General features: G+C 43.9%; 2 protein-coding genes across 5 annotated transcripts; one reads left to right on the top strand and one right to left on the bottom strand.

Moving 5' to 3' along the window:
• Window positions 1-16,369: 16,369 nt before the first annotated feature.
• SPATA6 (spermatogenesis associated 6) lies at window positions 16,370-65,710 on the top strand. Of its 4 annotated transcripts, XM_032118160.1 has the most exons (13): window positions 16,370-16,526; window positions 21,177-21,314; window positions 22,660-22,708; window positions 23,445-23,486; window positions 24,825-24,949; window positions 36,555-36,635; window positions 38,503-38,781; window positions 40,352-40,439; window positions 42,068-42,108; window positions 43,200-43,375; window positions 52,427-52,526; window positions 56,048-56,115; window positions 59,754-65,710. In XM_032118160.1, the coding sequence occupies exons 1-13, from the start codon at window positions 16,479-16,481 to the stop codon at window positions 59,950-59,952; spliced, it is 1,434 nt and encodes a 477-aa protein (XP_031974051.1). In that variant the 5' UTR covers window positions 16,370-16,478; the 3' UTR covers window positions 59,953-65,710. The 4 variants fall into 4 exon arrangements, with proteins under 4 accessions (XP_031974051.1, XP_031974054.1, XP_031974055.1 ...); XM_032118163.1 differs by lacking the exon at window positions 56,048-56,115 and having other exon boundaries at window positions 59,754-59,890; XM_032118164.1 differs by lacking the exon at window positions 52,427-52,526 and having other exon boundaries at window positions 59,754-59,839.
• A 3,527-nt stretch (window positions 65,711-69,237) lies between these two features.
• Window positions 69,238-92,604, bottom strand: SLC5A9 (solute carrier family 5 member 9). Its single transcript, XM_032118165.1, has 14 exons — window positions 92,167-92,604; window positions 91,410-91,481; window positions 88,849-88,953; window positions 86,853-87,017; window positions 84,190-84,295; window positions 83,537-83,617; window positions 82,548-82,753; window positions 81,591-81,726; window positions 80,610-80,717; window positions 80,279-80,429; window positions 79,060-79,228; window positions 78,317-78,532; window positions 72,992-73,127; window positions 69,238-71,504 (listed from the first exon to the last, which is right to left on the bottom strand). The coding sequence occupies exons 1-14, from the start codon at window positions 92,326-92,328 to the stop codon at window positions 71,296-71,298; spliced, it is 2,022 nt and encodes a 673-aa protein (XP_031974056.1). The 5' UTR covers window positions 92,329-92,604; the 3' UTR covers window positions 69,238-71,295.
• Window positions 92,605-101,870: the final 9,266 nt, after the last annotated feature.

Below are 101,870 nucleotides of genomic sequence, written 5' to 3'. Positions count from 1 at the left end.
GTATTTGGAAATCACCAAGGGCGATCTGAACAACTAGTGCTGTCTAGAGTAAATCTGCCTAAATTTTGTTGCAATCTCCTCACTATTCCAGTATCCAGATCCCTGCCCTTGGCTGTCCCAAAGCATTTTCTCCTGTTGTTGGGAAGATGGGAGTTGCTCCTGGACAAGGCATTAACCAGAGGAGTTAACACCACTAACCCCTTGTTCCTGCCTGCCACAAACTTAACCAAACCCAGCAGGAAGAAGAGGGGATCCCTGGAGTAACCACAGATGGTGGTCTGGTGAAACCCACACCCACATGGAGCAGGGCCAGGGCTGCTCACCACGAATTGGGAACTTCTCCACCCCATCTGGACCAGTTCTGGCATCAGAAAAGCAGTTCAGTCACAAACCAAGCCACGAGGCCATCACTCATCAGCACACTGCACTGATGCTACTGCAGAATAGCAGGGAAGGCTCTATCCCCATCTACTTTTAAATCATCAAGCTAATAAGTACCCTGGATGGTAAGATGTAATCTTTTAAATGCAGTATGGATTTCTTCCCTGAATTATGCATGATAACATCTTTAGGCAAGAGGGTTTTTTTTTTTCCTGGAAGAGAAATCTTGTGGTGTTGGTAATCACTGTTTTACAACAGGCTCACTTGGGAAAGGCTCCCTATTGCTGGACTATCTCTGCTAACTTCCTAGGGGTGTGGGGGCCCTTGGATGGTGCCAGAGCATCTCCAGGAGATGTGAGGCAGTTAAACCCACTGGTTCAACAAGCTGGTACTGGTCTCCAAAAAAATATAGCCAGCTGAGGAAAATCAGGAGGGAAAAAAAGAATGAACACTGGGATTTCAAAGGTGACTGGACAAATTCAAATCACATCTGGTCACATGCAGCCACTGTCTGGGCCTTGCTGGTTCCTCAGGGGGATGTGGGGACCCCACGCTGCACAAGAGGCAAAGGCCACAAATGAAAACAAATATAGGAAAATCCACCTGAACACAAGAAAATACTTTTTAACTGTGAGAGTGGTCAAACACTGGAAGAGGCTATGGAGTCTCTATCCCTGCAGATATTAAAAACCCAGCCAGATATTGCCCTGGGCAACCTCCTAGGTAACTCAGCCTGAGCAGAGGGAATGGACAAGATGATCTCAAGACCCTTTCCAATACCATCCATTCTATAATTCTGTGTCCTGTTTCTTATACATGAGTTTGACAATTTTACTGGCCATTTCACATCAATTACACCATTTTCAAGGGTAATAATACCAATACTTAGCTCTTGTGCAGCATTTTTCCCTCCTTGATCTGCAGTGCCTTTAATGAGGGTTGTAGTTCCCCATCCCTGTTGAACAGCTGGGGAACTGGGGCACTCAGAAGCCAAGGGATTTGCTCAAAGACATTCAGGAAAGTGGGGGCAGAGGGACCAAATCTCCTGATTTTCACCTGCCATTCCCAGACCAGCACTGCCACTGCAACGCCTGTGCAAGTGGTACTTCCAGAGAAATGCCTGGTGTACCAACCACCCAGGAACAGCAGAGGCTGAAGGCACTGGAGGCAGTGCTCTGTTCACAGATGCAGCCCTTGGACTGCAACCCCAGCAAAGGAAAGATGTTTCTGTGTTTTGCCAGGGAGCAGTGGTGCAGGCAGCCCTGCTCTGCTGAGCTCAGCTGAACCACAAGCAGGCAAGCTGGTGCTCTAATGGAACTGTGTCCACAACTGGTAAAAATGGACTTTACCCACCAGCACTTCAAGCTACAGGTCAGGTTTCTGTGCATCACATGATATTTATTCTTTTTCCCAGTGTCCTGGTATCAGATTTGGCCAAATTGCAACATATAAGAACCAAAACACTCTTTCTTAATAGTACAATTATTGCCAGTCCTTAGAGACTGATGTCTGTAATACCACAGAAATTCCTTTACTAAAACTGACACTGCTGTGATTTTGCATCTCAGTGTATTTTGATCTATAGGCAAGTACACCTTTAAAAAGAAAAAATCCAATTTATCTCATGGATAGTGAAAACCAGACAGAAGAGCAGATGTGTGTGCATGTCTACAGACCAAAAAGAAACGAGCTTCCCTTTAAGTACTTGCTTAAATCCCAGTCCTAACAAATAGGAATGATCTTGTTACTCCTTTGGTGAGCTGAATAAATACGTGGACTGTGTTTGTATGGAGTAGAGGAAGCAGGCAATGGCCAGTTATGGACGATTAATCACAGCCATGTATTCTTTATTTCCTATTTACGGGTGATACAGTGGGCTGAATTCTAATCAGCTCTCTCTATGGTGGGGTTTCATGTTTCTGCTTTCCACAGTTAACACTTTAGAGATAGCTGAAATTAAAAGAGAAGGATGGCTGTGGATTGGGATCACACTCTGGGCTTAGCAATGACTTTGCTTATTGCTTTCAGAGAAGGAACAAAATATTGTCTCGTGTGTGGGCTCCTGGGAAGCTACTTTGGAAATGGGTGCAGATAATAACACTTGGTAACAGCGAGCTGAGCCCAACTAAAACCAGTTCTGAACCCAGATTTCCACTCTCTCTACCTAACACAGTTATTAAAATTATGCAAAACAGGGAACATTCCTATTTGGAGGTGCTTTACAGGTGCTCAAGCGGGATAGTGGTAAGCAAGTGGAAAAGGGAAGCTCAGCCTCGTGCCCCCCTGATCAGCAATTCCTCCAACAGCAGGAATGCCTACAAATGAACATGGGGGTTTAATGTTTTCTGAACACGTTATCTAGTAGAAAAAGCTGGCTTTTCTTAATGGTCAGAACAGGAAACTACCCCTGCCTGGAGGGGAAATGCTGCCCTCCCCAGCCTCTGACTCTGGTGTAGTTGTAGTTCAAAGGATTGGCAGACCAAGTGCTCCAAGGTTTCCGGCAAAGCTCGGGAAGGCTCAGTTAAGGATTGTTGCAGGAATGGTTCCTCTGTTCTTCCTTGTTCTTTATCTTAAATATGCAGAGCATCAGAACGCTCTTCAGCAGAGACACAATCTTCAGCCCTTTGTTCAAGGAGTGGAGAGACAATTAACAGAGCCAGTACCCCTTCTCCTTGGAGGATGCTCAGTTTGACCTTTCCAGTACTACAGTGGTATTGAGATAAGACTCATGAACTATACCCTGACCTCAGTTGCAGCACGGCACATCTGAATTTGGAGCCAGTCCACTCGAGTAATTAGCTGGGACTAAGGCTGGTGCACGCAGTATTTGATATTTCTGGCATTTACAGTGCAGGCAGTCGGTGGGATCCATTACCTCACCCACACCTGCCCTCGGCGTGCCGCTCACAATGTGTTTATTACGCATGGCACTAATCGCACAGCAGGAGATTAAATTGGAGAGCTTTTAAAAGGCAAATTGGCCTTTTACATCACCTAATTTGGGATGGGGGCCAGATTGCTCTGGATGATTTAGATACCTAACTCAATCAATGAGTATGAGACATTGAAATGCCTTTGGAAAAGAAAAAAAAAAAAAAAACCCCTGCAGTCCCTAATCTTTATATTTCATCTTTAATTTTGGAGTGAAATTGGTGCTTAGAAAATATATCTCAGGGAGGGCAGGGAAAGAAGAGTCCATTGAGCAAAAGTGAAATCTCGCTGAGCCAGGGACTGTCATCAGCCAAAGAGGAGATGGGAAATTAGCACACAGCTCAGGCTGGCTCACTCGCAGGAATACATTGACAAAATCCATGCAAGCAGATGACGCCATCCAGCCCCTAAAAATCTAAAGTGCTTTAAAATTAGGGCCCTAGGTGAGAGATATTTTTCCAGGCATTAAGACTCTGGCAGCCCAACCAAAGTACAAGATCAAGAGAGTAAATTTGACGGAGTTACTTTATTACAGATAACACTCCTTTTTCCAGATAGCCACGCTTCAGTTAAACTCACTGAACCAAAGGCCCACGTTGCAATTCACTTGGGAAAAACAGCTTGGCCTAAGATATGATACAGGACAAGAAAAATTAATAATTTTGAGATGTATCATCATAGGTAGAATGTGAGGAAAGTTTTTGATCTTTTTATTTGGACTCTTGAGATCTCCTCAAGGCCCAATTTCCTTTGTGCTGCTTGGATCCAGTTTCCATAGCCCAGCACAGAAACAGGCCTCTGAAAAGAAAGCAGCACTATATTCTGCCATAGGCAGTGGACCGAGTGGAGAAGAGCCACTTCAACAGTGGGTGTTAGTCAACAGTGGAAAGAATTTAAGTGATTTTCATGAAATGACAATTTAGTCCACAAAGGGGCTTGGGGACATGGAGGCTTTAAAGATTTGGAGGCAAAATAATAGAGCTTTGCTTCGAAGTCAGCTTGAGACTGCAGAAAAAACCACTCTGAAACTACCTGCTGGCTTCAGGTTATCCTTGTGTTGGGAAGGGGATACTTCAGCTGTGTTTTCCGGGGCTAGTGAAAGATCTCAGCCTTCAGAGCTGCCTGTATGCAGCACTGCAGGTAAGTTGTGACAAATAAGATGGGATTTACTGAGGAAGAAGTGTCATTGAAGTGCAGTAATGGAGGTAATAAAGACTTCTCTCTTGGACACACTAACAGGATTTCCTACTCACTCGATCAGCCTGAGAAGAGAAGAATGTTGCTCATTTGGACACATTTGTCTGAGTAAGAACACACCTGTGTGTGCACGGGCAGTCCGGGGTTAACAAAAGATTTCTGTCAACTTCCAAGCACAGCCAGTTTGTCCTCTGCTACACCTAGGAAATGTGAACAGCATGGAAATTAAGATCTACTCCTCATGAGCAGTAACTTAGCTCTTTTATGTAACATGCTGTAATGAAGATTATTAAATCTGCCTTCACAATTTCCAAGTCCAATTCTTTTTCATTTCGCTAGGAATTAAACTTTCAGATCCCAAATGTGGCTTTAAAATCTCAGTTTGTAGGTCAAAAACATCAGAGAGGTTTGTAACAACTTCCTCCTTGCCACAGGCTTTGTCCACAGACACAGCTCAATGGAGTGGGACTCAAACAATGATGCAGACCAGTGACCAACACTTTGACCCTTCCAAGCCCTGGGACCACAATCCAATGGATGTGAGAACCACAGCAAGGCATCCAGCTGGCAGAACATGCACAGGCCAGTCTTGATGCAGGAAAGCTTCATCCAGTTGCTCTTGTTACCCCATGTTAAACCACATTAGAGCAATTATCTGATCTCCAAGAGCTGGACCATGCAAGATTCAAAGCAAGCCAGCAAAATTCCCATCCAACACTCAGGCAAATGAACATTAAATTCAGGTGAGTATTTGATTGCCCAGTATGGCAGGCAGAGGGCTCAAACAATGGGAAAAGCTGGAGTCAGTCACTACAGCATTAGCCTGGGTTGGGAGGATCCTTATACTAATTCCCTTCTCTGACCTCTAAAGTATTTTTTTTCTTTTTTTTTAAATATCATTTCTATCGACATCAATGTTCACAGACACCAAAACTAGTTAAGAATAGATTAAAATTTGAGCTAGTCCAAGCCACCAGGTCAGTAAAGACACAGTTCAAGACAACAGCATCATGGCCTGTGCCCATGTGTCGGCTGGAAGGAGTCAGAGAAGGAACTGTACCTTCAGTCTGCTGGGGTTTGTGCTCCACCAGGCCTTTGCAAGTCATGGCAGTAAAAGCGTGGTCCCCAAACCCCAACTTTTTGGAAGAGAAAGCTACTCCCAGGGCATCTTTTTGGAAGCAGCAAAGTTGCAGCTTTAGATTGAAGTTCTTTTTTATTTTGTGATCATAGCTAATTTAAAAAAATAGTAGAAACATATACAGATCCAAAAGTTTATTAGAAAAGAAACACTGTAGTTTAATTATGCCACTATGTTGCGTATGACAGAAAGCCCACTGAAATCTGAATACTCGATGATCTCTGGAATTTGACTAAGAGCTCTTCAGCCTTAGGGAGAAACTTGACAATTACTAATCTACATATGCCGACAATATCAGAGGCCCCATGAGGGTCTTTAATTGCTCTGTAAACTTCAAACTGGAGTGTTCTTCAGTGGGACAAAACAAGATGCTGCATTTGAGCTAAAGAAGAGTGGTAGTTGACATGTTTATTAAATACTTCCAGACCCCAAAGGATTGCAGGGTGGAAGGTTCTCTGGGTAGAAGAAGTTATAAATGCAACATCCGATTTATTCCAGACAGAACAATTAAGCATTAATGCTCAGGTGCAGCTACAGGACAATGGATCCAGGAAAACTTTCTGCAAAAGCCTTTCCACAACTCCAAACTGCTTTTCTATTCTCTCTCTTCCACTGCCCTTTTTGCTACATTTACTTGAGCCTTGTGACTGTGCACACAAAATGTCTGCATGATGTGAATAGAAGTGGGCGGTGGGTTCTATAAGGTGCTGACCTGAGCTTTTTCAAAAGCAAAATGTGTGACATTTGCCTTACTGTTGCTTAATTTGAGGCAGTGAGTTTTGTCCATGTATCTGGCAGGGGAGGGACTTTTGTCCTCCAAGATACCTTCAATATAGGGCCTGATATTTTGCCAGAAATTTTATTAGGTCTGGCTGAAATCGCAGCTGCAGGAAAATGGATCATTTCATAGGAGAACCGATAGTTTCCTATTCTTTCCCTTTAATTTACAGCTTGACACAAGCCCACACTTTGATGCTGAAGGTTACGTGTGTGTTATGGCCAGCACAGAAGGTTATTCTGGCTCATTCTCCTCTTGCTGTATTGACTTTGATGTTTACCTTGTATGTTGTCAACATAATCACCAAGCAAATTTTGATTGCTTCATTTCTCATTTTATTTCTATTTCAGGAATGTGTAGAGTTATCCTCCCTCTGCTGTGAGGGTTCATTACCTCTGCTGAACTGGCCATAGCTCGTGGAGAAAGAAATAACATTAACCCCTCCAGAAGCCACCTAAGACAGAAGCATCAATCTTGGAGAGGGCTTTTACAAAGTGTTTTGTCATTTCTGGGGAGCAGAAGGAACAGACAGAGCTTGGATCACAACCCAATGGGATGTGCAGCACTTACCATTAGGGGAACACCTTGCCTTGCAATGAAGTTGATCAGGAAATAACAGGATGGAATAAATCCAGTAGGTCCCAGTGCCAGCTTCGTTCTGGGCTCTAACGACACAATCCAAACCTTTGAATTTGGGATGGGAGAGTGTTATCGACACAACACATTAAACAACCTTAACTCCAGTGAGCAATGGCACCAGTAAAACACTTGTTTATTAGCAGAATGCATCTGATCTCAAAGGCCTGCATGACAAGTTCATTACATATCAATTTAATTAGCTGATTTACATTTAATTTACATTTCAATTAATGTCTTTAGCAACAAAACGTTGCCTTAATAGGGTAATTGCCTATTAGGCAATATGTAAAAGAATAAATAGTTGCATTCTGAGGAAGAATTCCTATTTTCAATTTTTTATTACCATAAATAACCTAAATAATTATTGCTCTTTAGGGGCCACGTCCTAGCTCCCTTCTGGGCCTAATTATAAAGACTTAGTACCTCATTAAGCAAAATGGTTTACGAGTCACAGAAAAGCATTACTCTAATCATGACTCATTAGTTTCAACAAAAGAGGGGAAAACTGCAAAAGTCGGCACATTTCACCATATTATTCTTGTGGTTCATAAGCAGCAGCATATTTGAGAAGTGGCTGTTACAGCTGTGTAGGCGTTTCTGTCACAAAGTCCTGCTTTCAGAGGGGTTTTTTTGTGTAACTTTGGTCACTAAAAGAGAGTGACATCCAACTGGAAAACCTGGCACGTACACCCCTGGAGTGCAGCGAGAACTTGAGCAAACGTTTGGGTTTCTGTTCCCTGGGAGCTCATCTTTTCCCCACATGGCCACAAGCACGGTGGCTTGGTTTGAGGTTGCAGTGTAGGGTTCATCTTCCACTATGCTGGAAGAGTTGCTTCCATCACCATAATAAATTCCAATGCATTGAAAATGGACATGATTTTTAGGCTTCATTTGAATTCAGCGGTGTTTTATCACAGTGTAAAAATTTACTGCAGGCTTGGGTGTGACCAAACTGTGACTTTAAGGCTCTTAGTGTTGGATCTACTGGTGTCAGACACTGATCTCATATATGCTCACTGTGATGGTTTAAATTTGTTAAAACAAAAAAAAAACCATGGAAGGTTTGGCGTGGTGCTGATGGGGTTTATGCTACGTTAGGCATCCACTCTCTGTGCCAACCTAACATTACACTGAATCCAGAATCCTCTGTTCTTCTGGTAACCAGTGTAAAGCCAACAGCATACCACCAAGCTGGCACAAAGTCTGTGTCAGAAGCTCTGGCTGATCTGATGGACACGTCTGTGCTTTGTCTGGATGACGTTTGTTCTGCTGGAGATTCAGCAGTGCAGAGATTCAGAACTGGTGAGTGGAACTAAGGGCACTGATTGCAGTTGCTTAAAATTATGCCATGTGAGGAAATAAAGATAATAGTTAAGATATTGTTTAGCAAATAATAAATTAATAATATTCTAGGAATACACAGAGCTTTTAAAATGAAAATGTTTAAATAATGAGAAAACAACCTTTTCATATAGTGTTAGTTTTCTCATTAACCTTTAATGATGATTCATATGTAAAAGAAACACAAACAGAGCTATTCTTTCTTAGATTGCACATAAAGCCAAAGCTAAAAATAGGATTGTTAATTATAGCATTGTACAGCCTCTAAGAACAGATAATCGGTGGGGGTTCTCGTTTTTCCTCTTTTTTTATTTTTCCGTTTTTTCTTTTCCTTTTTAGTGACTGGATGTTAGTGTCCTCATTTTACAGGGAGTTGAATTGGCAGCACACAAATGTTAAGGGATGTTTCATATCTCAGAGCTGAAAGGAGAGCCCCTACCCTCACACTCCAGCCATCCTGCTCTAATGTTTACTGAAGTCAACAATGTCTGTAGTGGATTTTGGAACTCATCTTGAACCCCAAGATCTTCAGACCACTCATGATTGTCCCATACTGTGCCAGCTTCTTACCTGGTGTAACTCAACCAGCTCTGGAGGCAATTCATCTGTACTCTGTATTTGGGCAAATTTATTGCCAGAGACTGGGCAAGTTCTATTTCTTTAGTGCTTAACTTTCCTGTAACAAGGTGCTGTATGTATATACCATTAAGACAGTGAAAAAGAGAACAGGTAGGAGTCACTTTCTTATAATACTAAGTGCACTCTTTCTCTAGGAACAGGAAAACAGTGCTGGAGAGAGAAAGACAGAGAGAGAGAGAAAAACTTCCACTTCCAAAAAATGTCTTATTACCTTCAAAAGTTAATTACTCAGGATTCAGATGTATCTTCTGCTATTCTGCATTTTAGTTTTGCCCCTACACCTGATGGATCTGGAATTCTCTTTTGAGCTGCTAACCAAAAAGCTCATTTAAAACCTTTCCTACTTTCCCATGTCTCTGATTAACACTAATCCACTCTACCCTTTCTTTTCCTACAGCTTCTTATGCTCACTCCTTGCTGCAGCCTGCAAGAATTCTAATTGGCATCTGCTCTTCTTTGTGGGTTTCCATTTTTTTTCTTTCTTCCTGCTCCATTTTCTCCCTGTCGCTATCTGGGCTGCTCTATACCATCCTGTTATACTTTCTAGCCCAGATCTGCCTAGTGCTGTAAAGGATTTGATGATTTTCTTTAGGAAAGACTAATAATAGCCACAATCCTGCCCCTTTACAAATCTTCCTACAATGAAAAAGAAAATGTTCTGCCCTCCAAAGTGAATTCCATTGAAAACCAAAAGTTCTTGTCATAAAAAAAATGTTAAAAAAAAAATATATATATATATATAAAATATCCCTCTCTGTTCCTGATGGATTTGAGACATTTTAAAGGAACAATGCTATAATTTATGGGGAATTTGAGCATAGATCTCAGCGCTTCCCACTAGAAACTGTAACTTCAGTTATTATTTCAAAACAGCATTTCAGTTTTTTTCTCTAATACAAAAAGCTATTATTTATAACAGGAAAACAAGCCAGCCAGAAAGTCCTTGAGGTTCTCTAGTGACTTTGCTGTTGTCAATCAAAATAACAGGGAAGATGCTCAAACACTGCTACTTTAATGGGCAGAGGGACAAAACTCCTGACACACTGCAGAGGCTTTTGGAAAACAAGCGCCTGGTGTCATCTGAACTGGGTGAGGCTGGCACAAGCTGGAGCCTTGGACTCTGTCTGGATGTGATGGATTTTAACTGCCGTTCCAGGTGGCCTGTGCCAAATCTATGACTTCTCAGCCCCTACTCAGCTGCTGCCTCAGCCTGGCTGCCCAGAGGTGAAGCTTTTCCCCCTGCAGACTCTGCCTGGGATCTCCTGGTGCTCAGAAGCAGCTCAGTGAAGACACCTCTGTCGAGCTCAGAGCCACGCTGTGCCCCTGCTCTCCGAGGGCTCTCTCGGCATTCCCTGCCACCTCCCAGCAGCTACCTGGGCAGTGCCAGGTGCTGCCGTGCACGAACTCCAAGGCAAAGTGCTCAGAGCCCTCTCTCCTGATCTCTGCACAGTAAGCAGTGCACAGTCACAACATTCACACACAGACACACTGTTAGACCGTCAGGGCAGTCTCCTGTACATCACAGGCCATTAAATACTGTTGTCAATCTTCTTTTAGTTTGACTAAAATATGTTTTGTTTCAACAAAAGCATTTCTTTAGTCAGCTTCTCATTTTCCTTTGGTATTGTCAGAAAATGGAGAATTCACTTTCCCTTTGATAGCCTGTTCCAGTGGTTACTCCCTTTCTCTGTTGCAATATAACGCCAAACATATAATTCAATTTTTTTCTAGCTTCAGCCTCCAGCAACTGCTTGTTGCTATGCCTTTCCCAGTTAAATTAAATATCCATATAGTATTCTGTGATTTCCAACACAAAGGTACTATCTGCTGTAATCAAGCCACAGCTTTTGGCTTTCTGGGCTCTTGCTGCTGCAGCCAGAGTCATCATGGCCAACTTTCCATCAGCAGAGATTCTCCCTTACGGAGCACTTTTGGACACTACCAAGCTGCTCAGAACTATTGCAGGACAGGAGTTATTGTCTCTGGGATGGCTGAAGAACAGACAAGAATAGTGAGTCATTTTTGCTTCCTCTATGACCGTTGTTTTGAGTTGCTTTGCCAAGCCAACAATATTCTTTTCTTTGCTTTTTAAATACAAAGCTGTACATACATAAGGAATAAAAAGCTCTAATTTATTCTGTGAAAGTGTTCATCAAGTGAGAGACAGGACTCTGGGAAAAGATTAAGAGCTTACATTTTTCATTTGACTTATTTCACATAAAATTTCATAGAGGATAAAATGATGGGAGGCAAAGAAGCAATGATATTTCTGTTTTATCTCTTTCTAAGGACCATAAATCTTTCTGAAGTATCATTAATTATAGCAGCGCCATTCACAACGTTATTGTTAAGGGTCTATCAGCAGTCCCATTATAAAGCCCTATTTTCAGGGGTTTATAACTTGGTCAGAAGAATTTTGTTTCTGGCAAAAACTTTGCTGGGGCAATGTCTCCATCTAAGAAAATTTATTTTAAATGTAAAGCACAAAGAAAAATGTTACCTCTCTTGAACTGAGTAGGGGACAGACTAGGAACTTTCTGGGGTACAAAGCTAATGCTGTCGGCTGATTGAATTTGTGCCATCTGTGAATTCATAAGACTGTATTCAAAGAAGTAATCTCTTAGAAGAATTTAGATGATTCCTTTACAACACAAGTTTCCAATTACAACAACTAAATTCAAGATCTGGAATATTCCTCTAGTGGCTGTAATCAAACCAGGTTTGATTGCTTTAGCTGCAGCCAGTCGAGAAAGAATTTGGCAGACCTGGAAAACAGCTTACATGTTAAGAAAACTTCAGTGTCTTTAGATAGCTTGCCTGTTTTTTTGTTGCAGGCAGGATACATATAAAGAATGAATGAAGCTAATGCTGAGATGCACCAAAGCGAGTCTTGACTTAGCAGCAATATGGAGGAATTGCTCTGTCATGGCTGAGCCACGGTGAAATGTTAAAGAGGCACCGAGTTTCTCCAGATGTGCAGTAAAAATGCTCTGCAGTAGGCACTGGTGAGACTGGGAGGGCATGGGGAAGAAAGGTCACTGCTTCACCTACATAAAAACATGAGCAGGTGGCCTTTTGCCTGTATCAACTTGTAGATTCATCAAGAAAGCCAAAAGCTCTGCCCAGCTGTGTCTTCACATGTCAGGAAAGAGCAAGACGCTCAATAAGCAGGATCAACAAAATCATTGTGGCCTTTTTCGAAAGCAGTAGATATTAATGGATGGTAACTTCTGGGCAACTTTTTTCCTGCTTTAAAGTAGAAAGATTAGATGAAAATGTATTTTGTGAGGAGTGTGCTGACACCCTCAGGTAATCTCCATCCTCTGTCCTCATCAATAATCTAGCACTCTGTAACTTCCCTGTTACATTACTGTCTGCAGTAATGCAATTCACTTCGGTCCCCTTAGATCCTATTAGAATCTCTCACATCACAGAATTCTTCCAGCTCTGCTCTACAGTGTTCTGGGATTGTTTAGTCTTAACTTCTGCTGCCGGTTTTCCTCCACTACAATTCTTTGCACAGGGATTGACTTCTGTGGATTGCACATTTAACCTCACAGTGAGTCAGAAGATCAAAATTAATGCATGGGGATATTGTCCAGTGGGGTTTCCAGAGCACTCTAATTCTGTTTGGAACACAATTGAATGTACCTTGTGATAACAAGTTCCACTATCTAACGTACTTTCTTCTAGCAGTTTTGATTTTGTTTTTTAATTTCACTGCATGTCTTCTTTGAACGGAAAAAGAGGCATGGGCAAACAGAAGAACTTAGTTCTACATATTTTTCAATCCCTTATGTACCTCCTTTGTATTACATCTTACTTTTCTCTAAAGTAAAACAGTCTTAATGTTTTGTTTGCTTGCCTTTCTAATGTGGAAATCTTACCATATCCCATAATTTTTTGCTGTTATTTGAGCAGATGCTTTCCTGGAATTCTCCTCAGTTATTAATGGTAAGTCAGTCATGCTCGGTGATGATGTCTAAATAAGGGGCTTGACGTGCAGTAACAGAGACGTCTCCTCTGGCTGCTCGGGTAACATCAGGGGCTCAAAGTAGGCAGAAAAGGATCTCTGACACCAATCCTAAGAACTGCAGTAGAGGGTGGCCAAATGTGGAAAGCTCCTTTATTCCCTTCATTCTGATTAGCAGGATGACAGTGAAATACCACTTTGCACCCGGTGTTCTGCTTCCTAAGGAATGGAGGAAACCATTCCTGGCTTCTTAGCCAAAAGTGAGCCTCTGACAAACTCAGTGATATTAGGCTTGCTCTCTGATCTCCAGCCTGATCTAATCAAATTCTGTCTAATCCCCAGTATTTTTTAGATTCTGAACTGTACAATACCCACTGTTTGCAGACCTGACTCTTCCCATTTTTCTCACTCTACCTATTTTGTAGCCTATTTCAATGCATTGAAACTCCTGATGCCTGACCATCACAAGCACAGCAACAATATGATATAAATCTTGTGGTAATTATCTTACACCAGGGCAGCCTCCCTCTCTTGACATTTACTTCTAGTTTGCAATGGTAGAAGTAAGGGCAAAATTGAGTATTTTGATGACATCACAGCTCTTCTGTAGCAGCCATGTTGGAGGGCCCAGAGGACAGCAAAAGATGAAGCTCATAATTGGAGGAAATTGCAAAAAAAACCCTCCACAATGCAGAACAATCATTCAGATTCTTTTAATACATAAAAATAAGTACAAGTAGCATTACAAGAAGATTTACTGCAGTAAAAGCAAAGGAATTCATGTGCTTTCACAGCAGGGAAACTTTACAGCAGTTAAAACCTCAGGTCAATTACAGGAGCAAGCACTTCTTTTGTTGTTTTGGTTAACAGTTTTGCTTATTAGAAATGGATTTTTACTGAAAGTCAGGATTTTCCCTCATTGTCCCCAGATTCCTGCATTACCGTTCCTGCAGTGCAAATGCAGGTCTAAATCATGCATTTAACAAAAAGGAGAAGGAGCAGATGGGTCTCGCACTGCTGCAGAAAGGGCTGGACAGGAAAGCACTGCAGCAGCAGCAGCCTTTCTTCCCAAGGCCCAGCAGGGCAAAGGGGAAGAAACTCTGCAGACCAGAAGGTTTGCCAGGGAAAAGCGCTGAAATTCATCACTGCCTTATCACTTTGGAGAAGCTTTCTGTCCTGCCTTGTGCTCCTTTTTCAAGGGCTATAAAGTACTTCTGTTCCAGGGCACTGCACATGGATATTAAATTCTCATCACAAACATGATGCCATTTTTGATTTCAGCATTTATCTATCTTCTCTTCTTATATGGCCACACTTACCATAATATCTCATACTTCACAATCTTTAACACATTATTTATCCCTCCAAAAAGCATGTATATGAAAGGTAGCTGAAAATAAGCAATAAACCATTTTAATACTGTTACCATCTGAAGCTATGGATCTGTGAGAATTTTCTTCTCATTAACTCTGGAATGCTATTCATAACCTTGAGACTGATAATGCTCAGAAAATTATTTTATCCAAGAGTCATCCCCTCCTTAATATATGTACTAGAAGTCTACAGGGAATTTTCCAGGCCCTAAATACAGAATCCTTTGCTAAGACAAAAAAACCAAAACCAAAACAAAAAAAAACCAACACAAACAAAAAAACACCCCAAAAAAGACCCAAAACCAACTAAACTAAAACACAAAAACTCCCCCACACCTTAGAGCTGTTACAGAAGTCACATTAATGAAAACAAGGCCTACCTTTCCAATCCATTATTTATTTCAAAAGATTGGTATCAAGTATTAGTAGTGATATTTAATCCATCTATAGATTTCACTTTTGTCTGAACTGGCATATCATGTTCTTTGCCATTTCCTTTAAAACAAAAAAAAAGAGAGAGATAAATCAAAGCATTTTGAGAATGCTGTTTCTTTCCAGATCACTTAGCATGATTTTTCTTTGAAAGAGTAAAATTAAAATAAAGAAAGCCAAGGGATACATTTGAGCCACTGCGTTCTTTTGGAGGCAATTAAAATTTTCTGTCCTCTCTACAGCTGTACTTGTGAACTTGGAAAGAATATTTAAAGCCTGAAATCCCTTCACAGTCTGAGGCTGAAACAAGTTGCAGCTGCTGAGAGAGAAAATCAGATTATTTCGGTGTTGTATGGGATTGTAAATACTCTGAAAACAACTGAGCAGCAGAGATGTTGGGGAATATCCTTGATATGATCAAACTTGGGATGAAGATCAGAGACATAAATATGAGTTTGTTAATAATGAAAGCAGAAGGGTAGGAATGAACAGACAATTTCAGATATGAGTGTACAGACATGTTTCCAAAGATGGCACCAGTCAGAATATATCCCATGCACCCTGTCTCGCCCACAGAGGACATTAAAATGGGATACTCGAGTCAAAAGGGCCCAGATGCCTACAACAGGATGCAGGTGAATTGCATCAAAAGAGAAAAAGAAAGCATGGAAATCCAGTCCTTTTTAGCTATTCAAGCCTGGAGCTGTATAAAACTTGGTTGTGACCCCTCTGCTGAAGAGAAGGCTCTCTCTGCACCTTTCTGCAGGAGGCCCACGAAGCTGGAGGAATCTGACACATCCCGAGCTTCACATTCCTCCTGGATGCCCCAAAGCAGCCCTGCCCTCACCTGTGCGTGACCTGTCTGGTTCCCTACCCCACGCTGGACACTTGTGCTTTCACACCAGGGCTCCATTGCCCATCACTGTCCGCCCTTCAGGGGGCAGAGGGTGGAAATATTTTATCTACTATTTATCACTTTTGGTACACTCTAGCAGCGCCCCGGCAGCTCCACAAGTCCCTGTGCGGAGTGCCAGGACGAGCCAGCCGGAGGTCAGGAAGTGGGAAAGTGGGAGAACCAGAGAAGGTTGTGGGATGAGTAGGGATGAGGAACAGGATTAGCGGCAGGACGAGAGAACGTCCTCTTAAGCAGCGCCAAGGGACGTTTAGGTTGGAAATTAGCGACAACTTCTTCACGGAAAGGGTGATTAAACAAGGGAAAGGGCAGCCCACGGCGGTGGTGGAGCCACAGTCCCTGGAGCTGTTTAAGGAAGGATTGGACGTGCCATGGTCTACTTGAGACACTCATGCTCAGCCATAGGTTGGGCACGGTGATGTCAGAGATCTTTTCCAACCTAACTGATTGTGTGAGGGCAGGAGGCCCTGTGGAGACCACCGAGGGCCGGACGGGAAGGGGACACGGGCGCTGTGGGGGAGAGTGTGGGCAGGGCCGGCACGGCCCCTCAGCCCTGCGGCGCGACGGCGGCGAGCGCCGGGCGGGGCGGGCACAGAGAGGGAGGGGATGGAGGGAGGGAGGGGAAGCCGCCCCCGAGGAGGGCGGAGCGGCCGCCGCGGCCGGACGCGCCCCGGTTGCCGTGACAACGGCGTCGGCCGAGCCCGAGCGGCCCGGGTCCGGCTGGCCCCGCTGCCCGCCCGCCCATGCAGCGGAAAGCGCTGCGCTGCGTCCTGCAGCTGGAGCTGCGCTCGGTGAGTGCCCGGGCCGCGCTCCCCGCCCGCCTCAGCTGGGCCGCGGCCGGCAGGAGAAGCCGCGCTGGGCTCTTCCGGCAGCGCTTCCCGCCCCGCTTTCCTCTGCCGGCCGCCGCCCTGCGCTCCCGGCCCGGGGCATCTTCCGGGGGCTGCTCCGGGCCCTGCTGCCGAGCGGGGGCCGCGCTCCGTCTGGCACCCCAGCCCTTCTGTGTGGGCATCCTCCGGCAGCCGGTCCCTGCACCCCCGCGTTGGTGTTGGCAGCAGCCGTGCCCCTCCGGAGCTCCCATTTTCCTGTGGAAAAGTTGTGGGGGGTGTTTATCCCTGTGCCTCCGTTCCCCCGTTGGTGTTAGCAGCAGCCGTGCCGCTTTAGAGTTCTCATTTTCCTGCGGAAAATGTGTTTTTTAAGAGACACTGATTCTTGGGAAGCTGTATGGTGGGGGGAAAACACTCTCAGGAAGAATAAAAAAAAAAACCAAAACCAAAACAAATCCCAGGAAAGAGCGGCTTGTTGATGGCAAATGCCGCCCTGTGAGGGGCAGGGTGTGACTCTGGGCAGCTCTGAATACCTGGATGTTACTTGGCTGGGAGTGAGACCAGAAAGTGTGAAAGTGGAAAGTTTTGACGTTAATCATGTTACGACTGTACCCTGTGCAGTTTGCAAAGTTTTCTGCTTATATCCAAGCTGGGAATACAGCGAGGAGCTGCATCATTATTCTGAAAACTTTTCAGAAGTAGCTGTGTTAGGCGGTGCCATGTTACCATGGAGTTGGTGGCTTCATATGCCCCGGTCCTGTGATCCAGAGCAAGTGGTGCCATATACATAAGAATACTTGCTGCTGAGAGGAAAACACGAGATGCCATCCACAAAATTCAAGTGCGGATCCTGGAAGCATATACTGGGAAATTGCCCAGGTATTCCTGGTTGCTTAGCTACCCTTTTTCCCAAACTTGAGTGGCTGCTCTGAAGCAGAGCTGTGGATTTCCACACATGGATGGTGAGGGTGTCACCCTGGCGGTGTTGCTCTGCTGTCTCAACAGCTGGTGTTTGTCTCCACAATGCCAAGGCCTGCTTGGTTCCTGGAGCAGAGCAATGTGCTTTCCTTTTCTGTTCCCACTGGCTGTGAGCTATTCCTGTGCCAGGAGTGAGTACAGGGAAAACATTTCCCCAGGCTCATGTTTTCAGTTGTGGGGTATTTTGTTATGTACCCTGCTCTCAAGGTTACAGGTAAGAATGGAAAGAGACTACTCTTACACAAATGTCAGTGCTGGCCTTTCACTTAAGGAATTTTTTCTTTCCTTAGTGTTTGCTCACTTGATGTATTTTTTGGGCAGCAGTTCTTTCATTTCCCCATTGATCTTTATCAGCTAAAGCACTCTGGTATTTTTGGTAGTAAATTTGTGTGATGGACTCACCAGCCTTCTAATCATCTTAGGGATGGGAGCTACTCTTCCACTTTGAATTTGCATTGATCAGAGTCAGAATTGAAACCTGCATCCCAAATAGGGTCGTGCTTTTGCCTTAGGTGATGTAGGGAAAAATAGTCCAGCTTTCATCCTATATATTTTAGTATGAGCCAGGGTCATTAAAAATGTTAAAAGACATGAATCCCAGTATACAGAGAGGAATGTTTTTGATAGTAACCTCAGCTTGATGACTCCCAGTTTTTGCACATTATTGATGCTGTCCTTTGGCCAGTTCTGTACCACCTTTGATACTGACTCCTCCTCTACTAACTACTCTTATCTAGTTCATCATAAATAATAATTTTTCAAGGCACTATATGATATACTTTACGCAGAAAACAGATTTTCAAGAAAAAGTAAAATTTTGCTTGATTGATCTGTTTTTATTGAACGTGGCCTGCTGGGCTTTTTTTTAGTGATGTTTTCTGCCGTGTCTTTTTTCTTTATTTTTACATATTTAAATATTTCGATCAATGGGGTTATCATTTTTAAGATCTCTCTTTCTGTCTCACATGGTCCTTGTGTTTGTTATTTTTCAGGAGATTCTACCTTCCCTGTTTTCATTACGTTTCATTTAAGAAAAATTACTTTCTTTCACAACCTGGGCTGAAGATGATTCAGCCTCCCTGTGCCTTCTTGGTCCAGGCCTAGTGCATATTGCGTGACTTTTGTTTCTATCATTTAATTCTTTAAGTTGTCTTCTTCCTCCTGTGATAAATTTTATTAAAACCAAGGCAAAATATTCAGTTGTGTTTGGAACATAGATTTGTTAGCTTTCACATCTTGGCTGATTTATGCTACGTCCATTAATTCTCTCTTTGTTTGCTTTATTTGTGACCAAAGTCTTGTCCAAATTTCTGATCCATTTCCCTGCCCTTTTACAGTGCTCTGCATATTTCTCAACCCTTTTTGAAATCTGTCCAGTTGTGTCAGAAGTTCTGTCCTCTTTGTTTTTCCCTTGCTTTAGGATACAGATGCATTTTGCTCCCTTTGACTTAATGAAATTCCAAGATCTTCTCTGATCTGGGTCCACCAACTCTTTGGTTTGTGTTGCTGGTAGTTTTCTTCATTTCTCTTCTCAAAAGGAAGGTCTTACTTAAAGACTAATTTGTTTTTTAGTTTGGTTTTTCCTGCCATGGACTGTGTGTAGTAAGTGCTCTAGAGGGTTGAGATCAGGAAAATTCTGTTCCTTTCCATGGCCTTAATTCAGTGATTTCTTTATGGCTATTTGTGATGTCCCAGCTGTGGGGCTGGTACACATTTTCCATCCTCCTGGGAACTTTCAGCAGAGATGTCCAGGATAACACTGCCCTAGAAATTTCTCATAGTCCTCCGGGTTGCTTGTGAGGTCAGTTAATTGCAGCACTGATATCCCTCTTCCTTAGCTGATCCATAGATAACACTATTACAGTCTTTAAAATAGTCCCTCATCCTGCTAGAGCAGGCTGCAGTCAGATAAGAGCTTCAGTTTGTCTCCCAAGTGTTAAGTGCCTCTGCATATTACAAAAGAGGTGCCGTGAACTGCAGATGTGCATGTGTCATTCATTTTTGGAGCTGCTTTTCAGTTACATGGCCACGGGGATTTGGTGTTCCAGCCCAGGTAATGCATTGTGAAGTTTATCCCCAGGCTAGTAGAATCACAGCTTTCCACATGTGCTATCTTGGCCCACTGCTCATTTGTAAGAATTCGTTTTCTTTTTACGGGATGGCAAGAAAAAATGACACCTGTTGTTGGCAGTTTTGCTCATTCCAGTATCTTCAGATCTCTTACTTTTCATCTCAGTAAATAGGCAAGCATTGGTTGCCTTCTCTAAGGTGAAAGGCACAAAACTCCAGCTAAAAATGATTGTAAATCCTACAAAAATGTCGAAGACAGAAGTGAGAAGTGAAGCTGGTATGACATGTAGTATGTAGTTTGGGGGATCTTGCCTTGTATGAATGAGATCTGTCTCTCTCACTCCTGTTCACATTTGCAACTGCATGAGTGTCATGCAAGCTGTTTAATGCTTGACAGACTGTTTCAATTGGGTTATCCATTATTCTGGCACTTTTCTTGCAGATTTGAAGCCCTCATTTACATGTAGAGGAAACCTATTTTTTTCTTCTCAGTTACTTATGAGTAGAAGAACTATTTTTTACCTTATACTTCATCTGTAATGATTGATCACACATTGCTTTCTTTTATTTCTTCCACCTGAAGCTGTTTTTCTACTGCTTATGTAGTTTTCTTTTAAAAACAGTTAGGATTTCTCAAGTAAAATGTTCACTTGGGAGTAGGAGACTGTAACCAAATCTCTTATTTTAATTCCCACCACTCTCCTCCTTTGTCTTTCTACCTGGCAATTGAAAGTCTGAACGCTTTGTCCAGAAACCTCATGTTGGAAGAGACAGCCTCATATTTCTAATTCTGAGATAAAAAATGAGCATGAGACCTTAAGTGAAAGGTGTCAATTCTCTGTCAGGGAAATAAAATAAGTCCACGTGGTTCAGAGAAAATAGCAAATAGTTTTGCAATGAGTTATGTAGATTCTTGCAGTCAGAGCTTTAAAAACAGACCAACTTCTTACTTACAGAATTTAAAAATTGTGCAGAGAAAGTTGAGTGGCAGCCTAGCGAGAGTCCTTCCCTGCCTTGAGTTTAAAGATGGCCAGACTTCTCAGAGAAAGGAAGAAATGTATCTGGTAGAAATGGAACAACAGTTGCTTTTTCTCATTTACAGAAAATTTGCAAATAAACTTGCCCTTTCTGGTGGCTGGACAGAGTATGGATATCTAAGCATGTAAATTGAACAGCTTCATTCAAGTTTGGGTGGGTTTTGTGTGTTGGCATCATGTAGACTTAATTCTACATGAGTCTTCACATAGATGGTTATACCTTGCACAGTCAGTGCATGCCTTTAACTCAATTAACCTGGCCTTGGGTTTCAGTTTTGGTTGAAAACAATGGAGTGTGTTTACTTAAGCAAGAAGAATTTGGTCCCGATCATTTTTAAATGGTGACTTTTTTCCTGGCCAGTCTGTACAAATAGAATTGCTTTAGAGAAGAATTTTTTTCTCTCTAGCCTGTTACATCCTGGCTTTCAGAAATCAACCATTTCAGTCCTGACTGTTTCATTTTTATCTTGAAAACAGCCATTATTTGTGTACCTAAAGTTCAGTTTGTTTAATGAGTGTGTTACTCCTACAGGTAACTTGTCCTGGAGTGCTGCTGAAAGACAAACAGGAACTTTATCTCAGTGTCTTTGTACTTGGGCAGTACAAAAAAACTCAATGTGTCCCTGCAGTGTTTCCACTCTTCTTTCAAGAGAAACTAGTATTTGAAAAGGTAAGATATGTCAAGGGCTGATACAACCCAAATAAACCCCATCACAAATTCCACAAAAATTGTCTGCAAAACCCATGAGCACAAATAGTCACACTGAGGATGGTGCAGTATTTTAACTCCTGCTTCTCTTTAGCACAAAGGAGGGGTGTGCCTGTGTTATCCATATGGGGACTCAAGAATTATGTGTACTGAAGATTCTAATGTATGATGAGACTTTTTAGGTGTTTGTTGATCCTTTTGTGAACTGTCCTTTCTCAGTGTCTTTTTTCTTGGCTTGGAAGGGACTGAATGTTTTTGTTCTAAAAATTATAGCAAGGTGAAGAACAGAGACTATACAATATAGGAGAGCCACCTTAATTTAGTAGAAAGATAAAGTAGCAGCTCAAGCCTTTTTGGTGACATCCTACTCCCTTCGAGATCCTTTTTTCATGGTTTGTCACCAGAATTCCCAGATTGATACTCTGGCCTTGTAATTTATAGTTGTTTATCACATATTCTGAGTCCCTACTAGCTTCATTATTAGTACCACAGGGATAATGAAACACAGTATCTTACAGATATGATCTGGCTTCTTGACTACCTATGAATAATAATACTTTGCCCTTTCTAGTTCTTTTCCTTTAAGCATTTCCCAGCACTTTGAAAACCAGGCTGAGTAAACTTCAGTGATGCTCTGGTGAAGTGGGTAAGAAACAAGCAGTGATAATTTCACTGCCTACTGAAGAGCAGAAAAGAGCATCATTTTTTAAAGGCAAACATACCACAAACTTCTTAAGAGGAATGTACTGAATGCTGTTTTCAGTGTAATGTAGGGGACCTCCATCCAGTGCAACATCCTCTCATTTTCTTTGCCATCTATTCACACGGGATTCAGGTTAAAAAAAACCTGAGCAGGAGACTTCCATGAAAAGTCACCTCTGTGAAAATGAAACTTAAAGGATTACTAATAAATTAAAGTGCATTCATCTATCAGAATTGTAGTACATTCAGCAATTTATGTTTTTCTCTTGAAATTTTCTTAGCCATTACTTACCTCTACATCTTTAACTCTTCACAATAAATTATTTTCGTTATTTACATACAGAGAGGGAACTCTATATGGGTAGAAAGTATATTACAGAACTGATAGCTTTCAGGGAATTTGATAATGTTTCAAATTACAATTTTAGTAGCTTCTCTCTTTCCAGTGGGGATAGGACTCCTGACAACCATCTTGGCAAGGAAGACCATTGTTTTTTGGGCTTTTTTTCCTTCTCCCTCCCCACAGGTCCATATGATTACTTCAACTGTGCTATTATTATTATTATTATTATTATTATTATTATTATTATTATTTCTTTTTCAGGCATTTGCTAATATAGTTGATCCTGGAGACCTTGTGAAGTTACTGGAATGTAGGTTCTGGTTTTTTTGTATACTATGTTGTATCCATTAATGTCATGCATTTTTGTAAGGATGATTTGGAGGTTTAAATTATGTGATAGTTTTTCTATCAGGGGCCTGTTCTCTGAAAAACTAGTGGGTAACCATTGTCATCTAACAAAATGCCTCTAGAAATGTATGTTAGATGCTTTGGAACAGGAAAAGGGTAAAAAGTCATAAGTGTTTGAAAGTCCAGCTGGTTATCTGATATTGGGTTCCTTTATGTGGTCATTTATTTGATTAATTGTCAAATTATATAAGGATAAACCTCCAATTTTTGTAAAAGGATTCTTTTCATTTTTAAGAAAATTATGTCTTGCCACATGTGTATAATGAATTGTAGTGAGAAAACACTGACCTGAACTCAAACTGCAGGAATATGCACCCTCACACAGGGAGTTATCTGTAAAGGGGGCAAAGCTTGCATAATCTTCTTTAAAAGAGGACAAACTTGGCAGCAGATAGAACTTACAAAGTTCTAAGTCAGATTTAGTGTTGTCATTTGTACCCTGCTAATGCCATTGTATTCATGATGATATTTATGTGAGCTGTACTGAATTTTATCTTATTATTGGTGTGGTGGAAATAGTGCAGCAATGTGCAGAGCTGTGAAGCTTAAATCAGTGATCCATTTTTCTTGGGCTTTGACTATGGGAATTTTCATTTTAGTTCTTTTTTAACTCATGAAAAAACTTTTTTCCCTCCTAGTTGACACAGCCACACTTGAACTAATACAGCTCGTTCCTCCAGGTATTGTATCAATCTTTTCATAAATTATGCAGTTTAATAGGTGAATTTCCAGGAGGACATTGCCCGTTACAGCACAATCACTTTTTCCAACATACAGACAACATAGAAAGCCCTTCAACAAACAGTCCTCTGAATATAAAATGTTAATAGATCAAGAGGATCTCATTCTTGAAAGAGAATAATAACCAAATATTTAAATGTATCATGCTCAGACTTAGAAAAGTGATAATATTTAAAAATGGAAAATAAACTGAAATCATCCAGTGCATAATTATTAACTGCATCACAATTCACTTGCCGAGAGGCTGTCTGTGAAATTTCAGAGTGCATAATCTTGTTCTCAGAATGGTACTTTCTTTCTCTTCCATTTTAATGGTGACCATTGGGAAAACTCTTATCCTCACTATAAGTATTACAGGTCTCTTGGGATGTGTGAAGATAATAAATAGCGATTTGTCATACTTCTGTTATTGGTTCGTGTGATTATAAAAATCTATTTTAATGAAATTCAAGTGTTCCCATGAATAATGTAAATCTGCATTTTATTGGAACTAAAGTCAAGTTTTAAAGAGGACTCATTTGGAAACTGTGGTATTAAAAGCACTCTCTGTCACTTGTCCTTAGTACTTTCAAGGAAACTATTGCTTCTCTCAGGTGACTCACCAGACTGTTTACTTGAAGAAATGTAGTGAATGGGGATTTTTTTTTGTGGGAAGATAAAAGATCTTGCATAAGGAATTTATTTTCAGAGCTCAGAGATAGGTGTGATACAGCCCAACATAAGCAAGCAAGATGGCTGCAATAGCACAAGTTACATTTTTTTTGCAATATACATTCAAGGGTTTACCTCTAAAGAAAAACTTATTTTTTTGAAAAGTAGCAAGCCAGGTAATTGAGAAAATCTTGAAATAATTATTTTGATGTTGCATGTGTTTCTTTCTTACTGCTACTATTACTATTCTGTTATATGGAATGATAGTTTTTCATAAGGGATTGGCTGCCATTAAAAAAATAAGTATTTTTCTGTGGCGTGGAAGGGAAAGACTACTGAAAAGTTGTCTAAAGAAAACTTTTTGTGTGTCTGTTATGGAACAGTTAACACAATCTTTTTTAATTTTTTTTTCCAGTAACATTTAAACATAGTTTCATAGTAGATTCTGCACATTTCTGCTGCTGATTTAACTTGATGAGGTTATTTCCTAGTGCGATAGGAGTTTTAGAGCCATGCTGTTAATTTGTAAAGAGCAAAATTTATCCTGGTTTCAGCATGGCTCTGTGTGGTGTCTGTGCTGTATGGCTTTGTCTATTTTCCAATTAAAGTATGTATTTTCTTTTTAGTGGGAAAAGTTCTAGCTACATATGAAGAAAATACAAGAGATTTCCTGTTCCCTGACCCTAAGCTTACCCATGGGCACCGTGGTTTAGAGCGTGAGATTTTAATGAAGAGGTCCCCGTTTTTCACAGTGAGTGAATGTCTGTGAATTGTATTTATGACACAGTCTGATTCACTGAAGAAACCCCTTGAACTGCTTCAAATGAAAAGCCGTTACTTCTGACAGATTTTGCCATTTTAAGGTGTTGAATGTACAAATCCACAGTTGAACTTCGGGGAAAGTAGAATCTTTTTTCAAAATTGTTGGGGTTCTAGTTTAGTCTGTTTTTTTCTCTGTTAAAGGAATTTTCTCCCATATGCATGTTGCTAGGGGACAAATAGCTGTACTTAAGAAAGACAAAAGGGGAGTGGGGCGGACCTGGCTACTCCTTTGTCTACACCTGGGTGTGAGTTCAGTTCGCTCTGAGCGTCCGGGGAGAGAAGCTGCAGAGAAAGGAGCTGCTGCTTCTTTCTTTTTGGCCGTTCTTTCTTCCTGCTGGAAACAACGCCGGGACCCCAAAAGCCGCTTTCCCTGCCCTGCTGGAGACCGAGCTGTGGCTGCCCTGCTCCGCTGCTGCTTCGAGCTTTCGCTACGCTGTAGCCCTGCTCGCCCTGCCTGCCTGGGCCTCCGTGGGTTTTTCCCATCTGGATACATCTCGTCTGCCACCCGGGATTTGCGTTCGTCCCTGCCGTTCCAGCCTGCTGTCCCTGAGAGCCCGGGATCAACTGCCCAGCGGTTTGTGAAGCCTTTGTTCCATCCCTTCCCGGGATCCCAGGGCACCAGAGCCGCGGGTTTCCCGAGCTCGCTCCGGAGCGCCCCCTGCAGCCGCGGGGGAACCATCGCACCTGCCCTGCTCACCGGGAGCCGCCAGCGCCCCTGCCGGCTGCGAGCGGAACTGCACCCGAGGGGAAATAGCCTGACAGCCGAGAAGGCTGGGACTGGGTTTGTGTTTGCTGTTACTGCCATAGTTGTTGTTGTTTTGTTTGACTGGTTATATACATATATATATATATAGTAAAGAACTGTTATTCCTATTTCCCACATCTTCGCCTAAAGGCTCTTGATTTCAAAATATAATAACTTGGAGGGAAAAGGGGTTATATCTGCCACTTCAAGGGGGGCCTCTGCCTTCCTTAGCAGACACCTGTCTTTCAAAACCGAGACAGATCTTGGCGCCCAACGTGGGGCCTAAGGGCATTAAGAGATAGAGGTGAAAAAGGAATAACAGTTCCTCGATAACTTTATTTTGTGTGCTGGATATTGGAACCTTGTTAGGCAGCACTATGTGGTCTAGTTTACCCTGGTTCGGGTGGCATGTAGCCGTGGCTATATTCTTCCCCTTTGCAGCTCCTTACTTGAATATGGGTCCTCTGACTAAGGCTACCATTGCTGTTATCCAGCTTGCGTTATGGGTCGAGAAGGTGAGGAATTCATGGGTTTTTAACTTCCTCCGGAATGTGGGCACATGGATAAACAGCTATCACACACTGAGCACATGTTTTTGGGGTTATGTTAACAATGGTACCTTCTGTGAGGAAATGACACCAGGAGAAGTTTTCTCCCAACCCCTCAACCAGTTCTTTGGGCCCACCCCATCAATTTTCGAAGGGTTTAAATTCCCTCTGAATACTAACCATCTGCTGCTGATAGGCCTACTCTATTTAGCATTCAAGGATAAGTTGAGATTGGCTTGGATATCTACCCGGACACCAGCCCCAGAGACTAGAGATCCTACCCCAGAGCCTGATCCTGCCCCAGAGCCTGACATGGCCCCAGAGAGTAGAGTTCCTACCCCAGAGCCTGATCCTGCCCCAGAGCCTGACACGGCCCCAGACACTAGAGATCCTACCCCAGAGCCAGAGCCTGCCACAGCCCCAGACACTAGAGATCCCGCCCCACAGACTGATACTGCCCAACAGTCCACCTCAGAAATGGACTACCCAAACTGGGTGGGGGTACTGGCAAAAGGGATGCAGGAGATGTGCCAAGAGATGGGTCAGGTGCGCCAGGGGATATGCCAGGAGATGGGTCAGGTGCGCCAGGAGATATGCCAGGAGATGGGCCAGGTGCGCAAGGAGATGTGCCAGGAGATGGGCCAGGTGCGCAAGGAGATGTGCCAGGAGATGGGCCAGGTGCGCCAGGAGATATGCCAATTGCTAAGGGAATACACCTCCTCAGCTAGTGAAAAACCCTCTCCCTGCCCCAAAGAGGGTGAGTCCGATGGTGCAGCAGTGGAACCCACGGATGTTACAACCATCCAGGCTTCAGCTGAACCACAAGGACAACCACAGCCAGCAGCAGTCGCCCCTGTGCAAAGGAGGAAGTATAAGACCAAATCAGTACGACCAGTTAATGATGATGGGCAACCAGGGCCCTCACAACCAGCAGGAGAGCCAGAGCCAGAAGTCATCACTGAGTCCCTGTCGCACGACAGTCTCCGTGCTATGCGAAACGACATTGTGCGAAGGGGGCGTGAGCCTTATACCACCTGGCTGCTTCGGGTTTGGGACCTTATGGGCACAAGTGTGCAACTGGATAGTGGTGAGGCAAGGTATCTGGGATCGTTGACCCAGGACCCAGGTGTGGACCAGATATTTGTGAGGGAGCCAGGGCCTCTCTCTCTTTGGGAGCGGCTCTTAATGAGTGTGAGAGAAAGGTTCATTCACAAAGAAAGAATGCAGGAGTATCATCATAGAATGCAGTGGAAGACACTCGAGCAAGGGATCCAACAGCTAAGAGAGGTGGCAATATTAGAGGTACTCTTTGGGAAGGATGGACAGCATGATAATGACCCCGATAAGGTCAGGTGCACAGGACAGATGATGTGGAACCTGGCAAGGCTAGGGCCATCACAATACACCACCTTCATTGCAACGATTGATGCTGACAATACCCGAGAAACAGTGGGCTCTGTTGCCAACAGGCTCAGGCATTATGACAGCATGATCAATGGCCCGCTAAAAGCTCATGTCTCTGCTGTGGTCCAGGACCTCAAAGAGGAGATGAAGGAGAAGATGGAGGAGATGAGGGAGGAGATGAGGAGGGTCAGTGTGGCACCAGTGCGAGTCACAGGCCCCCAAGTCAGAGCCCGTCGTCCCCCTGCTAGAGAGAGAGGGTACACCCCACGAGCTGAGCTGTGGTTTTTCCTGTGTGAGCATGGGGAAGACATGAGAAGGTGGGATGGGAAACCCACCTCTGCCCTGGCAGCGCGGATGCGTGAACTCAAGGAGGGAGGCACTAACCGAGGGGGTTCCGCTAAGGTGAAAGTAGCCCCAGCCTCCCGTGACCGAGCTGCCAGGCATTACAGAAGGGAGGATGATATGTCGGATCCCCTTGAAGGTACCTCGAGCATGTACACCCAGGGAAAGAATGATAACCAGGGCTAGAGGGGCCCTGCCTCTAGCCAGGAAGAGGCACGGGAGAACCGAGTTTTCTGGACGGTGTGGATCCGATGGCCTGGCACATCAGAGCCACAAAAATATGATGCATTGGTTGATACTGGGGCACAGTGTACTTTAATGCCATCGGGACATGTGGGGGCAGAACCTGTATCCATCGCTGGGGTGACTGGGGGATCACAGCAGTTGACCCTTTTGGAAGCTGAGGTGAGCCTGACTGGGAAGGAGTGGCAAAAGCATCCGATTGTGACCGGCCCAGAGGCCCCGTGTATTCTGGGCATAGACTTCCTCCGGAATGGCTACTACAAAGATCCAAAAGGACTCAGATGGGCATTTGGGATTGCTGCTGTGGAGGCAGAGGGCATTAGGCAATTGAACACCTTGCCTGGACTATCTGAGAATCCTTCTGCAGTTGGGCTCCTGAAAGTGGAAGAGCAACGAGTGCCAATTGCCACCTCGACAGTGCACCGCCGGCAGTATCGGACAAATCGAGATGCTGTGATCCCCATCCACAAGATGATCCGCGAGCTGGAAAGTCAAGGGGTGGTCAGCAAGACCCACTCACCCTTCAACAGCCCCATCTGGCCTGTGCGCAAGTCTGACGGGGAATGGAGATTGACTGTGGACTATCGTGCCCTGAATGAAGTGACTCCACCGTTGAGCGCTGCCGTGCCAGACATGTTGGAGCTCCAGTACGAGCTGGAGTCCAAAGCAGCAAAGTGGTACGCCACTATTGACATTGCCAATGCATTCTTCTCCATTCCTCTGGCAGCAGAGTGCAGGCCTCAGTTTGCCTTCACCTGGAGGGGCGTGCAGTACACCTGGAATCGACTGCCCCAGGGGTGGAAGCACAGTCCCACCATCTGTCATGGACTGATCCAGACTGCACTAGAAAAGGGTGAGGCTCCAGAACATCTGCAGTACATTGATGACATCATTGTGTGGGGGAACACCGCAACCGAAGTGTTTGAGAAAGGAGAGAGAATAATTCAAATTCTCCTGCAAGCTGGTTTTGCCATCAAGAAGAGCAAGGTCAAGGGACCTGCCCGAGAGATCCAGTTCCTGGGAGTAAAGTGGCAAGATGGACGACGTCAGATTCCCATTGAGGTCATCAATAAGATCACAGCAATGTCTCCGCCGACCAACAAGAAGGAAACACAAGCTTTCCTAGGTGCTATAGGTTTCTGGAGGATGCACATTCCCGAGTACAGCCAGATCGTGAGTCCTCTCTACCTGGTTACCCGCAAGAAGAATGATTTCCACTGGGGCCCTGAACAGCAGCAGGCCTTCGCCCAGATCAAACAGGAAATTGCTCACGCCGTAGCCCTTGGCCCAGTCAGGACAGGACCAGAGGTGAAGAACGTGCTCTACTCTGCAGCCGGGAACAAGGGTCTGTCCTGGAGCCTCTGGCAGAAGGTGCCTGGTGAGACTCGGGGCCGACCACTGGGATTCTGGAGCCGAAGCTACAGAGGATCTGAAGCCAACTACACTCCCACAGAGAAGGAAATCCTGGCAGCTTATGAAGGAGTCCAGGCTGCCTCAGAAGTAATCGGCACAGAGGCACAACTCCTCCTGGCACCCCGACTACCGGTGCTGGGGTGGATGTTCAAAGGAAAGATTCCCTCCACGCATCACGCCACCGACGCTACTTGGAGCAAATGGATTGCCCTCATCACGCAGCGCGCCCGAATTGGAAACCCAAGTCGCCCTGGGATCTTGGAAATAATTACGAACTGGCCGGAAGGTGAGACTTTTGGGTTATCTTCTGAAGAAGAAGAGGAGCAGGTGACACGTGCCGAAGAAGCCCCACCATATAACGAGCTACCAGAGAGTGAAAGACAATACGCCCTCTTCACCGATGGTTCCTGCCGAATTGTAGGCGCTAGCCGGAAATGGAAAGCCGCTGTATGGAGCCCCACACGACAAGTTGCACAGGCTACTGAAGGAGAAGGTGGATCGAGCCAATTTGCTGAGCTCAAAGCTGTCCAATTAGCTCTGGACATAGCTGAAAGAGAGAAGTGGCCAAAGCTCTACCTCTACACTGATTCATGGATGGTAGCCAATGCTCTGTGGGGTTGGCTGGAAAGGTGGAATAAGGCAAACTGGCAGCGCAGAGGAAAACCAATCTGGGCTGCTGAAGAGTGGAAAGACATTGCCACTCGGGTAGAGAAGCTATCCGTGAAGGTCCGTCATGTAGATGCTCACATCCCCAAGAGCCGGGCTAATGAAGAACATCGTAACAACAAACAGGTAGATCAGGCTGCGAAAATAGAGGTGTCCCAGATAGACTTGGATTGGCAACATAAAGGAGAACTGTTCCTAGCTCGATGGGCCCATGATGCCTCAGGTCATCAGGGCAGAGATGCCACCTATAAGTGGGCACGAGACCGAGGGGTGGATCTAACTATGGACAGTATCTCCCAGGTTATCCATGATTGTGAGACATGCGCTGCGATCAAGCAGGCCAAGCGGGTGAAGCCTCTGTGGTATGGCGGGCGATGGTCCAAATACAAGTATGGGGAGGCCTGGCAGATTGATTACATCACACTGCCTCAAACCCGCCAAGGCAAGCGCTATGTGCTCACAATGGTAGAAGCCACCACTGGGTGGCTGGAGACCTACCCTGTGCCTCACGCTACTGCCCGGAACACCATCCTGGGCCTGGAAAAGCAAGTCCTTTGGAGGCATGGCACCCCTGAGAGAATCGAGTCTGACAATGGGACTCATTTCAAGAACAGCCTTATAAACACCTGGGCTAGAGAACATGGCATAGAGTGGGTGTACCACATCCCTTACCATGCACCAGCAGCTGGGAAGGTTGAGCGGTGTAATGGACTGCTTAAAACCACCTTGAAGGCACTGGGTGGGGGGACTTTCAAAAACTGGGAGATGCATTTAGCAAGAGCCACCTGGTTAGTTAACACTCGAGGTTCCACCAGCCGAGCAGGCCCTGCCCAATCTGAACCCCTACAAACAACAGACGGGGATAAGGTTCCAGTAGTGCACATGAGAGGTATGCTTGGAAAAACTGTTTGGGTAAAGTCTGCCTTGAGCAAAGACAAACCCATCCGTGGGGTTGTTTTTGCTCAGGGACCAGGTTGCACCTGGTGGGTGATGCAAAAGGATGGAGAGACCCGATGCTTACCTCAAGGGGACCTTGTTTTAGGGTGAACTACCCATGGCTCTGTACTTGTATCAGTATCAGCATGTATATTTGTATATAATTTGGGTAATGCATAGATTTATATGGTTAAAAAAGTTAAGTTTCATGTAACATGTTAGTATGGGAAAAAATTCGGGGTGGATAATGTTGGGGTTCTAGTTTAGTCTGTTTTTTTCTCTGTTAAAGGAATTTTCTCCCATATGCATGTTGCTAGGGGACAAATAGCTGTACTTAAGAAAGACAAAAGGGGAGTGGGGCGGACCTGGCTACTCCTTTGTCTACACCTGGGTGTGAGTTCAGTTCGCTCTGAGCGTCCGGGGAGAGAAGCTGCAGAGAAAGGAGCTGCTGCTTCTTTCTTTTTGGCCGTTCTTTCTTCCTGCTGGAAACAACGCCGGGACCCCAAAAGCCGCTTTCCCTGCCCTGCTGGAGACCGAGCTGTGGCTGCCCTGCTCCGCTGCTGCTTCGAGCTTTCGCTACGCTGTAGCCCTGCTCGCCCTGCCTGCCTGGGCCTCCGTGGGTTTTTCCCATCTGGATACATCTCGTCTGCCACCCGGGATTTGCGTTCGTCCCTGCCGTTCCAGCCTGCTGTCCCTGAGAGCCCGGGATCAACTGCCCAGCGGTTTGTGAAGCCTTTGTTCCATCCCTTCCCGGGATCCCAGGGCACCAGAGCCGCGGGTTTCCCGAGCTCGCTCCGGAGCGCCCCCTGCAGCCGCGGGGGAACCATCGCACCTGCCCTGCTCACCGGGAGCCGCCAGCGCCCCTGCCGGCTGCGAGCGGAACTGCACCCGAGGGGAAATAGCCTGACAGCCGAGAAGGCTGGGACTGGGTTTGTGTTTGCTGTTACTGCCATAGTTGTTGTTGTTTTGTTTGACTGGTTATATACATATATATATATATAGTAAAGAACTGTTATTCCTATTTCCCACATCTTCGCCTAAAGGCTCTTGATTTCAAAATATAATAACTTGGAGGGAAAAGGGGTTATATCTGCCACTTCAAGGGGGGCCTCTGCCTTCCTTAGCAGACACCTGTCTTTCAAAACCGAGACAAAAATGCTTCAAGAAATTATTTAATGTGAAAAAGTTAGTTTCCACTTGGTTTGCAGTGTGGCACCATGACATGTCTCCATTCAGTTTAATCTGTGCTGCAGCTGGTAGTTGAAAGGATGCAGGAGAAGAGGGAGATGTCATATTGACTTCATGGTTCTCAACAGATAAACCATGTAACCCTCCTCCTTGGTCCCTCTCCCTCGCATTTTGGAACAGCAGCTAATTGGCAGAATGAGTGCAATGAATTAATGCTCATTTTCTGGAGATAAAGGCTCAAGTACATATTAAATGAAAATTAATTCATTTCACACTGCCCTTTCATAAAGTTTGATTGTCAAATCTTAGTTGTCACCAGAATAACCCAGGGAAGGCACTTTAAGGAGGATGGTAATGATTTGTTTTGGAGTTTGTTTTGTGTGGTCTATTTTAGTTAAGTTTTACTGCTGGACTGGCAGGACATTTGGATAGGGACTCAATTACCCTGTCCATTGTGGTTGGACTAAAAGCACGTAGGAGGAGGGAAATGCTGGTTAAAGTTCATTGGTATCTTTTAGCTGGTGTAATCTTTCCCCTGAAAGGGCAACCTGGAAACTGCCCAGACACTTGCAGTTAGGAGTGCTAATTTGGTATCTAATGCTGTGTTACATTTGAATGAATTAAAGTTGTGATTTTGTGCTACAAAATGTCTGATTCTGTAGCAACTTAAACTGTCCCTGCAAAAACAACCATTGTTTTTTGGCTGTAGTATCTCTTTGATATGGCTCATCCCATACATCGTGGTGTGGCTCAAGAGATGGGGTGCGACTGCTTTCATACTGCTCATAGAATAGGTACTTTCCTGGTGTTGAGAAAGAATAGGGAGGTAGTAACAAATGAGGTGGTATTAGCTACATGTTTTTAGACTTTTTTGTGAATAGAATATAGTGAGTGTTTGTAGAAGCAGAGCCACTAGAGTAGTTTGATGGTTTTTGTCAAACTGAGCTCTTTAAAACAAAAATTACATATATTCTAATAAAGAGAAGGTGCCATAACTTGCGAGCTATGAGAAGATGTGGTCAGAGTAATTTGGATGTGTAGCTGATGAGTGATGGCACTGTAGTAGCTTTAAAAAGTTGACTGATGTAAGACATACTTCTATGTCCTTGGGAGCAGCATAAACAAAATCCATCTCTGCCCTGGAACAGGGACTGGAGAGGCCTTTGTTGCTCTGTTCCATCTCCATAGCTGAAAGTACAGTTTAAGAGAGGATTTTGGCATAGTGACTCCCTTTTCAGTGAGTAATACAGAAGCTGTGTTTGATGGCATTGAAGGGAGGCTCCCAAAATTAACTTCTTGTTCCTCTCCTCACTTGCCAAATGGACTAACTGTGAAAGGATTCTTACCTCCAGTAGAAATGCAGTCTCAAGTGCCTCCATCTTCCAGTGTTCCCTGAGCTTTACTGGTGTCTCCTGCTAAGTCTGTCAGCACGAAGCACTGGATGTGAATGCTAAGCAAAAGGAGGTGTTAAACAAGGTCGTGAGAAGCCTCACGTTATTCCTATGCTAGTGAAGCTATGTTCTTCCCACATGAAAAGTTATTTATAGCCAGCTGAGATGTTGAATATTTTTGAATGTGCTTCAGTGGCACTTTGGTTCCCAAAAAATTTGTCTTTTATTAAAAAAATAAAGGTAGCAACAGCAAGGTTACGGTTGTGGAGTTCAGATAGGCAGTGACAAGCCGTATCTGATTAACACTGCTAATCTGCCACTTGGAAGGAATCCCAAGTCGAGAGGATCAGAACTCCTCCAGAAATCTGGCACTTGGCTGATAATGTCTCTGACTAAATGTCTTACGAGGTGTACAAACTCTGTGTGCATACAAGACATGCCTCGAGTTATCTCTCCTGGTCCAGTGTTGCCCAGATGAGGCTCTTGCTGGCTCTTCTGTATTTCTCTGCAACCTTTGCCTTTCAGAATATGTTTATGCCTGGACTGTGGTAGTGATTTCTTACAGATGTTCTTATCTCCATTCCCCACCTTCATGCAGTATTTGCCACATTACTTAAAACAGTTTCTTTTTAGTTATGCTATCTTCTATTAGCATGCCAGTATAAGACCTGTTATATTCATACATGCTTTTTTAAGCTAGAGTTGTACTCATACTCCTTACTGTCAAAAGCACGTATTAGACTTGTATTCTTGTAAACATGAACCACCTTTGTACTTTTTCTATGATCAAATTGCTATTATGTCCCTTCTGTTTAATGATTGGTGCAGGACTGCTCGATGCTGCAGACACCACTAAGCCAGAAGCAGTAGAGATCCCAAAAACTTTCTGGCTGGATTTTCATTTACAGATGTGTTTGGGGCTATATGACAGTCTTCATGTAATTCTGTGTTGAATATCCTTCAGCAATATCTAGTTTGGTACTGCAAAAAACAGAGCAAGTCCTCTGATGGCTTCTGGCCTTTGAGTTGCTTTTGACATGCCTGTGCATTCAATCACACCGCAATGCGGTGATTTTGAATGCCTGTGCATTCGAATGCCATTCTATATTCCCTCTCCGAAGACTATTTCTCTGAAGAAACCATGGTTTGTGTCATATTTTAGGTATGAGCTCTTAAGAATTTTGTAATCATTTCCAATCTCTGTAAGAGCAGTAGGTGCTCTATTGTTGCATTTTATAGTAGACATACTAATTCTGATGTGTCCTTTTTTAAATTGTTGATAGCACTTGACAATTCATTAGTAGTAAAAACGAGTTGATTAAAGATGATCCGATTTAAAACCTCTTTTATATGCCATAACTTGACTTGATTGAATCCTGGACTCTGTTAATTGCTATGACTGAGCTTTCTTGGCATTTTTGTCTTTACATTTCCATAATCTATCCTGGGGCTAGATCATATTCCCTAATGGGAAATCAGTGTTTAGGCAGGTGGTAGAGAATAGTTTGGTTCATCAATAGACTTCACTCATGAAGTTCCTGCTAATTCTTACAAATGTGGGACAGTCACAAACACACCCAGCTCCTTTTCATGTCTCAGTGATTTTGTGTGTTCATGTGCACAAATGCCCATGCACTGAGATGCCTCAGGCAGCAAATTCTGTCCATGTTGAAAGAAGAGAGGGTAGAAATTTCTAGGGGCACTTGATTCTCTCTTGAGTTCTGCAGAGCTCTATAAGATGCACATAGATGATTGCCACTTGTTTATAGCATATGTGGCATTTAGTTCTTTTATGCCTTTTTTGATGCTGCTGTTTGGGATATAATGCTTGTGCGTCATAATCCCTGTCCTTTACACCCAGTAAATTTTCACTGCATTGACCAATGCTCAGTGAATTTGAAAGGCAATAGTTTTCTGAGGTGTTACATTCCTAGCCATGGCTGTAGCAAAAGAAGGTGAGTGGAGCAGAAGCTGTTAATGATGTGAAAATGGAGGGACTTGCTGGCCGTTACTCCGTGTGTGCTGTGCTCCACCAGGAGGCCCAGCTGGACCCCGCTGATCCAAGTGGGACAAACTAGGGCTGCCCTGTGGGCAGGAGGGGATTGTGAGGGAGTGGAACGTGGTTATGGAACAAGGGAGACATCCACAGAAATGAGACTATTCTAAAGATGAAGGAATGAAGGGCATTCTTAGTCATACTGTTACAAATGAATAGTTATTTGCGGTGTGATTGACTGATTAAACAAAATGTTTTTACAGAAGAGATGGCACAACTGAGACTGTTCTCAGACAAGTTTACAAAGTTAGCATTAGTGAAACTTCTAGAGCATGACTGAAATTTTTATTTATGCCAAATAGCATGGCATGAAAAATCTTTAAAAGTGCTTTTGACAAAAAAAAAGGTATTAAAATAAAAGTCAGACCTTAATTGTTGTACAAAAGCAGTGTAATCATCTGTAATTGAATTGTCAGAAATGCAAATGTTAGCATCTTGACATTTACCATTGCTGTTCTGTCTTTTCTAATTATCTTTATTAAAGGCTGAAATTAACAAAGGAAATGGCTGAAAATTAGGAATGGTTTGTTACATTAGGTGACATTTACCTCTTTGATACCCTTTATCTTGAGTTGGATGTTCAATTATTGTCTCTCTTCTAGGGAATTGCACCAAAATTGAGATTTTCTACAATCTCCCTTATTTCAGACAGTCTGTTAAGCTCTGGAAGGAGTCACATACAGGTTAGCACAATTTAATTGTTTGCAGTTTAATTTCTAGATTTAATATTGATAGCCTTGCTTCCAATTTTTGCATGTGCTGCTCGCTTCAAACTTTTCTCATTCTTTTGTTGTGGTTAAAGCAGGTATCATGGGTGCTTGACAACTTGATTAAATTTTTAATCAAGTATGAGTAAGGAGTGGGTTTGGTGCATGACAGTAGATGCTGAGAGTTCCTTGAATCTGAAACAATTATCAACTGCTGTGTTCTGTGATCAGCTGAAGTGTCAGTCCCTGGTGTATTTGTACGTGGAAAGATGGCTTCTCACCATTTGTTGCTGACACTTAAAATTAAGGACAGTGAAAACTAGGTGAAGTTAGAGAAGGTACACTATTAAACCAAACCAATTAATTTTAATTGTTTCCATAACTGTATTATTGACAGTAATGGAAATGCAGATTTTTGTTGAAAGGGCTGTCACCTACATTAATCTGGAAATGCTGCTTTGGCTATGAGTACAGTTAAAGGTGAAGTAGCACTCTTCTCTGGTCTCACAGATTGGAATTTTGGTTTGGATTTCTGGCACAAGCTGTCATGTAGAGTTACTCTTACGTCCTCCCTTTTTTGCTGTACTATTGAAAAATGGTGCAGCATCATTAAAATGGAATGGTTGTCAGGAAGGCTTGTGTGCAAAGACACTTAGGTGACTTTGACCTGTTGGTGGCATTGCTAATGACTTCAGTGAGAAACTTCTTCCAAATTTAGCAAATGAAATATATCGAGAGAGAAGAATTAAAAATCAGTGAAAATTGTCATTGTCAGAAAAGTGGCTTCAGTGAAGGTGACTTGAATAAGGGCGATTTGATTTAAAATTTAAACTGCTCCTGAAAGTATCTATGAATGGCATCTCAGATTTGCTTGTGTTACAGTGAAGGTCCAGTTTCACAACTGGTCTAAGCCAGAAGCAGCACCGCCTGCTTTTGATGAAGCTGAGATTAGTCTTAGAGAATTAGGCCTGGCTTCGTGTGGGCCAAGTCCATGCTGTGTCCCACTATCAGCTGCACAAGTGGGAGTTCAGAGGAGTGGTAGGAGTATTCTGTGTGCTGCCAAGTTCAAGTCAAAGCAAAACAAACACACAGCCTCGGCCTCACCCATCCAGTGGCTGGGTATAGAGGGAAAGGCTTAAAGGCAAGCTGGACATTTTATTTCTCCGTTCCTCTGAACCGAAGGAGTACATGCAACATTCAGATTTAGGGCTAATGTCAACTAGCTCCAGCTTGAATAAGAATTTCTGACAGGAAGAGTATTATTTTTCTCGACTAAACACTACTTCTTGGTTATAACTTTTTAAAGAACTAGTAAATTCACCATGATCCAAGAAAATACAAATTTTCGAGAATGTAGTTGCACTTCTTTTGAAGCTTTAGGCAACTCTAAATGCATATAATTCAAACTATTAAATAAGCTCCTATTTTAATTTATATCTTTTATATTAAAGGGTAAGAATTTTAAAATAAAAGCTTAAACAGATAAAAATATGCTTCAAATCTGTGTATATCTAATTCAGGTAAAGTTTGTATTAAAGCAACTTGTGACAAAATTCAGTTTAATTTTTACTGTCTCCACTAACTGTGTGAGAAAGCTAATTGAGTAAGTATCAGACACTTGACATCTAATGTGTAGTACTGGGTGTTTAACCTTCTTTTGGTTTCAGAGAAAATGGTAAACACGTTGTTTTTTAAATTGCTGTTTGATTATAGTTTTGTGAGGGCAACTTCAGCTGCCATGGCATCTCTTCCTGTTAAAATTATTAATTCCTTGTTTGCATTATGTTCAGCGATCTTTATCGTACACGCTGTCAAATCAGATGATTTCTCTTCTTCACTTCAGGCTGATACGAATTGGGTGCATCATTCAACCCCAAAAGGAAAGATGCACTCAAAGCTACCAAAGAAAAACCCTCCTCCATCTGAGAAGGGCAGGCAGAGCTCGGCAGTGAAGAGCTACGAGCAGCCCACGATTGCCTCCAAGTCGCGCTCCCCGTCCCCGTACACCAAGCGCCGCATGTGCGAGCTCTCCGAGGAGGCCAGGCAGAGACTGGCCCATCTGAACCTCGGGCCTCACGAGTTCAGGAGAGACACTGACAAACCTCCCTTTGTAATCAGACGGGTTTGTATTTGCTCCAAGGTACTTCCAGCTTAAGCTCCGTTCAAATATTGTTCTTTCACTAAATAGCGCTCCAAAAATTCATTCAGCTCTTAGTTTAGATGAATAATTTTTCTCTCCTTAGCGGTCTGTCACAGAGTGATTTAAATGTAAAATTAACTAAAATAAAATTTCTTTTATCCGCTTTAGTAACAGACAAAGATCAAATTCTATCATGAATATCGTGGTTAAATTCTCTGAGGCCCCATTTCTTTTCTTCCAGCACACTAGACAGGATAATAGGTGTATAAATTCAGCTTGGAAGTAATTGATATTAGTATTAAAAATTCCTGAATAAGACTTTAAAGACAGAGTGTCTAGTCACATTATGAACACTTGCACTTCCTCTCTTTCAACTTTTTTTTATGTTGGCATCCTGTGATCTTCGGAACACTTCCTTTGCTCAGAGCTACATCTCAAACACTTTGACTTAGAGTTCATAGCATAAGGACTTTTTGCCATACATGAAAAATGGTCCTGAAATTAGGTACTTACTTACAGAAATTGTGTATAAGTCTTTTAAAATGAAGGGGCTACATTTCCCAGCCATTTGGAGGACCATATACTCATATTCTTTTTCCCCTCTCTTAATTTTTCTTCTTATTGCAACAATCCTCTGTTTTTAGAAAATCACTTTGAATTGTGCTGTGACATTACGATTGGGCTACAATTCTGGGCACTTACGATAACCAGTTAGATAATCTAGTGGTTAAATAGTTTGCTTCTACCTTATCTTTTTGCTTAGTGTTGATACTAATTAATTAATAATATATTTTCAAAGTTTAGAATTCTTTTCCAAGTTTTAGTCTACATATAGCTACCTTTTAGAAATTCAAAATGGCCTTAATAGGTCAATAATCATTCATCAATCAACTGTTTCTCTCAAATATTTTTCTTTTAACTCCTTTTATTCAATTTTTCTGGTTTTTGATCTATAGGTGAAGCTCACAGTTTATCTATAGCATCATTAACACTGATTATTGATTTTCAATGCTTGGTTATGTTTGTACAAAAAAAAGGAAAAAGCTTGTCTCTTAATTCAGCGTATCCTGACTGTCATGGCCTTTCTAGATTGAGAATGCTCCTTTTAGGGCATCTTTGCTACTGAGAACTCTTTTGGCCTGGAGATTTTGTGTGACATGAAGATTAAAATTAGATTATATTAAATGTAACTTTTTAATTAGGAAGAGATTCAGATCTCTCTTGGTGAGATCTGAGCTGTTTAGAACAAGTATGAGACACCAACAATTGTTTAAAAAGACTGTAGACATTACAGATGAAGGAGAAACTATCTGTATTTTCTCTTTCTTTCAGCATTGGGATATTCAGAGTTTTCTAGACCTTTTTAGCACTGTTTTTGTTTATGCACAGTATTGCTAATAATGTACATGAGCCAAGTGTTATGAAAATAGTCTAAAATAGTACTTAAATAAAATATTTCAGAAAGTACTAGTTGTGATCTTATGAAGAAAACCAGAAAAAACAGGAATTGATACATCTCATACTGAGCATTTTAACAGTATTTGTGCTTCAGGTTGGACAACCAAGTCCTGGTGCTAAACTTCATACCTGGTGTTCCCCACGAGAAAGCACAGCAGAAGCCTGGACCAAGGCACCCTCTGGTCAGTATTTTCTACTACATATCTCATTCATGCTTTTGATTTCTTCAGTAAGTAGTTTTATTTGGGGCTTTTTATTATTATTTGGTTTTTTATTTATTATGAGAATCTCAGTCTATGATGGAGAACAAGCTGTTAGTTCTTCCTAGGGAAAGGAAGAATACTGAATAAATTACTGCTCCAAAGGGTGCCCTTAAATAGCTCTTTACCTCATGAAGCTTGGAACATAGTTCTACATAATATGAAAATAGGAGGAGAGAATTCCAAAGCCCACACGAGTGCTCTGTTTCACTCCACTTTTTTTGTTGACTTGGATGGTGGAGCAAATCTGCACCATGGTTTGTAGGTGTGTTGATCAGGCTTGGAGTATTGATTATTTTGAAATTCAAGGACTCTGTTTCTTCACAGATGAATAATGTTTATTTCAGCAGTATTTGTGAGTAGTGGATCAGTGACTTACCATTATTAATGAGCATCCAGGATATGCTCCAATATCTGCTTCAGCAGCCTTTGGTATCAGTAAGTGAGAGTTTAATAAAAAGCGTGGGACCAGAAATTTAGGGAAGTGTCCTCAAACTTAATTTTATTGCATATGTCTGACAATACGAGGATTTTAATGAGTCTCATCAGTATTTGTTTATGTATGCTCTGCCTCATTTTTATTTCATTTCCTCACTAATTATAATTTGCTGTACAGCAAATCATTATGAACATGCTATTTTACATTTGTTCTTTGTCGTTGCACTGGGTGCTGGATTTTAAAGGTTTCACATCCCCTTTGGGAGCAGACTTGCCAATCTGTGATAGCTGGATAATGTAACAGACCAGATCATCTGATAGCATTGCACACTTAAAAAAGGAGCTGATGATTTCTGGCCAGTAGTTCAGAGACCAAAACCTACCTCAGTATTAATATCCAGAGGATTCTTTGGTCACCTGCCTGTGTCTTGAGGCTTTACTGTAACTTCTGAAAAGAACAGATTCCTAGGATTAGAAATTTTAATACATAGAGTTTAGTCCTTTTTTGATTTTCCTGGGTCACAGTGTGAGGGCTGTTCAGTACAAACTGGTAGACCAGACCAAGAAGGAAAATTTAATGTCAGTCCCTCAGGGATGCATATTGACACTGTGAAAAATCCTAAACCAGTACAGCCCTAAGATGTTTGTTTCCCTGGACTTCTTGTCTATGGGTCAGTGAGTGGTGAGGGAAGGGATGCAGAGGTGATAGGAGGAGGGAGAGATGGCTGTAGGGAAATGATGGTTGTTCAGAGAGGATTAGTAAGGTAGAGCAATGTACGTGGGAATTTTTGGGAATGGCAGAGCTTGTTTTGATACTGATTTAAGCAATGAATAGTGTAACAAAATGTGCCACTTCTGTCTGTGCAGAAGAGGGTGCCCAAACTGATTCATTATTTCAAGCATTGTATTCTATTCAATGTGAGGTCATGGCTTTCAGCTAAAGAAGGTGATTTCCTGAAATATTCTGAGGAGATAATGTATAATAATAATAAATTGCTTTAGTTTTGTTTGTGAAGAGAGATAGGATGTTTTGTAAAAGATTTAATAGAATTTAGGAAATGCAAATGTCTTTTTTTGATTTCTTCTGTCATGGACCTTTTTTCTTTCTCCAGATGCTTCTCCTCTTGCCAGCTACAGACCCAAGAAAGCTGAAGTGAGTACTTCAAAGTGTTATTGCTTACACACTGTTTTTTAGGAAGACAGTCCTTTTTGGATTGTCTTGCATAGGTATTTTTGAAACTTCATCTACAGTAGTATGAAAAGCAAGAAAAAGGACATTTTAAATCTGATCTAGCCTAGTTAAGGCCTGCTGGCAGGTAAAACAGTAAAAACAAACAAACAACAGTTTACAAACAGTAAAAGGAAACTTAGGACTTTGTAAAGTTGGCTGCAAATACAAAACTTGCTTTTCCTTGGCATTAAGGCTTGCAGCAAGGCCATAGAGGAGCCTTTAAAGGCAGCTTGCATTTGCCTTACCAGTTATTCTGAGAGCATCCTTCTTTCTGGAATTGTGTGCAAAGGTAGCACTGGTACAACTGGCAAGCCACTGCTGTGGTATTTCACGTCCTTTCTTTTTCAGATTTTAGGTTCTTTGTGTATTGAAAGAATCTGAAGATTAATGTCAGGGTTCTTCTGGGTTTCATTCTTTACATCCTCATTTAGTTGTTTTCTGCCAGCATTCGTGAAGTACTGTAAAAATTGTGGGTTTAGGCATTTAATTATGTGTGCCCTCTCCAATTTCCTAATGGCTGGGAGAACTGATGATAAGTGGGAGGTGGAAAGAAAGGGAATTTTAAGTATGAACTTTGTTATATATGTTAAGCACACTTTCATCAGACTCCAAACTTTTATTGGCAAGGACTGTAGTTCTGTGTACCACGTGAGTTTATTACATTGTGCCACCTCTGGATTGTTCCATGGGTTGTTTAGACTCCCAGGCATTATTCTGAATCTGTGAGATTCCTGACTAAGCCTTTAAGTTGTGCACTGAGAAAAGTTGATAAAAGGGCTGTTAGAGTTTCACGTAAGATGGTGTGTTAGTTACCAACAGATTCCTCTGAGACTTGTTGATTTATTTTAGACCATGGATTTTTGTATGAAATAAGGGTCCTTGTTCTTTCCCCAGCAGACAGATATTCCTGAATGAATGTACAACCTTAAACCTTTCGGTTTGAGAAATAAAAACATGAAAATTGTACATCTTGATATTCATAATAAATTTTAGTTTGTTGGGGTATTTTTCAGGCCAAATCTACCCGTGGAAAAGGCTTGGGCAGTTCTGCTGTTTCCAAGGAGGATGTGAGCTCAGATCCACCCAACAGAGAGTCCCATTCTGCTGCTTCATTGGAGCATCCAGCACCTCCAGCAGTTCAGGAGCCTTCTCTGACTTCTGTGCTGAATCGATCTTCTCTGAGGGAAAGGTAATGCCCTGGTCTTGTTCATGGCACTGTGGAATTAGGAACGTGAGCAGATGATAACAGTGCCTGCATGACTGTAGTTTGCATGTTTGGAGGTGTGAGGGCTGAAAAGACTGAAAAATCTTCCTGCAAGAGCTGTGTTGTTGTTTGACTTTTCTGTTTGCTGTGTTTGCCATCACCTCTCTGCTTGATGATTGCAATCCTAATAACATGGCAATGAAAATCTCTGAAATGATGACACCCCAGATTTTAGGCTGCCAATGTCCATCTGAAACAGAATAAATAAATCATCACTTAAATGAATCACCACTGTTTCAGAGGTGATTGGAATCTCAGGGATATAAATACAGATACATGTCAAGTAAGCTTTACAGTAGGTACTGGGAAACCTTTTTTCCTTCTGACTTCAGACTGGTGTTTTTGAGCACATACTTGTGGCTGTGCTGTACTCAGATGTGTGACTGACATGCTTGGGCTAGCTTTAATCTACTCAGTGTGTTTTTTTCCAATCTTTTCACTTTGTTGACATCCCAAGATTTTGGTTTTGATTTTTTGAGCTGAAGCATGGACCTCTGCAGCAATTGTGTGTATATTAATTGCTATTTTTCAATTATTTTTCTTAGTTATCTCCACTGACCCCAGTAGGACTGGGTAGGGAACAGTTTCAAATATCCCTTAATTCAGTGGATTTCAGTCCCTGAATTAATATTTTGAGCAACCTTCAGTGTCTTTTGGGGGTGGGATGGAAGAAATGTCAAAAAGCAAGAGATGGTTTCATGCTTAAGCCCTCCAGTCCTTCGAGGAGAGTATTCCCTGCTTCCTGCTGAATAGAACGTGTTCTTGTGCTTCTCTTGTACATTCAGGTAGTAAGTTACTGGTTGGCTTTCTGGGAACAGGAAGACTGTATGCAAAGCTAGGCCTGAGTAAGCCAATACATAAAATAACTGGGAGAAACAAAGGATTAAACTGATGACCCATCCTGAATGCTGAAGATACGTTTTGGTGACCAGTTCACACTCTGTTACCATTGGCACCAAGTTAGTCCATACTTGCAGGTTGCATTTCACAGCCTACACACAGCCTAATGCTTGTTTCCAAAATAGAAAAACTGTCTCCGTTTTTTTCTTTAAAAAGAAAAATGACAGATGGCAGGTGGGGACTGAATTTTTAATACTCACAAAGTTCAAGTTGTTGTTTTAACATCTTCCTCTGCTTGAAAACTTGTTTGTTAGTTGTTCTGTGTAATAGTGTGTCTTGAGAAGTGTTACACAGAGATCAGGATGTATCTGGGGTTTGAAGGAGGTTTCTTTGTAATCTTGTCTGCCTCCCCACTCTCCTGTGACAATGGTTGTGCATTAGTTACCCGTATCTGGGGAAGAGATATTGTCATGGTAACTTTTTTATCCTTCTTTCAGCTGGACTCCTTTTGGAGGGGTTGGGGCTACATTATATACACATTTTATTTAAAGCTGATGGGGTGCTTGCTATTGATAGCAGGAAGGTCTTTATGTTGTGAGCTGCTGTTACATGCATGGTAATTCAGTCGTCTGCCAGTTAATCTTGAACTTGTCTGAATGTTCTTGCTTTTTCTCTTATGAGCCTCTCTCCAGAAGAGATTTCTGATCTTGTGAAATTATGTTTTTTCTTCTTATTAAAGCAAATGTTCTCAGCTCTTCAGAGCTGTAACATCTCTTTATGTAAAATATGTAACCATTTACTTCTGTCATTGGAAAAGAAATTCAAAATGAGAAATAAAGGGCATAGTCTAAAAAAATTGATCTCTGTTTCATGCTGCTGAGATAACAATGGTTTTAGCTGATTGTGTACTCAGAGTTATACTTGGAATGACAAACATGGTTTAGAGGTCGATGTTTGGAAATGCATGCAAACGCTGCTGTTCAGATCATAGAAATACAGAGGAAATCAGTGCACTGAAAGTATAGCAGTGTTAGTGTAATTGCAAGAATATGGAGTCTTATCTCACAGCATTTGGTGTTTATTTCCTCAATTTTATTTTGAAGTACAAAGACAAATTGCTTAGCATATCCAGGCTACTATTTTTAATGCTAGTCAACTCACAGTCAATACGAAACTTGACTCCCCACCTCGACCTTTAGTTCCCTCTTTTCCCTTTCTTTTTTTTTAAAGTAGTGTGAAGTGACTGTCTGCCTTCTTGGGAGTACTTCCCAGAGCCCTGCTGTGTACTTGTTAAGCCACTGCAATACTTTTCAGTGAGACAGAAATTGGGGTCTTGTGCAAGGTCCTCTGAGCCCTTTTGTATCCTTCCTGGCAGTTTTCAGTCCCTTTCTTTGAGCCTGATAAAGACACCACAAATCAATCCTCTTCCCCTTTCCTCTGGGATTTCAGTCAGAAGCAGAACTGTAAATAGATTTACTATTGAACACGACAGCCAAGTTTTGAATATTGATTTTTCATACTTTCTTTTTACATTTTCATTATGCACATCGTGTAAGGAAAGCATTTGCTGATGCTGGAAGCTGACACTCAACGGAGTGATGTGGTCATACAACCCTCCAGAGGTCCCTCTCATCCCTCACTATTCGTGATTCTGTGAGGTTTGACTGGAGCTCCTGTGCAGGCCAGTGGCACATACAGACCCTTGAGTTCCTGCCCATGGTGTGTGTCCCACAGTGTGCCAAGGCAGTTGTTTGGTTGGTTGTGCAGAGATCAGTGGCCTTTTGTGCAGAGAGGAGCATCCTGGATGCTTTGGGAAAGAGCATTCGCACTCTGTTCTTTCAGTGCTGCTTCAGGAAAGCAAAATTGGAGTCCAGACCTTGCTTTCATGGTGCATAGACATCCTCATGCACTCCTAGAAGATGGTGTTTTTCTTGGGGACTTGCAAGCTAAGCCTTCCTTGCAGCACTGAAACCTGCAGCAAAGTACTTGTCAGAAAGAAAAGGAGAAATAGTGATATGGATTCCATAAGGTCAAGAAGTCCTTTGAACAGAGCTGTGTGCTGGCACAAGAAAAATCCTTTCCTCAAGAGACTACAACAATCATGGGAGTATTTGACTGTTTCTGTTATGTGAGAGGCAGAGCTACTTCTCGTGCATTTGTGATCAAAGGATTCTTTTTCCTATGCTGGAAATAGCATGCTTCTGCTTTTGTTTCCAGATTGAAGTGCAGTTCGATGCCTTTTTTCATGTTCTCCTGGTTATGCTGCTGATACATGATCTTACCTGCCATAAAATTTAACAAAAACCTAAGTTCTCTTTGAAGTGAGGCAGAGGTTAAGAGTCTGGATCAGATGCCCTTCTGTAATACTCCTCTGTTGTTTTACTACCATCTTTTTATATTCTCTTTTTCCAAGTGCTAGGGAAATAACAGCATGAAGTTAGATATTGGTAATGATAGATAAAATGATAGTTACTAATATATATTAATGAAATACTGGAGCCTATGTGAAGTCCTTGAAAACACCAGTTACCCAGAATTTTTGGTTTCACTTATCTTGAAAACTGTCATCCCAGGATCTTGGGGGTTATTTTTATTGCACAGCAGAACACAGAAGTAGGTGGTTCACCTGGTGCTTTAGAGACTGGCTTGCATCCTGAGACAGGGTTTGCTTCTGTGAGAGGGTATGTTTTATATTTTGAGAACTTCGCTTACAAAGTAGTACACTGAAAAATACTGCAGACTTCTTAGGAAAAAAGCTTGCTCTCAGGAGAGGCTGCACCTAGGTTTCTTGTCTATTTCTAACCGTTTAAAAGTCATTATTTCTGAGTTTTGGAATTTACTTTGGTAGGAAGGTTTTGGGTTTGCCACTCTCACCTCTTGGGAAAGTTTACTTATTTTGTATCCTTTAAATATTAACTTCTGGAATCAGCACTTGAAAATCAGTTATTTCATACTACATTCTGCAAAAGTGAGCAATACCTAAGCCTTGTTTCATATTTTTGACCAACTTCTGTACCATTTGTCATCTTCATTGGTTGATTTTGCTGCAGCAGTAAGTAAATTTGAAATTGATTGCTGTCAGAGCCATTTTGTGTATAAATTAATAAATTCAAAGAAGATAGAAGGTAATGGAAAAGCTTCCAAAGAGCATAAGGAGGTGCAGCCAATTTGTGACATGCTAATGATTTAGTACCACAATGACTTTGACCTTTTGGGAGCAACTGCTCAGCTGGAGTATTGACTTTCATTGAAATTTCGGAAGCTGTCTGCCATTAAGTTTCACTTTTCACATGATGTATATTGCCACAGTTTTAAGGGCTGGTTATGAAAAGGAGGGGAGAAAAAAGCATTTACTAATTTAAGAACTCAGCACTGAATGTGTCACAAGTGCTTCAAGGCCCCACTGTAAACAGGGCTTTTGGAAGTAAGAGAAGCTACATAGAAAACATGAGAAATTTTACCTTTTTTTCATTTCCTGCTGAAGAGGGAGAGCAAGTTGGTACACAGCTAAGCTGTCAGCTTCTGCTTCCAAATATTTAGGCTTCTGTGCATTGATTTAAGGCCCTGTCTGTGTAGTTGTTTCTGCTTCGTAGTAGTATCGTGCCACTGTGAAAGCAGCCACCCTCCTCCACTTCCAGCATTGTGAGAATGTAGGGGGTTTGTGTTGGTATAACTTCATTACAATTCAAGCTGCTATGTACAAACAGAGCCTCTAAAACACTTCAGAGCTGCATCACAGCCATCGGTCACTCTAAGAAAAAGCAAACCAAAACTGTGTCCTTGATTAAATAGACCAGGAAAACCCTGAAGTGTAGCCCAGCTTTTCTATTGTGCCTCCTTACAGACCAGTATGCACTGCAAGCGCAGTCTGTCCTACTGAATTACCACTTCATGTCCTTTTAAATGAGAATAAAGCAGCTTCCTTCCCTGCCATGAATGCTGAATAAATACCTGCCTAGATATGTGAGGTGTTTTTTTTTTTTATTTCAGAGTTAAATATTTTTGGTTTTGTTGAGACTCTCTCCTCTTCCACGTGTGAGTTCTTGCAGGCTGTGGTTTTTTCAGGTTATACTCAGCTTTAAGTGTTCTTACTCCCTCTTCCCCCCAATTATTATAGTAGCGTTCTCTGCAGTTGTGAATCTGGTACTACAGGGCTTCATTGATTTCTCTCCTCTGATAGTTTGTCCTTGTATGTGGTTTTGCTCAGCATGAGGTCTGTGTCTTTGAAGCTGATGAATTCTGGTGGAGGCCACATGCATGGAATTGTTCCCAAGGCAGGGAGGTGCCATTCTGGGGGAAGGGGTCACGAGAGCCACTGCAACTATTGTGCACAAGGCTCTGGCATTAATGCTGCTGATTTGAACTGTATTAATATCTCCTGCTCCAATGTGATATTAATGTTTTTGCTATGTGCAAGTGGATGATTGGATTGTCTGACATTTAAAAATTCCTATTTATTACAGCTCTCAAGTTTGCAAGCTGCTGTTTGAGTAGAGTACATGGGTAGATGTATCCTGTTTGCATTTCTAATGGAGTATTTCATCCTAGTGGATAAAATTATACATGAAAATAATCTTTAGCACAAAATCTACACTGTTTGGCTTCTTTTTTTTTTTTCACCAAGGTAGATGTTGTCTGTATGACCTTAAAAAAAGTCCTTATCTCATAAAAGAAAATAAATGCCTTTTAGTCACATTACAAGGGAAAATGGTTCTGTTTCCTTGATCAGACTCAACACAACATCTTTGAAATTAATCTTGAAAAGTTCTCTGATTGATCTGGCTTTTTCTAGGTCACTGAGCTATATTTCCAAAGTGTTTATACAATCTATTGGAATCAATAAACAATTTAAACTGATGTAACTGCAGCATGTTTGCAAGTCGCAGGGAAAATTGAAAGTATGACAAAGAATACAGCTGTAGGAGTTTATTTCGTTTATCAGGACAAACAGTCATTGAAATGAAATGACTTTCCTTTGAACACTGCAATATGATAGTGACACCTTAATCACATAAATAAGTAGCTGGTCATTTTAAAGAGTTGTTATTGGTGATTTCGGGCAAATGGAATCCCTTTATTTATACTCCAAGAAGCTGTGCTATAAAGCCTGTTTTATAAAGTGTTTCCAATTGGAGAGTTAGGATATCATAAAAAGGTTTCATTTCAGATTATAGTTGTTGCATTTCAGGCATGATTTTATTTTAGTTTGTGTTTCAGGCATGATTTTATTTTAGTTTGCGTTTCAGTTGGTAAATATTAACATTATTCTTTAAACGTTGGTTAGACTCTATAGTTGTTGCTAAAATTAGACAATAAAAATACTAGAAGAGCTAATTAAAAAGAAGCTGATACCATTTTTAATCACACTTAAGGTTTTTTTTTTGGTTTTTTTTTCTGGTAAATAAAGTTTGGGGCCTGTGTGAGTGGCTAACATTTGTTATACCACAGCGCACACTAGTGGATTGATCCATAAAATCACCTGGAGAAAGAATTTAATAGTTCTCGAATTAAGTACTTAAATCTTCTTCTTGCAGACATAGCCATGTATTTTCTAACTGAGTACAATAGCAAGCTGGGTTTTCTTTTTTTTCCCAAAAGTAAATACATTTATCTCCAAGGATATTTGTAAATTTACGATTAATAACAATGATCTGAAATCTTACATACGAATTTCATAAAATTTATTTCCCAAAGGCAATCTATTCCAGCTTCTCAGAGCAAGCAACCTGAGTGTTGGAAGAACAGCAGCTGCTGTAAAAATAAGAGAAAATGCCATGACTTCATGGCTCTATCTTTTATTTGTCAAATGGGAAATGACTCACTGCATCTAGGATGCAGATTTTTAAACGTGCATTTCAGAGGTCCTTTCATATCAGTAAATGTTGTAAATTCTGATGGGAAGCCATAAGATGATAGTACCATTGTAGCCCCTTTCCCTTACCTCTCTTCTTTTTAAAAAAGAAAGTGTTTTTTTCAAAACACAGGTGGTGATAGAGGACGTGCATTGTAATGCAGGACATCAAATGGGGTTTGACTGCATTAGGGAAATGAACATTCTTTCCTGCTTAAGGGACTCAGACTTCTGTTTCTTTAAAGGCAATGCTTTTCTCCCCTAACAAAATTCACAAACTGTTTTACTTTCTATTAGAAGTTATGTGAGATCTTTTAGTGCAGCAGATTGCTGGGTTCTAGTATTGTGCAGTATGAATTTGCCATACATGCTCTTGGGTTTGGAATTAATTGTCAAATTCTCAGGATAGCAATATGAGTGTTAGAGCCAACTTGGTGAAAATTCCTGCTTGTAATGATGCAAGGATAAACAACGATAAAATCATTTTAGAAATATGGAAATACATCCCCCTACAGATTGTATGTTATATACTTCCAATATTGTGTCATTTCTTGGCACCCTTTCTTGAAGAAAAATAGAAGCATTCTCAAGTAGATGAATTGATTTAAAGAAACCCATAAATAGGCTGAAAATACTGGAGCTTTTTAGAACCAAGAGAGATATTTTGGAAATATAAGCAACAATAAGTGAGTTCCAATAAGTTGCTTAGATAAAAGAAAATAGAAGATTACTCAAAAGCAGAGAACTGGTCACTTTCTAGTTATATTTCAGTCTCTGGTAATAAAAGGAATGATCCAAAAGATTGCAAAGAACTCCATGCCCTGCCTGCAACCTTCAAGGTAATGTGGCACTTCCCATTTTCAGGATCCTGCTTCCATTAATTTTAACATTGACAGGCTGCTTGTTTTGTACTGAAGCTTTCTCTGTGTACTCGGTTTGTTCTTTTTGGAAGGAGCTGGGCAGTTCTTCAGCTGTGTTGAGATTTCTGGAGGTTTGGTGAAGGTGAACTGAGCCAGGCACGATCAGACTGGGGATTTGAGAGTGTTAGACTGGATAAAAATGCAGGGAATGTGATAAACTGGAGACAGGAGGGCAGAAGAGCTGGCAGTCCCAGTCGCTGTACAGAGCAAACTGGGGAATCTCAGGATTCAGAGCTGTTTCTCCACTGCATCAAATTTGGGAAGCTACCAAAGCATGTCGGTGTTCCTGGTGCTCCTAATCCAGCCAGGGAATGGCAGCTCTGTGCTGCTGTTGGCTGCTGTTCAGCAGCTCAGATGGCAGTGCCTGGTTTGCCAGCTTGCAGCTCGCCCAGTGACCCGTGGTCACATTAGCATGATACCACATCATGAGTTTTGATTTTCTTGGTGCAAAGTCAGGCTCTCAGGGCTTAGGAAACATTGAAATGAAGATGCACAGTCTTGATTCGGTGCTCTGTTTCTTTCCAGTGTGATGAGCTTATATAAGGAAGCATTTCATATTTTTCCCTTAATTATTCTTTCCTTCTATTGATGTCTCTTTAAAATAAAATACGTTTTTTTTAATATTATAACATGTGGTTGGCATGTAAACAATCCCATTCTTAAATCTTAGTTGCCTCCCTTAAGAGACCGAGAAGAACTATTGATATGAAATTTCTGCCAGCTTCTGAACTTGCTGAGAAGGATGAGGGCTTTTTTTAGCAAAGTGGAAAAAAATGTGGGCCAAAACGTAAAAGGGTAAAATCCAAAAGTAGCTGTTTGTTTTAAGTTACTCATACCAAGAAAGCTACCTAGTTTTTAATACCAAAAAAAAACCCCAAAGTAAAATGCAGTTCCTCTTATGAAATAAAGACTGAATTTGCAGGTTTTTAACTCCATATGTTTTCCAATTTGGATGCATTGGGGTTACCTTCCTTTTGATTTATTCCAGGGAGAAGAACTTGATGTGTGCAATACTTCCTTTAAAGAGAGGCAGCTGAAACCTGGTCACTGGGAATAGTACAGCTTTTCTATTTTTTAGGGGCCACACAAACGTTACAAAAACAGTATTCAAGTTACAAAATCATCAACATTTTCTGTTTTGCATCTTCTCTTGGTGTTGTGGCTGCACACTATTTATGCCCTGGTTTGAAATGCTTCTTTACTTGTACCCCAGAGGAGAAAAAGAATCAAATCTAAACATTGTGTGTGTTCCAAATAGAAGGAAGTGATGCATGCTTCATAATGAAAAGAAAAAAGAAATCTGAACCAAAGAGCTTTTCAAGAAGAAAATATTTCTTCACTTTGTTTTTCCTCTCCCTCTTGCAGATTTAGCACTGGGTGGCCTTCACCAGCAAATGGAGACGAGATCCATAAAAGAGTGAAAAATATTTTAAGGACACACAGTGCTAGACAGCGCCTGATATTTGTAAGTTTGACTGCAAACTAAATCCTTTCTCTTCTCCAAAATGGCTGAAAAAGAGAACCGTGCCTACAGTCTTGGATTTATTATAATGTTGTCCTTTGAGACAGCCTTGATTGTAGAAATATGGATTTGGTGTGTGAGCTCAGTTGTTTCACACTGATTTCAGAAGCTTCCTTATCTTTAGCCTTTATGGGCAAGTGGTACAGGCACCCTCTCATTGAGGACAATTATGCTGGGGTTTGGGTTTTTTTATATCCTGATTCTCCACTTCCAGTTTAAGCAAAAAATGTTACAGATGTGTGGAACACCAAGGCTTAACATGTTATGCAGCTGCACATCAGCAGCTGCATGTATCCAGCTGTTTCTAGAGCTAATATTATTCTTCAGATGTGTGGTTTTTTCTCCTTAATTACCTGGCTTTCAGTGAACAGAGCTCTTTGTCTAATGAGATTACACCCAGGAACAGAATATTTTACCCCTGATGAAATTTTGAGGTGTGGTTTTAGACAGACAAAAATTTTTCCGATTGTAATTTTGAGAAACAGTTCCTCAGAAAACGCCAGAGCATTGTACCAACTGAAAAAGAAGATTGTTCATCTGCAATCTTGAGTGTGAGGTGAAGCAAAAGAAAGGTAGGATAAAAAGGATGTAAGGATGAGAGATGATTATGATATAATGATCATAATGATGATTATGATATAAAATGATTAGGAGCTCTGGCCATCTAACTCAGAAATGTTATGGATGGGTTAGAAGAGACATAAGTCTCCCAAAGTGGAGAAAGGCAGCTTTTTTTGCTTCAGTTTCTCTTAGAAAATGAAATGTGGACAGAAATCTGCTTTTGAATGTTAGTGCAATTTTAAGTTGCTGCTGTCCCCAGCTGTCCAGCTTTCCTCTTGGCTGTAGTTCCCTGTATCAGTGGGAAGTGGGAAGCCCTGATGTCCCCCCATCACATTCCCCACAGCAAGAGCAGGGGCAGCACTGCTGTGCTGGCTGGGATGGGGGGACTCCGCTGGCTACAGGAAACCCATGGCAGAAGTGATGCTTGTTGTCTTGATCCGCTCCTGCAAGATGGGTTGCAGAGCATCTGTGTTCACTCTGAAGTCCTTATTTATTCATTCATTTATTTATTTATCTATTTATTTATGTCCCCAAATTTAGCCAAGTTGGGCAGCTCATTGTCTCACCTCATTCTCACTTAATTTGGTTATTTTCTTGTTTCTGTTCCATCTTCATTTTTAGCTTAGTTGTGGTTATTTCTTTAAACTCAAAAAAAGCTTTTCTCTTGCATACTAAGACTGTTTGATCTAGTTCATGCTGTACCTCCCTGAGTTTGTATGTGAATGTTATGATTTTGTGAGCTGCTGTCTCTCAAATAGAAGATGCCCATGACATTTTTCTGTGTTTCAGCCACTCAGAATAGGTACAAATCACATCAAATGCTTCCCTGATGTTTCAATGAACTTAAGATAACAAACTGAGTTTCCTGTCAGTCCAGCACCTACATTTAATGAAAGCTTGCACAGCCTGAACTATCTCCAGTGGTTCTTGACTGCTTTCCTTGAACAGTAGACCATGAATTTATGATAAGGAGAGTTGGATGATTGGTTACATGGTCTCTCCATGCAGTCAAAAAGACTCTGCAAACATTGTGATGGAATTCTTCAATTGTGGGACTTTCTGTTGGTTTTCTGTCATTGCACCTTGTCACTTCCAGGATCAAACACTTGCTGAATCCTCACAGGGATTAATAAGCAGAGGTGATACTTCTCCCTCTTCTGTTGGAAAACCTTTTGTTTCTGCCCTAAAAAATCCAGCTATTAGGGTATTGGACCTTTAATTATCAATCTGGTCAGAGCAATGCTGGCAAAGGACCATTTTTCTCACTCCATTTCCTTCCAGTGAGCAAAAGGAAGGGAAGGATGCTACTGAGAAGTCTTGTGGTATTGTCTAGTTGTGTAGAGCTGGCTTGTGAAAGCTGTGCTCACAGCAGCTGACCTGATTTAAAAAAGGGAAAAAAACCCTGTTCTCTGTGCAGTGAGTGCTGTAAAATACACCAGGATCGGTTGTGCTTCCCTACATGGCCCAATATCTAGGCTGTGGTGTTGCACAGTGGATGGCTGAGGTAAATAGGTCAGCTTGAAAGTGAGGGAATAGTAAAACAAGTGCACTGGCAATGTGGTGAGCAGATTCTGGCTCCAATCTAGATCCTCTTCAAACTTTGAAAGGTTAAGAAGTATCTCTTACTCTGTTTCATTCCAGAGAGCCTAATGCTAAATAACCATCCCCAGAAGCATCCAACTGTGTCTCCCAAAATTTCATTTTCATAATGCTCTGCAAAAATAGTGTGGCTGGAGCTCTGCTGCGGATTCCTTGGGGTGTCCACTGTACCATTCTGCTGTGACATTCTGACAGTATCGTAATGTTTCCATCTTTTTTTTTGCTTTCCAGAACATAATGTGCCTCTGGCAAATGCTGCAGAGTTCTATTTACCACTGTACCCCATTTCCTCTTCAGTGCTTTGTAGTCTGTGACTGCTGAAGGAAGAGAGCTTTCCTGTTTACAAACACACTTATTACCTTGCATTTCACCAGTATAAATCCTCTCAGGTTTTTCCTCATCCATATGCTGCTGTTCAGCTTGCTCTGCATCTTATTGCCATCTACCACTATATTTATTGTCTTTTCTCCCAGTTCTGTGTTACCAGCAAGTGTGATTATTTTTACTGCAGTCTTTTTTCCAATTATTTCTCCTATAGCATGAAAGATGGATTTGTTTACTAATCCTTACAGCAATTGACTTGTGCTGAAAGCATCACTTAATATCAGCCCTTAAGTAGAGTCTTTGCTCTTCAGAGTAGAGTGAACATGATTGTGTGTGCTGAAATTTCTACCATCCCATCTCAGGTGAGCAACTGGCTCCCTCCACACAGGTGTTTTGTTCCTTTCTTCCTTAAGAGGGCAAATTTGGGTTAATTAATGTCTAGATAGCATTTGGAAGGCAAAACTGCATCTGAGAGTACCTGACTGAAGGGTCATTAAATGGATCAGATTTTTTTAAAGTTCAGTGAGCATGTACTGTAACCTTGGATATGAAATTGAAGGATTCAGATATGTGAAATGCTTCTACCTGGTAAAACACATGAAATTAATAACATCCTAAGTTTTGGGTTCTTTTTCCCCTTTTCTGCAAGAAACACAAAAGCAGTAAGCAGTAGGTTTCATAGCATTTTGCCAGTGTGTTTGTTGGGGATTATTGAAGCTTCTGCTATCTGCCTAGTTCTCTAGATCTACACTGTCTAGAAATTCTTTCCAGTTTATTACCTGAAAATTATTAGCTGAATTGTACTGAACTTAATTAAAAGTGTTCATAAATGGCATTTGGCTCATTACACTTTGTCCCTTTCTCCCCCAAGAAATGTAACCACTTTAATAGTCATCTAAATGGAAAGAAAGTATTTTTGAAATGAGATCATTGTAATCAGAAACCAAGGTAATGAGAATTTGATTTCTGGGGTTTTTTAGGATGATGTGCCTCAGACAAGAGAACCTTCAGATAACGCGCCCTTAACCTTGAGTGAGCTGCAGAGCAGGTATGGAGTTTTTCTCTGACCAAGACAAAACATCCATACTCAATATTGCCCTTTACATTTAGCTAAAAATTTCTCCTCCCATTTTGAGCTTTCTCCTATATTGCACAGGGAAAAGGTTTCTGGAGGTGTTACTCATACCAAGCTTTCTCACCTAAAAGCAAAATACAGTTAAATATAATTATGCCTTTGATGTTGTTTGGCACTGTGCCAGTATAGTCTTCATAAAACACTGGGTTTGGAACTGGACTGGCTATAAAAATTATTCTTGGGCAGAAGTTTTTGGAATTTGTCAACCAGAGAGCAAATGTCACTTTTAAAATAATCAATTTGTTATTTTTTTTCTTAAAACTATAGGAGTGCAGAAATAAATTTATACAGTAATATGGTTTGAGGCTGGATTTTTTGTTTGTTCCTTTTTTTTTTTTTTTTTTTTTTGAGAAATAGATATTTAGAAAAGAGAAACATTTTCCAAAAACTACAGCAAATTTCTATGGTATAGTTTAGTGATTCAGCATGCCATATTTCAGAAGCTGTCTTGGAAACCTGAGATCTTAAAAGCCTGGTTTATGCAGATTAATTACTCTGTGTACTCCTCACATACATGACCAGGGTTTAATTTGAATAATTTACTTATAAGATACTGATTGGATTGATTTTGATGACTTCTGTAGTAGAAGTTAGCAATATTGATGTTCTTTGTGTATGCACACAGTATTTTGTACAATGTTTTGGGTACCTATTGGAGGAAAGATACTAACTATTTTTTGGGCTTCTATGGCTTTTCTGGTTTTCTTTATATTAAGGGAGAAGTTGTGGTGCTATATTTGAGAGGTGTTGCCATTAGAAAAGAAAAGGGTTTATTTTGATAATTAAATGTGACACACTGTTTTCCAACAAAGGCATCCCAAATCACCACTGTCCTGAAAGGAGGGTATTTTAATATGGGTACCATAACTAACTTCTACTTGAAATTTGTCAGCTCTAAAAAGTTCATTTATGATTTGCTGGCTTTTTTTTTTTTTTTTTTAATTCCTGTGATTTGTAATCACTTCTGTGCAAGGGATTACTCTGATTTCCATATGGTTGTGAAGTAGCTGCTGGAGTGGTGTCTCCGGTACCTGTGCTCTCTCCTGTATTCTGTGTAGCCTTTCTGCTCCGTTATCCTTTGTCCTCACAGCTGGGGCAATTAAATTGTGTAGGATGTGTTTGTGAGAGAGAAGTGCAAGTTTTTGTTTTGAGGCAGCTTTGGGACTTTGAGGTTTATGCTGAAACTGCAGACCATGAAAAAAAAATGAAAAACAAACCCTAATACTCAAGAATCCTGAAGTGATGGGATATGAAATGTGGCACTCAGGTTGGGAAAGGACTGCTCCTTGGGTTTAGAGGCTGGCAGCACTGGGGGTGAGCCATAAAGGACTCGAGGACAGTCAGATTGCTGAGTGTTTGCCACAGTGCTATAAACAGGATACAAGGACAGAGACAGAGTTCATGGAAGGACAGGGTACTGTCGACCAAATGCTGGCAGTAAAGTAGATGGATGATTGAAAACCACTGGGAGCAAGGAAAAGGTCTGTGTTTTGTGAAATATTTAGTATATGATTCACTCCGAGAAGAACTTCTGGGACTCTTAAAGGAGATGTATGAGGGAACAAAAGCATATGACAGGTATTTCAGAGCAGGGAGTTGCGTGCAGAAATCCTGCTGTTAATGTGATTTGTGAGTGTAATTCCCAGATTGCTTAGCTCAAGTTGTCAGCTGGTTTCCAGTTGAGACAGGAGAGGGACTCTTCCCTAACTTGCTGTAGCTTTGTCCAGGTATCTCATGCACAAGGGCTGGCTAATGGAAATACAAACACACACCCCTCCAGAAAGAGAAGGGAAAATTAAGCTTATGTCCTTTTATAAGTCTTTGTCAGTACCAGAATAAGGAACTTGTTACTATTGGGTTTTGAGTCTTTATTGCAATTAAAGTGGTTGGACTTTGAGTGTCTCTAGGTAAACTCAGCTTTTAGGAGAAGAAAAGGCATGCACAAGGCTGCTGCTGGAAATGGATTCCAAGGAAAAGAGTGTCAGAGCTGTTTGTTGTATAGTTACAAGTGCTGTGCCTGCTTGTTGGGCTGAGAATTCTCCATCAGAAGTGAGGTACCACGAACTGCAGGAAGGAGAAGGTGGAACTGCAGTTGTTGATGAGTCCCCAGGGTATTGACTTGTCTGCATTTGACACAAACCTGTATAACTTCTCATTGATTTTGTTTGGTAGGCCGGTTTCTTTGTGTCCAGACTGTGAAACACAGGTTTAAATTTGCTCCATGCCATTGACTGGCTTTAAATGATGGAGCCTTTTGAATAAGTGTGAAAGTGGCCTTCCTCTCTTTTTAATACTGGAGCCACACAAGAGGTCTTGTTTTATTTGGTGTAGGTTGGCATCACCTTAATATTTGAATGTAAGAAATCTAAAAGCAAAAGCTGTTCCTCCTTTGTTTTCCATGGGACAGTGGAAGCTGGGGGTGTCAATTTAGAAAACAGATCCTAATCTTCCTCTTCTTCCCCTTTTCTGCTCTCTAAGTGAAAACCTTGTGTTTTGATGCAGCTGGGTACATGTATTCCTGGATTTGACATAAGGTTTCTTTCAATTTTGTCACATGTTGCCAGATATTAACTAGAGGATGAAGTTTTAAGTACTGGTTTGATCGCAGAAGACACTATCATTAATAAATGACATGTATATAAGAAACTGTAAAGCTTCATATTTCCAGTTTCATTTCCCAGACTGAGAACATTTGCAAAAGGCTGGAGATAACTCAGTCCTAATTTTTAAGTGTCTTAAGTGCCTAAATCTCTGAGCAGATGTGAAAAATGTCACCTTGGCTGTAATTTTTTTCTGATGATTTTTGAGCTTCTTATTTCATGCTTTATTACAGGGAAATTGCTCATTTAATTATATGACACAAACCTTTGTTTTGAAAGCATCAAGAAGAAGCAAATAGTCATGATGTTTAGATATAAACTATTCAGACTTGGCAGTGTTTTGTAATGATTTTCAGAGTATAAATTTCACTTCATAGATCTAGGAAATAATTTCTCAAAGCAACTGAAAGATGAGCCTGTATTTGTGTTTAGTATTAAAACAGTGACACAGAAGATGGGGTGGGGAAGGAACCCTGGATTGCCACTATATCAAAATGTATTTGGTCGAAAACTTAATCCAAGATGTTTCTGATAGAGCACTTTACAGCTGCAACCACAGTAATTTAATATCCCCCTGATAGATTGTCTTCATATTGAAATAGCTGCCTGTGGTTACAATTTCACCTTCAAAGGACACAAAAATCCTACTGTGTTGCTCTTGGCTGGTGACACAGCCTGCAAAAATACAGCAGAATTACTGCAGGTTCTCTGAAAATTAATTCTGTTTGGGGGGCATTACAAAGTGTACTCAGGTAAGTGGGGGAGGATTTGTGTGAATGATAACATGGGGGGGTTCCCATTTCTTAAAAGTAGCTGCAGTGCCACTTTTGGTTTGTGGAAGGTAATCTGTGCTTAGCAGCTCTACATTGGTATTTCTGCTGGTTTTGTGCCGCTGATTCCTCTTCCACATCTAGATTTGATCATTGTTTCTTATCTTCTTTCCTCTGACAGTTCTCCAGCGCAGCAGAACACTCCTGTTCACTTGGGTAATGGTGAATGTTGGTCTGCTCCTGCAGCTGTGTACAAAGAGAAGCCTCACAGAGCAATCTTGGAGGAGAGTCTTGGAAAAATATACAGAAACATGTACGAAAAAGCTGCTGGTGCTGTTTCAGACCAAGATATACAACTCACAAGAAAGCAACTCACCTGAAAACACACAGTGTACAGTATTTGTAACTAAACCTATTTTTATATAACAATATTTGTACTCTATTTTTTAAGGTGTCATTATGGTTGGGCAGGGTTTTGGAGAAATGGGGGTTTGACAAAAGGAAATGATTAAAACTCCCTAACAAAACATCCCCTCCACAGTTAAGCAATATGGTGTTGCTCCTTTGAGACTCTGAACATAGAGTCAATTGAAGACTAATAGGTCTGCTGGACACTCCTATCTGACATCAACTCAGATTTCAGCTGCAGCCAGTTCTTATTAAATAATTAAATCTATTTAGCAACATAAACAGAATTGGTTGAAGAAGGAATATGTCCTGGTGGCCAGAGAGGGGACCTAAAGGGGAAGGTGAATGTGAGTGTTGGTTTAAAAGTGACCCATCTGGGGCAAAGAGAATTGTTTTCTAGACAGTTGCCTTTAAATTGTTTCTGGGGTTTTTTTGAGAAGGGCACAAACTCTGATACAGTAGGACCTATAGGTATGTATTTGAAGTGGTTTTGAGCACCTGTAGTCACAAGTGTTCTAATACTGTGAAATTTTAGAAGAAAACCACCCAGCCCAGCAGCCTTTGTGTCAGATGAAAGGTCATCTTCACACAGCCTTTGCATTTGAAAGCTTCCACGTTCTCCTGAATGCAGCCATGACATTTGCCAATACACTTGTCTTTTTAAAAAATATGAATAAGAAAGGAGTGGGAAAGACCAGAGCTAGTCAGCAAGCTCCTTGTGTTCTGTACAGGCCTTCTGAAATTCCTGCATCACAATCCCACCTAATTTGGGGCCTGTCCTTCTCAGTCTGCTGGGATCCTGCTGGCAGAAATCACTCCGTTTTTGCTAAAGGCCACCAAATGTTCATCAGCAGTTCGATGCTTTCCCCAGGGATGGAACCTTTTCAGCCTTGCGCTGAACAGATCCCACATTAGCAGACCAGGGCAATTTGCCCATCCATTGAAAAGCTGAATGTTTTAAAAGGGCAAGAGTGTCCATCTCCTGCTTCCCCTCAGAACGAGGAAAAAACAAACGCCTGTTCTGGCTGCCTCCCTATCTGAGTGAACAGAGTCAGCTCCACCGATGCCATTTTACCTGTTGTGATTAGATAAAGGATAAAGCTAGCAGTACAGATGGCACAACATATGACTGGAACCTGCCAGCATGCCTACATAAACAAAAAGTTGGTCTATTCTGCCTTCCCTCCTGTAATGCTGAGACAACATAATTGATTTGAGCAAGCAGTTGGTGAGCACTGCGCTGGTGGGAGAGCACGTGGAAGGGCCGTGTGCTGCTGTGTCGGGCAAGGGCGCTCTCAGAGGAAGTGTCTCACACACAGACGTTTCTATTCCGTGTAAGTGTTGGAGCAGTTGAAGGGGATTAACGCTGATGACTTCCTGTCCCTGCTGCCATTTAGCACATTAGTGCTTTCACGGGGCATTGGTGGCACAGTCTCAGGCGATGGAGAAGTACCGAGTCACTCTGTGAGGTAGCAGGACACTTGTTTTTGCAGAAATGAAAAGTAAAACTTTGCCCAAGCTGTGTCCCTGAAGGCATGGAGGCCATGGAGGGTTGTGCTACCAGGACCTGGTGTTCACTGGCCTCTCCAGTGACCCCATATTAGTCCACAAAGGAATAGTTCTCTTGCTCTTCAGAGGAGTAGCTATATTGGAGTAGATCCTAAATAGGCAGGGCAGATTCTGAGAGATACTTTCCAAGGTTTTGGTGTAAAATTAGTCTGCTGAAACCTGAAGCTTGTTGCAGTTTCCTGTATGTCTTTGAGCCATAAGATTCAATCTTGTTCTCGTGGTATCCTGCAGTTTTTATTCAATATTCTCTCTGCATTCTCTCCCCAGTGTCACAGCTGAGTAAAAGTTAGTGTTCTGAAGATTTGCTGCTCCCCTTTGGCCTGATCTGGCTCTGTGACATAGAAAACCTGTTTGATTTTTCCTTCCCCAGCAATCCAGCAGATTTCAGTCCCTGTTTGTTCAATGTGTGAGAAGGCCTGAATGCTGAGGGATTGTTGTGGGGCTTTTCTGTATGTTTGATGAAGGACTCAAGATGCCATGAATTCAAGACATGAGGGGATAACAAAGGTTGGGGGCCACTGTAAAAAAGCAAGGTGGTGTTTTCAAGGGGTCCAAGAAATGACTGGAATGTATCTGTTAAATCCCCTAGCTAAAGAAACGAAAGCATATGATAATATGGCAACCTTCAGTTCTCATCAAAGATGAAAAATTTTTCAGCAAAGGTGAAAACTGGATGTGAGAAAAAAATGTCATTACTGAATTTTGACCAGTATGAATATTCTCAGAGTAGCCTTCTTCTGCAGCATAACATCAAATGGAGCAGACAGCCTCTGAGTGTCTTTGGCCCTGCTCCAGCTGGGAGGGAGATGTGTGTTTAATGTCTCTCTGAATCAGCTGCTGCAGGAGATGTTCCTCTCCTGGGTCAGAGTCATTCCACAGCTCATGCCATGATACAGCAAAGAGTGCTTTCCTCCAAGCACTGTGCTGGAAATCCAGTTTGGTAAATGGAAAACTTTCCTCTGGATTGCGACTTCAGACCCAATTACTCTGATCTGTCCCCAAAATCTTCAAGGCACTTTGTTTTCAGAAGCATTTTGCCCTTCCCTGTTTGCTCAGGTGGCTCTGCCAGCACACACAGCTCTGAGCATGGCTGCTCCTCTGCCCCTGCAGCCTGGGAGAAGTGGAGGTTCAGGCACTGAACCAACACAGCAATAAACTGTAATTGTTTAGTGCACCTTGCCTTCTGATACAATTTAAATCCCTTCTATCAAATGCAAATTCCTTGGTTCCTGAGTGGAGCTTTAAATAGCATTTTCTGTGCTCATTCCTTATCTTTTGCCATCCACAAAGTTCTAGTGACAGTGGGATGGCTTAATTCCACCCCCGTCATTTTAGCTCTTAAAGGAAAGCTGCCTACTCAAATCTGGCAATAATGGGCCAGATTAGGAGTGAATTAGTGCTTTTCTGTAGTCTGTGTCTCTCCCTTGCCTTTCCCAAGTTATTATAACCCACGAGTATTCTCACCAAAAGCTGTTCAGCATCCAGTGATGCTTGCAGGATGCAATCAGTGCAATATTTTAATCACTTTCATTTTAGTGAGTCAGACTCTGCTTCCTACTTGCTCCCTTCCCTCTCCCCTGTGAATAACTTGGTACAGTTCAGGATCTTGGGCTGGCTTTACACAAACTGCCTGCCTGTGTTCAGTAGAAATGCAAATCCTTGGCTGGGGAGTAGCTGCTTTGGCAATCACTCAGTCACTGACCTGATGTGAATTAAAGGCAAAAATGTCAAACTCTAATGATTTGCCTTATCTAAGTTTTTGACTGAGAGGAAGAGAAGCTTAAATTGCTCCACTGAGGATAAGAAGCATAGGGATGGCTGGAGTAATGGGAACAGGTAGGAGCAGCTTTGTAAGATAGATGGGGAATAGTGTTTATGCTCCAAAGCTGAGCACCTTGGGAAGTGATGAGGGCTGTTCTTCAGACTCTGCATCACATGCTTGAATTTTACTATTACTTCAGAGGCTGCCAAAATTGTCAGGAGAGAAAGAAATCTACCTGGAGATGTTGGGAATCTATTTTTGGGATAAAATAACAGAACATTTAGCTCGGCTCAGTATTAAATAGTCTTTTTCAAACTCCTTCTCATTGTTACCTCAGCTGTAAAATGGGGAGTTTGTGCTCTGTTGAAGCTTAATTAAATGACTCTGAACTGCTTTGGGATCCTGAGGTGAATGTTAAAGAAATTATCTTATGGAAGCCTGGCTGAAAAGTCCCATCTTATCTCCAGGTTACTAAAAAGGCTATATTTTAATTTTCCCAGGTTTATTATGTTTTAATCAGACAATTATTAAACAAATCTTAATCAGATTTAATACATTTCTATCTTGATCAGAGAGGGCTAGAAAAGATAATGAGCTGCTTTACTACATGTGCTCTTAGGAGCTAATCTTTGCAGTTGGTATCTTGCTCAGCTGCTCTCTCCTGCATGATCTGGGTTCATATCCTGACACTGATTGCTCTTATGATACCTTTCTTTCTTATTTTTAATATTAATTATTTTTTTCATCCTGATGTCTTAGTGCTGCTTGATCTGTGTACTAACCAGCGCTGTTCACATCTCTCACATCATTCGTCCTCATCCTCTCCCCAGGAACAAAGGGTGCAATGTGACAGTGGAAAATTTTGTATGGTGTGCCGTGGGTTTGTCAGAGAAAGTCGAAAGGAATCTCTGCCTTCCCACTCCATGTGCAAGGAATAACTTGGTACATAATTCTGCTCTTCCCAATTTTTAAGCTTGAAGTGTTTTCTGAGACACTGGACTATGCAACAAAATTCTCAGCCTTTTAGCAGCGGTCTCTTGCTGTATAAATCTGGTAATGTGGAATCTCTGGGTCATAGGAAAGGCCACGGTGTTAATTACTTCAGTGGTCATGGAGTGATCATTATCAGGATGCTGAAAATTTCTCATGAGATTTGTTTAGTAATCAAGGAATTTGAGGAAACTTTCAAATCAATGAAATTGAGCCTCTTGGTTCCAGTGAGAACACTTGAAGCTAAGAGAGAACAGCACTTCTAGGGCTGATCTTGATGAGCTGCCTCCCTGACAGAAGGGGTGTCTGCCTTAGGTGATGTCTCTGGGAGCAGCAGAGCATTGGTCTTTGCCCATTTCCTTTCAGTTCCAACAAATGCAGCAGCGTTGTGGGAAGTGATTGAAACCCCCAATATTCCTGTTGCCATTGCACAGGCACTATTAAGCACAAGCCCCCTTGATTACTGTTGGTTTCTGCTGCTTTCCCCACAGAATTCAAAACATCATCAACCAAAGCCCTTGAAAGATGTGGCTGTAGCTCCTTTTATCAGTGTTGGCTTGCCAAAGGCATGGAGTTTGTTCCCAGTTTGTCTTTGTGAGAAATTCTCTGAAGTGTGGTGATAATTTGTCTGGATGGCAACATAAAGGAACTGTAATCTTTCTCTTTGCTTGATCTATGTGGAGATTGTGCTTTTTCTTCATGGGTATTTCCCTTCAATTCTGGGTGATTGCCTCTGGCCCAGCAGAGAACTCCCTGCAGCCTGAGCTGTGGGAATCTGAGCCACCTTCTCCCCTCCTTGGGGAAAGGAGTTTGGTGCTGCAAAACAACATCCCTCCTGGTTCATAAGGATTTACTGATCCTCAGGAGACAGCACAAAAATTCTGTTCTATGGCCAGGCCTTTGCATAACCCTGTGGAGCTGATGGCATGGAATGAAGAGAGCTTCACACAGAGCAGGGTGGGAGGCTGGGAGCAGGGCAGACGTGGAGAGTGTTTGATGCCTGGCATGCCATGAATTATGCATTTCTATACCATGAATTATCAGTGTAGAAAATAACCTGTGCAACTCCTGGGTAACAAAAGCACCATTTACATCACCGAGTGGTGGTGAATTCTAATGCTTGTATTTGTATTGTTACCCTGACTGTAGCTGTAGGAACTGTTTCATTCAGTATTCCAGTAGTAAACACTTGCTAAGAGGTTGCTTTCCCTGCCTGCCTTGTTTTCACCACAGTCATCTAATGTTTACATACATTTTAGCCTCTGTGCCATTTTTGAAGGCTTTATTTGTCTCATTTATGTTTCTGGTTTGGATAATACTTAAATATGAAATCCATCTGGGAAACATATTGTATATTCACGTCGAGGGGTAAAACCAGTTTTTAATTAAAATTTTATACAGCACTTGTATTTCACTTTGTCCTGTTTTATTATGAAACACTTCAATCTTCTTCCTAAAACACATATGTCTTGTGCGTTTCAAGATGTTCCTTGTTGCTCATGCAGAACCAGTTTGGGAGCTCTGTCAGCACAGTGCCATATGTTCTGGGCTTCATTTAGCTTCTCTGCCGCTTGTGGAGGCAGCAGATTGGATGGAATGCAGCTCAGCTCGGCTCCATTCTTCTCTTTGTAAACTTGTCAAGAGATAAAAAAAGCAGGGAGAAGGAAAACACTGAATAATACTCGAGTGAGTTGAATTATCAATAAGTTACAGGAACGTGGCCAATCAAAATTGAGGTTTCTCAGTGTTTGAGGATTTTCCTTAATTGCGGCTTTTGCAGAGCCTATAAATTGATGCATCCCTGGTGCTACCCAGTCTTACACCCAAAACAAGTGCTGAAGATTGAGATATAACCCAAGTCATTTGGAAATTACAAGCATGAAGTGCTCGATTTTGCATTGATCCGCTGGTTTAAATTAAAAAAAAAACTGAGTAGATTTCACAGAATATTCTGAGCTGGAAGGGACCCACGAGAACCATCGAGGCCAACTCTGAAGTGTGTGGCTCCTACAGGGATCAAACCCTGCCCTCAGTGTTGTTTGCACCAAGCTCTGACCCCTGGAGTGGGAGCAGGTGGACATGTGCAGGGATCCTGCTCCTCTTTGGTGTCTTCTGGCTCTGAGGAGGATAATGCTCCACTCCTTAAGTGCCTGGTGCTGAAAAGAGGAAGCTCAAGAGTGATGGTGACCTTCTGCTAAAAAAAAAACCCACCCAAAAAAATCAAAAAAGGTCATTTTTCTTACCAACCCATTCCTGTTTCTTCTCTGTCTCCCATCATCTTGAGCTTGAACCAGTGGGTGCCACCAGCCTTTAATCCACGGCTGGTGTGTGGGCACAGCCCAACTGGTCACTGGTGGTATCCAGGGATTCCAGGCACTGCTCTGCTCTGCCCAGAGATTTCAGGACCACCACAGCAGCTTTGACAGAGGACCAGGGTATTTCTGTGATTCTCTAACTAGTAACTAGCTTAAAAAGAAAACAGAACCCAATAGAATAAGAAACTGGCAAAAAAGGAATCTGTATTATCCTGCTTCCCCTGTGCTGAGGTGTGAGACCAGAAGAGAAGACCATGAGCAGCTGCTTGATGTGGCTGTGGAGGAGTGGAGAGGGAAACTTCTGTAGTCCTGACCCGAGGTCGAGGTCAGTCAGAAATCACTAGCTGGAGTGACATGAGTGTGAACCTGGTTGAAATGACAGGCAGCTCAGCCCCTGGGACTCTATTTACATATGTTTAAAACAAACAAAAGAAAGCTGCCTCTGTTCCCCAGGAAAATCTGTTTACTTGGCATTCAACTCGTGTATAAGCTGGAACTTCTTTCACAGAAGTAGAAACAAAGCGACTGACATTTCTGCTTTGATGTGAGGCTGCAGCTAAGATTTGATTTTGAAATATGAAAGTAAACTGGAACTACCTCCAATTTAAAGGTGGATTTTTAATGACCTTAAAAGTTTTGAGTAGTTTTTTTTTTCCCCTTCCCTTAGGGACCAGAAAAAATTATAACAGTAATCTTACTTATAGCTGTAAGTCTACAGAGACAGTGGCTGTAGGTTAATGAAAAATTGACACTGCTACTTGCTCTGCTTCCAGCAGAATATTTTTTTCTTCAAACTGAACTATTGCACTGTGTGAGCTGGTTGTGAGTCTCACATATTTAACTGGATGCTGCTTTTGTGGAAGCCACAGGAGCAAGTAACAGAACAGCATTTCTTTTTGGAACGTGTGGCAATAATTATGGGGTTCTTAAAATGGTTACCCTGGTCCTTCCCACAGAAATAAAGAAATAATAAAATAAAGAAATAAAAAAATAAAGAAATAAAGAATTGCTTGCTGGCTTAGTCTAAACCAGAGTGGCAGAGGAACCATTCCTGATGATCTCCATCCCAGCGCCCGATCCTTTCGCAGTCCAGCAGAGAAACCCCAGAGCAGGAGCTGGGCATTGCGTGTGCAGATGCTCCTGTTTTGCACACACATGTGCACTGTTCCACACTGCTCCTGTGGCACAGGGACTCCTCGGGGGATACCCTGTGGCTCACAGAGATCTGCTCAAGTGCCCTCTCCAGGAGCCTTTCTGCAGTGTCTTTGGGGACAGCTTGTTCCTGGGAATCAGAGATGGCACCAACTCGGCAGCTCTGGCTGACTTTGCTTCAGGCTCTGACAACTTAATAACTGTTTGTTGTCCTTGGCATGGTGGTGCCATCTGGCCCTGCTTGGCCAGCAGGGCTGTGATCCTGCACTGCCTGGAATTTCAGCTCCTGCTGCTGAGATCTTGGGCTGTGCTGGAATGGCAGCAGCGGCAGCTCGGTGCCAGCCTGTGGCAGATGGAACGCGCTTCAATCACCCCTGTGAGCTGTGGTGGAGATGGACACACAGAGCTGTTGGAGCTGCCTTCGAGACAGCTCGGGGAAGGCATGAAGGTGGCTTCAGGTGTGATACAGGATCCCAAGGCAGGAGTTAAAGAGCCATGGGATGTCTACAGGCCTCCCTGCTCCCCTTGAAGGATTCTAGACCCGTACCAGTAAAAGTAGGAAGAGGATTTTGATAGGTGTATATTTATTATTATTGTTGTTGTTGTTGTTATTATTTTCATTTTGTTATTTTACTCAAGTTAGAAGAGAGTGCAGAAGAAAGGCAACTAAACCATGTAAATTTAGTGAGTTTGTTTCTTTTCCTCCTGGGGACCAAAAATACAGAAGGGTGCTGGCACTCAGCACACACGTGCCCTCCTCTCCCTCAGAGCCCCACAAGCTTTACCCTGGTGGAGTTCCCTTCTGTAGGAGCACAGGGAGGGCAGTGCTCCCCGCAGCAGTGAGAGCTGCAATTCCCCTGGGCAAGTGCCCATCTGTGCGTGGCAGCAGGGCTGTGGGTGCCTCTCCCTCCTTGTCCCAGAACTCCAGTGCGAGGAACCAGAGAACACAGAGTGCCCTGTTTGCTTACCCTCCACCCTGCTAAAAAGCCTGTGGTTTGATTCCTTTCCTTTGTAATAAACTGTGCCCACCACAGCGTATATTCTTTTAAATAACATTTTAAAATATTTTCCGGTAAATTAAAGTGATGACATGTTTGTAGGGCTCATTGTTAATTTCATTTCCTTTGGCTCAGCCAGCCAGATAAAATGCAATGTTATTAATCTTTTTTTAAAAGATCCTTTGCCGAACAGTAATAAATGATCTTGATAGATTTGTCAGGAAAATGAATGATAATCATTTGCAGATAGACACAAGCCTAGTATGGAAGATTAATAAGAAAATATGTATTGGCATCATTAATAACATCTGCTGCCAATGCACTTGGATATTGGTTACAGCCTGAGAGAGATGTGTTCTTGTTAGGACACCACAACTCATCCCCTGCTGCCACAGCCAGGCTGCACAGTGCTCCTGTTCAGCTGGGGTTTCATTTTTTGATTTATTTGGTTTTAATTTTTTTTTCAGCTAATTACACTGTTTTCCTAGGAAACAAGCAAAGGTCAAGATGTTTTGAGACAACTTTGCTTTATTTCAATAAAACCTGTCAGACTCCCCCTCCCCAATCATTCTTTTCTCTTTTGTTTCACTTCAGTGCATCAAAGCAGAGTAGTGAAATCAAATAAGTTTCCCACTGAAATGTGTTCCTCCTGAGGGTGCACAGCTGGCTGCATCTGGCAGTGTGGGTGTCTCCATTCCTCAGGGCCAAGCTCAGAGATGCAGTCACAGCTCTCAAAGTGCATTACTTTGTTTAACCAACATCAACATCATCATTTTAAAGGAAAAGTTACCTTCAAGGATCCGTGGGGTGAGATGGGGAGGGGAAAAACTCATCACATAACCAAAGATAAAAAATATTTTGTCATTAAAAAAAGGCTTAGCAAAATTCAGTTCTACTTTCTGCAAAACTGAATTTTTCTTGGGGGAAAAAAAAAATCTCAAACATTTGAAAAACTGCCCCAATTTCCTCATCCTGCTCTGTGTTGCAGTCCCCATGGATGTGTGGTCCAAAAAAGCTAATAAACCCATTGAGCTGAGAGCTGCTGAGGGTCTCTGTGGCCCAGGGTGAGGAGGTGAGAGCCCTGGTATTTCTAAATGCACTAAAAATGTACCTGTTTTTATTAGACATTTGCCAGCTATTAATCACTGCTGGTAGCTTGATTTTCTCCAAATATTTTGAGGCACCCTCTGATCTGGGCATCTCCTGCCTGAAACTGAATAGTGGAAAGGCAAGACAAGTTCTGTGTTGTGCCTCTTCCTGTGGAGATGGAGGGGCAGCTCATGGGGCTGAGAGCTCCCTTCTTCAAAAGAAATCTACTTTTTCCTCTTAGAATGAGTGAATGCTTAAACTAACCTGCATGAGGCCATCACAAACCCATCCTGCTCCATCCAAACTGGGGGCAAGCAGAGGAATCATGGCCCAACCTTCCCATGCCTGGTGGAAACAGAGCCTTGTTTCTTCCCTCCTTGCTGACTCATGACTCATTTTCTTCATCTTCATGGTGCTGTGCTTCTTCTGTGTGCCCTCACCTCCCCACACAGCCCACAGTCACTTGGACCTGCCCTTTGGATGCAGGGTCACATCCCTGTGGGCATTTTCAGCCTTCTCCAGGCACAGATGTTAACAGTGGGTGTTGCTGTCTCTTCGTAGTTTCAAAGATTTTGGCTGTGCCACCTTCTGTGATGGCCCTGAGGTGGGTCTGAGGAGCTTGAACTTGCTCAAAAAAGCAAGATCCTGAGCCAGGCCCCAAGGAAGGATTTTTCTTTTCCCTGCCACAGCCAGGTCACTGTGGTCCCAGGGAGCCCTTTGTGTGTCAGAGCAGGACAGGTCACCACCACAACCCACAGTCAGGACTGGCTTGGTTACCGAGGCACCTTTATTGCTGGAAATGCTGTTAAGGGGCAGCATCGGTCCCGTGAGCAAACAGGCTCAGGCTGGTGTAAGCCCAGCCCTCGTGCAGCAGAGGGGGCAGGATGGGGGGCTCGGGGAGCAGGAAGAAGCCCCCTGTCCCCACTGCTGATGCCAACAAGGGGTGGGGTGGGAGGGGTCCCACAAAGGTGGCTGGGGAGGCTGTGGGAGGCAAGGCTGTCACTGCTGAGTTAATCCCTCTGATCCCATCTGAATTTTGGCCATATAAAAAACCACAGGTAGTGTTTAAGTCTCCTTCCCCCTGCCAGTGTAAACCAGAACTCCTTCCCCAAAGCACAGCAGTGCAAAGTCAGCCCTGAGATAGGCCCCAGCCATGCCACAGCTGGGCTTTCCGAAGCCTTTGCTCCTTGCTGCGCTCAGCTCTGCACCCTTAAACCTGACCCCACACATCCCCTGCATCCCAGATGTGGCCAGTGCCGAGTCTTCGTCACCCCTCATGGAGAAACTGAGCCCCACAGCCATTCCCAGCAAGCGGTGCCTCCAGGGAAGGGCTGTGCTGCCATGTGCCAGCAGCCTGTCACCAGGGGCTCTGTCACCTGCTGCTGCCAGCTTAGACAGGAAGGTGAGAGCCACCAAAGCCACGAGATTCCCGACCCCAGCTCAGCCAAAATACGCCCACAGGAAGATGTTGATAGTCAGCAGGAGAATGGCATTAGCATTGCACACAATCCTCCACAGGGGCTTTTCCTCGATGCTGGTGAGTGTCTGCTCCAGGGCAGCTCTCTCCTCCTGGGACAGGGTGGGTGTGGGGCTGGTGGGCAGACCACAGAACCACAAATACACCATTTTCCAGCAGGGAGGCTTGGCTGCTGCGAGAGGGGGACAAAACATGGCTGTTAGAATCTACTGGGACTCTTCTCTCCCTTCTCCCAATCTTTTGGAGGTGCATTGGCCAGTCTGGAGTGGGGCTTGAGAGGCACCCTAATAGATGCAAGATGATGAGGGAAAGGGAAAGGGAAAGGGAAAGGGAAAGGGAAAGGAAAAGGAAAAGGAAAAGGAAAAGGAAAAGGAAAAGTCTCCCTTAATCATGTACAGCACAGCCTGATTGCAGTCAGTTGATTGCAACACCAATCACTCATTAGTTAATTAACAAACCTCTTCCCTCTCCTCCCCAATCCAGATTCCATCCACTTTTAAAAATTCCTGACAGCATGATGGTCCATTTAGAGATATCCTGGCTTGTATCCTGGCTTGTTTATTACACATGGCTTGCCAGGTGAAGTGTGTGTTTTAATTGTCAGTCCTGTGCTGTGTGTATTTCACTCCCTGTTCTTTCCAAATATAACCTTTTTTTGAAATTCAGGATGTTTTGGGCCTTGAAAAAAGGCATTACCCAGAACAAACCCTCATTAAACTGTCAGCTGCTGTGTTTCACATCTCATTCCTCATCTCTGCTGATCACCAAAATAACAAGATATTTGTTTATGAAAATCTGAGCTAGTGAACTAGGAATTGGTAAGAAATAAAAAATAATGCTGAATTACTGCCTTTGACTTAAACCCAAACTTACTCTACTTATTATTACTACCCAAGCGTACTTACTTATTGGGGAAACAAAAATAAGGGATTTGGTTAGATGTTCACTTCTTTTTAGCTTAGCTGTGATTGGTTCCAGTGTCCTTTGGACTGACCAGCAAATGGAAGGAGTGAAGAAATCTTGTGTGTGTCTTGATTCTGAGGTTTGTGCTCTGTAACCTTCGAAGGTTAAGCTCAAAACCAGAAAGCTGCATTTTTTAATAGATTTGCAGAATAAAGCTCTGTCCACTCTGAAAAGAACTTGCCTATGTAGCATCTCCTGCTACTGTTCTGTCTCCTGACAACTCTTTAAGTTGACTTTGCTCTGCCCTCCTTCCTATTAAACACCCCTGGTAGGACACGCAGCTATTTAAGGGCTGGGTTTTAACCGTGGCTTACATCCTAAGGGAAGATGAAAAATCCTATCAGCATCATGGAAATGAGAAAAGTGGGGCTTGTGGGTTCATTCTAGGATGCCCTCAAAGTGCACATGTCTGCTCCCAGGGTCTCTTTTTCCCCTCAGACTGTGCTGCTATTTTGGTGCTCTTTTTTTTCAGGAATAGCAGCTCTTCTGAGCCATTCAAGGGCTGTGACATGAAGGTAGGCTGGGAGGACCAAGAGCCACAACACTTTCATTTGTCACATCCTTAAAACTGTAGATACAAGCCCCAGCTCCAGTGAATGCACCAGGTGGCCCCTCATGAGATTTTGGGACTTGCATGGGATCCTGGCTGTGCACTCCCAGGCACGGGAGTGTGTTTGTTCACAGACAGACCCCTACCTGCCTCCTCCATATCTCCTGAAGCCGCAGCTTCTACCGGGTGTTCTGGGCTGATCTGTGCTGCCTCACTCTTGCAGTTTTTCAGGTTTATAGCAGGTGCTTTTCTGTGCCTGGTCCACCACGTGAGGCTGCCCAGCTGCAAAGTGGAACAGAGAGAAACTGGTCACTGCCTGTGAGTCCCAAAGTGGCTTCCCAGTCATCTCCTTCCTTAGTCCAAGGTGGTGCTGAGTCCTGTTTGGGGTGGTCTCCCACTTTCCCTCCCCTCCTTTCTGCACATGTGCCCACACCCTGGAGAAGAAGGTTGGCACCATCCAGCTGGAGCTGAAAAGCTGGGAAAAAGTGTAAAATAATCTGGTTTCTCTCCTTCCATTTTTTAAAATAATCTGTTCCATCCCTGTCTCTTCAAGAAGTAACCTTTCAGTAGACACTGGAGAAGCAGCTCCCTATTTGCAAGGCTCATGAGACTGATCTGAAATAATGATGGTCTGTCCAGACAGCCCTCCAAAAGGGAAGGGGAATAAAGTCAAATAAATAAAAATAAATCAAAAAAGAAGCCAAGATACCCTCTATGGATACAGTCAGTCACAGACAGCTGTTGCACCCTCAAAAGATTATATTTTAATTTCAGATTTCTCTGATGGGCCAGTACAAGACATTGCCTGTCTCTGCAGAAAGTCACAAAGGACGATCAGTCTGCTTTACAAATGCCCAAGTTCTGAAACTCTTATTGTACAGCAAGCTTGAAAGTCTTCTACCTGGAACACAGGAGTGCACAGGAGACATCAATCTTGCAAACCTCGGTGGCCCTTCGGCGGCTGGGAGGGGGTTACACATCCCAGGGGCTCAGGGATTTGGGGTAGAGCCAGGCCTGCTGCTGCTGGGGCTGACCTTGGCATGCCCAGGATCTCTATGGCTCTCCCTGACCCCTGCCCTGGCCAGGCCAGGCAGCAGGGACAGGCTCATCCATCCCTCCCAAATGCTGCTGCCAGGTCCAGGGGCTGCCCCCCCTCTCCAGCCCACGCTGCCTGGCAGAGGGGCACAGGGGGGGCAGTGCAAAGGTGCCCTGGTGACAACAGGGCAGGCACAGTCACACATGCCCCAGGAGCAGCTGGCTCCCTGCTCTGCCCATGTGGGAATGAACGTCTCCAGTGGGTCACTGACAAAGGAACGTGAGTTTAATTTTTGTATTTTGCACACACAAATCCAGGCAGAAGCTTCTGGCTGACACGAAATGTTGCATAATTTCCAGAAGATTTATAGCTTTATTTAAATCATTTTCAACTGAGATGAGCACTGGGCAGGGCTAATCTTTCTTGTCATGAAGTGCTAAATTGCTTTGATTTGATGATCCTCATCTTTCTCGGGGATTCTTTTTTTTTTTTAATCACTTAGGAAATGTCACTGGAACACAGTAAAGTTTCAGGGTACTAAAGGATTTCCAAAACTTTTTTCCTTTTCTCTCCTCTCCTCACGTGTCCCTGAATCACTGTCTCTTCACATTGCAGCAAAATCTGCAAAGGCTGGGGTGTACCTGGGGCTCAGACTCCAGAGGGAAGCAATTCCCAGTGGAAAGCAGCATAGAGACAGGGAACCTCATGGCATCATCCCCATCACCCACGTGTTTTGGGTGCCTGGAGAAAGCAGGCAAATTCATAATTAAGAATTGCCTACAGGGGAGCTGTGTCAGCTTTACTGACTGGGACCTGGGAAGTGCTGCCTGAAGCCACCGTGTCCAAGGGCAGGGAAGCAGGAGGGAGCCTTGTGCTGGATCCTGGGGAGCCCTGTGTCCCCCCTTAGTTTGCTCCTGTCAGCACCCACAGAGCTGAGCATGTCTGGCTCTCAGTGGCACCAAATGATGCTGTGGGAGCTCCAGCTGCAGCACCTCGGAGCTCTCAGGGTGGGCTCAGGCCAGCCCAGGCGGGCTTGGGGCTCCTCCTAAGCTGTGCACCAAGAGGAGCCACTGAAGCCACACCTCAAGACACAAGGAAAACCTCCCAACCCCAGAGTACACCGGGTGGAATTGCCAATCCATCAGCCTGTCTGGGTGAGCCCTGACCCCTGGCGAGCTGACCTGCTGGTGCAGCACTCGGTGCTTTGTGCGCTGCTCCCCCCCCTTTCCACCCTCACAGTCTCCTTGGGCAAGGGAGTTTGCAAGAACTCAGCAAAGTTTTTCTTTTGTTGTTTGTAAACTAGAATAAATCCTTCTGTTCCAAAATGCCATCTGGCACCTGACAGTTGTGTTTCAGCTTCACAGTCTCAAATTTAATTGTAAGCTCTTTTGCAGGGTTTTCAAGGACGGCGTGACACAATATGGACTGCCTACAATGAAGACATATGAACTCTGGAGCATACCAAACAAATTCCTTGCATACTTGTTTTCCAGCACAGCATCAATCACCACAGGGATGGGAGAGTGTCCAAAACAGCAGGAGAAAATGCTGCAGCCTGCAGTTCTCAGATTGTAATTCATTTAAAGCCAGGAACATTAGATGTACCACTCTAACATCAGATACAAATCTCTTTTCTCCTTTTGCCCATTTACTATCTCAAAAGCATTGAGATTCAATATTTAAAGTAGTCCAGTGTAGATCCTCAGCTGGTGTAAAGCGACATATCCGTGCTCAACAGCTGTTCCTGGTCTTTGAAGGCAATGGAGCTGTGCTGATTTACATCTGCTGAGGTATGATCTATCACTGTATTTCCTTGGCTTTGTCTTTGCTCGCTTGTTTTTCTACTCTTTTTGCTTGACAAAACAATTCCTAGCTCCTGTACCATGTCTTTCATCATTCCATCTCCAAGCACTGCAGGTAAAGACAAGCAGAACCAGCCCTGTGCGAGTCTTAGAGGAGAAATATCCAAGGCTCAGGAAGGGAATTGATTAACCAGGAAGCACCAAAGCTTCAGAGATCCTCATCCAGGACAACCAGCACAGCCTCCCCCTCCCAGACACTGTCATGGGGACACTCAGGCTCTTCACCACAGATTTGCCCACTTGCATGCCAAGTAAATAGTGGCCAAACACAAACGCCAGGTGCCACTTTCTACCCAGAGAGTTAGAGCCTGGCATGTCCATCCTGATCTCAGCCTCCTGCCCTTCCTTCCCCAAACCCTTCTGTCCCTGACCCACCTCAGCACAGCCACAGACTCGCTGGAGATGAGGGAACAAACCATGAGAAACCATGTCACCAGCAGTGATGGTGCAAGCCCACACCTCTGCTCATGTCTAAGGCAAACCTGGGGTGGGTCTGACCCAGGAAAATGAAAAATGTTGGTCTCAGTGCTGCCCACTCAGATTTGTGCCAGACAGGCAGAAACCCAGCAATGTTGTCTCCTGCCTCAGTCAAACCCCACACCTTCCCTTTGGCTGTTCTCTGAGGAACAAGGGCAGATTTTCCTGTTGAAATCAGGAATAAATAGTAGAAACTGAATGGAATCAGACTAAAAGAAATGGGGACAGACTCTCCCATTCCTACTGAGCTATGGAGAGAGGGAAAAACTGCTTAGTGGCATGAATTTCCTGGCAGCCCATCCCATTTTCCTTGTGGTGGGAAGATACTGAGGGACAGGGGGCTCACGGGATGGTCATCACAAATATCAGATGATTGTGTTCAGCCTCTCACTGCCACAGGCAGTATCATTAATTCTCACTCATTTTCTACAACAGAGTCTTTGACGCAGAGGTCAAGCGCTGAGCTCAGCACTATGTGGGGTCCATGACATACCAAAAGGCTATCCTGAACATCCCTATTGAGAAAATTTCCCCCAGAAAGTCCAGCTGATGTTAGCTCCTGGCCAGTGCTGCTCTTCAGCAAGCTCTCCTCCCTCCCTGGCTCTCCAGCTGCACCTGAGGCGGGGCAGCCGCCACATCTCGTCCTTTGTTCCTCTGGGATAGCTGCACACAGCTGCTTCAGACAAAATCCTGTCCTCCCTGGCCATACCCCTGTCTTTTTGAAGAATGTGTAAAATAAGGCCACTTACCTCCAGCACCTATAAACTCACACATTTCAGTAGAAATACCACTGAAAATCTCCCCTGGGGAATCTCTTAAGATTGTAACCTCTCTCTCCCTAATTCTATTATAGTGGCCTCCATCCTGAACTCCCCCTCTTAGGAGATGCTTTAAATGTTTTCATACCTCTGAGGTCAGATTAAAAAGCCTGGAGGTGCTGGGGCCAGTTTCTCCATCTCCTGAACTGCTGGTGTGACGCTCACTGTTCACCAGTGCTGTGTTAATGCATCTTATCTTGCTATTGCTGTGGGCAGGGAGCACTGCACATGTTTAGCTATCACAGGTCAGATGATGAGTGGGAACTCATTAAACCACAGTAATTAATTGCTGGCAACCATCTGGCCACCCCTGAGCAGCCGTGAACAACGTAAGCAGCAGAACTAATGGTGTCTCCTTGCCAGTATTTCTCTCTCCCATGTGGATCCTCTGATAGCTAATAAAAGCTGAGAGTTTATCTCCAAGCAGACACAAAGACAGCCTCTCTCCCCCCTCCTCTCTGCTATCTGAGCACCTGCTTTCATGTAATCTTTAGGAGCGGGGTGTCTTTGACACCTATAACATTCCATCAAACATTGATGGAGCTGGTTAATGCTTTACAAGTTATGAGGAAGCAACAGATTGATGCCATCATAGCATTTTCTCTCCCATGCAGTTAGACAAGAAAAAATAGGTCTTTTTAATCTATCCAGTAACCTTTGCTGAGAGGTAGGTGGCAGTTTTGTTATATTGGCAGCTGCTTTAAAACTTGGGACTGGGAAAAGTTGCTTTAAGGTTTTATAATATAAAACCTCCCAACTCTGCACCATTTTAATGTGCTAAGTAAAAGAAAGTTGTACTTCCCTCAAAGTTATTAAATTTAATTGAGATCACATTGGGACAAAATGTTATTTTCCTAAACGCCCGTGTTGCAAAAGATATTAATCTTGTTTGCCTGCAAGATTGATGCTGGCTCTGTTGAAACAGGCTAGATGCTACAATTAGATATATTTAATTCCTCCTCAGCAGTGCTCTGTAATGTGATTCCATCTCCTTCCCCTTCTTCTTTTCTTTCTATTGCAGTTATGATGGGCTGTGGTGTCTGCCCAGCTCTGGGCACAGCATGGGAACTCACACTCAATTTGAAGCACTCAGTGCTCAGCAGCATTAACACTCTGCAACCTGGGGAATAGACAGAGCTGAGGAGCAAGGGCTTCTTGGCAGCATATGCATTACACACCATTTCTTAGCCACTGGAGGAACAGAAAAGGGCAGATTGCAGGGATTTTTGGTACCCAAACGGGGGCTCTGGGAAAAGGGCGTCACTGCAAGTCACTTACCTTTTCTTCAGGGATTGGTGGGGTGCAGAGACTGATGAGGACAGTGACAATGGCAGTGAGGGCACAGAGGATGAGGGCAAAGTAGAGGTAGTGCAAGTCCTTTAGCACAGCTGGTCTCCTGTCCTCCTCCCCACAAGACGGGGGGCTATAAATAAACTCCATGATCATCCGAACCAGACCCACAGCAAGCCCAGCCATGAGGCCCCAGAAAGCACCCTGAGAAAGGCAAGCACAGAGAAAAGGTCACTGCAAATTAACTCTGGTTGTAGTTCTCCCTCTCCTCTCCCTGTCCTCTCCTTCTTTCCCAAGCCTTCTTATGCCTGATGGAAATCCACAGTGATGTGCATCAAAGGAGAATTTTTTCAGGTAAAAATCCTCATTTTCTCTCTCTGCCCTTGAACATGGAGCAGATAGAGCACAAACGATGCAAGAATCTCCTCCTAACAACACTCCTCCAATGAGACTTTGACACATCATCCCTAAATGGCAGAACAACTTCCCTTTCATGCTTTCAAATGGGGCTGCCAAGAAGTGGCACTTGCAGGGACTTCTTAGAAGCAAACCCACACCCACTAGACTCTGGGCTAAGATCCACTAATGCACACCAGGGAAAGGCTGTCTAATTGTCACACTTTAGCTGGACTGGCTCCGAGTTTACAAAGGCTAAGTACTGAGGGCAGAGATACTTATTTATTTTCTCAAATTAAATACATGTATCAATTGGTTGTTGACACTTCACTTACAGGCTCATTAATCCTCTTGCAGAAGATTGCCAAGATGAAGAGGGCTGTGATTGGTGGGGCCAGATAGCTGGTTATGGACTGAATGTAGTCAAAGAGCTTTCCACTGTTGGCTGATTGAATGATTGGGATCCAGAGAATACTGATGACCACAAGGATGAGGATGAAGACTCTGAAAGAGAAGGATAAAATTGTGTTAACTCTGTAGGCAGAGTTAAACAAAACACACTCCCAGTTGCTCTTGGAATTTCCTAAGAAAAAATCCACAGATCACTCTCAAGAACCTTTCCTTGTGTACACAGGAAAAGAGAAGATTGTTCTCCCGTGGTGAGCCTGGTGTGTCCTAGAGTGTGATATGGTCTCAATGACCTTGGCTCTTGGATGTGACAGAAAGAGGATGCTGGAAGCTCATGGAAGCAATCTTTCTGCCACCTTTCCAAGCAGGTAATGTGCTCAATCTCTTGCCCTTGCCAAATTCCGACTTGTTTGCTACTTTTTAAAATTGTGTTTGGGGTCTCAGGTGAATATAGTAACCTTTGCACTGTGTGTCACAGAGGTTTGTCCATATTGCTGAGCAAGAGGTACTTGTCCTCTCACCACTCTGCCATGGTGAAGTGTGAGCTTGCCTGCAGCCTTCAGCCACCCCTCAGCAAATTTTAGAACTTAATGCTGGTGACTGGAGAGCAAAAGCTCCACAAACACACTGAATGCAGCCTAAATTCCCCTGTCTGGAGGAGAACTTTATATGCCCCTGATATAATGCAGCACCAAAGCTTGTCTGCAAAGGACACTACAACTTACCACAGAGACTGAGAGCTGGGAGGCTCAGCTCTGCACTTTTCCGTGGGAAAAAAAAAAAAAAAAAAGAAGCAATTGCAACATATCACTCCTGTCTGATACAAAAATAACACCTTTTTATAGACGTCTGGTGACAACGACTCCAGAGCACTTTCAGCTTTCCTAAAAGTTACATTTAAAGCAGAATTTATAATAAGTTTAGAGAGAAGAAAGGCAATTATCTGCTCAGCTCAGTGGAACACACAGAGTTTCTCCTTGACCAGATCTACCCAAGGAGGTGGAAAATGCAATGCTCTTTCCCAAGCTGTGCTCCTGCTCTCTATTACAGGCACCAGATTTTTCTCAGTGAGTGCAGCCTGGAGGATGTAAATGCTGCTCCCAGAACAGATGATGAGAAGAATGAGACATAAATAAATGTAAGGACCTGCCCACAACCATCAGCTCCTGCTCTGAGGCCTGCCTGCGGACCCGCTGCCAGATGTCGACAACGAAGAGGGTGCTGCTGCTGTTGAAAATGGAGGTGAGGGAACTCATCAGGGCTGCCATCATCACTGCAATCATCAAGCCCCGGAGCCCTGTGAGAGACAAACACAGAAGGGGAATCAGGACTAGACCTTGAGCCTCTGAGCACTGCTTTTTCCATCCTGCTGTCTGGAATCTGCAGTAAGATTTCCACATGCTTAGGATGGGTGAGGGCAGCTTGATCCCCCCTGCACAGCCTGGCTCAAGCCTAGCTCCACAAGGGTGTTTCTCACCATCAGGCATGAGTTCAATCACCAGTTTGGGGTAGGCAATGTTGGAACAACCCACAGCAGCTCCACAGACCCTCTTGCAGATGTCTGGGTCCACGCAGCCCACTTCATCTGTGTAGCACAGGGGAACAACAAGGAGTCAGTGCAAACCCCACTGAGCCATAGACTGTTTAGATCAAGAGAACAAATCCTGATGCCTTGTGCAATTTCATATAAATTCAGAGGTGGAATACAGCTACAATGAGTGGAGCTGAAAAACATTTTATATCATATAACAGAGGTGAAACTTTGGGATGACATTTTGAAATTCTGTTCAGGGTACAGCTAAAAGTCTCCTGGGTGTTGCGTAACTGTAATCCTTGATGATTTGTCACTTGTGGGAACTGGACTGTTTCCATGAACCTGTCAGCTGGGTTCCCAGGGATGCTGGAGGCTCACTTACTCATATTTAGGAAATCTGGGAGAGAGGCTCTTTCCTCTGGGAGTGGTCCTTCTAACCAAGGTATCCTTCCTGGGAAGGGGAAGGCTCTGGGGACACCAGCAATGAGAACTCCTTGGGATATAAGGGAGGCTCGTTTAGCCTAATCCACCAGGACCTGAATGAATCTGTATGGTAGACTGCTAAAACTCTCCAAAATACCTAATGGATGTAATCCATAAGATCTGAAGGACAACCTCAGTGCTCCATGAATTTAATTTCACTGACTGCCTCCACACAGACAGATGGATGCAATGTCCACAGCATGGAGCTAAATGACCCCAATGGCAAACTATGCCCCTTATGGCTACTCCCAGTGGCTTATGCCACTGTGGGAGAACTGGAGGTAGAGGGAGGGCTTGGAAATACCACGGTGCAACAGGAATCTCTATGAACATGCCTGCAGGACAGCAGTTTCTAAGGTGTAAAAGTGCTGGCAGACCTGTGTGGGATTAGTGCTCACAGCTGGTATGGAGCCCCGTGTCAAGGAAGATGGGAAGGCTTACCTGGGTAAAGAGCTCTGCTGATCATTCCTGGCATGACAATGAAAAACATAGGGAAGATTTTCAGATATCCTCCCAGCACTGACCCACCTTTGGCATGGGAGAGGTTCTTGGCAGAGAGAGACCTCTGGACTATCACCTGCAATCAGTGCAGAAAGGGAGCAGAGAATGAAACAGAAGCACAACAGAGAGAGCGGGGTCCATTCTCTCTCTGTCTCTCCTTCTCATGGACGACTTTCATCCCACAGGATCCCAGGGTGTTTTGCATGCCAAGGACAGCTTTCCCACCTCGCTGACTGCAGCCTGCTGCCACTGCTCAGAGCTCAGTCCACAGGCTACAGGAGAGGGCAGCGTGGAAATTTCCTTTACAGGAATAATTTCACCCTTGACTGAAATGAAGCCACCTTGCGGGCTGGAGACAGCAGCTGTATGGCAGCAAGAGACACAGAATGAAGCAGACTGTGGGTGTTTTGGTAAAAGCTCAGTGGTAGGGTTTCATAATTATCCCATCTGGAAGTCCAGAAGCACCACATCTTGAGATACACACGCAGCTTTCCTGGTTTGTAGCTTGGAAAGGAATAAGGGACACGAGACATCTGGGACTATGAATGGAGAAATATTGTCTGCAGGTCACTCAAGGTCACAGCAGAGCCAGCTCCAGATTCACATTTTTATATCCTTGTCATGATAACTGCATGAAGACACCCAGTACTCACCAGCCCACAGTGGGAAAAAGAAGGATGAAAATAACCTGTTCTTACTGCACTAAGAAGTGCATAAAATTAGCAGCTTGCTGAGAAGGTGGAAGGAGTGAGACATTCTGGTCTAGACCAGTAAAAAAGGTAGCAACTCCTGCATATTGAGGCACAGGGATTTTTCAGCTCACAGAACCACAGACTGAAGAGTGGACTAAAAATAACACTGTGGTGGTCTGTCTGCTGAGGGAAAGATTTTATTTACCTGGTCAGTGCACCAGCACCAAAGAGCCAGCACAGAGAGACCAAATATAAGGCCAGGCCAGGGAATGTCTCCTGTGATGGGATCCCTGAACAAATGGAAGGCATCTGCACGTGGGAGGTGGCAGGTCGTGTTTGGGACTGTGATCTTTGGTATTGCTGTGCTGTATTTCTCCTGAAGTCCTTCATACCAACCAACTTTTTCAAATCCTGTAAAGAAAATGCCAGTGATTTAAGGGCTGGTGCATCTTGCAAAGTTATGATCTTATCTGAGTCTCGTGACTACTTTTCTTTTATCTTCCTCTTATCTCCTTTACTTTTCATTCCACCCTTGCTTTTTGCAGTCAAGGTTTCTACAGAAGGCAGCTGGATTTTGCCCAGAGTCCTTGTGGTTTAAACAACACATTCTGGAAGATGTTCAATGCAGGAAAATCTCCATGATCCTAATCCCTGCAATGTCATCAGCATCTAGTCTTTACTTACAGTAAAGTGTACTTACACCCTCCAAGAGCTAGAGCAGAAAGGTACAACATGAAAAAAGAGATACGTGGTTTAGATATTTCTGTTTGCCAACAAGGCTTAAAACAAAGACTGATGAAATTCATTTCCTTGTTGGTCTTAATTTTTTTATAACGCTCGGTTATGCCCACATGAACCCACAGTAACTCCAAAAGTCGACAGTGGAAGTCAGCAGTATTACTCTGAATTGACATGGGCTTAATGAGAGCTGAATTTGGCTCTGAGAATGCAGTGTTCCAAAGCTCTTTGGCAACTCCAGCGAGGTGAAATTACCCAGAGCCTCACCTCCGTACTGTTAGTGCAAAGGAAGAAGCAAGTATGATGGCTGGAGAATGACACTTGTGCTGGCACCACTTCTGTGAGTGGTTAAAACTCATTTCTGCACCACACATGAAAGAGTGAGGCACCCTGCTAAGGTCTAGTGGCCTTGGGACCACTAAACTGCTGCGTGGTGCCACTGCAGGTTCCCCTTACCTATGAACATGAGGACCAAAGCTCCCAGCACCATGATCAGGGTCTGCAGCGCGTCTGTGTAAATCACAGCAGCCAAACCCCCTGCCAGGAGAACCAGAGACAGCAGTCAGTGCATCACCAAGCACAGGGAAACAGGCACCTCACCTGGAAAAAAGCTTTCTCTAGCCCCAGCCCGGGGATTTCAGGACAGACCCACTGGGAGAAGCTGGCACTGAGCTGGTCCCCTGGAGCCCGCAGCTGTGACAAGCCCTCCCACGAGGAATGGCATGAAGGGTTTTCCATGTTCATGAGAGGACTTGGAGGCAGTTCAGTAACTTAACAGCTAAAGTTGCTAATTTTGCAGAAAGGCAACAAAATAGCAAATATGGGCAGTGGTAACACCCTGCACAGAGGGAGCCACGAGCCTTGTGCAGGGTTAAAAAATCCTCTAAAGCTGTGATGTTACCCCCATACCACTTTCCCTTGGGCCAAGAGGGGAGAGAGGGAGACTTAAAGGTCTCCAACAGCTGGGAGTGACAGGGCAGGTACTACCAGCAACTGGGGCAATCTCTCCCTCAGACCAGGACCTGAATACTCTTTCTGCTCTGTAGGAAATGGGAAACTTACATCCTAGGCTCCAGCTTATAATGTGTCCTTTAAAATCAGCTATTTACCAGCTATGGTGTAGACAGCAGTCACTGCTAGCAAGACCACAGTGGACAAGTAGAGGTTCCAGCCCAAAGAGATTTGGATGAACAATGCTCCGGAAAAGATGTCTGTCTGGAATAAAAAAAACCCAAGGGCAGTCTGGCATTAGTTGTGCTTCGTGCAAGTGAAATCTAATAAAGCAGCCTGCAGCCCTCTGCGGCTGAAAGCATTGACAGGGGAGGACACCACGAAGGTGAACTGGAAGGGGAGGAGAAGAGCTGTTGGGGCTGTTGGCTCTGAACCTTGTTCTGCTGTAAGGAAAAACTTTCCTCCAGGTCAGAGCTTTCAGGGTCTGGGAGAGAGGGAGGGAGAAAATGAAGGTGCTACACCAAGGGACCAAAAAGTCATCAAAATAAAGTCCATCTTCATGTCATAGAATCCTCCCTGGCACAGAGAAGCACTGGTGGAAACTGTCACTCCTTTTGGTGACTGTGAAGACATCCCTGGATAGCAGAGCCCATGCATCCACAGGCAGACACAGGAGGGAAAGAGGGGGAGATAGCAGAGACCTTATTTTTCCCAGGGCTGCATCTTCATGGCCTCATGGTCCAGAGACACTCCCTCTTGAAAGACTCCTAAAGAGTCACTGATGTCGTGTATCATGATTTGTTTATCTGAGAAGGTCAACAGGTGGCTTTTCTGTTTGTGCAGTTCAGCATATTAGAGTGGCTCCAGAAAAACAGGTTATACCTGCTGAGGACCTCACTAGAAATACAGAAACGCCCATCAGCTCTGTTTTGTTTGGACCTTCTGGCAGAGAGAGTGACACCAGAACCTGGTGAAACCTGGAATTACACAGATAACATCATTCAAAACTGCAGGCAGTGATATGGGAGATGTTTAGGTTGGGAAAGCAGGTAGAAGGACACCTGCAAATCTGGTGTGGGGTGAGATACAGGTGAGGACCTTTATCAAGGGAGACAGAAGGGATGGGACAAGAATTCTGTTTGCAGTGTCTGAAATGAGCACCTTGCAAGCAAGGAGCCAGTGCAACCCCTGACCTCTGCAAGCCTGAGACACAACAGGCACAGCCAGAGCACCACGGGAGTCACTGCCCTTTCTGGGGCTTGGCTTCCCAGCAGGAAACACAACCACCTCTGTAGCCATGCCGGATCAGTCCTCTGACAACACTGTTTATTGAGATCTCTGTTTTCTTTGCAAGCCAAGAAGACTCTGCAGTGCCCTGGTTGTTAACCTGTGTTTGGGCAGAAAGCACAGGGAGAAAAATCCTTCTTGTTACCAAGTGCCTGCTGTCCAGCCAGCCACTAAATGAGCTCTCCACAAACAATAGCTCTGCTTAATAGAAAGCACCTGTCATGGCCATAAACTCCCCCAGCCACATCCGTCAGCCACGCGTGAATTGGCTGCACAGAGGAGAAACCACTGAGATGAAACAGCAGTGACGAGGGCCAGGGTCCTTCTCTGAAAAGCACTGGCAAATACTGCTCTGCTGAAGGTCACTCTGAAAGACAGCTCTGCTTCATACCTTGGCTGTGTGGCTGTGCTCACTGTGGGCTGCTGCAGGAGACAGTTGCCATTTATCCCTCACAGGTAAAGAAGTTTCAAGCGCCTCTTTGCAAGACCTCACTCACTCTGCCACCAGGGGCAATGCTTTGATCCCGCAGAGCCAAGCTGGAGGCAGTAGGTGTCAGAAGTGGGTGACATGACCAAGAGCTGCCCATTAGAGGAGGAAATCTATCCCACACTCCCAGCCTGGAGTTCCTCTTAATGTCTCTCCCAGGACCTGAGACATAATAAGCCTAGGAGAAGGACCTTGAAGCCACTTGAGTGTCTTATCTCCAGTCAGTGTCTCCCAAGGCAATTTGACATCTGAATACTTCAGCAGTGTCTAGTGAAAACTGGCTTCTACTGACCTTGGGATAACCAGCTGGAGACAAAGGACTGACATCTTCAGTCCCTGTAATGGACTCTCAAATGCACTCCTCTCCCTCCAAGGGCATAGGTAGTAAATATCTGAGCATAACTTCTGTTTCTTTCTGAATGGCATTTAAAAGAGGGAAATACCCAGCAGGCTACACTGGTTTTTGGTTACCAGCAGGGTACAATGCTACAAGCAATTCAGAAAAGATACTGAGTTTTGTCTTAAGCCAGAACTTACCTCCCTTTCACTGTACCCTTTTTATGTAAGACAAGTGAGAGAAAGAGAGAGGAACAACTATAAAATACCTAATGCTGAAAACTCAGCTACAAGAACAACAGCAGGTTTACAATCATTTAAGAGAATTTCATCCCTACAAGATGCAGCCAGCCAAATATTCAGATGGGGTAGTGCTGCCCTTCCTCTGTCTCTGTTGCCTAAAGTTTGATGTGATAGAAGAGGAGAAGTAGGCAGACAGCCTGTGGTACTTACACTGTTTAGTAATTAGCTGCACATCCCTGTAAAGTTCTCACTGTGCGTTGCTGTTTAATGAGGGCTCTGTCTCTCTCTTAGGAAAGGTCTCCATGATCAATACAGAGGCAGGAGCAGCACACTAACACACTGCTACTGTTCCTGGGAGCTGAGCTGGTCCTTTCAAGGACATCTGAGTTCTCTCTGAGCAGCCCTGCCTTGTACCAGGATGCCCTATCCCGGCCCTAGACACAGGGTTGTGTTCAGTTGGATACATACGGATATCTTGGTGAATATATAGAGAATCAGGGACAGCACGGACATGTAGATTTGTATCCTCTGCCCTCCAAACCTCTTCTGCAGGTACTCAGGCATGGTGACTACTCCTGCTGCGATGTAAACAGGCACAAAGATCCAGCCGAGAGCCAGCAGTGCCCAGGTGGCCTGTTAAAGAGAATAAAGGCACAGGATTCAACACAAGGGAACTGTTTTTCTCCTGTTCTCTCAGTGGCCATCTTAAGAAAGCAGAAAGGTACAGTGCCATGCAATGTGTTTGAGAAGCAGACTGACTTTTTCTCCCTGCTCAGAAGATGAGCCAGCAGCTGGCGGAATTATTACAATTCAATTAGAATATTTTGAAGTTCTCCTCCTGAGCCCTGCGTTTCTCTGTCATGGGTGTCACATCCTATTCCATTCCCTGGTCTTTTGAGCAAGGTGATGTATTCTGTTGCTCTAGTTCTCTGAAAGATGGTAGGGTGTTTGTTGGCCTCTGAAACCACTGATGCTGTGGCAGTGAAGAGTTAAGGGATTCAGAGCAGGATGGGAGCATCTGTTTGTTGCTTGATTAGCAAGTGATGAGGCTGAGGCAGCAGACTGTCCCTGCAGAGCATAAAAATAAGCAACAGCAAGACTCTGCTGGGATGTTCTCCTTGCAGGCTGGCACAGATGTGCTCCTGTCACTGGTAGATAAAAAGGCACTTTAGTTGCTTTGCCACAGGTGAAGAGTCTTCTGGAAAGTGCAAAGGCATTTCCCATCGTGTATTTTTTCTCCAATTCCCAGAAAAAGCCCAAACAGAAGAACTTAAAGGTAAATGAAAGCCATTGGATTATCAAACCTCACCTCCTGGTTGTCTCAGGCCATTATCTTTCATCATTACATTTATTTTGATCAGTTATTCAAGTTTTCAGAAAAGAAACTGATTCCTGTGAGCAGAGATTGTGACTGATTGAGGAGAACAGCCGTGGCTCCTGCAGTGGCAGAGACTGGCTGTGGTGAAAGATGCTCATATGATCCCTCCAGCTGAGCGATGTCCCATGGCAAAGGGAGAGAGTAATGACATATCTAAGTTCTCTTTCCAATCTGAAATAAATTAATCTGAACTCATGAAGCTGGATTTGCCCTGAAACACCATCTTGTCTTCATGAGCTTCTAAAGTGACTTGAATAGATTTCCTTTAGCTACAGCAATATTGTTATGTCCTACATGCACTAGGCTGAACACACTCTCTGTTTTCTTCTCCAAGGATTTAAAGGTGACCTTAATGGTCTAGAAAAAAACAGTGCAGTGAATACATACCCCAGGAAAGAGCTTTTGGTGGGCCCTGCCTGTGCTTGGCAAGTACCCGGCACTATTAACACTCTGCTGAGGTAGGCAAGAGACTCAGAGTTAGGTGCATGATGCTTCTTCTGAGGCTGGCACTAATCCCACTCCTCATCAGCTGAGAAATTTCATTAGCATCACACACCAAGGGCCTGCTTTTCATGCTCTGTGTGGTGTCAGTGGCAATTTTCCAGGCCACTTCAACAGGGCAGAATGAGACCTGCCTTCACACACAGATGTTCACCCCAGAGATGACACATTTTGGCAGCTGCCAGCTGAAGAGAGTGTTGCTGATTCTCATGGATTTACACTGAATAGAGGAGCACACGCTGCTTCTTTTTGCCTTTTTTTTAACTCCCTGTACCCAGAATCCTGTGATTATCCAAGCACATTTCCAGCATTATCTTTTATTTTAATCTTCACGAGTGCAGACTAAAGCTTAAAAATAAGGCCATGTACCACTGAGAAGGTCAAAGAGCTAATAATTCTAGTGAATTCCACTTAAACTAAAATAAAGATCTCATGTTTCCAAGGCTGTCAGAATGTCTGGAGGCTTCTCTCTTGAGAGTTGAGCACTTGTTGCTGCTGATACTGTTAAATACCTGATTTGGGAGAGAAACCCCAGTCCCTTTGTAAACAGTGACATGCTTAGTTGACAGCAGAACTGACTCTTACATTCCACTCAAAGCCCCCAACAGCAAGGCCCCCAGCTGCTCCAGTGCCCGCCAGGCCGATGAATAAACCACTGCCCACGTTGCTCGACATCAGGGATGCTCCAATCTGAAACACAGGGCACAGGGATAAAACTGAGAAAGTCACTTTGAGCAACTTCTGTATCAGTCCAAGTGTTTTCCTCAGGAGCTCTCTTTCCCCAGGATCTCATCTCCTTGTAATTAGGCAGCTGGGTGCTAATGGGGAGTTGAGTTTTCCTTCACCTCTCAAAACCCCTACATTTTTATATCTTAAAGCATGTTCCTGCTGCCTTCCACTGCCCCCACTCCAGTGCAAAGCTTAATCTCAGAATCAGGGCTCACTTTGCCAGCGGTTCTCCTGAGAAGCACACCTGTTATGGAGGCACAGCAGAGGGAAGGGAGCCTGGTGACACCACAGATTCCTCAGTGTCCATGAAACGTGACAGATTTCTCCATTCCCTTGTTAATCAGTCAGCAAGGTGCCATCTCTGACCCTGCTGACCCTTGCTCTACCTCCCCGTGTCTTGCTGACAGCCTCTTTTGAGTCTTGCTCTGAACATGTGTGCTGTGGGTTCACACAGCCATGGTGACAGGAGTGCTCTCCTGGAGCTCCTGCTGAGGGAGGAGATTCTTGAACCGCAGCATGGACGTGCTAGGAGCACGCAGGTCTTTGTGCTTAGTGTCTAAGGTAGGTTCAAAGCTATGGAGCTCTGCAGCAGGCTGGAAAATGCTCTTGCTTCAGGTTAGCTTTAACTGCAGGCTGTGGGCAGGGTAGGCCATCCCTGCCATGGCTCATTGACACCCTAATTGGAAGAGCTCCAAGGCTCTTTAAACAGGGCAAAGGCTATCTGACTTAATAACTGCTTTTACTGGCACAAAGCCTCACCTCCTTTCTGCATGCCAACATCAAACCTGTCTCAGGGTCAAATACAAAACCACCCAAGGGACAAGTCAAGCCCTTTCATCCTACAGTTTGCTTTTAGGTACACCACCTACGAGGAGCTTTTCTCTCCTTATTGCTGCCTCATGTGAAACAAAGAATGGTGGAAGCTGCTCTGCTTCTCACCTTTGGGCAAGGAAAAACATTAGGATGACATCAACACCCACACTGCCTCTGCCTTCTTGCCTGTTGGAGAAAACTCTTGATTAAAGAAGCTGCTGCAACAGGACTTTGCAACCCGTGCTCTCAAGAAATGTGAGCAGTTTTCCTGATATGTAGATCAGACACAGAAATACAGAAGATACATTGCAGAGGTGCAGCAATTTAATATCAGGGCATAGTTGAGGTTGAAACCTGTCACTCCCATAAAAACAATAATAAAATGTTGGTCATACTCAAGGCAAAGGCCACAGGGAGCAGAGCCTGCAGGGGAGCTGCAGAGGTGGAATCAGCTCTGACAAACAAACCTGGGAAGTGAACAGCATCAGAGGTTGCTCTGAACCTAAAACGGTTCAGAAGAGCCAAGAGCTGACCTGTATCCAACAGCCTCTGTAGCCACCTGTGGCTGGAGCCAAAAGCAGTGAGAAGTTTTTGGAGTTTGTTTGGGGGCTTTTTTAATAGAAAAAAACCCAGAAATCTTGTTTAAAAGAACAAGGTTAGGGAAAAAATATTCGATTTTAGTATCTTTTAATTTTCCCCCTCCTAATTAGAGAAAACCATCAAGCTAAGCTTTTCCATTAAATGTCACTTGCCTGAGACAGAAGTATAAAGAACATTTAAGAAATGACAGATTTTAGAGAGGTGTATGTGTCTTCTGTGGAAGAGGCTGAAAATCTAGCCTAGTGAATTTATGGGCAACTCACAGCCAAAGGAAGAAAAGAAAAAAACTGTGTTTTGGTAGAGAAGTGCATTCTGTTACCCACAACTCACTGGAGAGATATATGGTTCTAGAGCCTGGCATTGGCCGAGAAGAATCTTTATTCCTGGGGATTTTTATTCCTTTCAAACTCTAAATTATCTTTATGTATACCTTTCACTCCCAAGAAAAGGCACCTTCAATAGATTATTTTTTCTTTCATAGTGAAGATTTATACTTCAGTGGTTTGAATTTTATATCCTTTACATCGTTAGTCAATAAACTCAACTCTGCTCTAAATAGCAAGGGCTCAGAAAGTCCTGAGATTTGAGATTATTTTAAATTCAGTGTCTAAATGCTTTTTACTGGATGACACATTCCTAGATTACCTAATGCTCTCTTAACTTGGGAACATCAGTGGTGAGTTGAGGCCAAAAAGTTTCAAACCCAGCTAGGCAGCCAGCATTCCCTAACTTTCATCAATGGGAACATTTTTATTGCTGCCTTTAGCAGAGAAACTGAGAGTTGGAAACCCCTGAAGATGCTGAGCTACCCTTTTGGCCCGGCAGCTCCAAGCTGCAGCCCATCAGCAAAGATGTGTGGGATGGTTCCTTATGTATCCTTCACCTGTCCCCTTCATCTCTGACTACAGCCAGCACATGTCATGACTGGGTCCCCTCACCAGACCTGCTCTTACATCTGGAATTGTTTTCAAACCATGAGGAACCCAGGGAAGCATTTCACTCACAGGCCACCAAGTCATAGATCGTCCAGCCAGAAAATAGCCTCCAATGGTCCCCCGGCTCGCTCGTATCGATGACTGGAAGCACAGGAAAAAGAACAGGAAAAAGTGTTTTCCTCCATTCAGCCACCCTTGAGTCAGACCAAGCCAGGAGAATCCTTAATGCCTGGTCTCAGCACCAGCTCCAAAAGAATTTTATGGATCTGTTAAGTATGCCAGGCTTCACCCACTGCTTCTGCCTCTCTTTGTGCAGGTTTCTGGTAGTCGTGCTTTGGAAGGAAGCTGCTTGTACCTGTTTGATGACTTCTCCACGAATGTACCAACTGGGAAAGAAGAAGCAGTTCAGCCAAGCAGAACGCAGTAGGTGTCTGTGACAGAGGCCTTCGCCAAGCAACACGAACAAATAATTAGCAACAATCTTTCTGAAGTTTTTAAGGTCCATTTCAGTCTTCTCCAGCACAACCCTGGCTTTCTTTTGCCTCCTGCCTGTCCACACCCCGATGTGAGTTGAGCATCATTCCCAGGACAACCTCCAGGGAATGATCCCACGGTTGTTCCCATATGGTGTCCCCATATGGCTGTCCCTGTATGAGGGCTCACAGAAGGATCCCTGTCACCCCCCAGATTTGCTCAATATGCCCTGAGTAAGTTGTGCAGAGGATGCCATTTGCAGACAAACCCCTTTGTACCCAGAAGGGGTCCAGGAAGCAGCAAGGCCCCTCTGGCTCAGGCAGACCCTACCCCGGCCCCCTCAGGGACTCACCCATATCCCGACAGCGAGGACAAAGGCGAAGTACAGAACCACGACGATGATGTCTGCCACTGCAAAGGCTGCTGCCGTGTCCCCTGGCAGCCCAGGCAGCTCCGTGGTGCCCGTGGTCGGCTGGCTCATGGCTGTGAGCAAATTGCTTATTTTCTCACTCATGCTGGACTTTGGTGCACATTGGCCTTCATTGTTTCCCTTGTAATAATTAACAGGGTGAAGAAGGTGTGAGTGGGGAGCAGAAGCCAGGCAGGATGGTGGCTAACGTTTGCCAGCAGGAGCTTGGTGTCCATGGTTCATCAGTGGGGCCACCACACGGCTCTGCGGTGTGAGGATTCCTCCCATTCCCCCTCGTGTCCATTTACCAGTGGTCTTTTCTCCTGTCCATTTACCCACTGGTGACACCCACTGGGATGTAGGAGATGGTTCTCCTTTGAGGTCTGGGGTCTGCCTGGAGGAGGCTTGTGCCCCACAGCCAGCTCTGGAATGGCTCTGCCAGCCCCAGTAGGAACCTTGTGTCCCAGGACGTGGGCAGGAAGGAGGAGGGGGCTGGACCCTGTCACACATCAAACCCTGAACCCAGGTCCTCAGTGCAGCAGGGACATTTCTCATCCTGGTTTGCAGACAAGGGCGGCACCCTCCAGCACCAGCCCCCTGAACCAGGACACAGAGAATGGGTCACACCACACCTTTGCTCCTTTGTTGGGGCAGCTTTGGGAGGATCACAAAAGGTTCCTACTGGGGCTGGCAGAGCCACTCCAGAGCCTTCTCCAGGCAGACTCCAGACCTCAAAGCAGAACCATCTCCTACATCCCCCAAACTCCACCATCCGTGGTCCCTCACCCCATGACATATCACATGGGACATTTAAAACTCAGGTAAGCTTTGCTTGATCTTGGTTTCAAGGGAGGCAACAAAACCTCTCTCTCACTTTGTTTTATTCCCCTCTCTCCCAGAGCTTTCTTGCAAATGCTGGCTACCTACTCGCTCATTAATTGCACTGCTAACACGAGGCCCCCATCCACCCCTGCTCCCCAGTCTGAGGCTCCCTGGGTGCGGTGCCTCCCTGCAGGCTCATTATCCACAAGAGGCTTTTCAAGACTGAAATGTTTCAACAAGCTGAAGTACAGTTACCAGAAATTAAATATCTGGAAGCCTAAATCCCCAGGTACAAACAGGCAGCTCTCCCTGCACAGAGCTGATTTACACTCACCCACACACTTCTCCCTCTTAACACCTCAGCACCTGAAAGCAAAAGACAGTCACCTAATCCTAAAATGTATTAAATACCAGCCCAAGAAGCAAATACAGCCAGTGTCTCCAGTCTTCCCAAACCAGGAATCCTCCTCTACATGGGAAGCCCAACTCCAAGTACCTGCCTTTACCCAGCCCTTCACCCCTCCTTCCCATGGTGCTGTATCGGCAGCAATTAACACTTGGAAACACTTGAAAGCTTTCACCCTGGGGCTGTAAATATAACCAGTAAGCCATTCCCAACAGCCATGAGCTACCACGAGTCCACTGGACATACTAGAATGACACAGGCTTATGGCAGCAGGATGTTGTCAGGTGTTATTACCCAGCCTGGATCACCCCCCAAACTGCAGTGGCCAGCCCAATTGCTGGGCAGGATTGCAGCAGCTGCACCTCAAACATGGGCCATACCTTGAGTGCATTTGTGGCAGTCCTTCTCTCGCTGCCCAATCCTGTCCAGGCAGGAGTTGCTCTGCTCCCCGTTGTTCCCGGGACAAGCTGCAGAGGTGTATTCCTCCCTGGGGACGTGACCACTGTCCCTGCCCACAGCCCAGGGGATGACACATCCTGCTGCTACGTGGCTCCCCTGGCTCCCAGCCCAGCTGCAGCAGCCCCAGGCAAGAAGCAGGTGCACAGTGCAGGGCCCCGCTGGGTCCCATCAGCAGGACAGCGCTTACCTCCTGCTCCATGCACTGCTAAGTCAACACTGGTGGCCGTTCACCCCCTGGAGATGCGGTGCTCCTTGCCCTGGGAATGGATGTGGGAATTCACACACCCAGGAAACAATAAAAATTCATCACAGCTGACAAATAAACATGCAGCCCTTGGAGTGAAAGATATGTCAGCAGCATAAGCCCAGCAGGTGCGATTTGGCAGATCTCTGTTGATTCAGAGGGTGGCAAACTCCGTCTCCCACTTTTCTCCCGGGACCTGGCAAGGCACCTCAAATGTGGCTGGTTCCCTGCTGCAGCAAACTCGCCCTCCCCAGCTAGCAGAGGGCTCAGAGCCTCTTGGCCATGAGGGCAATGCAGAATTCTGCTTGCCCAAAGTGAAGGAATGAGTTGGTTTATGTTACCTGTGTTGGTGGGAGCAGTGGAAGTGGCAGAGGAAGGGCCGGGCATGATGGAGAGGGGTGAGCTCATGGGCAAGGGGACAAAGCTGTTGTGGGGTGCCACCCACAGCAAGATCAGGTGCCAACTCTTGGGGGGTAATTGGCACAGAGAGTTGAGGAATACAGATCTCCATCTTCTCCCCATTCCTCCCCTCCTGAGACATCACTCCTCTGCCTTCCAAAAAACCATTCCTCCTCCCCCCAGGGCTCGCTTCCTGGTGCATTCCTGGCTTTATGCAGTCTTTTTGTTGTCTTGGTGAAGGCTGAGAGCAGGGCTAGCAAACAGGGGACAGAAGACAGCCCCTGAAGCTCACATGGTGTTGCTGGGGCCACCTTGTCTCCTTGGTCAGAGACAGACCCATGGTCACGAGCCCTGCACCCATGGCTTCTCCCAGCCCTGCTGTGATGCCCAGCAGAGGTGTGGGGCAGGCTGCAGAGTTGCAGCAGCCCTGTAAAACCCATGGTTTCAGCAGAATGGGAGCTGCAACCAGGCAGCCAGACCCTGCAGCACAGTTAATACGCTCTCCTCTCCTTGCAGCAGAAGTGACAGGACGTTTAGCGTCTCCTTGTGGGGTGTTCACCCTCACTCCTGTCACAGTGGCTGAGAACGAGCCCTTCAGGGACTGGAAATTGTAAGTGGTGTTTCAAAGAGTGCAGCTCAGAAAAAAACAAAAAGGTGCCGAAGAGTAAGTGTTTCTGGGGCAAAGGATGTTCGGTGGAGTGACAGGCAATTATTTCCGCAAATGCTAACGAATAAATGGACTTCCTCTTCATTACCAAGCTACTTCACTGTCATCAGCAAATAGTTCCAATGACAATCAGTGAATTTCTAAATGGGTTGAGAAATCGGCTTATACACAGATACCGATGCAATGAGGTGAGGCAATAGCCCAGCCTCGCTCCTTACCTTTCCTCCTAGGGAATTTTCCTGTGTGCTGAATGGGTGAGGCATTCAGCTAACCATTATTTTCTTCTCAGCCCTTTCTCAGGGGAATGACTCTTGAATGAAATCCAGCAGTTTAATTTTGGTTTGATATGAATGGGCTCTGAACGTATTTAATGTTTAAAGGCAGCTATTCAGCTCGGAGCCTGCTCCAGAGGAGCAGTGGGAAGCAGAGCAGACCCCCGGGAAGTGCAGTGGTGCTACCACAGCTCTTTTCTTCCCTCTGCAGGCCACACTCTGATTTTCACTCCTGGATTGTCCTATAAACCTGGAGCCAGTCCATCACTTCAAGACTCCTTGCATTATTTTTGTTTGTTTGTTTAACCCGGGTGAGTCAGGGATACCTGGGCTCAGGCATAGATAAAATGCCACGTAGAGGAGCCAGGGAAGGTGCTGGTTTCAGTGGGAACCTTGGTACCTTGTCAGGCTGCTTGGAGCACTGTCACATCAGGGGAAAGCTCCCAGCTCTGAGTGCTGCAAACTGCTCCTCTCTGATCCTGGGGATGGGCAGAGCTCCCTGTGCAGGGTGTGTGGACTCGGTTCCAGCCACGCAGCGCAGGTGGGCTCATAGGATGTGCTTCCCATATTTGGGCTCCCTTGGCAGGGAGCTGGGAGCGTGGATCTCTCCCAGCAGTGGCACTGACCATCTCTTACCCCCTCCTCACTCTCTCCCAGAGATCACCTGGAGCTCCTGCCTGAGCACTGTGGACCCATAACCCTGGCATCTGCCTGTGGACCAAGGACAGCCTGACACACAGGGCAGTTTCAAGTTACCACACAGCTTTTGCTGCACCTAAGTGGGACCTAAGTTAAGGCAGTTTAGTGAAAGGAGACACCTTAGCCTAAGCATGGTGTTACCAACCAGTCAGTCCAGGCTGAGGTGGACACTACTGAGAGTGGAGTCTCATCCTGGCTGCCTTTACCCAGACAACTCATGTGCTGCCCCAAACAAGGGTTTGCACCTCCCTGTTCAGCTGAACGACCTCCTCTGACTGCCCCTTCCATCCCCACGCATCCCACTGCAAAACTTCTGGGACTGCTGGGAAATTAAGGTGAGAAGACACAGGAGTTTCAGGTCACACTTCCAGCAATGGATGCCTAGAAGAATCATTCTAAGACCAAGCAGACTTAGGCTGGAAAAAATATGTCACATTTACTGAGTGACTGTTTTGACTAACAGCCAGACTTTGAAAAATATTAGCAAGGGTAAAACATTAAGTGACAGAACAAGGACACTTTAGATGAAGGATGTTGTTCTCCCTTTAATTTACTCCCCTCTACAGCCTTGCAAAGATCTCAGCAGAGTAAGTGTCCTTATTGATGGATACGCTATCCTTGTTAGGATGGGACAATATACTTATTTACAGCTTTCATCATTGTCATGAAGGCACAAAGCAAACAGATATAACTAATGAAGATTTAGCTGTTACATAATGTCTTTGCCAACTCTATGCAGAACTCTGGGTAAAAACCCTGGAAATAAATCTTTCTATGAGAGCATTTTTTAATGAATTTAAGACATGAAGAGATGTCTTTGTAGTTCGTATTAGGACTCTGGGTATTGCTTTTCTGGAAAGATGTCTCAGGTTTGACGTACAAATGAAATTATGGTCTGAAAAACACCAAAGAAGTGAACATCACATCAGCCCTATGATCAAGCAGTGAATTAGCAGGTTCATGGTGATGCTCCACGGTAAAGGTGGTGCGGGCTGTGGCCATTGGCACCACCAGCAAGATGCAGACTCAGTAATAATGGATCAACAGGCAGAAGAGATGGAGGAGTTGCAGTAAGAGCTTGTTCATTTGATCCTCTCTGGGTCCCTCTGAAGATGTCAACAGCCATGGGGGAGCAACTCATGGTGGCTGGGACAGTAATGCTCCACAAAGCAAGCGAGGTAACACTTCCCAGGCCCTGCAAGAGGCGTGTTTGGTACTGCAGAAACAACCAGATTCCTTTGATGTTCTGAAATCCATTGTCTGAGAATCACAGGGAACTTAGTACAAGAGTGGTAAAACTGAAGGTGGTGCATGATCACCTGGTAAGCTCCTGTGGAGCAGGGAATAGGATACCTCTCTCTGTTTCCCAGTATGACCTCACACAATCCTTTTACAGCTCACACAGTGGGGAAGAAAACAGTCCTTGCTGAATGATTCTGATTTGTGCAAAAAGCGCTCCCTAAACACAACTAGAAAGCAATCCAAGGCATTCAAATTTTCACTCTGTGGCTGATTTCAAAAGAAAATGCCCCATGGCAAAACCACAGATGTGAACATCTGTTTTGGAACTGTGAATTCAGACAGGTATCAGCAGCTTGATCCATCTCTGCTTGGTGACTATTTAAAAAATCCTTCTCCTTCATGTCAGGAGAAAAATGGCAAAGAAGAATCAGATCCCTCTTTTTAAAGTTGGGAGGCAGGATAAATGCACGCTCCCTTGTGACAGACTAGTCAGTGTTTGGGGGTTTGGTGGTTGGTCTCACCGGGAGGTGAAGTCTGGTACAAACCTGCTTGTCTAGAAATACTGAAGTCCAACAGAAGGCGTGAAGGAATGGTTTCTTCCCAGCTGGGACCTTGTCCCAGATCTCTGCAGAGCTTTTATTAAAGTTACAAGGTTTCCCCCACGATGCCCTGTGCTCCTTCTTTCCCTCCTTCATACACAGCTCCCTCACTCGGTGTCTGTTCCCCACATCTGCGTGGGGCCCCAGGGAAAGCTCCTCTGCCAGCACAGTCCAGCTGCTGACGCTCCCTTGGAGGCAGCCTTGAGCATCAGGGACAGCAGCTCCTCTTGCTCCAGTGAGGGGTCCATTAACACATCTAATTTCTTTTCACATCCAGGCTCAACAAAAGACAGCTGTAATTCACTGTCATTTCCCTCCAGTCACTGTGTTACAGACTCATGGAATTGGAAAGGAAATCCATGCCTTTGAGTCAGACCCTATAGATGCAAGACCCCGTTTTAAGCTTCAGCAGGAGCTTTCTACAAAGTCTGTCAATCCATTTCTAGCTGAATCACATTTCAAAGAAAACTGGCCAGATAAGATACTTTTTTTTGTAGAAAGGAGTACTTTTGAATTGATGCTGAATTTCCTTTGACTAGTCGATAAAATAGAAGTTGAAAAGCTCTGAGGGTCAAGGATATATAGGAAGTGAGTACAGTCTTCAGAGTTACTATCCCTAAGGAAAAGAACCAGAAAGGAAGGCTGAGACAAAATGGTTGCTGAGAGAACAGAGGAGGAGGAAACCAGGGGGTGGGGGGGAAAAGGAAAAAGTAGTAAAATCAGACTTAATGGCTTGCCGCAGTTTGTGGGGACTGAGGAAACAAATTCTGGAACTGAAGGAGTTGTCAGGCAGTGAGATAGGGTTACACATCCTCCACACAGAGCCTGCAGTGTTGGCTTGATTAGGCGAAAGGACTTGGGATCACTACAGACAAAGCTGCCTTGCTCCCTGTCAGCTTGCACAAGTAATCAGCAGCCCAAAATGACAGCTCCCTCCAGGGCTGAGATTTCTTAAAACAAAACCAAAATAAAAGTAAAAGGCCTCTTTGGTCCTGCTTCAAACCTAGCTGCACTACCAAAAAGAAAAATAATTGTTAAGAGACAGAAAGACTGTGACATTCTCCAGCAACATCCCCAATGCTAATCTTCACCATGATAATAATAATAACAACAATGACTTTTTTTATTCCTATACCATAGTTGAGCAGCTCATATCCTGAGGAATACATCAGACTTGATAAACTACTGCCATCAACTCACACAGTGTGATGAAACTTAGCGTGGGAGGATGCTGATGTTTCGTGATGCCCTAGAGAAGCTAAGGACAAAATGTGATAAAGATTCCCCCCTGCAGACCTCAATTTCCAGGGAGGATTTGGAGTACATGGAATGGGAATCATACAGTTTGGGACATTGGCCAGGACACAGGAAATAATGCCCTTGTTCTTGGCCGAAGCATCAGTGAATCTTCATAACTGCCAACTCCAAGCCTTAAAAATTCTTGAGATGGGGGCCAAAATTGAATGATATTGGCTTAGATATGATGAGGACTTTTTTTTTTTTTCCAGCAGTAGAGGTTTTTGTTCTTTCTGGTTTCTGTTCCCAGAGGGTGCATTTTTATACTTTTCTCCATCATGAGTTCGAGCAGTAAGTCTCATATATGCACGAAATTTGGGAAGTTTACTGCACTCCCATGACTGCAGAAACTAGGACTTCAGGGAAAACAATAAACCTCACCAGTTTCACAGGAGAATTGCCAATGCTGGCGCTCAGCTGAGGCCCCTCTCCACTCTTACACACCCCCGCTCTCCTGGCAAAGCCTCTGCTCTGAAATGTGCAGCCTTCCAAGCTGCAGCTCCGAGGGTGGCTTTCCAAGAGGGCCCCAAGAAACAAGGTCTTCAATGAGCAATTAAACTGATGAAAACAGCTTTTGTTTTGGATGCACATGGTGGCGTAGGAGGCTCTGGTGTCAGAGAAAGGTGTGAGGTCTCACCCGTCCACTGTGATGGTCAGAGCACACTGCTGCTGTGGATTCTCTCCTGGCTAATGAGGCTTAAGCTCTCATTTTAATTTTTCCTTTGTGGTGGGACTTTTAGAATCTTTCTCTTCTGATCCATAATTTATTTTCAAAAATCTTGTAAGGACTTCATATATTTAAAACTATCAGTTCTCTACCACATGTAGTCGGTGTTAACCAAGGCACCCACTGGGTTGTGATGCTCACACGGACCAACAGACCCTTGCAAACTCCTCTGTGTGATCACCCCAGGAAATCCCCTTCCAAATCCGGGGAAACAAATTCTTCAGATCACTCCCGGCAGTATCTGTGGCTTTTCTCCTCCCACCTACAAGATTCCTACATGCAGGGAAGGCAGGAATGGTATCACAGGGCCTGGCACTGCCTGGGCCATGTGCTCAGCCAGTATTCTTGTGATAGACCTCAGACCTGACTCATATTTTTATTGGGAAATATGCAGCAGAACAGTTCTGAAGTTGCACAATTCAATTAAAACAAACCAAAACAACTCCCAAAGCCCACTAGTCACTTTTTGTTAACTTGCTTTTCTGTGCCTAACTGAGCAGAAAGCAGCAGAAATATACTTTAACAGATTGTTTCCCACCTCTTCCCCGCCTCCCCAAGGCAGGTTTAATATCTCTCTAGAGAAAAAAATTAGTCTCCAATAAATCATCAAGCTTACTGCAGCACTTAAACCCTGCTCGTCCTTCAGCGTTCTGCTAGAAGGGGATTGACTCCCCCCGCGCACCTTGAAGCGGGATCCCTCTAGCTGAGCTCTTTGCCATCTCCTGAGCCCTGCTTCTCCCCGGCTGACGCTGGAAGCCGGTCCTGGTCCCCAGGGATGCCCGCCCAGCGCTGGCAGCAGCCCGGGATGGTGCCCGGCAGGCTCCCGGCTCCGCGGGCGCAGTTACCAGCAGATGGCAGCTGGAGATCGCGGAGGGGAATTTGGGCATTCTCAGCTCTTGCAGGCACAGCCAGTAAATCCTGGGCGACCTTGGCACAGACACGGTCTCACCACCTAGCAGGGATGGGACCTTCCCGCTTTTCACCCCGAGCTGGGGGGGATGCACAAGAAGCCCCAGCAAGGACAGAGAGGAGATGGGGGAAAAGACACGGCGCTTATCCTTCCAGGCACTGGAAACAGAATGAAAAGGAGATCTACCGATTCACAGGCCACAACTCTCCTCCCTTCACCCCAGGCTCAACCTCTCAAGCCACAGAATCATTTAGATGTCATTTTCTAACCCAATCCCACCACAGACTTGCTCATGCAGGTCCCAGCCAGCCCTCAAATGCGTTTTAGGCAGAGTAACTCAGAGGACAGAAGCAATCCCTGTTCTCCCTCCACACCAAAGCCTCACCCACAACCCGTCACTGCAGCAGTTCCCCAGAAATGAGCAGTACCCTGTTATCCTTTCTTGCTCCTTTCCTCTTCAGCTCCCACTGCTCATAAATGTCCCTCCCTCTACCACAGTCAGTCCTGCAACAGGACTCACTCACTATGCCGTGGCACAACCCCTGCTCCAACTTCACATCTTCTTCTGGGATGTCCTTCTTCTCTGCTCTATCCTCCTTCCTCTTCCCCTCAGCTGATGGCCCAGATGGGGTTTCTCAAAGAAGGCAACTGTGAGAAGGAATCATCTCCACCCGCTCACCCAGAGGAGCTGGTTTTGTGGAGCTGCAAAAGTGAGAGGATCCACCCAATCCCTCATGCACTGATTAAATAATTGCTTCTTCCACAAGAGGCCAAGATGGGCTCTGTTAATGCACCGGCTTGCGTTACCCTTTCAGGCCAGGCAACAGGAATGCTTTGTATTAAAATATACCAAACTTCAAAAAATACCCCCCAGCTTAAAAAAGTCCCTTGTGGTCTGAGGGCCG

Source organism: Corvus moneduloides, chromosome 9 (assembly GCF_009650955.1).
Source record: "Corvus moneduloides isolate bCorMon1 chromosome 9, bCorMon1.pri, whole genome shotgun sequence".
Taxonomy (NCBI): domain Eukaryota; kingdom Metazoa; phylum Chordata; class Aves; order Passeriformes; family Corvidae; genus Corvus; species Corvus moneduloides.
Note: the sequence above shows the minus strand (reverse complement) of the source record. Positions and strands in the feature narration are given on the sequence as shown.

Bases quoted from the DNA above. Each gene is read 5' to 3' on its own strand.
- SPATA6 (XM_032118160.1), top strand. From the start codon at position 16,479: ATGCAGCGGAAAGCGCTGCGCTGCGTCCTGCAGCTGGAGCTGCGCTCG. The intron at 16,527-21,176 runs GTGAGTGCCCGG...TTACTCCTACAG, and splicing joins TGCAGCTGGAGCTGCGCTCG to GTAACTTGTCCTGGAGTGCT. The intron at 38,782-40,351 runs GTTTGTATTTGC...TTTGTGCTTCAG, and splicing joins CTCCCTTTGTAATCAGACGG to GTTGGACAACCAAGTCCTGG.
- SLC5A9 (XM_032118165.1), bottom strand. From the start codon at position 92,328: ATGAGTGAGAAAATAAGCAATTTGCTCACAGCCATGAGCCAGCCGACC. The intron at 88,954-91,409 runs GTGAGTGAAATG...CCTGTGTTTCAG, and splicing joins GATCTATGACTTGGTGGCCT to ATTGGAGCATCCCTGATGTC. The intron at 82,754-83,536 runs GTAAGGGGAACC...TTTTCTTTACAG, and splicing joins TTTGGTCCTCATGTTCATAG to GATTTGAAAAAGTTGGTTGG.